The sequence below is a fragment of the Hypomesus nipponensis genome, chromosome 10 (genome assembly GCF_054491055.1).
Source record: "Hypomesus nipponensis isolate SF chromosome 10, ASM5449105v1, whole genome shotgun sequence".
NCBI classification, from domain to species: domain Eukaryota; kingdom Metazoa; phylum Chordata; class Actinopteri; order Osmeriformes; family Osmeridae; genus Hypomesus; species Hypomesus nipponensis.
In genome coordinates this window covers 14,033,103-14,137,500 of record NC_140370.1, presented here as the reverse complement: position 1 = coordinate 14,137,500, position 104,398 = coordinate 14,033,103, and the positions used below count along the sequence as shown (strand labels likewise).

Sequence of the window (104,398 nt, the reverse complement as noted above, 5' to 3'; positions counted from 1 at the left end):
ATACTCATGTTTCCTTTTTGACTTCATTCTAAATGTTCAATATGGGACATGCACCTAGCAACTGCACTACAGATACAAAAAATCCATATCTTTCTGATTTGTACTTGCATTTCAATGCTCATTTATTGAGGATTTTATACTGCGTCGGTGAGATAATGAAATGGCAAACCACAGTATAAGCTAGTTCATTTGTAGATGACATTTAAAAGAGACAGTGATTTTTGTCTGGGGGGGGGGACAAAACACATATTGCCAAAAAAAAGAATGTGAATGCTGTTTCATATGTCGTATTTTTGCTGTTTGTTGCAATATTCTATTTTAAGAAGCTGAGGTGACATCATCGTAAAAGATGCACTTTTTAAGAGCTATTTTTAATCTGTCTCTTCTGGGTCTTTGTGCCAGTTTTGGAGTGTGATTGTGCAGAGGACTATTTTATCACTGGGTTTGGCTCAGGAGACTGCAGACTTTCTGGCATCTTTGTAAATTAACTCTACTGGTGTTACATAGTAAGGGAGATCTGTTTCCAGAAGTCTGTGACATGCTGGGTATTGTGAGTAAATAAATATGACTGCTGTGATTAATACAATGCGTTTGTGTTGAGAAGTCATTGATATTACTTGTGCAGAGGACGACAGTGGATCCTTTTGTTGAGGACAGGTATACATACTGAATAGGGGTTTCAAAACACAAAGTAGATTTCTCTTTGTTGTGTGTCTGCCTGCGATGTCCCAGGCGTGCTTGTGTTTGTAGGGTTGAAGCAGAGGTGTCCGTCTGAGAGACAGTGTTTATAGTGCACAGGCCAGGCTGCCTCTCAAGGTTAATGATCTCATTGTAAATCATGTCACACCCCCCCTGTTCCTCCACCACCCCCCCTCCCTCCCTCCCTCCTCCCCCCGCTCCTCTCCGCTTGCCTCCACTGATCGGTGATTTACACCCATGCCTGGTGTGGGTGAAGCGATGCAGACCAGGGGATGCGCGTGTGTGTGTGTGTGTGCATGCTGAATGCCAATGTGGTCTAGAGGGAGGCACACACACTGTTGACGTTTTGTAACTTGTGCAAAAAAGCACACTTCTTCACTCTGGTCAGGAGCCGTGAATGAAAACATTTACACACGCACACACATGCACACACACGCACACACATGCACACAAAGAGACTGAACATCAATGGTTTGCTCGCACATGAGCATATCTACAATACGGTACAGTAAATAACCACAGAAACAAGTTAGGGCTTTTCTAGCCCTGCAAAGGTTTATGGTAGCTGAAGCGGGTTCAAGTTCCGGTCTTAAGCTCATGAGTTTTGCTGGACAGAGTAAGTTTACAGGTGAGACAGTGGCACCTTCCACATATCGCCGAGCAATATCAGAATTTTCACGTCATCCAGTGTGCTTCATAACTGAAGTGAATGACACACATACAATTAGGAATAATTACCACAAATAGCCCCTTGACTTATCTCCCTCCTATTCACTTAGACTGTCACTGCTCTAAGCTGAACTAATGCAGCATGGCTGCAGAGAGCAACAAGAAGTCTGAATTGGCATTCAACATCCCTCCCCCCGCACTCCACTCCTCCACATAGAAATGAAAGGCAAAAACTGTGTTTTTATTAGCATAGCTGGGCTGTCTGTGAAACAACACTGCCGTCCATCATTCATTGCTAAAGGATGTGAGACACTTGAGAAGCTGTACTTGGCAGAAGGCTGTGGAAGCATAAAGGCGGTGGCGGCCATTTTGGACCTGAAATGAGTCATAAATCATTTGCCTGAAGGTTTTTTTTACCCCACTCTTCACCTCTAGAGTTCGATGCCAGACCACTCCAGCAAATGAGAATGGATAGACGTCCACATCAGAAACAGGAGGGTAGAGGGAGAAGGATCTTAGGGTGATGTTAGACAAGTGGAGCATTTTTTTTCAGAAAACCTGGGTTTGAGTACCATAAAACATGATGAAACACTAGCACTGTGATTTTTTGTTTGGGAAATGAGCACAGAGTCGAGACATTGTGATCATGTTTAGCTTGTGTTGCCTATTGTCTGTGCATCATTTCAACCACAAGTCGCAACTCGTGGGCAGCTCTATCAGTTTCACGGCAACGCAGAAGAGTTGCTATGGCGTGCTCTTCTTGCCGTCAGAAAGATCCAATAAGTTAATCCTTCCACCAACTACTTTCAGAGCATCTTATTACGGATATCATACTGTATTAGCATATCTGAATAAAGATGTGTTCTAATGAGGCATCTGCCTGTCGGTGTAGAGGACACAGTTGTTGGTGACCCTGTTCTAGGGCAAAAACATCTAGGCAGGTTGTCACTGATATTCCTGTGTGTATGTGTGTGTGTAGGCAGGTATGGTGTTTGTGTCTATCTGCCTCCGCAGATCTGAGTGGAGCCCCCCATGCAGAGGTAAGTGATTCCCTGTTGGCCTGCTCCCCTCTCCTCTCAGGCTGTTTGCTCGTGTCAAACACAATATCACCCTGCTGTTTGGGCCAGCGCTCTGCTGGGACTCTCCATCACACGCTACAGGACTGTCAGAGAGCCTCCAACAACCTGCTGCTACTCCAACTCCTTCCTCCTCGTTATTCGCTCTCTCTCTCTTTCTCTCTCTTTCTCTCTCTTTCTCTCTCTCCCTCTCTCTCTCTCTCTCCGTCTCCCTCTTTCTCTCTCCCCCCCTATTGCTCTCTCTGGCTCTATCCCTCTCGCTCTCTCTCCACTCATCCAGTGAGTGATGCTCAACATCTGTTGAGGAGGTATCCTGGAGGTCTTTGGAGAGAAGCGCTACCATGACGCATGTATGTCAGTTCTCCCAGAAGATTTGTATTTACAAATCCACATGAAATCGGTTCGTTTTTAAAGAAGAGCGCCATCTAGTCCAGATGATGACATTGAGTGTGTAGAGTAAGAGATGAAGGGGAATATTTCAAGTGTTCGTCCGGTAGTATATTTCTTTGTGTACTGTCTCTAACCCTGAGCGTATTTTTATTATGTTTCTGTCACCTCCTGGTCGGTGTCATCCATCTTGTCAGGTATCTGAAGATCCGGGCTTCCGGTCTCTGAGGCAGGCTCTTAGGGCTGGTGTGACTGGAAACGAGTGTGGTGATGAATGGGAGGCAGCAGGAGAGGGCAGCGGAGAGATTCACTCGAGAAATGATTCACTCACATAGGTCCACAAGAAGGGACCGCAGAGACAGTCTAGAAGAACACTAGGCTGGATCTGGATTGAAAGGGGATGGTGCGTGAGTGCGATGTATGCGTGTTTGCCTGCTATCATTTCTCAACATTTCATCATCACTTCCGAGTCAGTGAAGGTCTCATGCCTAATGCTGGGCTGAGCGCTCCTTGTCCACCATCTCTGAATGTTGAGATGCCCATCTCTATTTCCATCCCCCTTTTTAGCCATCTCTGCCTTTCATCTTGGGCCCTCGTTTCCCTTTGCGAGTCGTCATCTGCTGAAGGACAGAGCCTAGCGTCTAAACAACCTATGATCTTTCGCCATTGGACTCGTTCGTTTCAGTCTAATGGCAGGTTGATATCCGCTGTTTCCATGGCAACCCGTATGGGGCCGACCCCTGTAACATCAGCATCTCGGGGAGAAAAAAAAAGGAAAACACCAGCCGTGTCTTCAAGGCACGCTACCTCAGGTGCGACAAGGGAGGAAAACAAATTCTCAAATAACCTTAACAAACTACCAGTCTTAAAACATGAAAGAGAGGTTCATTCTCAGACCTCTATGGGATTTACGGAGAAGGTAGCTAACTAATCCAATCCTTCGAAAGTATCTATTCTGTATACCGAGAGTGGACTGTGCTGGCCTAGCATCTGCGTCTTTGTGTTGCAGCGAAAGGGGCCGTGCCGGTGAACCACTGCCTACAGAACTGATGCAAAATACTGCCATTCAACAGACGCAAATGAAGTCGTTTGAAGGACTGCGGGATGAAAGAGAGGGAGGCGATGTGGAGAGGAGAGAGAAAGTGTGGGAACACAGAAAGAGGGGTAAAGAGAAGGAGACTGAGATGATGGAGAGACAAAGGGAAAGAGCAGAATAGAGAGAGGGAGAAAGCGATTTTGCTTTTCGGGCTCTTTGGCTAGTAGATCAATCAGGCTAAAGGGGTTTCACCCATAATGACACTGAATGCAGCAATGACCAAAGACCCCTTTGAAACAGACATTAAGCCTATCCCTCTGTTTCTCCCTTTCCCGTTTCTGTATCACTCTCTTTCGGGAAAACTCTCCTCTTCATTGCTTCTGGCTCATGGTAGCTTTATTTGTCATTGGACGAACTGACACCGAACTGAATTTGTCCAACCTGCTGTATACATGAGCTACTGAGCAGACGGAGAGACACTGAGAACACGTTCTCCTAGCTTAACATAGCTTGGACAAATTTAGCACAAGGGATTCTAACCCTTTGATGGAGTAATGAAATGCATGCTGAAAACACAGGCAGTCCTTCCTTTCCCATGGCATCCCATTCTGATGTGAGCTTGACATCAAGCGAACATTTAAATACGAGTCTGTCCCCTTTTCTCTTTCTTCCTCTCATCTCCTCCGATATTCCTGAGACTTTATCACTGCGTGTCTGTTTTCTAATATTCTGCGGAGCTACAAATGGGCGTGTAATTCCGATGTAGCGCCACAGGCTCTACGACTGACACGCTCGCCGACACGCTCGCCAAAACGCGTTTCCATGGAGACTCAATTTGTTCGCGGGCCCCGACAGCTCGTGTCATTGACTTCAATTAGCGAGGAAGGCCGTTTCCACTGAGCACATACTTACACAGAGACGGCCTCCGAGGAGCGGAGAAAGAAGCCTGGATCTCTGCTCCCCATCTCCAGGCTGAAGGGGGCTTAGCGGACGAGGACCCCAGGACGAAGGCTTCATTTCAAACGCCGTTCAAGGTCTTCCAGGGTGGAAGAGCAGCCAGGGCTTAAGGGGAATGAGGGCTTCTCGTCCAGAAACCTGCAGTGGTTTCGACTATAAACACAGGCTTAGACGTATATGTTTACTTCTACTGTGCATAGAATATATTGGGCCTAACAGAGTAGGCTTAATGCCCATTCTCAATACTTTGTATACCAACATAGAACGGGCCAAAAATAAATTATTATTATTCTGTCAACCTGGTCAAAGATAAGGAGAGTTGCACCCAGACTTCAACTATGCATACTGCCGAAATACTGGGTGCAGACCCCATCATCCTTAACTGTGTTAATCTGTACCATGGATGGTCACAAAACATTACAATATTTATACATTGAAATATCTCTCTAAAGGAGTCATTTCAGCAGACAGCTAGTGCCAGCAGCAATGACGAACAGGAAACGGTAGAACGTGCTTTTAAAGTGATTCAACCTTGACTATCCCAACTCATTATCCTACAATTCCCTGACTGAGTCCCTTATTACCTTCAGTCATTTTTAGTCTTTTTTTTTTTTTTTTTTTTTTTTTTTACAGGAACAGGTGCATCATTCAGTCCCATCAGCAGAAAGTTAAAGGTTTAATTGGGAAATGCAGCCAGAGATTTTAACCCCACTAATTGCCCCACCACGCACCTTGTCGCAACAGCAACTGTAGGGCTTGAAAAGAATGTCGCCCAGGGCTGGCACTTAGGCGAGAAAAACACACAATTACTTTCTCCTTTTTCTGAAGCCTACAGACAGCTGGGGACAACGTGATGTTTACACAGAAATCACTTGTTCTGTTGGTGTTGAGGATAGATTTCTCCTCTCTGTATGTGATTGAGATACTTTTACAGGCACATAGGCGTGCTGCTCAAACACACACACACACACACACACTTGAATGTGAATTTCTGATGTGAAAGTTTCCCCAGTTTGGAAGGGTGAAACTTCGAGTGTGTGTGATCTTTTATTCATCCATCCCTCCTCCACTTTCCTCGCTGCTCTCCTCCGCGCTGGGGAGCTTGGCATCTGACATCCTTCACACTGAACACACCAGCTGGAGTGGCAAAGGGTGGAAGAGGAGGGCACCAAACGGGGAGAGAGTGACTGAGAAGGAGAACGGGTCTGGGTACAAAGGAGGTCACAGAGACAGTTAGACAGAGAGGTCGGATGAGTGTGTGTGCCTCTATGCATGTTTGTGTGTGAATGTGTGCGTGCGTACCAGTGTGTCTGTGTGTGTGTAAGTGTGTGCATAACTGTGTGTGTGCATGTGCATGCTAACCTTAGCTCACATGCTAATCCACATGTATTCTGAAGGAAATGTCACGTCAGTGGCTGTCTAACCAATGGGCTGTCTTGTTTCTTTAAGTAGACAGAATCATGTGTGTAGGAGTCTGCATCACTTTTTTCTGCCTTCTGTTTCCTAATTCTACTGACGTTTCTGTAGTGATAATGATTCCAATTACAGATGGAATACAACAGGTGAAGCCTTTGGCCTAACACTGTTTAACAGATTTTATATAACTGATTGCACTGCAATATTTGACTACGCATGAGAAGCCAAGGTTCCCTACTTTCAGATGACCCTCTGGATTGTGAACATTTGAAAATACAACAAAGGCGAACATTTTTACAATTTGGAATAACTCTTTCTTCGGTGTTCACCTCATGTTTCCGGTAGCCCTGAAAGAACTTGTCAACCAACCCACTCACTTCTTTCTTTGTCACATTTCTCAACCCCTGGCCCTGTCTCACACACTCACACACACACACACACACACACACACACACACACACATACACACACACACACACACACTTGCCAGTAAACGGTTTGACTTCACCTACATCAACCAGCAATCTCCACGGCAGAGACCAGACAGGTCAAAGCCAATGTATCGCCTCGGACCGCTAGTGTCTTTTTCTGTACTTGGTTTGCACGCTCAGTGCTGCAGGTGAGGAAGACGAGTCAGGCCTGGTCAGGGTTGCCATGGCGACACGTTGATGAAGAGATATGATTGAACCTCCGAGGCACCGGGCAGACTGAGGTCTCGTACAGCTTTTTATTCCTCCAGTCCCCAAAAAAACCTTCATGGTAGCAGATACCATTAAACAGCAGCTGCTAAACCACAAACTCTGAACACACAAGCACAGTTCCTGGGAGTTTTTATGGGAGTTTTTCCTTGTCTTCCTTAAGGGTTTAGGTTGGTTGAGGGGCAGTTTTATGGGCGTATGTGAAGCCCTCTGTGACATGCTTGCGTGTAAAAAGGGCTATACAAATACATTTGATTTGAGTTCCTAAGGCTTCTTTAAAGCACTCGATAGTTTTATGGCAAACGTATACTCTGAAACCTTATTTATATAGCCTTCAGACACACACACATACATACTCCCCCACATATACATAAGCAAGGCATTTTTATGGTTACAATATATGGTACAATAGGGGGTCAGATGGCTGATGGCAAGATGAGCAGTAGCACCCATATTTTGAATCAAACCAAACATGAAATTGCGGATGAGACTGTGTTTTCTCTCCACACACCATCCATCGTCTTTTATACACTCTGCAATTGTAATGTAGATTGATATTGTCTGGAGAGCAGATCAGGCCCCGTTACAGAAAAGAAGATGCTGGTCTATTTTAAAAACCCCATCCCTTTTTCTTCAAATCGTTAGACTCTCTCACTGAAACGGTTTCACCACTGTACCGTGGACAAGACATTCCATTCTTTAAGTGTAAAATGGGTCATGGAATCATATCAAAACGGGGAACATGGTCGAACAGGACTGAGAAAGGCGGGGCTAGCCTACTGTACCTCAGCTCGCTCTTGTCTCTTGTGTCAGACTCAGGCTGAGGACAGATAGTCCCCTTGAAAAGAGCAGAATTCAACCAGTACAAACCGACCCCACTTTGGTTCCGTGTTGCTGTTACTTGATCTACGTCTTTTCATGGTGTTTCGTCACCGCACTGTGAGTTTGTTACCCAGCCGTTTGTCACCACAAAGAGGGGAAGCGCCGTGTGAGTCGCACTGTCTGGCTCTTTGATTGTACTCTTTGACCTGCTGGTGACTCGGCAGTTTGTGGCCATCTGGAGAGGCGGGAAAAAACAGGCAAGGTTTCACCTTAAACGAACCCCAATGAAGATTGTGTTCATTTGAAAAAGGGAAGTGAATCTTTTTTGCGTTCTTAAAGATTCTTAAACTTAATGTTACCATAGTTTTAGTTTCTGTCTCTTTTTACGCTCCAGCTCCTGTGTGTAATGTATACTCCTGTTGTGTTTGTTTCTCTGTGTGTGGCTTTGATACACAGCCTTGTGCTTTGCTCTGACGTGACTTCTTAAAATCACATGTCAGAATATGAAAAGATCTTGTGATTACCTCCTGCCAGCCCCCTTCAGATGGGCAACGTTTGGATTATGGAGGCTCAGTGATACAAGTGTCATGCCTAGCTGTAGCAATATTTTCCTCAGTCTGTTTTGCCAAATTTGAAGGAGAATCTGAAGTCTCTCTGAAGTTTCTTTACTCAACTTTGAAAATCATCTTGCCTGCGTGTGTGCGTGTGTGAAAGAACAGAAGTTTTCCCTTGGAACAACAGCATTTCTACACATGATTTCCACATGCACGGTAATACTAAAAGAAAGTACTTCGATCTTTTCACATGAGCACTTTAGACAGACATTCTTTCCACTGCCATGAAATATAAATTGAAAGTCATGCCTTCTGTTTATTAAAAACGTGATTTAATTGAACTGCATTGGGACCATCTGGAATATGACACTCAAAGCAGGGATTAAAATGTATTACTGTCTTGTGTATTTGTGCATATAAGGAGAATATGTGTTTGTGTGTGGGTGGGATATATGAAACCAATATATTTTGAATTTAAAGTGCCTTTCTGCCTGTTTGCATGTTGTGTGTGTCGTGGGTTTATGTATTGTAACATTAATAAACCTCTGCAGCCAGCACTTTCACAGCAGAAACTCCCCAGCCCCCTGCCTGCCTCCACCACAATCCCATTGGACATGAATAATTCAACTCCCAGCAGAATGTACAACTCTCCAGCTATACTCCCCCTGTTTTCCAATGCTGATGATCCTAAGTCTTCGTGTGATCCTCCCCAGAGACCATCATCCACAGACTCACATCCAGCCTGTTAGTCCTCTCTCTCTCTCTTTTGGTCATTCTTTTTTCTCTCTCCTATTTTCCACATTCCTTTACATTTAGTCATTTAGCCGACACTCTTATCCAGAGCGACTTACAGTAAGTACAGGGACATTCTCCCCGAGGCAAGTAGGCTGAAGTGCCTTTCCCAAGGACACAACGACATGTGCACCAGCCGGGAATTGAACTGGCAACCTTCAGACTACTAGCACGATGTTCTACCCGCTCAGCCACCTGACTCACTTTCTTATCAGGTGTCATCTGTGTTGATCACTCCCTCCGTTTCACCTGCCCTCCATGTTCAACTTGTTGCACAGTGGGAAAGGGGGGGGGGGGGTTGTACTCGAATTAGTGCGAATTATACAATGACAATCAAGGGGGGGGTCGACTTCTTCTCCGGGGCGTAAAGTAATATTTACGATTACAGGTAAGAACGATATATAGAAATGTATCGACCCCCCCTGAACCTGTTGTTTTTACTTCTTTTAGGGGGGTCGAAGTCTTAATTAGGGGAGTCAAACCCCTGCATAATTTGAACTCTGGTTGTACTGTACCACTCTGTACAACATTTTTGAGCCTTAAGAGCCTTGTTTAGCTTGTATAACACATACTAAAGGGTTGAACCAAACTCAGATAAAGTGCTGGGATCAAATAAAACCTCTCGCCTCGTCTGACTCATTAAACCAGTATTATCTGACACGCAGGGAATTATGGAGAGGGTATCAATGTACAGTATTTGATTCCTACAACTATACGTTGGATAAAAGAGGTCTTTGGAAAGGACATGGTAGAGTATGGTGTATGGTGACATGGTGTATCATATAAACAGTTCCCCTTTTTTCCCTCTATTGACAGTCAGCTCACCATCATACGCAAATTTCCTGTGTTCATGTAGCTCAATACACAATATGCATTTTCACCCCAATAAGATGATCTCTCTGCCACAAGTGAGATCTGAAAATACTGTGCACTGCCATTTCAGTACCTTATCAAACAATATCATCTGCAAACGCAAACCGAAGCATATTATTGAAATCATAGGTTTCCATGACAACAGGAACCTTCAGCTCTCTTATTCCTTTGCTGGTGGCACAGGAAACATTTTCGTAAGCAATCACCATTATCTTGATACTATAAATAACCTTTGTCACTGCATGAGTTTAGTCCCTATTGTAATAACATTTTCTGTCACTTAACTGTAACCACGCCACTCACAAGGGTAGTATATATACATGTATTTAAATATATAATCCATGTTCTCATCCAGCACATAAACAGGATGCTGTCATCCCAACTCTATCGCAAGACAAATTCCCTCTCAAGAGAACAAATACAGGTCCCTTCTATTCTCTTCTGTGCTGTTTCCACACCAGAATTATTCTTTTAATGGAAACAAATCAATGCCTCCTATTACTGTCAGAGTTGCCTGAATCTCCTAATCATTATATTTTAATGCAATTGCGTGTACCACACTGTATAGCAGTTGTGATTCACCGAGAACATGCAGCTGCTTAAATATAGCCCATGCAGCTGCCCTCTCAAGCTCTTGCTACCAGTGGGCCAAGACACGATAACAATGATTACCCTCTGATACTGGCAACTATTAATCAACACAACTCCAACATGACCATGCAGTGGGTTAAACTGCTCACGCTGCGTTTTAGATTTATTTTTTTGTCTACCGAAACATGTTTCTGCACTAATTGCACATTCACGAAGAGGTATGGGTCGTGTTCAAATAAAATATGTGCAGACTAAGAATGCTCTTATCTGAACTGGTGGGTTTGAAGCATTAACTCTGGCAATTCACTTGTATATTTACTGTCTTCACTCAAATGAATATCTGATGTTGGGTTAGGTTCCTACCTCTGAAAGTGCTTTTCTGTCTTCAACCAGGCCCATTAAGTATAATTATTCATCTTGGAAGAAATGGATTGGTGATTGTTTCTTCAATTCAACATGAGGCTAAGTCAAGTGGGTGTCACATAAATCATTAAGTGATCAAGGAACCTCTGAAAGATTGGTTAAAAGTTGAATTCATTTATAGTGTAGCTCCCTAGTTATTGTCATTACAAAAGTATAATGAAAATAAATATTTGGCATGTTTGTTGTGGAAACTCAACTTGCCTAACATTCATCCAGCTGCATCAGAACAATCTATCAATTGTTACGTATAAACATTCTATAAAAGGGAGCATGTGAACGAACAATGTTTTCTGTTTTTCTAAAATCAGCCCCTGCAGCATATCTAAGACCCATTGAAGCGGGCCTCCTTTGATGCTTTGTGTTTTGTTTACAATAACAGCAGCAGGGAGAAGGGCAGCTCTCGTCCCAATCACTCCTCCTACTCCGGGTTGGGTTTTTAGGCTCGGACATGTACAGTACAGTGTGTTCAGAATGCACGGTCTTAAGTGAACGTTTTACAAATGACAAGTTAGCTTGCAGGACTTACTTGTCTTGCAGCTGTGGATCAAGCCTTTTTTTGTTAATTGTGACTGCAAGGACTTGTTCCTTTCTGGCACCTCAAAAGCATTTCGCCCCACTTTTCCTCAGAACAGTTTGTCCTTATTTCCGAAAAAACACCTTACATTTTGGTATAACAGGTTTCACATGTTCAGTATATAATTTGTACAATGTGATTTCAACGCGAAACCCTGTCTCTCTGCATGTGAGAATGAGATTTGATTCATTGTGCTGTGTAGGAGGGCCCCAGCTTATCCACCAGCAGCACCAGTGGACATGTCTCTCACCTATGACTCATTAATGCGACTTGGTTTTTTAACGAGAACCGTTTCAATCAATATTTTGTACTCAGCAGCTTTGATTGATCTGCAATTTTTGTGTTGGTGGAGGTGATCATAGGCTGATATGAATATCAATCTTTGTCTGGACAATAATGAATGTTAATATGCACCAAATGCCGTGTATTAGGTCTGTGTGTGTGTTTATGTGTGTGTGTTTGTGTTTACTGTACCGTTGCTGAAATATCGATCTTGCATATCAGATGTATGGCTTGGAATGTCATGCTGTCTTTCCTGAAAGATGATAAGTGTTGAATTAATAATCATCTGTAGTTCACCTTGTATTCAACATCTTGCCATCCTGTCATTACTTTAGATACTGACTCGAACACACACACAAGCACGCACACACAATTACACACACAAAACACATGCATGCTTCAGCACACATACCCCATACACACAGAACAAATTATTTCACTCTAATTTTATTTCAAATTGTTTTCATTCGAAGGAAAAGTTTGTGTAATGACATCCGTCACTCTTGTGAGAACATTTCGTCAAGTCGCGTCCCCCTCTTGTGACAACCTGCAATTATACAGCATGCTTTCATGAAGTCGTTGTGCAAAGCACGGTGCACATTAAAGGCAATCAAAAGCTTTTGAATCGCCTTGTCAAAGAAACCGAATAGACAGAAACATCCCAGACAGTGCTGACACTGACAGCTACAGCTTACTAATCGCCTGACAGACTCTTCTTTGCAGATATCGAATTCTAACAGCCTGAATTACATTAAAACTGTATTTATTGCCTTGCTGTCTGGCTATAAATGTTATGAATAAACTGTGCAGTGCGTGTGGAGTAATATAAAAACTATAAAACTGAAGGGAAATTCAAACATTTGTCCCCATTTGTCTTGGCCCGTTGACAACTGCATTTCTCAACTCCCAACACGTATCGTTCGTTATGTGGTGGACTTGGCAGACTGTCTAAACCTGTGTTCTTTTTCCGTCTCTGCCTTTTCACGTGAATGAGCAAAATGATTAATTCCTCGCGTACTAAACCCAGCAGGAAAGAGAGGAGTGAGGGAATTGAGAGGAGGAGGGGACCAGGAAAAAAAAAAAGCACCGGGCCCTGCAACTTCTCAACAGGTCTCTGGCCGAGCCCCTACTGGGATCAGGCTGGGTCTGCGGACGGCCTCGGCACTCGACCGCTCCAAACATCTCTTCCACATTGCGTCGGAGATGAGTTGCCATGGCGATCCAGCTGCCAAGGGTCTTGTTGAGGCGAAGGAAGGAGGGGGGGGGGGGGGGGGGGGGGGTAAGGACTGTGGGGGACTGGGGGAGAGAGTGGCTCCTGTGGAGAGCCTTATTGAGTGGAGGAGATGGGCATCATCACACACTCTCTGAAGAGCCCGAGACATCCTAACGAAGGCACGAAGGAGGAGGAAATTGTTCACAGTCACTTACAGTACAGAACTGTTTACTTACTTAATCTTTCAGATGAAGGCCTGAAACACAATTCCGACAGAGTTCCATAAACAAGAATAAGTCATCCTCAATATTTGTATCATGTATAAATGTTAAATGTATTAAATATATCACAAAGAGCTGGTGGGCTGTCTCTCATCTAGATGAAAAAAGTCTAATGAAACCATGGAGGTTTTCGTAAAATCTGCATTGCCAGGTACGTATATACTAAGCAAGAAAGAATTTGTCGACAACTCTCTTTTCCACTTGGTGTGCACACAAATCAGCCGAATACATTTGAAAATACATCAAGAAGCACTGAAATCACCAGAACAGCAAAGCAAACTGTAAAGTACGGTTACTCTGTTCTCTTCCTGTAACCTGTAAGGGAAGAGCACTTGATAGCAGTCTGGAAGAGAGAGAGAGAGAGAGAGCATTTGCCATGGAAACAGGTCTGCAGCCACTGATTCAAAGTTTGTTTTTCTAGCTATTAGAGAGATAAAAATAGACAGGTCTGCTGACTGAAATGATAGAGTGATGTCCATTTTTCCCTCAATGGGGACATTGCTGAGAGTCCTTAACTGGAGGCGCAATCACGGTAAACATGCCCGAAGGACCCCTAGAATCTTGAACCCCAAATAAATCTCATGAGATGAATTTATGTTTTATTCAGTTTAGGTACTTGGAATCCTATCCCATCATCTCACTTCATGGAATGCTAAATACGCTTTGGAAGACACTGTGGTACTGAACAGGGTATAACAAATTATAATTTGAACCAGTATTTCATGGGCCACCAAATGTTACGTATGCCTACGCTTATCAATTAGGCCTAACACAAAGGAACAGGATATTGCCTGCTTTTCCTCTTTGATATAACATTTTGATTAAATAAAAACTGACATTATCCACAATGTCGAGATCGTCAAATCAGGCTATACGGATCATGATAAAAGTGTCACAATGTTACTCAACATTCCAAAAACTGCATCTGGAACTTTGATACAAGCAGTATAATCATTCAGTGGCAAATCAACACCGCTAAACGACCTATTTAGTGCGCTAACTGTATTTAATCGAAAAAAAATTACCCCAATCAACGGTTCCTGTTTGCTTCTTAGTGTGAGGTACGTACTCTCATTAATCACATCATGTAACACTGAATAATATGTTATGTTGCGTGGTCTCATTTATCAAAGGACAATTAAAAACACAGAGAATGGCAGCCTAACACAACGAACTACTTCTCACCTGTCGACTTTTGTAGGTTTAGCACATGTGAATATACTCTGACTCCACACACATTTATTTTAGATTTGACTTTTACATTGAGGTATTTCGAGTCGGTTCCCAATATTTTTGGCTTAGTTAACCGAGCCTGCAGAATTATCTTTCAGGCAGGCTCCAAACGTTCTCTGTCACGCTCAACATAACCTGCGTGATTGTTTGGGCTAGGCTTTGTTGAATTTCCGTAATATTACGGATTGTTTTCAAATCGTCAAAATGTATATTTCTAGGCCTACATCTGATCTAATGATGTTTAACGTTTCTGTAACAAATGTTGATTCAAAACATTATTATTTCATTCTTTAGGGCAGTAGTCATCAGCCTGATGATGAATCGATGATGGATTTGTGTAAAGGACAGGTAAAATTGTACTATTGGACTGGTAGCATGAGTATCATTACAACCATCCCCATAGACCAGTAAATTCAGCATGTTTCTTGCAGAAAACTATCATACGACAGTTCTTGATACTCAAGAAACTGGGAGATGTTCCTGACCAGGTCAACTTGGAACATGTTAAGGATTTGCTGTTGAGAGGGGAAAGATACGGACCAGCGTAAGCAAACTTTGCGCTTCTCACTTTTCACAATTCTATAACATTCTGTGAAAATGTATGTCCAGTCACATCTGTCCTCTTCTGTAGACCTCAACATGTCCTCAGTCGTCCTATGCTGGAGGAGATTGAAAAAAAAGTATTTACAGAACTGGAGAAGGAGCGACGTCTCTCTAAGCAGTTTGGAAGGAAGGTAGGCTATGAGACTACATCAAGACGTTTTCTCATAAGACACTCCGGAAAATCCTGGTAGTGGATTATCTCATTACTATCTCATTATCTCGTTTTCTCTCTCATTATCTCTCTTTCTCTTTCCCATTCTTCTAGGTCACCTTGGAGGGACTTGAGATGTTCCTGTGCATGATCAGGCCATCGGCCGAAGCTAAGGTCAGGAATCTCCTCCTCCCCCTGTTTTCCAACCTGGCGTGCAGCGCCGTGCATGACACGAAGGGCAAGCAGGAGTCATCTCCATCTGCTGGGGATGCAGGGTCTCCAAACGAGCAGGTGCCAACAAGCACATCAGCGCTGCTCCAAAGAGCTGAGAAGCTGGTGCCTGAGTTGGTGACAGCTACTCTCAACTACCTCCTGGAGGACAGAGAAGAGCAGCTATGGGGATCACTGTTCAGCTCTGAGCGGCCAGGCCTCACCTCCATGGAGGGGCCGTGGGCCAAGGCAGCCATTGTAGATGTCTTCAGGCTTGTGGAGGATGCAGCCAGCTCTGTGCTCACTCCCCAGGATGTCTCAGCCATGGGTTCCATCACGAACAGAGTGGTGAAGAATATGGTGGATGCCATCTTCCAGAGCTTTGAGCATGCCTTGACATCCTTCCAGCTGATTGGACACGACAGCACGGAATTTGATGGTCTGGATGTGACTCGTTCTGTGATGTCAGCCATTGTGGATGACATGGAGGTATTATAATAGTGTCTTGTTTTTCAATATCATACAGTACATACATGTAAATAGATCTCAAGATAAGGTCTTCCTGGCACTGGTATGTGTTAAATTCAGAGAAACCTGCAGCACATGTACTTAATGTACTTATACAGTATACTCCTAATATACTTTTGCTGAAGATGGAAAACATGGGGAGTGATGTACCTGAGGACTTCTCCAACCAGATGTGTGAGATGGCCATCATAGCTACCCCGGAAGTTTCCATTAAAGATCTTCTGCAGGCAGACAGAGCTGTCAAGGTAAAGGCTGCCATTGTAGGAGTTAAACATCTCACTATTTCCTTGTGAATCCATTGACACGTATTGCCAGAAACAGTGTATAATGTGTGCCATAATTTTTTATACTCTGTTTACAGAACAACAACATCAGCGAAGGCTTAACAAGGGAAGATGGCCTTCCTGAGGCTGCCCTCGAGATGTCTGCCCAGGCCAGAGGTCATGAGGCTGTCCCCGAGATGTCTGTCCAGGCCAGTGGTCCTGCAGTTTCCATGGAGGACTTTCTCCAGGAACTGGTCATGGCTCACAATGATAAAATTATGAAGGCAGTTATCACTGAGATCACCTCAGACCAGGTTCAGCCTTCCCCGAGGCCTTCGAAGACCACTGCTGCATCCAGATTCTCAGAAGAGACTCTGAGCATCCTCCTGGAGGTGGAAGCTCCCAAGGTGGAGCCAGAACTGTCAGATGAGAAACCCGGCGTGGTCATTGGCTGTATCCTAGCGACCACTTCGGATCTCCAGCACCCCATGGTGAGACACAACAATCTATTATTTCTTTCTATTATCTATTATTATTATTTTTGTATCAACTTTTGTATCATGTTAAATTGCATTGCAATGTCTTGTTATTCACTCTGGATATTGTCTTTGGTTCCTACTGTAGGTTAGATGGTGTTTCTGCTCTCTGACATGGTTCTGTGTTTCTAGAACATTCAGGTCCTGGGAGATGTGTGCAGAGATGTGGCAGAGGAGAACCATGGTGAGTGTGGGCCTACTTGTTGACCTCGACATCCAAATTGTTTCTTGTGATGACATATATGTGTTCTCCTGTGCCATGCAGAGTATGAATAATAATCTTGACGACACTTCATAATAAGTGTTGTCATTTTCAGATGTCAGTCAGGACCTTCTCAAAAAGCGTAAGAAAGGGGGCATCCGTGAATTCTTCCGGCGTGTTCGTAAACTGTTTTCCTGCTGCTGCTGCAACCTCCCAACAGAGGAAGACTAGCACCCTCACATGTGGACCATCTCAGTCATCACACCAGCTGACCAACACATTTACAGTGAATTAAAAATGCAGGTGTAAAGATGTGTATTTTTAGAGGCATATTAAAGCATAATCATACCCAAATACTTTGAGAAAGTGGATCGCATTTGTTGATGCTATCATTGATTTTATAGGCCATGTATTAAATCAGCCTAGCCGGGTAATCAATCATATGCTCGGATCTAAATGCTGGTTAAATGTTCGGATCGTCCTCCCTTCTAGAGACATGGTGTACTCGCTGACTTGACGCTTTAAATACCACTCACCCTCTTAGGAAAACTCAATCTTAACAGGCCTGGCTACACTGGGACATCGAAGCAGGCCATTTCGTCATTTTCACAGCATGCGTGCGATTCAATACCGCTGTCCAGGGTCCTGAATCCGATGAACCAAACTGTTGTTTTGCCTGCGGCTTAGTGGAGTCGAGTGGTCTAAATGGTAGTGAACCATGTTGCTTTTTGTCACCAACTTTGAAGTTCTCGTGCAAATTAATTTGGTATTACAAGTAAGGCACCAGAAAAAAGCTATTCTGTCCTGTACTTGGTTTGTAGTGAATAGTTTAATTTTTTTTCTGAGGATTGAAACAAATACATCACAGGGGTCCAGGAGTGATGTTATGCTGATTTAAGCCTGATTGCATACATTTGTTTCAATCCTTCAAAAAATAACTATGTGTGTGTTAAATAATTTACTAAACATATGTGAAATTGCGTCCATAGGCGAACTCTATTTTGATTAACTTCACAAGAGTCACTTTATAGGCTGGCCCCCAGCTCCCAACAACAGCTCCACGGGGGCGGCTGCGCGAGACCAAAAGTGAAATAGCTGGCTACTTAAGTCACTGTTACAGCCTGTCTTCGTTCTTTATTGCATATAGAGAACATCAGCGAGACACAGGGCTTGTCTATTAAGCGAACAGCACTACAGAAACCTATTTCGATGTAATCTTTTTCGGTATCGCCAACAACATTTGTTTTTACTCGTCTTCTCTGTACGTCTTCGCTGTATGTGTTATGCTATACGCTTTTTGAATAAGAAGTTGTTGTGCTGGGGCGGGTTGGAATGTCCAGAGGCACAGACACCCCTCTTCATGGTGCAGCCTTGGTGAGCGCGCGCTGCAGCAGCAGCAGCACTACCTGTCATTTGAACACGATCTAAGCAGTCTGCATGTTTCCAACTCTTCCAGACAACGACCGGATTGTCTTTTTCTTTCTTCAGTAAAGAGGGTAAAGATTATAGTTCCACTGAGACCAATGGCTGCGTGGTAAGATTCAGTACAATTACGCTATTTTATTGCATAGCATTAGGCTGTTACTGTACAAGATCTGTACCCTCTTATGTGTTTCGCCTTGGCGTAGCTGTCACATGCATTCCTTTATTTCAAGGCAGGATTGTTAAATGCAAGTGAGTTAATTGGTTACCCAAGAGAACCGTGAAAGAGAAAAGGATCCAAATGCAAAAGACCATGTGAATATTTCATCTTAATGAGGAATAAAAGTGAGTGAGTGAGTGATTGACTGAATTCGTGCTTGGGTTTTGCGGCAGACCACGAGTATCGGGACGGGTGGCTATCTCCAGGGAGCTTGCTGGTTGTGTTGTGGACTATGTTATGTCATAGGCCTATATGTAGGCTATGCTGGCGTTTTTGCTTTCAAGGGCTAAGGGCAATTATAAGGAATAGCCCATTGTGAATTAAATGTATGCGTCACTCATTAATGCACTTGAAATTGAGGGAAGGCAGATTAATTGCTTGCGTGGTGCATTGTGATTGACTAATCCCCTGTAAAAAAAAAATCAATCAATGTGTGTGTGAACCACAATTGTCAACCATGCAATTAATATGTCTGAAATGTTGCAAATTATTGAGTGATAATACATGCGTAAAACATGTGATAGCATGTAAATCTACCAAACGTTTCAGATTGTGAGATTACTCACCCACCGACAAATATATACAAACCATTTGGATGTTATGATAATGTTTTTTACAAGATGAAACCTCATAAAGTCTCATTGTTAGCAGGAAAGCATGATTAAAAGCATTGTCTATGATGATATTGCAAGTGTAGCATATCTTTGGGGGTAAAATTAATTATGTACAGTGGTTTGGAAATCTTACACAGAACAACAAAACAATTCTGAATGTGTTTGATACTGATTGGTAATTGTTAGGTTGTTGTTATCACTGACATCCATTTTAGAAAATAAAAAAACGTTTCTTGCAGATTATGTCTCACACTCTGTGTAAAGTAGTAACAGGGCTTACATATCATCTTAAGTGGTCAACTTGTCAAGATATGAAAAGGATTATGTTGTGGGAATTCATGTATGTGTAATTGTGCCTGGCTTGTGTGTGTGTGTGTGTGTGCTCAAGCAAATCAGCATTCATCAGTGCATCAACATAAAGAGACACACAAGTCTAGTTTCATCGGTTTCCCAAACTCGTCAGATAAAATGGTCAATAATCCATAGTATCCACAATCAAGTCTATGAATGGCAAGACCAGAGCCAGTCTTAGAATCTTTAATATTGGGTTCATGATCTTCTCTAGTGTACGCTCACTCAGTGTGATGTCCTCAACACGCATCCTCACAACCCCAGGGCCCCTCACTCCTACGCGACATGGCTGACATCTGCCATGTGTCACTGAGGCCCACGTCACTCCAACACCCAGCTGAGGTGGATCAGCATGCTCTGCACCGGCAGAAAGATCCGCATTTGGAATTTCATGCTACTCATTTGCCTTTCGGTCATATACGTTAAATGCCGACTTCAATGTTTTTTCCGGACAGTACGTCAAATGATCAAACGATCGACAGCATTGTCAATGTAGTCCTAAACGAGCGATGATCTTGGACTTGACTGAATTGGTACGGTGGAGAAAAAGGAGAAAACCCATCTCATGTGCGTCTGCCTACATCCCATCCAGGCTAGTATCATCTCTATTTGACAGGCACTATCCTTCTCTGTATCTATGGGTTTTTCCCCTAAGCACAGGCTGTTCCATTATTTGATAAACCAACCGAGAGCTGGTTTAGGAGTAATTGGATTCGCAACTATAGGGTAGAGACAGAGACAATCTTGTGTGTGTGTCTGAGTGTGTGTGGTGAGTCTTTGTGTTTGTGCACATTCTGGATTGTATTGTATGTGCATCTGTCATGTCCTTGTGGGTGTGTGTGCACGTGTGCGTGCGCGTGCGTGCGCGTGCGTACGAGCATTATAACGGGCTGAACGTTTGACGTGATTCATCTGTTTTTTTCTGGAAGTTTTAGGGATGACTAAGATCCGGGGCGGGCAGGGAGGGAGGGGGTGGCGACGGAGCTCTGAGCTGTCTGCATCCAGACATCAGCACTATCACTCTCCTCGAGCTGCTGGCTGACAATCTCCATCTCATTATGGTCACGGTGTCATGACTGGAAATACCTAATAAACCCGCTGAGCCCTCACCTTTCCCGCTCTCTCTCCCTCCCCTTCCTTGCTTGAGGCTGTCAGGGAACATCTCAGAGCTGATGAACACACGCTAAACTGAGGAAGATGCCAGTGTGTGCGTGTATGTCATTACGAGCAGGACACCGTGTCAAATGGGAGCTTTAATGCTGTTTAGAATTGACTGTGTGTGCGCGTGTGTACGGTGGTCTTGCTTCTGATGTAGGGTCATGTGCTCCTGTGTTTCAGACATCTTGATGTCGGATTGCCGTAGAGCCAAGTGGAGCTCTCTCAGGGGATTCCTGTGAACACACACGCACACACACACACACACTAGTACACACATACACACCCTAGCACAGCAGTGCAGTGCTTCTTGGAGCAGTACACTTCACAGGACACAATGAGAGGCCACCTGCTGCCTGCCATCCTCTTTCTGCCCTTGGTGAGTACAGAACCACTCTGCTGACAGCATCACACTCAGCCTGCCGAGGTGGAAAACAGGGGGTGTCTGGATTAGACAACACCACTAGAAGTGTGGGTATCATGTGTTTACATGTGTTTGTGTTTATGCATTAGTCTGTGTGTGTGCGTGTGTGTGCGTGTGTGCGTGTGCGCGTGTGTGCGTGTGTGCGGTGTACGTGTGTGCATGTTCTTGGTGCGTGTGTGCGTGTGTGCGTGTGTGCGTGTGTGCGTGTGTGCGTGTGTACGTGTGTGCGTGTGTGCGGTGTACGTGTGTGCGGTGTACGTGTGTGCGTGTTCTTGGTGCGTGTGTGCGTGTGTCGTCGGAACTGTCCCTCTCTGGGGTGCTGTTGTGGATTCTTGTGTGGCTGGGAGCTGCGGGCGATTGAATGTCATACGGTCCATCCAGCACATCAGCCGACATCCCAGGTCTGTGCTCCTCCTCTCTGGCTGCAGGCAGCTGACCAGGCCTGACAACAGCAGTAGAAGGGACAGGGGGATGAATGGGGTCAGACGGCTGAGCAGGGATTGGGAATTGGGCTATTAATCAGAAGGTTGCCGGTTCGATGCCCCGGCTGTGCCAAATGACATTGTGTTCTTGGGCAAGTCACTTCACCCTACTTGTGTCGGGGGGGAATGTCCCTGTATTGTAAGTCGCTCTGGATAAGACCGTCTGCTAAATGTGAATGTAGTGAACCACTATTTAGCCCAACTGCAATATAGCTCATGGGCAGAGGCTGCTATGAGAAAGAAGTGTATGTGAGGGCTGGTCTTCCAGTGTTGTGGTGTTGTGCAGCATACATAGTACATGCCATGGAGCCATGTTCCCAGCATCCCCTTGTCCATAATCACCTTGTGCTCCATCCGTTGTTGTTTTTCCGCCCCCCCCCCAAACCCTAACACCCCCTCTCCGTTTGAGGACATCAGCAACACTGCTTCCTCTCACCCTCAGTGCTTAGTCGGTTGTGTGATGTCCATGTTCTGCTGGCGGTCTAAGGGATCAAATGAAAGTTTTGTGATCTCAGCTGGTTACTGCTGGGAGGTGGGAGCCAATGAGCTATCTGCGTCTGTCAAATGGGCCTGGGGGGAAACTGCGGGTTATATGGATCCAAAATGGTGGACTTATCTGGACCTTTAAGGGATCTTTTCACAGGTAGGAGATGGGAGAGATGAGAGGGCAGGGGAGAATTGTGGAGATTGTTTTGTTAAATTCAGTGGTCTTTTCCCTAAGTGAGGGACCTTAACTTTCATCAGTCACTATTTAAAAGGTCTTTTGGGTGTGTTTTCACACTCTGGTGATTTGTCTCAAATATACGTGACAGCTCACAGCTGGCCTGTTAAGGAGACAAGAGACTGTCATACAGACACGCCATCATCATCAACAACAGCTACAGTCACTCCAGAGACAGCTGCTCCTTCTCTTCCGAAATTTTTGTGTTGTTGTGTGCTTGTGTGTGCTCGTTTCTGTGTGTGTGTTTCTGTGTGTGTGTTTTTCTGTGTGTGTGTGTGTGTGTGTCTGTGTGTTTTTCTGTGTGTGTGTGTGTGTGTTTCCGTGTGTGTGTTTCTGTGGGCATCTTTGTGTGTGCATTCATGCGCGCTCTCAGTTAAAATATCTGCGTTTAGATACAGAACATGTCTTGTCATCAACCCTGTATGATGTTTCACCAGCACATCTCTACACTTCCACATTCAGGTGTTTTCGTACTGTTTGTAAGTTCCATGTTGACCACGCACACAACTGTTAAGGCCTGCCCATACGTGAATGACGAGCTACCTGGTGCTAAGCAACATAGTTGCTTATTGTTATAAAACACAAAGGGTTGACAACATGGGGCACATCTTTGAAGATGAAAAAGATGAAAATGGCGTCGTCCCAAGCCCTGTTCTCCAATAGGAGGTCATAACATGACTCGTAATGAGGCTGGTTCCATCAGTGACTTCATGTGTCTCAGGCCAAGGCAGCTTGTCTGATGATGGATCCTGCTGAGAGGAGAAGAGGATGAGTGGGTCTGCAGTGAGAAGGTTAGGGTCACGTCACTCACGAAGGAGGGAGATTGGGCCGGAGTGGAGGGGGGGAGGGCGCAAAGGTGGAAAAACGGAGAAAAGCAAAACAGAAGAGAAATGCATTCAGGAAAAACTTGAACCATGGAGAGACCATGATTACCCTGACAGGACCGAGGAAATTGTATTTTTCAAAAGTGTGAACTGTTCTTCTCCACTGAAAAATACCGACTGACTGTGCCTGAGCAGTGTTCAGTGAATTTCGTAAAAATGATATAATAGAGACTGAATTCTCTTCCTGTTTATTTACAAACATGTGTGGTGGAGTGCATTCTGAGTTGTGTCTGTGTGTTTGTGTGTATTTTCAGGTGGCCTCCGTGCATTCAGAGGTCTTCAGCTGCATCCTCCAACGGGAATACGAGAAGTGCATGGAAAAGATTGCGCTGCATGACCCTGATGACGACCTAGAATATGGTATGGGCCTGAATCTGTGAGAGTGTGGTGTTTGTGAGAGTTTTGTGTACGTGTGTGCCTGTTTGTGAACTTTTGTGTGTGTGTGTGTGGGTGTGTTTGTCTGTTTTTAGATTTGATACAGATTCTCACTCTCATTCTTCCCTCAGGAGCCCCTTTAAAATAAACAGGGAAGAATGTAAAATCTGGAAGCAATCATCCTGTTGGATAGAGAGAGGGTTTTTATATTAGCTACAAGTAGCTGAGAACTAACAGACAAACAGAATGGATCTCTTAGCGTCTTCTCTGACTCATGTGCTCATTGGCAGCCGCAAGGCCACTCTAGAGAGGGAGAAGGGGCCACTGTAGGATTGAGAATAACACATTTTGGAAGGAAAACTGCTTTTAGTCCAGATCTTTTTTCATAACTACACATCTAGATGACGCAAGAGAGATTTCTGACTCTGATGTTGAGATGCAGTCTCAAGCTGTTTCACCAGAGAACCGCAGAAGCAGAACCATATCGCCAAAAAAACGTTTTTGGATAACAAAATAAATCTTTCATGCTAAACAACAACCTTAGCCTACAGCACCTGACTGCACTAACTATTTCAGACCATGTGGTCAGAATCATTGGCCTGTACCGCCCCTTTAACTGATCCCTATCTCTCTTACTGTCCCTGGAAACAGAGCAGCCCTATGGTTCTGCTGACAGCAAATCGTTTGCCGCGGAAATTAAAAACGCCAAGTTAGCAGAAACCCATCTGGGGAAGAGAGAGAGAGAGGTAGGGAGAGAGAGAGAGACACACAGAGACAGAGAGCAGAAAACGGAGAAAAAGAGGAGCAACGATTCAGTGATGGAAGAGAGAGAGAGGGAGGGAGAGAGACAGAGATAGAGACAGAGAGAGAGAGAAAGGGAGGGAGAGAGAGACAGAGAGAGACAGAGAGAGAGACAGAGAGAGAGACAGAGAGAGAGAGAGAGAGAGAGAGAGAGAGAGAGAGAGAGAGAGAGAGAGAGAGAGAGAGAGAGAGAGAGAGAGAGAGAGACAGACAGACAGACAGACAGACAGACAGACAGACAGAGAGACAGAGACAGAGAGCAGAAAACTGAGAAAAAGAGGAGCAACGATTCAGTGATGGAAACAAGCGAAAGCGAGGAAGAAAGGGGGAGATAATGGAAGCATGTAGTCCCTGCTTGCTGGCAGATCTTTGTCCATGTCCAGCAGACCAGCAGAGAGAGGGACTGCAGAGATTAGGACCAGAAGGATGGTAGTGACAGTTCATCATACCTGACAACATTGTCACGAGGTACGATGGCATGACTGTTTAAGGCTGGACTGCATGTGTCCTTGTTCAAAAGAACGATTGAACAGCAAAGTTTGTAGCCCCAACATTCAATGTTAAATTGAAACCAGATTGTGATTCTATCCAAGCCTCTTTTGACCTGTGATGTAATTATTTTCTCATTGGCTGATGTAGACAGTTCAATACATGTCTGGCAGGTGTTTTGTAGTAAGCAATCAGTGCCCGGTGATTAGTACTCTGTTTGAGTTGGATTGGAATCTGGAATACTATTATTGTACAATTAATGTTGTTCTGTCCAAGCTGTGTTAGTCCATCATTTGTGAAGAGATTGAAGTGTATATGCGATTCTCTCAGTGTGAAAATGTATGTGTGTGTGTTTGTGTGTGTGTAAGTAGGTAGTTTATGAAGCATTGCTCCTATTCTTCATATTTCCAGTTGTTCCATGTCTGCCACACAGTATCAATAACATTATCTATTACTTAGAGATAAAACACACATTGACTTGAGATGCATCCAAGCTGTGCCTGTGGCTTTGGCCCAGTGATGCAGACAGTGCTTCATCCAGCAGGCTACCTCTCTGTCTCTCTGCTGTGCTCATTGGCTCCTAGTTGCCCTTTAAAAGGTAATTGGCTTTGAGTCCAGCTCACCAGACAGAACCCAAACAGATTAGAGCCCATGGCAGGAGGAAAGGCTTTCTGCCCAGACACACAAACACACACACACACACACACACACACACACACACGCACGGACACACATACAGATATACACAGATATAAATACACACACACACACAGACACGCACACATATAATAACTGTCTCTATAACACAGTCTATCCTGTTTATCAGTGTATCAAGCAGGCTCATTCAGAGAGAGGGAGGGAGAGCGGCAGATAAAGATACATATTAAGGTGCATACAGTACGCAGTGTCTGTCTGTGGAATAAGGTGTGGGAGACAATGGCTTTGTGAGAGAAAGAGAAAAATGACCGTCAATCATAGAGATAGAGACTGTCGAAGCATAAACGGGAACACTGAAGTTCCACCAGCTACATTTAATTCAACTGGACTAAAAGGCAAGCTGGCTGACTGTGTTTCTTGCGCCACTCGTTTAATACATAGGACTGACATTTAACCCAGCCATAAATAACTGTCCCCTCTGACTACCCTCACAGACTTATTTTGCCTCAGTAGCACAGTGACAGTTTGCTAAGGTCAAAGACGTAAACAGGGAGGATGTCTCGGTTTGAGTGGTTAAAAGAGACAGCCTGCAGAAATTTGCAGACGTTCGGTAATGGAACAACTCTAAATTGTTGTGAATTGTAGATCTTGGAATACACTAAATACACTCAGTTCTCCTGCACCAACCACAAGACTGACCCCACCTGATTCTCCTGAGAGGAGATACAGTGACATCATCATGTGTAAGTGAGTCAGATGGCAGAGTGGTGAGGGAATCGGGCTATTAATCAGGTTGCTGGTTCGATTCCTGGCCTTGCCAAATTACCTTGTGTCCTTGGGCAAGGCACTTCACCCTACTTGCCTCGGGGGGGGGGGAATGTCCCTGTACTTACTGTAAGTCGCTCTGGATAAGAGCGTCTGCTAAATGACTTACTGTAAATGTATCTGGCTTCGCTTTTACTGTAACTCTCAGCATGCTCCCCAAGGCTTGGACTGACACACAGAGCGACGTGTCCAGTATTGACTGTCCCTGGCATGTGAGATATGAACCTGCTGTGTCCGTCGTGTGTCCTCTGTCCCGCTAGCGTGCCCATGGACGTGGGATAACCTGACGTGTTGGCAGCCTGCCAACGTGGGCGAGGAAGTGGAGGTCAACTGTCCAGAGCTCTTCCATGCCTTCATGGAGCCAGACGACGGTATGTGGCAGTGACACAAGTTACCGTGGTGGCCCGACAGGCGTTTAACTCTTGTTTAACTCCTGTCCTGAAACAGTTGTATTTACTGATGTAGTCTAAGTAATAATCACAATCACGTATTCACTTCACAAATACTTTTGTTCAAAGACTCGAGGTTGGTTTTAGACCTTGGATCATTTGATCTGCATGCACATGCTCACATCATTGAGCTGTACCCCCTCACCCCTGTGATGCATGTGTGCTTTGGGTTTCAGAGATGGGGAAGATCACTAGAAACTGTACGTTGGATGGATGGTCTGAACCCTTCCCTCCATACGATGAAGCGTGTTCCTTTGTGGACAACACCACCAAACCGGTAGGACTCTCCCAACGTCCTCCCAGAACCTCCCCCCCACCCCCCCACCCCCGCTGGTGTAACAGTGATCAGATACTAACATTCCATCCATGTCTTCCTTCCTTTAGGATCTGTACTATGCCTCAGTCAAGGCCTTGTACACTGTCGGCTACAGCACATCGCTGGTGTCTCTCACTACAGCCATGGTCATACTCTGCAGATTCAGGTGAGCTGGCCAACTGCAGCCTTTCCAAGTCCTAAACCTTTCTAAGTGTCTTGAGGTGTCATGATAGGTTGTTTCTTATTGTCCTTGTGATGGCTATAGGATGCTATGTGGCTGCTCCGTCACGGTGTACACACACTAAAATATCTGTCATCTCGACTCTAATCTCCCAGAAAGCTCCACTGCACTCGGAACTTCATCCACATGAACCTGTTTGTCTCCTTCATGTTGAGGGCCATCTCAGTCTTCATCAAGGACGGTGTGTTGTATGCTGAGGAGGACAGCAACCACTGCTTCGCTCACACGGTCAGTAGTCCTGCGAGAACACTGTCAGTACTGCGAGAACACTGTCAGTACTGCAAAGAACACACAGTACTGCGAGAACACAGTCAGTCCTGCGAGAACACAGTCAGTACTGCAAAGAACACACAGTACTGCGAGAACACAGTCAGTCCTGCGAGAACACAGTCAGTACTGCAAAGAACACACAGTACTGCAAGAACACAGTCAGTCCTGCGAGAACACAGTCAGTACTGCAAAGAACACAGTCAGTACTGCAGAGAACACAGTCGGTACTGCAGAACACAGTCAGTACTGCAGAACACATTCAGTACTGCAGAACACAGTCAGTACTGCAGAGAACCGTCAGTACTGCAAAGAACACAGTCGGTACTGCAGAGAACACAGTCAGTACTGCAGAGAACACAGTCAGTACTGCAGAGAACAGTCAGTACTGCAGAACACAGTCAGCACTGCAGAACACAGTCAGTACTGCAGAACACAGTCAGTACTGCAGAGAACACAGTCAGTACTGCAGAACACAGTCAGTACTGCAAAGAGCACAGCAAGTACTGCATAGAACAGTCAGAACTGCAGAGAACACAGTCAGTACTGAGGAACACAGTCAGTACTGCAGAGAACAGTCAGAACTGCAGAGAACACAGTCAGTACTGCAGAACACAGTCAGTACTGCAGAGAACATACAGACAGTACCAGTACTGCTGTGTGGGCCTCTTCTAGTTTCAGCTCTCTTGCTGGTTATTCCCGGAAGCCACACCTCAATTCATGCTCAATCTTTACATCCAGGTTTGATATTCTATAAGGGGCATTGTTTTAAGTAAGAGGAACTATTACAAAAGACATCTTGTAAAATAAAATCTTAGAATCTTATCTCATCTACCTGAATACCAACATAAATCCGACCCCGCTCAACAGCAACAAGCACCTCTTTGTTCTTATGTGTGTGCGTTAACCACAACTAATTAACCCCTCCTATGGTTTTAGTGGGTCTATGGAAATCTACCATAGATGAGCATTAGCATATCAATAGCTTCACTGTTCGCTATCGCTCAGCCTTCCCACTGCACCCCTATCACCATGGCAATCACAGGTCACCTTAATGACATCACAGAGGTCTGAATTGGATCAGAGGATAATTGATCAAGTTCACAGAGGATGTAGACTCTATTAACATGGTAACATTGAATTATCTTTTCCCAGTGTAATGTTTAGGGGAAAACAGTAGTTTTTGACATTGAACTATACAGCCAAATAATTTACACCTGCCTACTTATGAATGCCTCCTTATTTCATATCAACTGAAGGGAATATTTGTAGCATATTAAATGTGACATTAGGGTTAGACCTTCCGAGGTGTAGAAAGGTAAAGGTGTTTTTTGTGTGGTTCACAGGTGGCGTGTAGAACAGTAATGGTGTTCTTCCACTACTGTGTGATGTCTAACTACTTCTGGCTCTTCATCGAAGGACTGTACCTCTTCACCTTATTGGTGGAGACGTTCTTCCCTGAGCGACGATACTTCTATTGGTACACCATCATTGGCTGGGGTAGGCATCCAATCACAGCTCGCTATCATCCAATTTACAGTATGGAACTTTTTTTAGAAGCATAGTGTTATCTGCACCAGATATAATTAGAGCAATTGCATAACTTAGATTGTCACAATTAATCAGTGGAGCATTAAAGATATAATTACTACTGTGTTTGGGTTTCCAACCTCCACTCTATCATTAGAACTTACATGGTATAAGAAACAACAATTTAATTCCTGTTATATACTTCTCTCATATTTTACCCTCTAGGCACACCCACCATTTCTGTAACTGTGTGGGCAGCTCTAAGGCTTCATTTTGATGACACCGGGTATGTGTAACCCTTTGTTTCAACCATACTCATCTTTTGCATGAGAGCCCCCGCATGTCATTGATGAAAATGAGATGATTTTTTTTAAACAACCGTTTTTTTCTTCTTCTGCAGCTGCTGGGACACAAATGAGAACACTGCCCTCTGGTGGGTCATAAAGGGACCAGTGGTGACTTCCATCATGGTGAGTGACTCATGCTTTTTGTGATTGTTACATAGCTGAACATAAAGGGATTTATTTGAGTCCTTCTTTTAGTTTCCCTTTGTGTACTTAAGATAAACTGAACCATAAAACCGAGTTTTAGTGTGTCGCTCATCTACTAAAATTGATAATTAAAACAAATGTGAGTCTGACTGTGTGCTGTTTTATTTATTCTGCAGATTAACTTTGTCCTCTTCATTGGCATCATAATCATCTTGGTCCAGAAGCTCCAGTCTCCTGATATAGGAGGCAACGAGTCCAGCATATACCTGTAAGTGGGAGAACTGTAGTGACCGACATGGTAACACTAGGTACTCATCAGACATTTAGCTAGTTGTTTCCTAAGGCGTTCATGAAAGTGTTTTCACGACCACCAATATCAGAGAAGTGAACATACTGACGTTTTAACTAAATATTAATCTCACGAGCAGTCTGTTCTGCTCTGACAGGATCTCTTTCTCATACTGAATTGCATGAGCTAATTTTTTGAAGCCATGATGACAGATTAACAGAAGGCTATTACGTTGGAGAACTGGACGAGACCTTGTGGTATTATGTGTTGAATGTGTATTAACTGTGTAAAGTAGAACGTGGGGGTCGTCCTCAAGATTAGGTCTTTGACTCATTCATGATTTCATGCTGATAATGCTGATAATTTATCCTACTCTCCTTGCCGGCTTCCTGTTGTCTGTTGCTGGACGAGTTTTCTTCGTCTCAAAGTAGTCGTTTTCAGTCTCTGTCTTGATCTAGGCTGCTCCTCTCAGATCAGTCCAGTCGGTGGAAGTGGTGTGGAGAGTGATTGGTCTTGTGTGCTCCATAGTAGTGCGCCCACTGTTGTGTCGTTGTCTCTAAAGACGTGTCGTCTCTGTTGTATTTGTTGTGTTGCTGTTGTCTTCGTCACGTGCAATGTAGCAGCTGTGCTCAGAAATGCTTCAGTGAGCCCGCTCAGGCTGTTCAGCATTCCTGCAGGATGTCCGAGCTATCAACCATCACTCTGTAAGTGTGGGATTGTGCGTGTGTGTGTGTGTGTGCGCATGCATGCCTACGTGTGTGTACGAGTGTGTGTAGATTTTGTGAGTGTGTGTGAGGCCTGTAAAGTCCCCCCCACCCCCATTACTTTGCTGTAATGTCGAGTATCTTTGTAGTGTGTTCACTCATGATATGCTGAGAGGCCAGACCAGCCTGGGAAAGATGGCATCTGGATGACAGCACAGTTTTATTAACCTTCCAATAACACTGTGCCAGTCAACGCCTGTTGTATCAGGCAACGCCATCTTATTCAGCACTGAACACCTTTTTTATTTTGGTTTGTCGATTTATATTTGTGTACACAGATTCTGTCTTTTTAAGATGTTTTTTGACCGGATACTGTGGTGTTATTTGTGAATGATCATCAGATACTGTGGTGTTATTTGTGAATGATCATGACTCCTCGGTGTCGTTGACAGGCGTCTCGCCCGTTCCACGCTCCTCCTCATCCCCCTGTTCGGTATTCATTACACGGTGTTCGCCTTCTCCCCAGAGGATGTCAGCAAGAGAGAGAGGCTGGTGTTTGAGCTGGGCCTGGGCTCCTTCCAGGTAAACTGCTTTTCTCAGCTCCGAGGCTGAATTTCAGACCTCAATCCTCGTTTCCTTCGGTAGCATTCTCAGTGGTCTCCTTCTCTTCAGAAGGTCTCCTCTCAGAGCTACTCCTCTGACACACTGGAGGAGGAGAGGACAAAAAGGAGGAGAGGAGATAACTCCAAATACCCAACTCTGATCTTTAAGTTGTTTTGTGCATTGAGACATGATGACTCTTAATGGATACTGGATTCGACCTTTACAACCGGCAACAGCTAGCGTGAATTGTACACGGGAATGAATGGTATTTTAGAGGTGAAAGCTAACAATATTACTAGGTGCTCTTTTCATCCGGGTGTCATTTGTTTCATCTTCCAGGGCTTTGTTGTGGCTGTTCTCTACTGCTTCCTCAATGGAGAGGTAAGCCTGTCTCCCTTTTCCCTTTTTCATGTTCCACAATAATATTACGATCTCGCACGTTTGAGTCTTTCAGTGAAGCCGTGAGAACATGACCTACCAGACCTAGAGCAGGGGAGATCCTCATCCAGACTTGCAGCTAAAGTACATTAAAAATGACCTTGTGAAGTTTCTCCCTGAAGGTGCAGTCGGAGATCAAGAGGAAATGGCGCAGCTGGACGGTGAACCGATACTTTGCTGTGGACCTGAGACAGCAACGTCATCCTTCCCTGGCCAGCAGTGGGGTAAACGGGGGGACGCAGCTGTCCATCCTGAGCAAGAGCAGCTCCCAGATCCGCATGTCCAGCCCACAGGCCGAGAACGGGGGGAGTCTCAACCTTCCGACCTGAACGTCTGACGGGCTCCGCGGCTTGACCCCGCCCCCTAACCCACCCTGCCCCCCCGACCGACCCCGCCCAGTCCATCCACCCCACTCTGGTCTGGTCCAATCGCATCCCCTCCATTTAATGAAGCATTTAATGATGACAGATAAATACATGGTGGTGTCGTTAGTGGGAGAACGTCAAGGCTGTTTGCATCTTCTAACAGTCTTTTGTTTTCTAGAATCCCTGTTGTGGTACTATTTGTTGTGCACACGGAATTGTGTTTAAATAATTGTAGCTTCTCAAAACAAAATAGTTGTTTCTGTTTTCCAATGTTGAGATACACCTGCATTCTACAGGTATATCCTTATAAGTGTATTCACCAAAAACTGCGGCGTGGAGGTGATTGAGTCAGACTGCCATGTAGGGTGTGGAGAAGTGCTGTACAAAGTGTGAAGTAAGCTTCAAAGTACCATACAGGTTGCCTCATCTCACCTATTGTGGATCCAAAGAGATAAAGCAACCACAACTTTGCCATTGCCTGTAAAAATGCTACAGCACTTCTTTATAATGTTCAAGATCATAAATTGTCAGAATATCCTTAAGATCACAACAGTGTTCTCTTTTTATACAATCAGCCATAGTACAGAGTATGTCAAACGTGAAAACAACTCATGGATCCGCTCTTTGTAAATAATGAATGTTGTTGTTGTGATTCGTATTTTCTTTAGTGCATTTCCTGTATCAGCGGTACAGTGACAGCCTTTTCAAAAGGAACTGGAGCCCAAATCTGTAGAAGTCATCCCATGTGTTGAGCGTGTATTCTATGGGAAATTCTCTCTGCCCACCTGAATTGGAATTGTTTCATTTTATTTTACAGAAAATAATTGTTTTATCGTTTTACTTTTCAGTTTCTGGTTGAAAATGCTCCTTTCTAAACTACTGCTATTTGCTCAGAGAGGTTTGATACTCTAGGAAAAGGGGCACCCACTTGGAAAAGTTTGAGTATAGTACATATTTAGTTGAGTGTTTCTATAGCATGTTTGCTTACAATAATACACTAGGGCCTGCATAAAATGAGGGTTATGATCTTACCCATTTAGAAGTCAAAGTCTACTTCCTGCTTTTGCTCCTCTCAGGAGTTTCTGCCTTTTAGCAGTCATGTTAGCAGTCCAGAACACTGACCTTGTGCTCTGTCCCCTGGAGAACCTCCCAGGACCATCAGTCAACACTGGCACTTGTCCATCTTCATTCAGTACTCCAGTACCACCACTAGAACCTACACTCCCAAACTGTATTTTTTTTATTTGGGTGCAAACATTTTGTTTTATTAACTAATTCATTCCAAAGTGCCTACTCACAATAAATGATATACTGGGTTGTAGATTAATGTGGACAGAGTTAGGGTTGGTTCCGATTGAACTTAAGTTTAAATATACAATTTTTCTTAAAAGAATGTAAGGAGATCTTTTAATCGCTATAATTTACTTTTTTGAGTAAAGTTGCCTTCAAGCCAGGTAGGTAAGCAGAATTTTCAGAAAATATACCAAGAAGGGAAAAAGTTGTGAATTCATGCCTAAACAACGACACTATGTATGATATCGTCTTTCAAATGTACATTTCCATCTAGGGATTTATGTGTATACAGTACTAAACTGTATACAAGACTGCTTGCTATTTAAATTACATAGTGATCTGTCTTAAGTACAGAAATTCACCTTGGTTGATATGATTTGTGTTAATATTAGACAAGAGTATTATAGGGTTAGGGTTAGGGCTACACTCTCTTGGAAAACCAATTTGGGAACCTAAAGGAACTGACTATGGATGCACACATAAAACGGTATCTTGCTGAATCAATACTGATACTGATACACACAAATATATATATATATGTTCCCGTTTTGTAAAAGTTACAATCATGAATCTCTATTTGTTATTTTTGTAGTCTTTCTTTTTTTCATGTAGTCTCTGTATGTCTTATTTCCCGACAATATTCAAATACCATTCATACTAAGATGTAAAGCTTTGCGCTCATGTGCATTTATTTCTGGATCTCTGGTGTAAAAATGAGAATGTAGACGCAGTATTTAACATGCATATGTTTTGATTTGTTAATGAACCAACAAGGATGTAAGTTATTTCACGTACTGATGTCCATAGCAGTATCTATGTGTAATACTGTACATACTTGCGACACACTTTTGTGACAAACGATAGTCTGTGATGTAAGTGCCATACACATGTACAGAAAGCTCAAATGTGCACAACGAAACTGGTCTCTCAAGTTTTACTGTCTGTTAAAACGACAACAAATACTAATGGATAACAAAAAGCCTTAGTTTAATGATGTCCAGATCTTGTACCACCGACGTTGTTGACAGAAGAAATACCAGTACAAAAGATAAGGAAATTGAAACAAAAAAAGGGAATAGACAGAATGATGACTCAACCCTTCAGAGAGGCATATTGAGACAGGTGGGGGTGCGGGGAGGGAAGGAGAAGAGAAAGGGTGATGGAGTGTGTGTGTGTGTGTGTGTGTGTGCGCGTGTGTGTGTGTGTGTGTGGCTGCAAAGAAGACTAGCGTCTGAGTCCTGCAAAGACTGCCTGTAAAGAAAGACTCGTGCTGCTTCTACATGTTCTACTCACCAGCTATCATTCTGAGTCCAGGCACTCGGATGGAAACGACCATGTCTCAAAGCTGTTACCGTGTGTCAAATGAAAACGAGCTCCTCTTCAACGTTGTTTCGTGTATCTACCACTAGATGGCAGTGTTTGCTTTTGCCTTTTCTGTCCGTGCCCGAGTGAGTTGAAGAGGATGCAAAGTGAGAGGATTTCAAGAACTTTCTGTGTGGAATGCCTAGTTTTTTCTCTCTCCATAATTGTGTGTGTGGGTGCATGTGTGTGTGTGTGACGATGGCAATTTCCAATAGACCATCATTTGATAACTAATTGACCCGGAGCCCAATCTCAAGAGTCAAACAGGCTCTTGGGCTCCAAGCTGTTTTTGGAAGTTGTGGTCTGGAAATGTCCCTTGATCAAGAAGATATTCATACGTAGAGGTGGCATATCATGCATTTTGTTTCTGCTTGCCTTCTTCTTGGCAGGTGTGCCCGTCATGTTGAGCTTCTAGGAGAGTGTATAGTCATCGAACCCTGAATGTACCATTGTTGCTGGGCTGATCTTGATCTGCCTGACCTGCCATGGTGTACAAAAGATGTCCTTTGATTGATGTATAGTTTTTGCACATGGTTGAACCTCATTCTTGACAAAGACCTGTAGTATCTGTAATTGTGTTTTTGTATTTGGGTTTTGTGTAATCAGTGTTTATAGTGAGTGAAAGTGTGAGCGTGGGCATTTGGATGTGCGTGCGTGTGTGTGTGTGTGTGTATCTCGTGTGTGCCTATATCCATGTGCAATAGTGCAATGACGACTTCTCATGAAGATAGATCATGTAAATGTTAACTCAATTCTACAGTTTCATCCAGTGTCTCAAATAGGTGTTGAACATGTGACTGAGAACTACATTCAATCTAATGTATGATATGTATACAGTACTGTAACATGTGTGTTTTTAATGTCCAGGTCATGTCTACAACGTGTGTACATTTAACTGTAAAATTAAAAGCAACCATGTGGTGAGATATTTACAAGACAAAAATGATTTATTTCACCTGTTAGTATTGTTGCTTCATATACAAAGGGGCTGAAAGGGTTTTTGGAACATTGGAAAAATTGGAACATGAAGTCCCGTTTAAAGCTCTCGAAGCTTAATTCTTGTGAGAAAATAAAGAAAAAATAACAGTTAAATACTACGTACATGTATTATTCTGTTTGACAGTCAGAGTGCACCAGATAGTGACATTGAATATTCATGAATCATAAAATCTCCTGTATGCTTTAGGCAGTTTCATCGTCACAGTTTAAGGGCCCAGTTCTTTTTTGTAATACTTACAGCAGTAGACACACACGGATAATACCGGCAGCACAGACCATAAACAACCTCTGCATCAATGCAAACATTTTGGTTGGATTTAGAGGAATGTAACAAATAGTATACAATGATATACAATACCTATGCAACCACCTTAAAAAATCCTGCTTTAATGCACTGTGAATATAACAAGCATCATGGTTTCCACACCTTTAGGAAGCGTTTCCTTCTCTCAAAAACATTTACTGAACTCCACTTGGTGTCTCACCACTCTCTCTTTTGGTGGGAATACACTGCAAGAGGTAGTGGTGATTATCATGACACCACAGCACTGCGAAACTGTCAGCGATGAGAACGAACCAACACACACATCCCGATATTTCAGGCCCTGAAAGCTTATGAATATTCACCATAGACAGCTTCCTTCGCTAGCACCCTCATCAAAGGCAGCAGAAATCCCTCTAACTAGAGAGAACTGTTTGCCAACTGACAGGAGCCAACGTGTGCTACTGTGAGATTGTCTAACACCAGCAACACACAGAGACCTCCTGTAAGTGCTGTAAAGCACATGCACGCACCAAAGCCTGAAATAGACCACCGAGTCCCTCCCGGTCTAGCCCAGTTCCTGCTTCGTGGGCTCTTTTACCCAGTTAGATTATGCAGCGCTATAAAGCGGAAGTGCAATGATCCCACGCACATACTCTGGCACAGTACCGTGCATCTCGTTTCCTTTTTAGGAGTCCCCCAAAAATGTTTAAGCTGCCTAGATTGGAAGTGTTGAACGCCCCCTCCCTCGCTCCCACACACGTACACACACACACACACACGCTGCCTCGTGAGCAGCCCTGGTGGCGGCCCGGAGCTCCGACATCGCTGAACGCTCTCACGACTCGTTCGCAACATTCGCGTAAGGTTGACACAACGTCACGCCAAGACACGGGCCCCCCCCAACCCACCCCCCCCCCCCTTGGCTGTTTTGCATCTGTGGTCTGCGTTCACACAGAGGAGACGCTGGCTGGAGGCAGGGGTCCTGGAGGGCCGGCGCGGTCCAACACAGTGATCTGCGTTAGGGTGACGCGGCGCTTGGCGGTACTGAGGTGACCCTGAGTGTGACATCGCCACAACCTCCTCCTCAGCTCCGTTTGGACCTGGGGACACACACAGGGGACAGGGGACCTGTGACACTCCTTACATGACTCAGATGGACAGTTCGACTCCTCATTCGTGGTCGATTTACACGCTGAATTCACATTGTTTGGCGGAGCCGGTTCTGGCATGGCTTTGTGGGCCAGCACGACTCGTCTTCAGCTGATGTTACGCACGCGATCTACTGCAGGTGTGCTGATTGAAGGTCCAGGCCTTCCCCTCGCGAGGTCTTGAATACTGCAGGCATCCACGGACCCGGACGCACAGTACATTGTGTTGTCGATGCTCTGTGAAGCCTTTTGACTTGCTTGTGAAGAAGTCTACATTAAGTTTTAAATGATTCCTGTCCACCGGGGGGGGGGGGGGGGGGTCTTATAACCTATGCTCCCTGCCTTGTTATTGTATGTACTTGTGCTATGTTAGCTATGCTCTAAGGTAGGGGGCTCCCCCTTAGGAACAGGATAACCACGCTGCGTCTTAGTGTCTTCACAGAACTGCGCGTATGACAACCTGGGAGGTCAACCATCATGTGTGTACAACCATCATGTGATATGTTTTAATGGAATAAATATGTAACTTATGAATGATACATGATCATAAGAGCAAAACGCTTACTTCTCCATTCATGAAGCAGTAAAGCAGAGCCACAACAAAACCCTGCAACACAGAAGAAATGATTACACCAACCAGCTATGACTTCAAAGCAACCCCCCTGGGACACAGGCACATTTTAAGAATAAGATGTTTGATAGAAAATAGTGCTTTTAAACCTAAGTCTCTCTGTACCTGAAATGATCCCAGGCCCAGCTCGATGTATAGTCTGGCAGCCTGGCCTGTGGTCTCAGGCAAGAAGGCGAACACTGTGTAGTGCATCCCAAACAGAGGGATGAGGAAGAGGGTGGACTTGGCCAGCTTCCTGGAGGAGAGAGGGAGGAGGACAGGTAAATGTGGGGAGGACGTGGATCAAATAGAGATATACAGTATGCGTACATGTGTGTATATATAGAGAGAGAAAGAGAGAGTGTGTGTGTGAGAGAGAGACAGAGAGACAGAGAGACAGAGAGAGAGAGAGAGAGAGAGAGGGAGAGAGGGAGAGAGAGAGAGAGAGAAAGAGAGAGAGAGAGATAGAGGGAGAGAGAGAGAGAGAGAGAGAGAGAGAGAGAGAGAGAGAGAGAGAGAGAGAGAGAGAGAGAGAGAGAGAGAGAGAGAGAGAGGGGAAGAGGAGACAGCAATGAAGAAAAGCAAAGCTCAAACAAATAAACTCAAAGGCACAGTTTGACCTTTCCAAGGCGGTCAATGGTTCACAGTCCCCTGCAGGCCCCTCACATGACTATACATCTCACAAGACTCTACAACAGACGTGGTCCCAGCTGTAGCCTGCACTGTATCCTCCCAACTTCCATGATCTAATATGATTGAAGCATGGCCCCCCCCACCCCCCCCCCCCCCCCGCCCGCTATCAGGACTAGATCTCCCTAGGCCTCACAGATTCCTTCAGATTGATCTTTCCCCACTCTGCATCGCAGCGCTCCAACATGACAACGCCCGTAGCTGTGCGGAACTTGAGGATGGGATGAGAAGTTATTGTGTAATGAGCTATTACAAGGGTTCAAAGGTCGGCATCTGGATTCTCATGGGTCACCGAGCAACCGTGTCGTTCAGCCTATGAAGTGCCCGAAGGGTGCCCGGGATTAATCAGAACTTCCTGATAGTTTGCTCAATCCGCTTTAGACAAGCTACACCTCCCCCCAGCCCAGCCCAATCTAAATCTGGACAAGCTCAGACACTCACTCACTGGAATAAAATGCTGTCAACTGTATAATCTCCACATTATCTGACATCACATCATGGATCTAAAAGAGCGATTGAAACGCTTGAATTCTCAGAGGAGAAATCTGCATATTTTAATATTTGAGCATATCAGAGGAGTCAGATGGCTGAGCGGTTACTAATCAGGAGGTTGCCGGTTCGATTGCCGGCTGTGAAAAAATGACGTTGTGTCCTTGGGCAAGGCACTTCACCCTACTGTCCCTGCACTTACCGTAAGTCACTCTGGATAACAGTGTCTGCTAAATGATTAGCTGTAATGTAAATGAGTATTACTGGAAAATCATAACCGTGAATCTAGCTTTGATTAGGTTTCTCTTGTGGCACCAAGAATTTTTTCACCAAGAATAAGTTGATTCAACATCACACAAAAACACTTCTGAATTTGAGAATTTTGAGAAAATATCAACTACTTATTTAATTATCTTCACAAACATCATGTGATGGGCCAGGACTACAGCTGTGTTTGTACCTGCATCTACAGTGCGAGTATAAAAACCTACGGCCTAACTGGATAACGTTCACGTCAAACACGTCCGGCAAACTGAAATAGAGATTCAGAACTTACATTAAGTGGCCCATGTCACTGCCCCCCATTGCTGGAGACTTGAGCTTCTGAACCAGGATGCGAATCACATTGATAAAGATGACAATGTTGACCTAGTTGGGCAGACATAGAACAATAAACATTCAATAAAGATGAAAATGGATTCATGTGTGAGACTTTCATGACTAGCATTGACTACAGTATACAATAATGACAGCTTGACTTAATCTTTGTTTCCTGGCTGTGGTATGCAGGCAGCTACTCACAAGTAACGAGGCCGTGATTGGCCCTTTAATTATCCACCAAATGCCAACGCTGTCAGTGTCGTCCCAGCAACTGCAAGAGGAGTCAATCATTTCGACAATTTGACAGGAAAATGCCATTGTCATAAATGAGTAACATTCACTGCTAATATGGACACCAGATATATAATGATAACGTGTTCATTCAGCCAATGCTTTCATCAAGCAATGTGTGTTTGTGTGTGTGTGTGTGTGTGTGGGGGGGGGGGTAGCAACCACTGAGCTACGCACATATACACAGTATGCACAGCCAGATATGGGTGTAGGATGGTTAGGTCAGGGACGCACCCATTGTCATCAAAAAAGTATCTGGTCAGAACCCACACTATCAGTACTGTTGTCGGTAGCCCTAGAATGAGAAACCCAGAGTTACTTCATCATCACACCATATCATTTACATGCATTGATTCACCGTGCTTCTATTTATGAACAATACATAATTTCACACAATCGGATGTCTTTTGTAAAATGCTTAGCATCGTCATTGTTTATCCATTGAGTTATAATACAAAGCTCGCTCAAGCGGCCTTATTTTGTTTTACCTGCAGTCAAGCCTGACCCTCCTATTGAACTAACTGCCATATCTTCTCCACTCACCCCATCCAATCAGAATGTACCACCAAAAGTACTTCCGCTGCGAGACGAAGGTGAGAGCCAACAGTGTCTGCAGGTACATGCCCTCCACTAACAGCCAGAAGTAATTAGCCATGATGCTGAACTGGAAGAAGGCCACCACAGACTTGCACAACACCTGTATGGAACACAACAAGAGAGACACCGACACATAAGACACAGTCCTAGACAGGGCGCACAGCCTTAATACTGTGTGGAACACAACACAGAGAGACACCGACACATAAGACACAGTCCTAGACAGGGCGCACAGCCTTAATACTGTGTGGAACACAACACAGAGAGACACCGACACATAAGACACAGTCCTAGACAGGGCGCACAGCCTTAATACTGTGTGGAACACAACACAGAGAGACAACGACACATAAGACACAGTCCTAGACAGGGCGCACAGCCTTAATACTGTGTGGAACACAACACAGAGAGACACCGACACATAAGACACAGTCCTAGACAGGGCGCACAGCCTTAATATTGCATGTGACATCAGTACGGGATGCTCTGATCAGCGCAGCTGGCTCGTGTTGAAGCCATTCACCGAGTATTCGACAACATGCGGAGCCGCTAATCGTTAATAATGAGTGAGAGATGTTCATAAATCAAAGCAATATGTGGGAGAAATAGTTTAAGATGAAAGAGCGCTGTATGTAGCTGCAGTTCTTAAGTATGTATCCATCCCTCCCCTGTATGTATGTCAACTGTTTCTTGAGACTTGGTCTTATTAAACTTGTAGTCTCTGGACAAAAATAGTGCAAACAGGTCATTACTCTTGATGCGTGAAGGAGTGATAAAAATAGTTGTTTACAAATAATCCGAATATGTTTCGAAATAACAGAAGAGTAAGATGACATCTATCGCCACCCTAGCGACATCCCTCTGCTCTTGAATTCTGTTAAGACACAGATCATTTATTTTAGGGTGGAATTATTATGTTTGTCGTGCTTTTTCAAAATGTTTATATGGAATGCTTTTTCACAGACTGTGTTGACTGTGTTTAGAGTGCCAGAATCCATCCTTGCTTTAGCAATAAGATCATTTCTTATCTTTCAACACGTTCTCTCTGGTACCAACTCTGTAGTAATCCACCATAGTCACGAGAACAAAGCTTTTAGTAAGGTTCAGCTTGTTTGAATATTTCAGATTTTTCCTAAATCCCCTTTGTTCCACCGCAAGGCAGATGCTGTTACTTCAGAGCACTTCAGCTTAAGCACTTTGCTCGGGAATAACATTTCGTAGTGGGTCACCCAAAGACGTCTTGATCACTGAACTCATAGTGTCATATATATCGCCCCCTCCTCCTGCCTTTCTATCACAATATCAGAACATCTATTTTCAACCTGGTTGGGTAGAAAATACTGAAAATAAAGTGTAAGGCTTCATACATAAGTCTTCTGACAGAGAATAGGTTATTACAAAAGTGCTTAAAGATTGTGTCAAGAACATAGTTGACATCCACTTACCTCGGGAAAGCCCAATCTACCTCTGCCCAATTTTCACTTGTGTAGCAACTTGTACTGCTAAACCTATAGGTGTTGAGTTGCAGTCACATAGCTGTTCAATTGAATGCAAAGCTGTTGCTGTCTTACTGTCGACATGAAGCAGTGATCCAGTGTCTCGTCGGCAAAGAAAACGGTGTCTTTGACGAAGACGGCACTTGCTCTCAGGATGAAGGAGGTAAACAGGTTGATGTGGATGTAGTTCCTGGTGCAGTGGAACTTCCTGTCGGAAAGGGAGCCAGAAAATGATTACAGGAGAACGACACACACCAAGACACACACACCAAGACACACACACCAAGACTCACACACCCAGACACACACACCCAGACACACACACCCAGACACACACACCCAGACACACACACAACTGAAAAGGTTACTGAAAAATATATATGCATGTTCCTGAACTGAAACTGACAATGTAGGGATATAAGTGACGTCAAGCATGAGCACATTAACTCAGTCCATTAGCCTCACACGGCAGTCTTCATGTCATCTGTTCTGACTGGGCCAGTAGGAGCTGACACTGTCTTATGGGAATTAGGGAAAAATACAGATCTAGTGTTGGTTTTACCTGAAGGCAATGAACACCACAATGGCAGTGATGAGGGAGATGAGAGAGGTGGCATACCCCACTGTGTACACCTGCCTGAACGTGGAGAAGTAGCTTGTCTAGGGTCAAAGAAAACCAAAGAGAAGAGCATAACAGAACCATCATTTGACTTACAGAAACAAAGTAACCTTTGGAAATAAGGAAATAAAGATGTTCACAAATAAGCATTGTTCTGTCGTGTCTATTTTTGAGGTTTCAGTTGGCTTTGCTTAATCACCATCGAATGAGATATCTTTTTTGAGTGAGCAAACCAAGAACTGACATGTTCACTTGTTTTAAGTGTTGCTTGATCGGGGTGTCGAAGGGAACATTTTGACATTTCCGCAGGAATACTGTTTATATATTTCGAATGCAATTGTTCCCTCCTCTACACACACAAACACTAAACCAGAAGATCCTTCTACCTCCAATCCTGGCTCATCGTCCTCGTTGAAGACACAGGCCTCGTCATAGGGAGGTAACAGCTCAGTCCAACCTTGCTCTGTACAGTTCCTGTACATGTAGCCTGTAGAGGGGTCAGAGAGATCAAAGACTGGGTTGGATTTCATGTCAGTAAGATGTCTTACCTGCTTGTGGCACATTCAAGTTCACACATGAATGTGCCATATTTTGTATCAATTTGAATGAATTGTTCCTACCAGTTTGTTACTGGGTATAGAGTGTACAGTATGTAGGTTGCTTTAAGTAGATGCAGCATAGCATGGCACGCATATGCATTACACAATTTTGCCTTAAAAACACGAACAGTTAAGAACATACATAATTCTAAGCTGTTTGTGATTAACTTTACAAATTGGATTGTCGTTCAGAGCCGAAACACTGTTGAATGGGCCAGTTGTCTACTAAGGGCTGCTAAATTAAAGCTCTGTTGGACTTCCACGAAAAGTCAGATTGGCGAGAGGATGTAATCCTGCCCCGTGGGGCATTTAAAAAGTAATCACCGCCGTGTTAGTCATATTCCGTCTACAGATCTCGAGCCTTCAACAATCGGACATGACTTTGTTGTTTGAACATCCGCATGTCCAGTGTCATGTATTATGTAAGTCCATAATCTGGTAAAGCAACGTGATGAAAGGGTTAACAGAGTGAAGCTCATTGTTTCTACATGGATGCATACAGTATGTAACGCAAGGTTTCATAATTCTGTCAAATTTATTTTATTTTCGTCTGCATGAACTGAATTGTTGTACTTCATGCCAGCAAACATTTGTTGTCTTCTGAGTCCTCAACCAAGGCGTAATTAGTATTTGCTCATGGTTCAGATCAATTTGGATAGGATTCTGCTACTGAACTGCCAACAGAGCCTGTTCCTTTCTGTGTGTGTGTTCCTATGCATGTGTATGTGTATGTGTGTGTGTGTGTGTATGTGTGTATGTGTATGTGTGTGTGTGGAGGGGTTGAACACCTAGGGTGAAAAGGAGGGTCAGACAGGATCAGGCATCATAACTAGATGGACCAAAAATGTTAAAAACAAAATTGTGATTCAATTCCACTTCCTCCAAGAGCCCTCTCTCCTTCAAGAGTGTGGTTTCTGCAGGTTTTAACAGAGTCAATTATATCAACTTCCAGCAGAGTAAGCAACAACACCAACAACAGTTGTAGAAATCATACAATGGCAGACTGTAGGTAAATAACCTTGCTAACAGCACTGTCAACACAAACTCAATCAAACGACAGCACATACCACTGGCATCATATCTACTGGGTGTGAGGATGTGAAAGAAGGTCAGCTTAATACAGCGTAAGTGCCGGCTCCCTCCCACTTCCCCTAGGCTGGCCTGTCCCCAGGCTACAGATCAAACACTTGACTGGCTACAGCCTCCATCAGACACAAGCAGGTTTTTAGTTAGTTGAGGTTTTTTTTATGGTTGTCTGTCATGTTTCTATTTCTATTTAAATGTTCTGTATTTATTTGTAGTGTTAAATTGCATTTTGGTGTGAAGTACTTTGTGATTTTATCCGCGAGAAGTGCTATACAAATAAACTTTACTTACTTACTTACACATTATGACACGTTATCATCCTGTTCCACACGCACACACACACACACACACATACAGACACACACACACATACAGACATACATGCACAAACACACACATACACATACTTCTACTCAGATATCCCAATTCTAATGAAACTGGGCCTCTAATTAGGTTATTCTCAGACCTGTCCCACATAAAGTGCATTTAAAAATGTCAATAAACAGGCTAAAGGCATTTCTGAGAGGGGGTTACAAAATCATGTAATCAATCAATCAAATTATTTCAGTTAACAGGTGGATTACTTTTAATTGTAGCAATGTATATTTAAAGCCTTAACCCTTATAGGATGTGTTTATATGAAGATACATCATAAAAGTTGAATATTAACAAACAGGCTATCTGTTTTTTTCAAGTCCTCAGTTGTTGTCCTAAACCCATTTACAGATTTGCCTACAGGAAATGTAGGCTACCAGTCCTTTTTATGACTTCAACTAATTTGACATTAAAACAAGAGCTCACTTTTACAGGAAGTGTCTGGCTTGTTCTCATCAACATAATTCTCACCCAAGAGCAGGACACTGGCCTGAGAGAATGTTGTGATGTGCCAACTCATGCAGAAGTATCTGGAATGTACTAACAACACTAAGCACTGCCAAGAAAGTCCCAGTAGAACGTGCTTTCAATTATACACATTGCACAAAGGCATTGGTTTCTATATTTGGTCATTTTAGAATGTTATGTGTTTGTAAATAAACCTCCTGTTTATTTCACTGTTAGACAGAAATTGAAACTGACCCTGATTGCTGGATAAATGCTGGAAAACCTCAGAACAGGAAACGTTGATCACCTGACCGACATCTGCTCTGAGCCAGCACCGGATCTCATCCCACTCAGTCCCACAACCTATACAGAGAGAACGAGAGAAGGAAGAAGAATGAGAGAAATAAAGAGATCGAGACAATCAACTGGGCACAAGCTGGTATCAGCTGGCATTTGTAGCCCTCGAAGAGCTCTCCAGAGAGAACGCACGATGGCATAGACAAGACTGTGACATACACACAACGCTCAGTCTGGGCTCCCTGAAGCTCTGGTGAAGCGCCATCATTTTATCTAGCCTAATGCACCCGGTGGACGGAATTAGCACCTTTTTCACAAACACATTGGCGTTACATTGCAACAGTAAGACTCTTTCCATCTGGTACATGGGTGGTGTTTCAATATGAATATGATGATATACATCTCCAGTCTGTTGAATAAGTCATTCACAAATCCTTGACAATAACAATCTCAAATTAATGATTGTGAATGATGAGAAAATACGATAACAAATTTTCTTCAATTATTTGTAATCATCTTCCTTCATTTCCAAATGGTTGTAACCAACATGTTCTACTAAGCTTAAAATCTCAGTTTGACTACTTAGTCCTGACTGACTTCAAGAAAAAAATCTGAGGAAAAAGAATTTTAGGAAAGTTGAGGAACTCGATTCCAGGCACAAAAAGCATGAGAGAGAAAAAAAGATAGACATCAGTTTAATTCCGGGGGCTGTCTAGGACAATTTCAGAGAAAAAAAAAAAAGATCCTGCTTTTCACATTAAATTAAGACTCCATATATCAGATGACATTGCAGCCAAAATCCCAACTGTTCAAGCATGGTGTGATTGAGCTAGAGGAAAAATATGTTAGAGAACAGGCCAGTAGATATAAAATTGCTTGTGTTGTATATGACAGAATATTCATCTGTTTGGATTTCTCATGTATTTGACCGGAGGTCATAGGAGCTGACACTAAGAGGTTTTGCTATCCTAGTGAACAATCCAAAACGTCTTCTGTTTAACAAGCTTGCCCCCCCCAAAAAAAAACAATTGACAAACAGGGACGAGCGAAGACCTGCAGGTCCTTGCTCGCTATTTCTGTTCAATGGAACAGAAATAACATACAACCACACAAGACAACACACTGGAACGTAACATATGGTCAGTATAATCCACGCAGCATAGACTCTGCAGAGGCACATTCAAGTCCCTGAGCTTGTCGCTGTGGGCCGAGCGAAGGCTGGAGCTGTCTCTGAATGTCTCTACCTCCAGGCTAGCTGTGTCCTCTGAGATAATCCCCAGGCCAGAAGACCGACAGGCACACACTGGCTATGTCTCACTTCCCATCAGTTCCAGGGGAGTGAGACTGTGCACATTTCTGTTTCCTACATTTAAGTGCACTTTTGAATTGTACCGGGACCAAGTACAAAGTAATGCTATTTCATCTCTCTTCTCTGCACGTCACTCCGCCTGTCGCTTTGAATATGCACGTAAATAGAACGCTGTGTGTTGCATCGCAGCGGAACACGTGAGGTAAAGTAAGTGGGTGGTTGAATATCTCTCTCTGGATGTTTTCCCAGGTGTGATGCTGGCGAGGGAGTGCTGACAGAGGGCAAACAGAGAGGAGACACACTCCTCTATGCAGCAACAAAAACTTCTAGGGAGAATGTCATTCATGCCCAAGCTACAAAACAAAACTAAAGAAACCTTTTTTAGACTGAGCGAGCAGCGCATCACCTTGATTTGAGGAAAAGCAAATGTGGAAATATACAATACTCAGGGTGCAGTCCGGATGTCAGAGCGTGGCTGGGCCATCACACCACACCTGTTACTCTCTGGATGACACTGGGAAGGGGTGGAGAATGCAGCCCATTCCCGTTTGCCGATCCAGCTGGAAAACCAGCGGCTCACCTCTGCTTTGGGAGCCACCAAGGAGAGACAGCTGCTACCAGTTAACCAGCACAAGCTGGCCCATCGGGAAGGCTTTTGATTGGCTTCCGGAGAACATGGCACTAGATGGCGATTGGCTTTGGTTCCTAACTGGATGCCTTTGTTCCTGGATGGTGTTTGAGGTGGCTAGGCAGGAAAGGCCTTGAAAGGATCTGTCCATGGTGCTGATGTGGTCTGCAGTGCTTGGGGATATGGATGTTCTGTTCCAGCGGCAGGCATGTAATCCTTCCCACATCACACCACAGGGAGATTAATTGTAATTACAAAATACTATTTTGCCTTCCCGTTGTTCAAACAATTTATTTTATTCAGGACCCTTTTCCATTGTCGGCCAGATGTGTGGGAATTAGGAAAATGATAAAAACAGCCCTGTGATTTGACAGAAAATCTATTTTATTTAATCGCTGGGTTAACAAAGAACAGTTAAAGCATAAACCTAATTGTTATGATATCTGCCAAAAAATGAGATATGCAATAAAGGAACAATGTGTGCGAGATGCTCAGGAATCATAAATAATAAACACCCCAACAATGTTCATTTCATTCAGTCAGTCTGACTTATTTTTGCTTCAGCAGAATCACAAGGGAAGTGGCTCATGAAATTAGGTGCAGTGCTCTTTCAGAGAAAAAGGCAAATACATTATAATGAAAAAGGATAGATGTGACTTTTTCAGACCTTTAATGCAGTCAGTTTTGAATCCAATCCCTAGTGTGTCTACCTTACTTGCCATTCAATTAACAACTGCCAACAGGGTCAATAAACTCAATCTCAACTGTTTTCTCATGGTCCCATTCTGATTCTCATGAATTCTGAAAAACGTTTTCTCCTCTCAACTGACCACGTTTCTATTCATAGAACTGTATTCACCGACAGATCTGCAGAGAATGATAGAGTGGGCTTGAGGGGCACAATTAATTTAATATTAACAATGACTCTGGAATTACTTAGGAGATTAGACTAGGCTACTCCCAGTCTCTTTCAGGAAGGAAATGAGATTCATTTGCACCCTGCCCTTCGTTTACTCTGGAAGGGTGGGTGAGATGCTATCTCTTCTCGGGGTGCAACAGGGTTATGACTCAATGGTGTGAAAACTAAGATGACCCTGACAATGAAGACAGCCGGACTTCATCTTTCGCAGGTGTGAGTATTTGAAATGTGGCTCTTGTTTTTTACATGAAATGACATTCACCTGGCGGGTCTGCATTACATTTGCTTTGAAGGCATACGTTTGAAAGAGATTTTAAAAACCGCACTTCATAATTGTACAAAGGCATACTCCAGCCTCTTTGACTGTTTGGCCAAAGTCACTTCTGTCTACAAGTTGTTGAAAGTAATCAGCACGTACAGCGCCCACAACGATTTGTTCATGTTGACTGAGGTAGACAAAGTCATCAGGGGCAATTAACATCAACTGAGTCCCAAAATGGCATGCAAAGTTAATCTGCTTTGCCAAAGTGAGCTGTCAGTTGGGAACTCTGTGTGTGCGTGTGTGTGTGTGTGTCGGGGGGTTGGGGAGCAATACTAAGGCAGGTAAGAGTTCAGTTGATGAGCTCTGACATTTTCCATAATGACGACATGTTGGCGACTCTCTGGTCATGGCTGTTTGTTCTTAACTGAATGCTGATTGAGGCCAGAGGGAACAACTGCTCTGCATTGAGGGTGAACAGCTGTCAAGCATTCGTAAGATCATCCAAGGGGTTTACTCAAAACCTTTATGAAAACTGATTACATCAAACTATTTAAGTCTATCTAATCTTTAAAATGAGAATAAAACAGACTAATCATTTGATAAATGTACAGATTGTACACGTTATTTACATGAAGAAATTAATTAGATTACTTAAATTGTTTGATGTAATCAGTTTCCACAATATTCTGAAATGATAAGGGCTGCAGTGTACCTGTTTAATGCCTTGTCACCTTCATACACTCTCCAACACATGCACATGCAAGAGTATGTACAAATACAGTCAGTACATCTATACTCTCTCTCTCCCTCTCTTTCTCTTTCTCTCTCTCTCTCTCTCTCTCTCTCTCTCTCTCTCTCTCTCTCGTCCTCTCTTTCTTTCTCTCCTCTCTTTATCGATCTGTCTCTCTCTGTCTCTCTCCCTCTCTTTCTCTCTCTCTCTCTGTCTCTCTCACGCAATATGTCTCTTTTTCCTCTCTCATTCATGCACACAAACATACACACATACCTGACCATGTACATACACACATACGCCCTCTCTCTTTCTCCAAATTGCTTTCTTTCACCCCTCATGCCTCTCTTGGGCCACAGTGTTTGTACAACAATACTGTCACGATATGACAATATGTCAAATGTGCTAAACACCTGAAACTGCCAGATTAGACATACCGTAGTACTTCCTCCTTGCCTCAGAAGGCATGTACCAGACAGAGTATCTGGGGTGCGAGATTGGATCAGATGTCCCTGTAAACACCAGAGGGGAACCATGTCTGGGCTTCAAACAGACCAGCCAGAGAGGGCACTTTGGATAAACAACCATGCATCTCTTGCTTACCATCAAGCTGGGCCTTTGGCATTGTTGAATTCCGTGCCTGTCTGACAGACAGTCCTCCAAACAAAGCTCCTTCGTATTGTAAGACTGCCTTCCTCCACTGAGCTAAAGGCCAAAGCGTCGACCTGATAACCTGAATGTACTGTACCGAATGTCTTTCGTCTACACACATGGAGCCTTCTCACACGACCCCCTTCTATACACTCGTTGCCTGCATGACAGCCTTACCAGTGTGGCCTGTATGATTGCGAGCTTCATTCCTCCTGGTCTGGATGCACAGCTCCTTAGCCTTCAGGTGCTGGGAAATGATGGCACAGTCTGGATGGATTGCTTTTGCCTGAAGTCACAAGAGAGCACATTATCTGACAAATGATCTGACATTATCTGACAGGGCATGGACACTGTGGCAACCCTGGAGCTCTGGGCCAGGTGATCCAGGGAGATCCCTGGGTACCAGAACACACACACAAACAGAAGCACACACGCCAAGTCTACTTGATTTTAGTGTGTGATTTTAGTGCTTCTGTGCCCTATTACAAGTTCAAAGACAGAAATCTAGCAACATCTGGAGTATCCTAGTGTGGGACAAGGGCCTCTGTGGAAATCCATGAATCTTTTTCATCTTAATGATGACTTTCCTTTATACTGTATATCCTAATTAGAGTCAGCATCAAATAAAAATCAAATAGTCACAATATATATAGTTACCACAGCTTTTAGGCTAATGCATATCTTTTTTTTTATTAACTATAACTGACAATATTGATTTTAAATGTGTTTAAGTTTGAACGCAGTAAACATAATTTCTTGATTGACCTTAATTATTATTTATTAGACAGTTATTGTACCTTAAATGTGTTACCGGTCTAATATAGACAACAGGAAACAATAAAAGGGGCAAAAACGTACCATTCTCCATAGGTTTGGATAAATTATGAAGAGGAGCATGAGTTGGTGATGTGTTCTCGTCCTGTAAGATCCCATAGTAGACAATCCGTTCCTTCACTCCATTTCTCTTTTCTCCTTTCTCGTCCAGCTCTCCCTCTTGAATAATATCAACCAGTGTCAACAAAAACAACTACAGAACTATTCTGTCTCTGTCCGTTGGCCCTTGGTGGATCTATTGCTTTTCTGTGACAAGTAAATCCACTCTATGTGGGTACGAGCCGCCGACACTGATGCAATTTATCTTCTCCCTTCTGAACCGATAGGGTTGAATAACCTACTTGCGGGAGACCGCTGAGCGCGATTCTTGTATCTCCCCTTGTACGTAGTAGTAAATGATGACAATCGTCACGTGCCCCATCTCCCGCCTTTAAAACTGACCTAAAAGTTATTACTTAGTAGACTACTTTATAACATTAGGCCTGTACATGCACGACTGGAAAATGTTTTGTTTGCACAGTACTCCAATGCAGGCTTCATCAGCGCGTGTGATAATCAGATTCAAATTAAAACTGATTTGTAACACATACTTGAACAGACGGCGTTTAACAGTGCCACTGAATTGTATCATTTCACACTTCCTATCTTTGACGACCTTTTTAACAAACATGCGAGGAAGTTTCATAAAAACTTTGACCATGTGCAATTATCTATGCGTAATTATTGCAAACTTAATTATGCAACAGTCATTCGGTAACAAGTGTTTAATTTAAGTTATTCAATAAGAACCACATGGCCTATTAAGGATAGTGAACAGTTTATGGTAACAAAGTCTGAGTCAGATTATCTTTTTTGAAATACACTCATCTTTAACGGATATTTCCACAAGCGCTGTGGAACTGCACTGGTGCTCGCACAGAGTAAGTTGCCTACACAGACGTTTCGTCACTCCACATCATATAATTAATATGGATCACTTGAATTAAGTTGATCCACTTGTTAGAAATGGGTGATCATTTATTGATTAAATTGCCACTGAATCCCCTGGATGTCTGGTCTACTGCCATCTGCCGGAGAGAAAAGGAATATTGTATTGTCATAGTATTTATTCAAGTCTTCTTTATGTAAACAAAACACATAGAAAGGTCATTACGAATACCAATATAGTGTAAACTATAAAAATAAAGGAAAAATAACAATGAAGTTCACCACCAAATATATTTTTTACTTTGGTTCATTCTTGAGGTGTGTTACAAATATGTGTCGCATTACAAAATGTTGTCATACCATGGAACAGCAAGAATTCAAAAACTGGAAGAAAAGTAGGCTATTTTTCACGATCTACCATTTGAAAAGGAAACACTAGGTGTGTTCGACTTCATGCAGCACCGGCGACGCCTTGAAGCTGAGAATGCCATTGGCTGCTTCAAGTCAGCCGGGCTGCAGGCGACGCCGGCGCTGCATGAAGTCGAACGCACCTATTAGAACCCGTACACATTTGTGCGACTCGGTAGTGCATTATGGGAAATGTATTTTAGAAAAGCTTATCGGATCATACCACTTTGGAAAGTAATAGTGAAATACATATGTGTCTTTATTGCTATTTAAACCGAATTTCCTTGAAACAATGTGGTTTTTTAGAGATACTTGTTTGGCATTTTAATTTGTATATTATGTTATGTAAGCCATAAAAGGAAAAAAATAAGTGACTTTCCCCCTTTTTTGCAAATGAATGCATGCACCCCACTCTACTGATTTCTCTTCCACCGACAGATTACAGCCGAGAGCACGCACAGAACACTTTCCATCTCTAAAACGTTGAAAATACTCTCAGTAAGTTAAACTAAATTACTATTTCACCGCTCGACCTACCTATAATGGAATACACTATTCGTAAATGAAATGGGTTGCGATCATAATACTCATTAATAAGCGCCACGTGGACTTCAAGTTCGTGTGCTTGTCAAACTTATACGTTTCAGTGTCAGACCACCGCAAGGAACCCATAATTCATAGGACTCGTGTTCTTAACGTATTTTGACAGTTAGCTAGCTCTCAGCAATTCAGTGAGTTTGTTAAAGTGTTCTCAAGCCTTTACTAATAAACTTCAAATCGTCTTTGAGGCTGCTGCTGTCTGAAGTTTAGGTTTATTAATTTGGTCGAGGACGCAGACTAATGGTCGTTACTCCACTGTTAGTTTGTCACCTGATTTTGCACTGCCACGCGTATAGTCAGAATATGTTGTTAATAAACCCACTGTGTTTCTCTATTGGTTATTTAATTAAGCTCTAGCAGTATTTATCTCTTAAGGTGAAGGTGAGTATTGACAGGATATGGTGATGTTTGAAGTGCTGCTCATGACTCGATTTACCAAACCAACGTCAGATGTCTCCCTGAACTTGATTGGTTTATTTAACTACAGCTTTGTTCATTTTGGCTTTTGAATTAGTCAATTAAATTAATTAAATTAACAAGTTTTGCTTTGTGGATTGTTATATGCAGCTGCTAAACATTGCAGCTTTATTTACTTTTATTTTTCAGTAAGTTGAAAGTTAAACAATTAAGTTTTGTCTGTAATGTACAAATCAGGCATGCAATGTTTGAATGTGTAGTTTGTTTGTTTGTTAGTCTTAACTTTTTCAATGACAAAATACATGAATTTTATATGAAGACTTGCCCCTAATCTTTATTAAATAATTTAGATTTGGGCTACTTGAAGATATGTACGAAATGCATTTTAATCCTTGTGTCTAAAGACGGCATATAATAATGTTATTGTTAGCCCTCTCCTGAAACTGGGACCAGCAAATTTCATGTATCTTGAACTAAGATGTGCATGTTGACCCAGCTGGGTTTTGCGTAGGTGTATTGTACACAAGTATGCTACCGATTTGTAAATTAATATTTAAATAAGGGTTGATGCAGTGTAAGAATAATGATTTGTGATCATGCTGTCAAAGTAAATATGCTTGATTCATTTCTCATCTGTTGCACATCTTGTTGGTTCAGTCAAATAGTCAATGGAATCAAACCATTCATGATCGAGCTTCAGTCATCTTTTTGCAAATACTGCCTTGGCCTTGCCTTGGCCTCAGGGCTTGTCTTTACCTGCAAGAATGGCTTCTTCTCGTCCTCCTAACTGGCATCCTCTCTGTAGTACTAACTCCACCAATAACACACCCTACCTGAGCTCCTACATGTAGCTTCTCCCCCTTGTGCTTCTCCCTGCTGACACCCGACGCAAGATGGAGCATGGAAGAGTCGCCCATGATCAGCCGAGAGCGAACGGTCGCCGCGGGGGTGGACCCCAACGTGCTGTGCCTACAGGGGCCGTCCGTGGAGGAAACGGGCCCCCCGTCACCAGGGCCGACCTGAACGGGGACGACATTCACGTGGGGAGGAGGCAGAGACGAACCCGCTCGTCCCAGTCAGAGAGCCAGGGGTCCGGGGCTGAAGAGGAGTGGGTGTTCGGGTCTCCCATGGATGGGGCGACCTCCTTCGGCCAGAGCCCCGTCCTCCAGGGCCTCCTGGGGGAACACGTGTGGTACAACCGCAGGGCCTTCGAGCAGGCCGAGAGCACCCCCCAGCGCAGGAGCGGCAACCAGCCTCCCCTGTCATCCTCCCCCAGGAACCAGGGCAGAGGCTCCCGTACCCTGACCTTCCGCTCCAGACGCCCCCAGCAGCAGCAGCAAAACCAAGGCCCTCCAGAGGAAGAACACCACCCCAGCTCTTACTCCCAGTTCCCTGGTACAGAAGGCTCTAAACGCCCGACCGCCCAGGGTAGGGGCCGCGCCCGGTCCTTCTCTTCTGAGCCCCACGAGGGCCGAGGCCGGGGTTACCGTGGAGCCAGGAGGAGGGGCCTCTCTGAGACCGAAGGCAGGCCTAGAAGGGACAAGTATGGCACACCTCTCAGGGAATGGAAGAGACATGTTTGATTTGGGTTTTTGGTTCGTTTTGTTTTTGTATGCATTTTTATATTATGTTTTGCATTATTTTTTTTTGGTTTGGTCCCTGTTAAGTTTGTGCTAACTTGTGTGGGTTTTGATTTCTGCTGTTCTGTTTCCTTAAAGTGTCTTGTCACCACACCAGTGTGAAAGTTCCTCAAAATTCCCAATGTCGAATAAAGTTCTGTGAAAGCCACCGCTGGTGGTGCAGAGACCTCGAGTCCTGTAAAGAGGGTCCGTAGTGGCGCTGGCCACGCCATTGTTCTCCTTAATCCAGAGTTAGCAAAGCAGGCAGTTTGGTTGCATTGAACAGAGGAATGCTTGAATGACAGTCTGCTGGAGTGACGTGACTGTCCGTGGTCTCGGTTATTCAAAGCGACGTGACATTTCTGTTATCTTTAGTGTGAGTTTAACCTAAGTGAACTAAGCCAGCTGTCTTATTGTTTTCTTATTGTTGACATTAAAGCTTGATTCATGGCCGTTTTTTTTCTTTTCTTTTTTTTTTACTTGGTGGCGTTTCACCTTCTGTAAATTGTTATGCATTCTGTCTGCATGGTGTTTCCATCATCCTTGCTACATTTGGTTTGTCTGTGGTATGCTGGACTAGTGCTTTCTGAATTTCACTAGCAATGTCCTTGTTCAACCTGTCCGACCGTTTCATTAGAAAATCGTTTCACATACACGTGATCAATGAAAGTGACCACTGTCTTCCCTTGGTCCCTGTCAGCATCAACATGAGTGGACTACAGTGCCTTGCCCAGGAGAACATCTGGTTCGACAAGCCCCACTATGATGAGGCTGAGAAACGCTTCTACGAGGGGGCCAACGGACCCTCATACCAGCAGGTATTCTATCCTCTCCTACTGTATAGACAGGTATTCTATCCTCTCCTACTGTATAGACAGGTATTCTATCCTCTCCTACTGTATAGACAGGTATTCTATCCTCTCCTACTGTATAGACAGGTATTCTATCCTCTCCTACTGTATATGCAGGTATTATATCCTGTAATAGACAAAGGGGATCCACTGGGAATAGTCAACACACTGTATTGTGTCAACACACACACACACACACACACTGTATTTTGTAAAAGTCACATAAGATTTTTTGTACACATATGCTATCCCAAATATTTTTGTGCCAAATACAGTCTTCTGTATTTGTACTGCATTATAAAAGTGCAACGTTGAGAATGAGTTTGGTTGTAATACTTCATTATGTCTTAAGGTGTTTTTTCTTTAAATAAATATGTGCCAAAGCCTTTTGCACAGTACTGTGCTAGACCATAATCCTCAGTTTGAACACTGCGTAGGGGATCACAAGGGTGTCCTGCTGCAACCAGCCCAGACAGTTCCCCTTCCCTGTGTGCCTCCATGTCACCTAGCTCTCACAGCCTGCATGACAGGGCCAGGTGCCAGGTGTCGTCCAGCTCATGTGGCCGTGGTGTCAGCTGCATGGCAAGGCTGCCTGTCTGTCACTCCCGCCACTAGGTCTGTTACATCACGGCCCCTGTACAGCGCTGCCTCCCAGAAGCTGGCCGTGAGAGCTAAGCCCCTCCACTTTAAAAGTAGCTCAGCTGACGAGCGGCGGTCAAGTGGCACGGCAGCTGTCCTCACTGTTCCAAACTGGGGCGGGAGGCTTGAGCACATTCTGTTGTCCTCCCTTCCTCCCACTTCCAGATATGCTGGTGTCCACCCAGGCTTTCCAGCACGCGTCTTAGTAAACCACATGGAGACGTTTCATTTATTGTTCCCCATGCCTCGTTCACATTGAAAAAGGCACTGCCTGCTTGCGTATACTTTGCGTGTGTGTGTGTGTCTGGTGTGTGTTTCAGGACCGTCCTTGGATCAATTCAGTCAATTGAGAGGTGATTCGACACAACAGGTTACTTTCTGAATTGACAGAATTGAACCCCCGATGTCACCCCTCTCCCTGTCTTGTGTGTCCACCTGCCTGCTTCTGTTTGACCTGCCTTCCTCACCGCCCACCCACCCACCCACCCCCACCTGTCCTGCTTCCTCCCCCATGGCCGCGCCTCCCCCCCGTCCCTCAGGAGAGGGAGGCTAGTGCCATCCTGCAGGACATTGCTAAAGCCCGCCAGAATATCCAGCAGTCCCTAGACGGAGTGAGTACTGTACCATGAACATTCCAGTCAGCCAGTACTGTCCTCTCGAATGCCCTCGATCCAGCCTCATGGATGATAACAGTAATAATAATTATCTAAAAAATGGACTAGTCCTCTGTCAGGGCCAGTAGTAACCAAAAATCATCTAATGTGTTATTTGATGGTCCCCTGTACCGTGATGTCAGTAACTTGAGGTCTACTTAACCACTTAATGAGTACAATCGGATGATAACGTCGACATATTTGAAGGTACTGCGATGTCTACAATCACCCTGCTTCTCATCACTCGCCTCTTAGCTCTGCTTGCTTGTCTCACTGTGATTTATCTTAATCAAAGGGGTCATGTGTTTGTTTGTGTGAGTCTCTTTCCTGCTAACCTTTTCTTGTCTGCGTACCCTAAAGGTACCCTGCTGTTTGTCTTGTGCGGGATATACTGTATGTATGTGCCTTCAAGTATATGCCTGCAATATACATTTCTCTCTTTCTGTCTTTCCATTCTTTATCCTCCCTGCCCTTTGACCGTTTTCGGTGATGATGAATGGGTAAATGAATGAATGAATGAATGAATGGGTGAATGAATGAATGAATGAATGGGTGTAGGTGAAGACAGCCCTGCAGTCGGGCAGAGAGCGCCCACAGAAACGCCGGCACAGGAACGTAAGTTCCCAGCGTGTTGGGAACCCACAAGCATGTGTGGGCCTGGACCCTGCCCACGTTTGGGGTGTGCTTTGTTCCGTGATGTGGCAACACCCTCCAGATTTCACTTTCTCTCCCTGTGCATCTGTGTCGACTGTTTTTCAGTGTGTTGGTTTAATGGAAAGACTGCTTACGAGCTAGCCTGCTTACGAGCTAGCCACTTGTGCTGGCTGGTTCTTAGTTGAAAGGCAATTTTAATTTCTCTCTCTGGAATCCAATAATTTGGGCATCGTTTGATTGGAGTGTGTTGTGTTGTACTAATTGTGTTATTTGGTTTGGACAAGAGAGGGGCTGTGTCCAGAACAGCCGTGTGGTGTTTCCACACCAGAGCATGGTTTTGGTGTGTCATGGCCTGGTGTCGTTGTGTATTTAAGCCTCCAATCTGGAACTTCATGCATATGATCTCTCTCTTTTGAGTTGTTGATTTCCCGGCATGGCTTTGGCATGGATGTCTCCTCCCTGTCGTCATGGTGACAGTCTCTCACCCAGCTGTGTGTGTTTGTTTTGTGTGCAGTCCTCCTCCCATGCCGGAGGAGACCAGGAGCTGGTGTCTCGCATGAAGAGCCTGGAACTGGAGAACCAGGGCCTGCACAAAGGTAGGGTGTGGGAACCGACACCTTGAACCATCTGGGAAGTCTTCCACAATATGCCATCCTGGTTGACTCTGCGTTGCTATTGGACTGTGCCGTTTCCAGCGCTTCTTCTGTTTGTAATTCTCGTGTGTGTATGTGTGTGTTTCAGTGGTGGGTGATCTGAGGGCAGCCCTATCCAAGCTGGAGTCCAGAGTGTCGTCCCTGGAGAAGACTCCCAAATCAGAAGCAGCAGTCCCCTGTGCTAAGGTTAGACAGACACAGACTATACCAGTGGTTACCAACCCTGGTCCTCAGGGAACACCTGTCCTGTATGTTTTAGATGTCTCCCTGCTCCAAAACAGCTTATTCAAATAAATGGGTCGCTATCGAGCTCTGCAGAAGCCTCCTTATGACCACTCATTTGAATCAGGTGTGTTTGAGCAGGAAACATTTAAAACATGCAGGACAGGTGTTCCCTGAGAACCAGGGTTGGGAACCACTGCCCTATACTAGCTAGGGCTAGCCATTCGCTACCCACAATGCTTTGGGGCTATCTTGTGGTTATTATCAGTGACCCTATGCACTTTGTTAAGTCTCTTGGAAGTCACTTTGGATAAAAGCGTCTGCTAAATGAATACATGTAAATGTGCAACCAAGGCCCTCGGAAGGGAATATAAACACCACCACTGACAAGCAATGTGTTGGGAGTCTGTCCGTGGGGGTTAGCCTTGACAGCATCCCACTCCTCCAGCTGCAGCAGTTCCTTGACCTCCCTCCCCCCCTCAGGCGGCCCCCGTCCAGCAGGTGAAGGCAGCGCAGAACGGAGACGACGACGACGACATGGACCTATTCGGCAGCGACGAGGAGGAGGACGCGGAGGCCGAGCGCATCAGGGAGGAGAGGGTGGCGGCGTACGCAGCCAAGAAGTCCAAGAAGCCCGCCCTCATCGCCAAGTCCTCCATCCTGCTGGACGTCAAACCGGTCAGCTCCACCTGCCTGGTCCCCTGCGACCGATGTCCTCATCGACACGACACATCACATCACATCGACACATCACAGTCATCCATTTAACTGTCCATATTACTACTGTCCATTTATTCTGGTTCAGGGTCTTTGTAATCTGGATTGGGTGATCACCATCCTTCTTTCTTATTCTTTGTTTTGTACTCCCAGTGGGATGATGAGACAGACATGGCAAAGCTGGAGGAGTGCGTGCGCACGGTTCAGATGGACGGCCTGCTGTGGGGCCAGTCCAAGCTGGTGCCCGTGGGCTACGGCATCAAGAAGCTGCAGATCTCCTGTGTGGTGGAGGACGACAAGGTGGGCACAGACATGCTGGAGGAGGAGATCACCCAGTTTGAAGACTACGTAAGTACACAGCTCCCAGGACATCCACCTGTGTCGTTCCCAGGTCAGAGACTGATGCATGAATTCACACTTTAACAATTGTTTTAATAGGACAAATGACACAAACCGTCTTGATCAATTAATATTGCATATGCTCTAACTATATGCATGCTATACATACAACTCCTAACATACTCAGTACTTGAAATAATCCACAAAGTGAAAGATGTATACTGATGTCCTGTTTTTGTTTGGGTTCAGGTCCAGAGTGTTGACATTGCTGCCTTCAACAAGATCTAAGTCTCTCATCAAAAATGTTACTGTTGCTCTCGGCTTGCTCGGTTATCAATAAAATGTTGAGCTTTAAGCACAAACATGTCTCTTCCTTCGTAAATTTAAAGGGCAAAGATGTACATTATAAAACTGTGAAGGTGAAATCCCACATTTCACATGACCACAATGTAACTTAAGTTAAAATAAACAATTTGAAACTTACATTTTAACCCAAGCTGCCCCAGCATGTCTGAAAGGGCATGCACACTAACCCAGTGAGCTAACAGGGGAGCCCTGCTTTCTTATGGTTTTATGACACTCAAACTCTGCAGGTTGTTACAAATAGATAGTTCAATGTCAAATTTAAATGTTGAGTTGAGATTATGATCCCTGATAGCTCAGTGGTTAAAGATATGGGCTACAGTGAGAGGGATCTGGTGTTCAAATTTGGCTTTAGGACCAATTTTTTTGCCCTTCAACTTATAAATAAAACTGATAAAAGGTACATTTATTTGTAGACTCTTGGTTGAGCTTTTCCTGGTGGGACAGTTGGGAGAGGGGATCTGAACAGTCGGGCAGTGCGCTGCGGTTACAGGGATCTGGGCCCACTGATGCGTTAGGCACTACGCTCTGTGCTGGATTTGAACCCAGGGTGTTGTGGTTCAATGACTGATTTTATAGAAATAAAAATACAACAACTTGTTTAGAATATTAATTAAATATTTTTGGGGTAATGTGTCTCGAAGGTCTTAAATTAAAAAATGTTATGGTCTTAAAATGTCTTAAAAAGGTCTCACATTTGACTTACTGAAACCTGCAGGAACCCTGTACATAGAAAAGTACATTCAAATCCATCTAATGGTATCTATACAAAGTACACCATTAAATCATTCGTTTCATGACCAAACAACACGTTTGTGAGGAGAGCCTAGTTTCAAGGTGGATCCCAGTCCCACCCAGAACCCGGGGTAGAGAGGCTGAGTGAACGTGGTCTTGATCCTATGAAGCAGAGTCATCTTATCAGAGACGCTGTAGAAAGACAGCGTTCCAGACCCGTGGTCCAGAAACACTCCTATCCTGTTGGAGCACGGGACACCTATGGCTGTACTGTCCTTGTTGTGTTGGAAAGAGCAACTGAGATTGGAGCAGTCCAGGCTCCAGGACTTGGAATTGTGTCCCAGCTTGCTGTCGGTCCCTCCCCCTGTCCTGGTCATCCCTTTGTAGCACACTCCTACGGAGACCCCCCTGGAGCCCTCCCACTCCACCTCCCAGTACCTGCGTCCGGTCAGGGGCCCTTGACACAGCACCTGGGCCCAGCTGCTGAAGCGCTCTGGGTGGGCCGGGTAAGGCTGGGACTCTGACAGTGTGGTCGCCCCCTTCCTCCCGTCAGACACGCGCAGGTAGGGGTTCGCTGTGTTGACGTCCAGCACCGTGTCGCCGCAATCTGGGAAGAGGAAGCCAATGCTTTACAACTCGATTCCTTTTCCAAGAGATGGGTAACCATGCGCTGTACCGTAAAACACACTTACATTGTAGGAATTCTGACCTGGTTTTTGGCTCCGTGTTGGCTGTGGTAATGTTGTTTGCTATCAGAGACAAATTTTGGGTGATTAGGCTGTAAATTGCTTGGTTTAATATTACCGTGTTAAATGTTCTTCCGTTTTACCCTGACATACCTCTCTGAAGAGTTGTAATGGATTGTGGATTTGATTCCTGATGTGGGCTTCCTTCCTTCACTATAAACAAAAACGTAAAAGTCAATTACCGGGTTTCCCAGATTCGTTAATAGAGGTAGTGATAGTTTAGCGTGTCATTGTTTCTGACACCTCCACCCACGGTGGAGCTGTGGGTACTCAGTACTTACTCTTATCAGAAATCCTGTCGATTTCCCTTTTACACACTTCCTCTAATCGATCGTGCAGGTCAAAAAGGGCTCCTCTCAGGATTTTGTCCACAAAGCATGGATGAACTTTAATACAGGGCAGATCCACAGTCTGGGGAGGCTGGTCAAAGGACCTGCACCTCTGCAAGGGGTTGTAACCGAAAAGAACTTAAGTTAACGCCGCGCATCGATAAAGATAATCTAGTCAGTTGCGCCGATGCAAATAGCCTATACTATATGTAAATGAAGGGAGGCTGTTTCACTGTACAGTACCTGGAGGAAATAAATGTGGTCCTCGGTCTGTGAAAGCTGCTCTAGCTCCGAGTCACTCTTCCTCAGTTTAGCGAGTTCCCGCTCCAGCTTTTCCAGTTGGGTTTCTGCCTGTCCGACAGCAGCCTTCTCCTGGGCCCGCATCTCCTCTCTGACCTCAGAGCGCCTTCTCTCGACGGAGCGGATCAGCTTGGAGAAGACCTTCTCGCTTTCCTCCATGCCTGTCTCGGTGGCATGCTGGTCACAGCATTTATAATGGTGTTTTAACCCAAGTGTCACAGTATCATATGGAAAATGATCATTTTATAGATTTGTGTTATTAAAAATGATCATTTATGGCATGCTGAATGGAGTGTTAGTACACTGGTGAAACTCACCTTGATGTATCTGATAATTTGCTTAAGCTTCTTTTCCATCTCCTTAAATTTATGTATGGATTTTAAGGATGCCTCATCTAGTTGTTTCTGTGATAGAAAAGCAAGAGTCATATTTCCGACTACCACACGTGTCATCGTGACTGGAAAAACAAGTCGATTTTTTTCGAGCTACCTGTTGAGTTTTCCTCTCTGCTACGACTGAGACGGTGTCATGGTCCTTGTGGCTCTCCTTTGTACAAACAGTGCAGACACACTGCTGGTCAGTTCGACAATAGACTCTGAGCAGTTTGTTGTGATGTGGACACAACTTCTCTTTCAGTGAGCCCAAAGTTTGGATCAGTTTGTGTGTTTTCCCACAAAATTGTACCTCGTGTGCCATCAAGTGAGCGTCACAATAAGATTCCAAGCAAACGAGACAAGATTTCACGGCTTTGCTCTTTTTATTAGAGCAAATATCGCATTTCACAACATTCTCCGTCTTGGCACTCGGCTGTAGAGGGGGTCCACGTAATCCGGACCATTGAAACTTCTCCACCACTTCTGCCAGGACTGTACTCCTGCTCAGTGTTGGTCTCGGACTGTAAGTCTGCCGACACTGGGGGCAGCAGAATATTCCTTTCTGCTTGTCCTTGTTCCAGTAGCCCTCAATACAGTCCATACAATAACTGTGTCCACAGGGGATCGTCACTGGGTCCTGAAGCACATCCAGACATACTGGACAACTAAACTGCTCCTGTTCTACAGAAATACTAGAGGCTGCCATTTCATACAGGTACAACACAAGGTTATCTACAACAGGAACTGTTGAGAGAGGAACAGAGATGGGCGTGGACTGTAGAGCTTTGCGTGATTGGGGAGATGGAGGATTCTCCAGTTTCACCTCACTGCCAGAGGCATCCAATCAAAAACCAGGACTAGGAGTAAACAAAAAAGAAAAGGAGGCTAAACCAGAGGAATAGTAAATAAATCAAAACAAAGGTACAGTTTTAACATTACTAATATGAAATGCATTCAAATGTATTTGTTTTTGATGAACAATCTGATACATTAAATATATTTAGCTGTAGAGAAAACTGACATTGTGTAGTTAACCAGTTTTCCAGGGGTCATCCAATAGCTCTTGTTTACAATAGACACAATGAGAGAAAACACCAGTTGAAACCAGCTTAAGAGAAGGGTGGGAACTTTTCTCTCCATGAAACATGACCATGCACCTGCACAAACACAAGCCTGAAGTAGGCATGATCTAATTTAACTGAAGTAGGACATTGCCAAAACAGCAGCAGTTTAGTCCAGTATATTTATTGAATGTTTGTTTCCATACATTATTACAAATTTATTGTTCAAGATTTCTGTTTAATAAAAAATGGTATATATAAAAAAAAACATAAATTCCGATAAAAAATGATTAATACTGAAATCACAGGCGTGTTTTTGAAAGCAATTCTAAAATGCAGCACACTCGTTACAATCCTACATTTGCATTGTAAGGATAGCTTATTTATTCTGGACATTCTGATCAGGTCCAAGAGCAGTTGCTGCTACGTTACAGTCATGAACGAGACGACGTCACTTTCTCCGTGCGTGGGAACGGCGTTGTAGCGGCCTTTGTCTGGCGCTAGAGAGCTTGGACCCTGCACAGACAGAAGGGGAGTTATTCAGCAGGACTGGGGAAACCTGGGATAGATATCATAGAGGGAGGTAATATGGCTCACGAGGGTTCAGTGTATTACGTCAGTATACAGAGTGCATCCACACTGCTGGTGTTTAATATTTGGCCTAAATTGTGGGATGCACTATGAATATGGGGTGAGCTGTGTGAATGGTTCAGTGTTGCAACTGGATCTGCAGATGCAGAATAACTGATTTAGAATCATGTAAGTCTTGTGTGTATATTCAAAATTCGGAACTTTAAACAGTGTTATTGCCCGATGCGATACTCACCAAAGGGTGAGAAGGCAAAGCCAAAGTTGGGTGCTGGTACTTGGCTGAGGAAGGGATTGAGACTGGAGGTGCTTTGGTCTCCAGCAGGTCTTGCGGTTACTGTGAGGACACGGACCAGTCAGAACAGCAGCAAATCAATCATTTCCTGGTTTTATCTGCAACATTTGATCTTTCACCATGTCCTTGTTTGCGCTTGCACAATCTCATCAACCAAGAGGTGACTGAATGAGATGCTTTGACAGGGTAACGTGCCCTGAAGTTGTTTTTTTTTTTGGGGGGGGGGGGGTTGTTGTTTGATACTTTGTTGTCTATTTACAAATGCCAACTAATAGTTATAATTATGTAATCATAATGAAAAGAGTTTTAACAGATAATAGATCATATAGTAACACATATCCTACTTTGTGTGGATTCAGTCTCTGTTCCAAATTCTTCATTGCACTTCGGAGACTCAATAATTGACACGTATCTCACTGTAACAAAAACAACCAAAACAAAGTAAGTAGATTGATCAAACTTCTTAATTGACAGAGTCTCTGTCTAGATATGGACTTTTGTTTATTAAGTTCTCCACCTTTTTCATAGATGTTGACAAATCCTCCTTGGTAGACTTCTTCTAAGAGCTCTTTGAATTCAGAAACAGCTGTCATCACTGAGCCAAAGGTGAAATTGGGGTCAAAGTTGACAGGAGGCAGGTCTCCCAGCCCAGGACAAGACCTAAAGGACTGACAGTTCTTGAATAACAGACAGAACACAAACAGAAGACAAACACATGGATATAAATATTCGTATTGATGAGAAATATTAGTTAACTGAACCATTTATTTAATCAATTCAACAGCACCCTCAATGTAAGTGAATTGAGGCAAGTAGTGCAAAGAGTTAGGATAAAACCATGTGTTTACTGTGAGAGAGAGAGTGTGTGTGTGTGTGTATGCATATGCATGTTACCTGAAGGAACGTAATGTGGTCATCCGTATGAGACAGCTGTTCCAGGTCAGAGTCTCTCCTCTTCAGCTCAGCGATCTCCTGCTCCAGTTTAGCCAGCAGTCCCTCGGCCTGACTGATCGCTGCTTTTTCCTGATCTCTAATCAGCTCTCTTAACTCAAACCTCTTCAGCTCAATAGATTGGATGAGATCAGTGAAGATCTTCTCGCTTTCCTCCACTGTTGTACGTGCAGAGCGCTAGAGGGAGACAGAGACACTGCTGCAGACTTGCTGTTGATCCATCGGGTTTGTATTAAGAGTCTGTAATCGTTTTATTACTCACTGTGAGGGCGGTGATGGCCTGTCGCAGCTCCTGCAACTCCTTCTCTCTGACCTGGATTTGTTGCTGGGAGTTCCTCTGCATCTCCCCAAGCTGAGTCTGAGGACACAGGTGTGTTTAGGAAGCCTTTAAGCTGTGCCATACTGAACATTACAAAAAGACTAGAGGACTAATATTGTTCAATGACTACTTTTCATTCAGATTTATCGTTAATCATACTGTAACAGGATCAGCGTGTGAATGCCTGATCAATGCTTAATCAGCAAGTTTTATAATTGTAGGTATACTTGCATTAGAATGTAGAAACTGTTTTTGAATGTCGTATCTTAATATTATTGATAAATGATGGGCTTCAGTGACAATATCGGTTAGTACTGTATCCTGAAAACACTTGCCTGTTTCTCGTTCATTTCCGATTCAGCTAAAACTGTGTCGTGGCCTTTGTGCTCATCCGTTAAACAAAGATAACAGATACATTTCTGATCCGTGCGACAGTAAACTTCCAGAAGCTTGTCGTGGCGAGGGCATATTGTGTCTTGGAGTTTCTTGGAGGCTACGACAAGCTTGTGCTTCTTGAAAGCTGGAGAGTCGTAGTGAGGTTGCAAGTGGGTCTCGCAGTACGAGGCCAGACATACGAGACATGATTTGACAGCTTTGTTTTTCCTCCCACTCCCGGTACAAACGTCGCATTCCACATCCTCTGGTCCCGCGTAACTTTGAGTTGGGGGATCACTTTGGAGTCCTGTCATCAAAAACTTCTCCACAACGTCGGCCAACATAGTGTTTCGGCCAAGTAAAGGCCTTGGGTTGAACATCTGCCTGCACTGAGGACAGCCATAAACCCCCATGTAATCGTCCTGGTCCCAGTACCCCTTGATACAACAAGAACAGTAACTGTGCCCACAAGGAATTGTAACAGGGTCCTTCAATACATCCAGACATATTGGACAGTTGAATTGGTCCTTATCAAGTAACAGCCCAGCTTGAGCCATTTTTCGTACCAAATATTAGTACTGTAACGATTACGAAAGAGAAACAGTTTAAAGAGCGAAGACTGCTGCTTGTAGTGTGAAGCCAGCCTCAGTAAAGAATCATTTCCGGTTGATTTGTTTGGAGAAAAATAAACGTCAAAATAAAGGTCAGGAGACATACTAAGCTTTTATTATTTCAAAACCAGGTGATCTTTATTCCTCCAAAAGGTAGGGAGAAACAACGAATACAGTCAAATAACATGCTTTATTCATTGGATTCGTGGATTCAGTAAGATGAAAGCTGTCAGAATATGTATGACTATTATAATAAATGTAGTCTACAGGGTGTGTAGCGTTTTACTATTGCCTTCACTGTTATGTGTTGTTTTTTAACACACATAACTGGACCTTCAATTCGTGATGCTGAGAAAACTAATTATTGTGTCTACTCAACATGTGGAGAATGGATTCAGGAAGATGAGAGCAATATCGCATTGCACCACCGAATTAACATGTTTTGCCACGTCTCAGGCTATGCTCTTATTCTGAAGGCAAATTCGCAACACCGGAAATGCTATCGAGGACAATTTTTTACGGCACTACAGTTGTTTTGATTACAGGAAGTGAATGGTACAAGTAGAAGTAGGCCTGACTCGCACGACACTTTTTTCACTCAAGTTAAAGTAAAGAAGTAGCCTATGGTTCTGGTATATGTAGCTGTTGTAGATCGGTTAAACTCACTCCTCAGGTATGTATACATGCCACCCGCGCCAGCAAATTGCTAGCAATGTCGGAGGTGGCAGATTCTTGGTGTTCTGTGGCTATCAAAGACAGTTCCTACAAGGATGCACAAGGTGACGACATTGGCCATAAAGTTAATTCAGTTTGAAAAAAAATAATTTAAGTGAGAAGCATGTGCCTCCATGTTCAGGTTTAGTTTATTCTGTTTCCCAATGAGGAGGATCACACACACAACACAGCGCACAATTATGAAAACAAGTTTGAGTTTACAACACAGTGACGCCAAATTCAGATTTCAAACCATAAACATTTTAATTAAATGCATTGTTTATCCAAATGCATTTACACAATGGACCCTCATTTATATTCAGTCTTTGTGAATGCACTTTACAACTGTATCACAATATACAATTAGAAAATAAATAGAATAAATATTTAGAATGTACATTTCCCACTATAATCAATACATTATGTTAACTCTCAATGCATCAAGTATATGGCATATGTCCCCTCAGAAATGAAAGTCAATAGACAGATACTTTCATATTGAACAGAACTGTCCACATTATGGAACAGGAACGTTTTGGTGCAATGTGTATGACGCTGGGTAAATAATTTAAGTTCATACAGTCAGATCCATCAGGTCTATTAGAATGTTGTCTTCATTGGTTCTTATTCTTGTGTAAAAGGAGACGAAATGGCCATTCCAACTTTTAAAGTTTAGATTGAAATTATTTAGGGCAGAATTTAAATTGATGAAGATTAAGCATGCAACTCAAAATAAATGTTACTAGCATGCATTTATGCCAATATAATTATTATATTCCACATGCTTACTTCAAGGAAAGGTTCAACTCTTCATAAAGAGTGTCCCTAAGCCTACTGTCTTTACATGGTCCACATGGTCCACAGTAGATCTAGAGGGCATAATCAATGTCTTCACCCATCAATATTATCCCTTTTTTTATACTTAGGAGGCAATTCAGTCATATTGGTTTAACTGTCTGACAGCTATACCAGAACAAATTATGCTTAAGCTCTGCCTTTTTCCCAGTGCAAATAATGCATTGAATAAAACTCTAAATTCTTCAATACCATATACAGCTGCAGCAGTCCTGAGTATTTCTGCTTATTCATTCACATAACATACAGTCACGTAAGACAAAGGTTGGTTTCCTATAGAATGTGGATGTTTCAGTGTATGTGACGTGCAGTGAGATGAGTGTGTGTAGTACTGTAGCTCTTCTTAGTACCGACTTCATTTGTTCTTCTCCTCTAGTCCACTCTCCGCTCTCAATGCCTGACTGCTGGCTGCAATGTAGCTGATCCAATGCTTGAGATCCTCTGGGTACTCAGGGCACTCCACCTGCAATACACACACACACACACACACGAGGTTAGGACAGAATGGCGTTGGTGCATATGCTATGCATTCCTTTCTCAGTCTTCCTCTCCTCTCTAACCTTTCTCTTGCACAGGTACTCCATGATCTTCTCTGGGCTGCTGTGCACCACGTTCTGTCTGCACAGCATGATGGCCGAGATGAAGCCGTCTCTCTTGGAGACAAAGCGCTGCTCCACATAAAAGGACTTCTCGTCCCAAGCTAGGATGCGGGTCCGTATCTCGAAAGCCTCCCCGAACGCGAGGGATCGTCGATAGCGGATAGTGGAGGCTCCGACCACCATAGTGACTCCGAGTACACGGGTGGCATTAAATATCCCATTTCGCGAGTAGTGGTGGAATCTGGCAAAGTCACACTCCCTCAGGTAGCGGGAGTTGTTCATGTGGCCCATGTAGTCCAAATCATGGGGTAGCACACGCCCGCTGACGATATGCTCTTTTAGAACATCCCTTATTGGAGGTTCGAAGAAGGCCTGGATGGCCACAGCAGCCCCCCGAAGGAAGTACCACACGTCCAGGCTGCAGAAGAGCAGGAGGAGACCGCTGAACACCCACAGCAACATCCCTCTGAAACAGGAGAGGAAAAACGATCAGGTTTATCTTCTGAGTAAGACCTAGACAGGTTTAATAAATTGTTAATACTGTACCTCTCCAGTGTAGTATCAAGTGAAAGGAATCTCTAGAGCCTTACAATGCTAGTTAAAAAAAAAAATCTATATTTTAATAATTCAGAAAAGCAGTTTTATAGTAATATGTACAAAATGCTTTTGGCTTTTGAAGGGATTTAGACAATTACATCGGCTGGGCCTATTTCCTGTAGTGCAGTTGACCTCATCAATGACATATGACGAACTCGTATTCTAAATTTTAAGTGTTTGCAAACCAACTCAAATAGAAATGTATCCATGTCATTTTCCATATACTCAATAGTTTTGTGGAGGCAAGCGTGGCCATTTTAACATTTACTGTGTAGCTTGCAAAATTCACCTGATGTGTTCACCGACACCGTTCTAAGCATTCATTGGTGAGTTTGCTAGATGCTGCGGACATGCTAGCAAAACAAATCTAGGCCGTCCGCCATTTCTCGTAAACATTGTTGAAGCAATCACTGTCTAGATCAAAGTATAATAACTGACAGGATTTTATTATTTCCTGCGGTGTGTTACTTACTGCGCCTTTCCGAAGCTGGTGGGCTAAAGATGCCGGTAAAATCAATTTCTGGACTCACTTCCGCTTCTTCACTGAAGTTAAAACTGATTGGTCGGAAACGTCATATGCTCTCCTGACGTTTACATTTACGTTACTCTTAATTTAAAATCAAATAGAAAAACATAAAACACATAAATAAATAAATCTTTCATTAATGAATGACAGATACACATTTATTTTCTTATGTAAAAAGTTCTTATTCACCCATTACTGTGCAGCAAAAATAGGTTTACCTACTGAATATTGTCGTTTTTAAACCGTCAAAGCATACCTAAACAGAGGCTTCCTAAAAGGGCTTGGATGGTGATATGTGCAAAGCACATACAAGCAACAGGCAACCACAAATATTTTATTTACAACAAATAAATCAATTGCAACACTTATCATAAATAGGCTACAACTCAAATTGCAAACAATTCAGACGATAATGCCAACGGTTTCCCAAGATAACCCATATTGTGTTTATTTCCATTTAGAAAAAGGCACTCATGCTTCAAGGTTTCCCAACAGAACACTGAATATTTCTGACCTGCACACAGCCTACTTTACAATCTGCTGAAGTTAAGGTTTCTTGTGTTCCTGTGTATGTGAGGACATTTGTGTGTTTATACTGAATGACCGGCAGTTGTGAAGGCATAGGCACTGAGGTCTTAATGTAGATGGGAGCTCTGTTCTGGTTTCATTTGTTCTTCTCTTCTAGTCCACTCTCTGCTCTCAATGCCTGACTGCTGGCTGCAATGTAGCTGATCCAATGCTTGAGATCCTCTGGGTACTCAGGGCACTCCACCTGCAACACACACACACAAATTAAAAACTCAGAGACCAATCAAGTCATTTGTCCAATAAATAAATTCATAGGGTAATGAACTCATCTGGGAAACAAATACCCCATCTTCCAAACCCCTTATTATGGACATACCTTTCTCTTACACAGGAACTGCATGATGTTGTCTGGACTGCTGCGTATGATGGTCTGTTTGCAGAGCATGACCGCCGAGACTCGGTTGTCTTTGCTGGACACAAATCTCTGCTCCAGGTAGAAGGACTTGTCGTCCCAGGCAACAATATGGCTGCGTAGCTCAAAGCGCTCCCCAACATACAGCGCGCGGCGGTAGCGGATGGTGGTCGCCCCCACTACCATGGAGGCCCCCAGGGCCCTGATGGCCTTGAACACGCCGTTCCGCGTGTATAGGGAGAAGCGTGCAAAATCACATTCTCGCAGGTAGCGGGCATTGTTCATGTGACACAGGTCCATGTCATGAGGGGCCACAAGACCTGACACACTCTGCTCTCCCAGGACATCCCGGACCACAGGCTGGAACCAAGCCCGGATCACCGTCGTGCCAGCCCGCAGGAAGTACCATACATCCAGGCTGCAGAAGAGCCCCAGTAAGACAGCCAATATCCACACCAACAGCCCTCTGTGGAGAAAGAGAGCAGGGTCTTGTAGGGGCTGTCAAGTCCCAATAACGGCTTTTTCTAGTCATTATAAATAACCCAACATTTTAATGTTGGCAATAAAATATACAAGGCTGTAAACTGATGAACCTAGAAAAACATATTGACACTGATAGATCCCTATGCTCGTGTTGTAACAAAGAGTTGAAGGCCTGGGCCTATACTCTCTGGGTGTGGAGGTGACAACGACTATGTTTCTGTAGGCAGTAATATGTTGCTGGACCAGACAGTTGACTCAACTGCCAATCTCGCAAGAGGTACAACATTGCTGTGGAAGTGGGATTTGAAACTGAAACATAAAACTGGTTTTACAGGAAATGTGACAGGTTGACAGTCTTTAGAATCTATTAAATCCTGTTCTGATCACACCACGTCTTAGTGAAGCTAAATCTTAATCAATTTGATAAAACTCAAAACGGAGCTAGTGGGCTAGGGTAGCCTTGGGATGCAGTTTTGACTTAAAACCACGTACTAGAGGGCATGCACGTTCTCAGCACCCACAACTTGTGGATGAGTAGGACAACCGTAGAAGTTGTTAAATACAAAAGTCTCTCAGAGATCATTTATTGCTGTACCAATTACCAGAAGTGCTATTTTACAGATAATCGTTCATCTTGGTCAGAGACGGAAAATACAATTTCACAATCTGTGCACGCGTATTTCCTTAACATTTAGCTAATACACATTTTTTAGAACTACGTATGCCTTTATTTCATGCTATTAAATAATCATACTTACACAACTACCGTTTGGTCCTCTTCCATGTCGTATTACTATCCTGCTGTCCTCAGCTTTCCAAAAGTAGACTCCAATGCATGCATTGAACATGGAAGCAGAAGGTAACAAAGTTTTCAGTGAACGCGTGACGTTTCCAGGGTCCAACGCACGCTCTAAAAGCTGATTGGCTATCAAGTTGACCCGCTTACTCATAGATGACAATATGTTGGGTATAACTTTATAATAGTACACTTGCACCACCGAAGTTAGCATTATAAACTCCCGAGGAGATATTCATATGGCTTATAGCAACATAGAAATACAATGCTAGTCCATTTCAGTAATGAGTGAGTGGCACTGATGATAACAAATATAACTCATTCTAATCAAGGAGTTGAATCCAGCACCCAGGTCCAAAGACTACAGTGAAGTGGTAACAAATATTATCATTACATTTTGGATGGGCACCTGGGTCTCAATGCACCCCCTGTTAAACATAAAGTAGTGGACTACCTGCCATAAACATTATTTACCGACCTGCAGCGAAGACAAACATGGTCTCCAAGGCAGTTTGAATATGGGGACTGGGTGTTAGGGGAAGCAACTGCACACAATAACTCTTTAGATGGTACAGATGGTATAGACGTGGAGAGGCACCAACACAGGTAAAATAAGTCTTTGTTAAACTAATCAAAATATCAAAATCTGAATCTGAAAAATATGATGAAGAAAGTGAAGACATGAATCCTAAAGTGTACTGTTAAAAACGTACAACCACTTTATGACATGCATTGTTCATGCATGTCTTTGAATAGCATGAATATATAGTTTTATAACTTATTTTTAAAGTGAAAAGTAGCCTAAATCGCTCTGAAAAAAGACGTGAGGTTTAGGATCTGAGAGATTGGATGTTTCCCTTCACTTCCAGTCACTGTGCCATCATTGTTTCCATGTATATCGTCTGAATCAGTGGAAGTTTGAAACATGGTTATCTTATCAGTGCTTTATTTGACATTCGTGTCATAAACAGCACCAGACGCCTCCTAACAAGGCACTTCCTCTGCAGCTCATGGAGACGTCTCCAAGGGACAGTCCTCTCCACAGCGCCACCTGTGGTGTGGAAGACATTGAGAACAACACCTTCAGGCCCAAGTCAGCCAAGGGTCGACGCAGACACACTCCTCAACAGCAAGCCTCTACTTCTGGTCCATCATGCGGGCTTTTAGATCATCACCAGGATGACCAACAAGACGGGCATAGTTTAACTGTGGATTGCCCAGGCACCAGGACCCCCGTAGTTAGACCCAAGTCTGCCATGGGGCGCAGGAAACCCTCCCAGCAAACTTCTTCTGGGAAACAGAACCAAACTCTGACAACAGATTATACTAGAGAGGTCCAGGCTTCAACAAGACCTCCTTATTTGTTTCGAGATGGTGACGACAGAGAGACTAAAAGAGACACCATTGGGGAGACTAACAGACAGACTGGTAAAGAGAAAGTGACCAGTAGACAGACCAGCAGTCCAGTCTTTGACCAGGTAAACCCAGAGGTCAGAGGTCAAAGTAGGAGGCCAAAGTCCTCTAAGGGCCGTCAGCGACACCCCTTCCAACCCCAACCTTGCGTCCAATGTGAGCCTTCCAATCCAAAGTCGCAGAATACAGAGAAAAACCTCAACATCAAGAAAAACTCGAGATATCGACATCCTCAACTGTCAGACAGAAGTGTTACTAGTTCACACACTCCTAACCAAACCGTGTCTTGGGAGGGACTCCCTGGCTCCACCCTTTGCCAGAGTCCTCTCTCAGTGCCTCCAGTTCCAGTCAGCTCACTTAACAGATACTGTGTCCTTCCCTCCATTGGGAGGAGAAACTTAAAGGACCTCCCATAGAAACACAAGGACCAATAGAATCATCTACCATGTACTCTGTGATTGTACTGGAGAATCCTGTGTTTGATAATATGTTATTGATTTGACCACAGAAAAAAAGTTTTAATAGTAGTATTTGAGTGTGTGTTTTTTGTTATTTGTAAACACAATTTCAAGTCAATTTGTTTACCTGGTCTTTTTCAGATAGCAGATTATAGACTTCAATATTCAAGGTCTTTGTGATGTATTCAGTTTCGGATTTGCCACTAGATGACGCTACACCCGACGTTCGGATTTATGGGAGTTCAGGTTCAACAGGTGGAAGGATGTTCAGATTATTTGATGATGAACTACGGTTCTCTGTGATTAAGGGAGCATCAATATGTTGAACCCAGCTAGTTTACTCAGTGGTTGGGCGAAATGTGCAGCATTATTTACTTTGCAATTAGGCCTATAATACAAGCGCATGGCCAACAATGATCGCTAATGATCACACACTGTGATAAATGCTTACTGATCTACAATGTAAGGTCAGGTCAGGGACTAGAATTCCCTTCTGACGGGGCAAATCTGATAAAGCTAATATGAACGATGAAAACTTCTGGAAAGAGACTAAAAGTCTTCACCCTGCAGGCTATGAGTGTCCAGACAGCTGGACATTGTAGACTGAGTGAGACGCACTAAAGAGGCGGCCACATATCTTTGTGATCGTGGTCACCATTCGAGCTTTAAACAAATGCAAACAGCGGTTGGCAAGGTTAGCCTGTGCTTTTGTTCTGGGAAAAGGGAATCTAAAAAACGCTGCGATTTTGGTAAAACTATATACTTAAACCTTTCTGCACAATTACTATTGAGCTCTCTGTGTGTGTGTGTGTCTACTCGCGCGCGCGTACGTGTGCCGTCCCCATCCTTGATGCGCGCGCATGAGTAAATAAGCTGTGACAGAGTCCGTTGCCGGTAAAACCCTCTGGAGAGACTCACAGCTGCACAGGACTGAAGTGATGCTCTAAACCGGGAGGCTCATCCAGCAGTTAAGAATCAACAAAGCCAATTGAGACCACGTCAGAAAAGAAACGCAGTAAGTAAAGATTTAGCATTTCATCCATTGTTTTCTTCTTCTTTTAACTCTAAAAGGCTGCAGTGCAGTAGGGTGGTCCTACCCCCCTGTCCCCCTGCAGTCTTTTGTTGAAAATAATTCTACAGAGAGCTCAAATCTTAGCTTCTGATTTCTCTATATATTGAAGTAACTTATGTTTAAAAATAAATAAACATATGGCAAAACAAGGAGACAGAGAAATGCATGTGTTAAAGAGAAATACATATTTAGATAACCCAGGTTGTTGTCTCATCAGCCAACACTGAACATAGTGGAAAAACCACTATGAACTGTGCATTCACTTATTATAAGTAGATACTGAAAGAAAATGTTCCCCCAAAATCCCATCCCTTTCCAGTACAGATGGCCTGCAATTTTTAACACATACAGTCAATAGTATAAAGAGGTTTTGTTTTGTAATGCACCTGACCATGTGAGGTATACTGGTTGCCCCCCCCCCCCCTCCCCCCCCCTTCTCCTTGAAACAGACCCAGAGCACAGTAGCCAGATGGAAGCTGTTGATCTACTTAGAGAGGGGTAGATGTAGAGACCATTACCTGGCCCAGAGCAAACACACACACACACCCGCACACATAGTGGACACAACTCTCATTTACACACCCTCACATGGATACAAACTCTCTCACACACACATCTACACAAACATTGCTCGCTGAACTGTGCCATGCTAACAGCTCTTCCATTACCTGTGTTTACCAGCGCACTTGCTCTTTAGAGCTTTGAAGATTTTTTTTATATCAAAGCAGGGCTAAGTGGTCAGTCACAAGCAACTGTTGTTTTTTTTAGTGTTTTTGTTGTTGTTGCGGATTAACCTTAGTCAGCTGTAGTTGAAGGATAGTTTAAGAAGGGCAAGTCTTTTTGTCATGTCGAGTCCTTCCACTGTTGGTCTTTTATTCGCCTCTAGCCTGGCTGGGTTCAATATCTAATCTGTATTGTCCCTTTAACCAAATCAGGACGTAACTTTCTGTCCTCCGTCAGGTTAGAGTAAGATTGGATTGGTCTGTGGATTTGCATGGTGTCGGCCATTGAATGGAAGCGTAGGCACTACTGTAAGTGTGGAGTGTTGACCCGCTTACCTTGGTTAATGATTGGCCTACTCTCTTATACTCAGAAGCCATGCCTCAATAGGTTGCTATGCAGGTGGGGGGAGATAGTAGAGGATAGATCTAGTCATGGTTAGATCTGGTTCAGGAGGTTTTGTACCTCATGAACATAACATGAACCTACAACCTACATGACAACATTGATGTTTCTATCACAGAGCCTGTCCAATTTCCACCTACTGAAGATCCTTTATTATTGTGTTTGCCTGTGCCCATTTTCCAGATCTCCTGATCTCTCCTTGTGATAACTAAACAGCCCTGGCCAATAGTGGAAAAAATAACTCTATTTACATGCATACTCACACACACACACACACACACACACATTGAGCACACACACACACACCAAGCACACACAGTCACAAACCCAGAGTGGCTCATCTCTCTCCCTGGCGTGGCCCGTCAGTCCTCTGTGCAGGAGCCTGTGGTGCCTGAGAACATGCCGGGCCTGAGGAAACGCTCCACATGGGCCCCGCTGCTCCTCAAGTCCTCCTGCATCAAGTCCTGTGCCAACGGCTGTTCCCTGGGCACCACCGCCCACCTCACTTATGCCAACACGGACACCGAGTCCATAGAAGGTGAGTGGAGGCGACGCCCCGCTTGTGAGAAAGTGCACAGTGTGTCTGAGGATGTACAGTATGCATACAGATGACGTTCCCCATGTGTATAATGAATATGTGAATATTTGGTCCATTTCAATGTATGTGATGAATATTTTAACATATTGTTTTTTCAATGCATTTCATGTTTATGTTTTATCCTGCGTATATGATCATTGTTTGTAAATGAGTCTGGTACAAGGTGTATTGTGTGCCCCCCCCCCCCCCTTCCCTCTCTTCCCCTTCATCAGGTGTGTTTGTGTACCCTCTGGGGGAGAAGGAGGTGGTGGTGGGTTTCGAGGCGGTGATCGCGGGCCGCATGGTGGGCGTTCAGATCCAGAGCCGGGGCAAGCTGGAGGACTGCTGTCTGGACTGCTGCCCAGGGTCAGGCTTTGATGGTCAGTGTGGGAATGGCCGCGAGTGGGGCTGCTGTGGAAGTTCCAACCTGGACATGCAATGCACCAATGGTAAGGAGGAGAGGCAGAAGAGGAACATAGAGGGAAATAGAGAGAGAGAGAGAGAGAGAGAGAGAGAGAGAGAGACAGAGAGACAGAGAGAGAAGGAAGAGAAAAAGAGAGGAGAGTACACATGATTAAATTAATAAATGACACACCTTGTTATTGTTGCATCGCAGCAAATGACTTCACACAGCCAGAGTAAAGTCTGGTCCTAATGAGATCTGCAGCTGTGCACAGGCATGTGGATGATTCAGCTCTAAAGGCTCCCTAATACCCTGACCAAGGACCACAGACTTATTGAATGGTGATCAACCTAATCTGATCAGGGGGTACCGCCAGAGGACATGTGATTGGTTCTCCTCTCTTTAATACAGAGAACACCAGCTAGAACATGAAACAACACAGACGTTCAACTGCAGAATATTTGAGCACCATGGAATCCACCGGAACTTTGTCAGGAATACTTGATATTCAGATGCTGGTTTTGATATTGACTTAGAGAGAGACCTATCTGTTTGAATAGCCGGGTATACCCTCTTAATGTTTTATATCAGAGCAGAATACCAATCTAATAAACCTTGCGTGATTACCTCCCTTATCTAATTTGTTTAGTGTAATCTTTTCTTCTCGTAGGAGGATGCATAGACAGGCCCAAGCAGGGCATGGCTGTGCTTTCTTGACTGGAAAGCTGTTTTGTATGTTTGTGTGTTATGATCTTGGCAAAGCAACCAACTCATATTTGAGAGTGAGAAGTGTCAATATTTAGGAACTATTAATTTCCAAAAATCTTGAAATCATTCTCTGGTCCTCGAGCTGAATGTTTCTCTTTCAGGACACCTCATCCTGGACGAGGACCTGGAGAGGACCACCTTCATTGTCGGCACAGGGGTCATCGGCCCCATGGACATAGTATCTGTGGTCATAAGCACCACACTAGAACTCCCCACATTGGAGAATGGAGCGATCCGTCTGGTGTATCCCACAGTGTTTACTCCCATCGTCACTGGGCGGATGACTCCAAGCAAAAGTGAAAATGGGGGGAAGTCATCAGAAGAAACAGGGTGCGTTCCTAACCTTCAGTAAACAATGCCAAATTAAGAGTACGATTTTACACATTAGTGTGTTTACAATGTACCGTAACTGAAAATGCTCTTTGATAAATGCCATCCTACTGTTGAACTAGCTGTGCTGTATTAAACTTCCTGGTTACCGTGGTTCCCTCCCAGGTCCACCAGTTGTTTTGGAGCCGCATCATCAGCCAAGCAGGAGCAGGCCTTGGGCACAGAGCAACAGTGTGCCCACACCATCTTCACCAGCCCAGCTGCCAACCTGGCCCCTTACGAACTCAACTTCCAGCTATTGGTCAGAGGAGCCTGTCTATTGGCTGGTACGTCCAACCCCCTCCTCTCCACCCACACACACCTACACACATTCACATACCACACACACACACACACGCATACGGTACCAGTCAAAAGTTTGGACAAATGTGTCCAAACTTTCGACTGGTACTGTACCTGCATACACTACATCTGCACACACCGACACACACCTGCACACACCGACACACACCGACACACACCGACACACACCGACACACACCGACACACACCGACACACACCTGCACACACCGACACACACCGACACACACCGACACACACCTGCACACACCTGCACACACTCACATGCACGAGGAGGAGAAGGCTGTCTTCTGTAATGATATAGCATCAAGACAGAATTGGTGACATATGAAATATGCAGCAGCAGCAGCTCTAGGCAGCCTGGAGAGAGGTAGGACCTCAGCCAGAGTGGAGGTACTGCACAGCAGCCTGGGTGGTCACTGGGGAGAAGGAGGAAGGCTCTTGGTTTTACGCGTAGCTATTATGACGGTGCGAAATGACAGTGACATCATCTGACATGGAGGGGCTGGGGGTTAGAAAGGGCGAGCTCACAAATGTCTTGGTCCCGAGTGTCTGTCGTGTGGTCCTCAGGCCTGGAGAGCCCTACCCACGCCCTGAGGGCCGACGCAGACCCCAGTGCCCAGAGCGCCTCAGCCACCTACATCACCCTCGCACAAGACCACCTGTACGACAGACACATCGAGATCATACTGCACCTCAGTGGTGAGCCTGCGTGTGTTGAAGTTAGGATGTGTGTTTGTGTTTGTTTGTTTGAGTTTTAGTGTGTGTGTGTGTGTGTGTGTACCCACTTCTCTGTCTTGAGAAGTTGGAGATGAGTTATGGTTCTCCTTTCTCCAAAGAACCTCACAGCCCATTGGTCATCCTGGAAAGGGGCCGGCTCTCCTTCAGCCAATACGAGCAGCAGATCTGTGCCCGACGTGACTTTATCCGCTGCGCTCGCAAAGAGTCAGAACCGGAGAAGAGGGTGAGGTTTTTTCTCCCTTCCTCCTCAGTAACCCTCTCTGTCAATATTTACTGTCCATGCTGAACACTCAAAACCCATTCCAGCTATATGATCCTACTCAAGCCTAGCCTGATGTTGTCATACTCATAATTCTAGTCAGAATATGAGTCTGATAACTCTCCGTTGGGCTGTGACTATGGGGCGTGTTTCAACCGTACTCGTAAAACAAATGCCTCTTCGCTCAATGGGATAGACCTACAGCCAATCATAGCAACGTAATATGTTGTTTGTTGAAAACAAATTAAACCCAAGCGCTCTTTCGCGACGTTCCTGGTTTTATATAGTTTGTCGCCAATACGAGCCCCTCCAGACCCAACTTCCCGACCAAATTTTTGTTGTGAGCGGGGCTAAGTTGGACTGGAAGCCAGGCTAACTCAAGCCATGGAACACAACGATTTCTCGACCAGGTTTTTCTGGTAAACGTCCAACATTCACCTCTTCTCCTCCCAGTTGGAGTTTGTGAGGAAGAGATACCACAAGGACATTCTGAGCAGCCCGGTTCTGATGCTGAACTTCTGTCCGGACCTGCTGTCAGAGCCCCCGGAGCTCCACAGAGCCACCAGGGAGCTGCTGTTCCTCATCGACCGCAGCGGCAGCATGAGTGGCAGCAACATCCAGCGCATCAAGGTCTGGACCTGTGACGGACGGGCAGAGGACATTAGAGATGGAAGCGAGGGGGAAGGACCACAACATAAATTACCTGTCGAAAGTTTGGAGACATTTTCCCCATGTGTTTACCAGAATGGGAACATGTGTCCAAACTTCTGACTGGTACTGTACATCCAAATATACATTTTGCCAACATGCTTCCTCTTGGAGTTTGGTGTGTTATTGGTTATTCTCTGTCCACTTCCTGTTTACTTCCTGTTTACTTCCCGCCCCAAACAGGAAGGCATGGTGGTGGCCCTGAAGAGTCTACCTCCAGGCACCATGCTCAACATCGTGGGCTTTGGCACCTCCGTCAAGGCTTTGTTTAGCTCCAGCAAGCTCTGCACAGACGTAAGCAGCCTTTCTGCTCATCACTTAACGCTAGCTGTACCTTGAGTGCCTCATTGCTCAACCCTTAACGCTAGCCGTACCTTGTGCGCTTCACTGCGCTGCACTCTCCTTACCCTCCATACGTATCTTGATGGTCAAAGCATGAGATAGTCGATCGCTGGTATCTTTTTACCTGTTCAGTACACAGCCACAAGAGTGGAGGTTAGTGAGCAGGCTGTTTTGACTTTTTCGCAAGGACCCTCTGTCCTGTTTTGTGCTCCACAACAACAGTCCCGGTCGGCTGACTCTGTTGCCGTAGCAGCAGAGATCAAGTGTTCCCCTAACCAGGGGTCTGGAGGAAAAACAGTCTTGTGTAACTCTGGACCATCTGGTGACCTTTTATGCATTTTACATTGCGGGGAGATGACCTGACAACCTGCTCTCTCTCTCTCTCTCTCTCTCTCTCTCTCTCTCTCTCTCTCTCTCTCTCTCTCTCTCTCTCTGTCTCTCTCTCTCTCTCTCTCTCTCTCTCTCCCTCTCCCTCTCCCTCTCTTGTATGTGATTTGATTCAAACAGGTGCTAAAATTTTATAGATTAAATTCTACCCTAAGCCCCTTAGAAGCACGAGCTGGCAGGGTATTTCATATCCATTGTATTCAAGCTCTTTCAATTGAATAGCATTCAACTGTCAGAGACAATATTTACATAGTCAGTGTCATATAATCACCTACCACCAACTTCCTTGATTGGTTGATAGGTTCTCCTGCTTGAATAATGATCCCAAACTCAGAATTTCTGATAAGGATTTGTCTACAGTGCTACAACTATGCATTACGTGTACTTTGTAGGTTTGATGTATCGATTTTTGGTGTTATTTGGTGCTCCAGGGGATCTTGGTGCAGGCGTGCGAGTACATCCAAAGGATGAGAGCTGATATGGGAGGTACCAACCTGCTGGGGGCGCTGTCCTGGGTGTACCAGCAGCCGGCCCAGCGCTCCTGCCCGCGCCAGCTCTTCATCATCACAGACGGCAGCGTCAGCAGCGTGGGCAAGGTCCTGGAGCTGGTCCGCAGAAACACCTGCGCTGCCAGGTGAGGAGGAAGGTGCACTGGTCAGAGGTGAGGGGTCAGAGGGAGGGGTCAGAGGTGAGGGGTCAGAGGGAGGGGTCAGAGGTGAGGGGTCAGAGATGAGGGGTCAGAGCTGAGGGGTCAGAGCTGAGGGGTCAGAGGGAGGGGTCAGAGGTGAGGGGTCAGAGGTGAGGGGTCAGAGCTGAGGGGTCAGAGCTGAGGGGTCAGAGCTGAGGGGTCAGAGGGAGGGGTCAGAGGTGAGGGGTCAGAGATGAGGGGTCAGAGGTGAGGGGTCAGAGGGAGGGGTCAGAGCTGAGGGGTCAGAGGGAGGGGTCAGAGGTGAGGGGTCAGAGGTGAGGGGTCAGAGGGAGGGGTCAGAGGTGAGGGGTCAGAGGTGAGGGGTCAGAGGTGAGGGGTCAGAGATGAGGGGTCAGAGCTGAGGGGTCAGAGCTGAGGGGTCAGAGCTGAGGGGTCAGAGGGAGGGGTCAGAGATGAGGGGTCAGAGGTGAGGGGTCAGAGGTGAGGGGTCAGAGGTGAGGGGTCAGAGGTGAGGGGTCAGAGGTGAGGGGTCAGAGATGAGGGGTCAGAGCTGAGGGGTCAGAGGTGAGGGGTCAGAGCTGAGGGGTCAGAGGGAGGGGTCAGAGGGAGGGGTCAGAGGTGAGGGGTCAGAGGGAGGGGTCAGAGGGAGGGGTCAGAGGTGAGGGGTCAGAGGTGAGGGGTCAGAGGGAGGGGTCAGAGGTGAGGGGTCAGACCTGAGGGGTCAGAGGTGAGAGTCACAGATAAGGATGGGGGTTCATCAGCCTTATCAACATTTTTATAACGTAATAAAGTTGGGACAACTCTGTTTGAGGGACTGTCTAGTTGATGCATTTTGAATTTTACTTGTGGAAGAGACCACAGTTAAAGTGCGGGGGAAGGCATGACGAGGATGTTGGAGAGAGAGGGAGATGGAAGACAGGGAGAGAGGAAGAGGGCTGTATTATATATGGTAAGGCCACACCCAGTAATCTCACTAAGTGCTCTCTCCTGCAGCAGTTTCCTCGATCTCCCTCCTCCTTCTCTACCACTCCCCTGGGTATAGTTCAATCACCACTCCATCAATCCCTCATTAGTATTCTCCTGTTAGACTGACCAGCCTCTCCAGATTTTAAAAATCCCTCTTTATCACATACATCTAAATACTGCATAACATTGCATTTTAGCAGGACCAACACCTTTGTGCCAGCCTTAATTGTAAGAGCCTTACCATCTAAATCCATCGGGAGGGTACAGGGTATTGATTGAGTAGTTACTGTGCTCCAGACCCATGCGGCAGGGAAACAGGATAAATCCCTCTGGCTTGTCTGTATTGTTGATATTCATGCGGTACAAATGGTCTGTCTGCCGAGCCAGACTGAGCCGCTGCATTCTGGGCAACTCTCTCTCTCTCTCTCTCTCTCTCTCTCTCTCTCTCTCTCTCTGTCTGTCTCTGTCTCTGTCTCTCTCTCTCTCTCTCTCTCTCTCTCTCTGTCTGTCTGTCTCTCTCTCTCTCTCTCTCTCTCTCTCTCTCTCTCTCTCTCTCTCTCTGTCTCTCTGTCCCTCTCTCTCTCGCTCTCTCTCTCTCTCTCTCTCTCTCTCTCTCTCTCTCTCTCTCTCTCTCTCTCTCTCTCTCTGTCTCTCTCTGTCTCTCTCTCTGTCTGTCTCTCTGTCTCTCTCTCTCTCTGTCTCTCTCTGTCTCTCTGTCTCTCTCTGTCTATCTCTCTGTCTCTCTCCCTCTGTCCGACGTCTGGCCTTTCCAATTAGTCTTCACCCCTTAGTCCGTGCTCTGAGCTGATGCTCTATCAGAGGGAGTCCTCCAGTGATATCTGTAACGGTGAGCACGGAGTAGAGACAGAAAGACAGTTGAAGGAAATCTCAATGCAAGTCCAGTCAAGTGGAAATGAGACGGCGGTACAGAGTCCTTCTTCTGGGACGTACGGATCAGTGTGTTCTACCTGACCAGCGCAGCGCGGGGGGGGGTCTGTGTATTGTCTCCCAGGTGTTTCGGTCTCGGCCTGGGGCCCGGTGCCTGCAGGAGGCTCCTACAGGGCGTTGCCAAGGTGACGGGAGGAACCACAGAGTTCCTGGGTGAGGAGCAGAGACTGCAGCCCAAGGTGAGGAGACAACCATCACTGCCCCCCAGTGGAGGACATTGAGAAATGCATTCCGACGTGCTGGCCACATCGCAGACAGCTGTGCTTTCAGTTGTAGAGACAAATGCACATGTACAAATGCACAGGGTGTCTCTTAGTAGACAAACATGCTCTTTACTCCCCTCCCAGCTGATTAAGTGTCTGAAGAAGGCCTTCGAGCCTGTCCTTACTGACGTACGAATAGACTGGTACCTGCCTGACAACATGGAGGCTCTCCTCTCACCCAGTGAGATTCCACCGCTCTACCCTGGGAATCACCTGATTGGCTACTGCACCTTGTACGATGTTTCTCCCTTCAAAGGCAAGACGACTGAGGTAAAGGTTTTATGTTCCCAGTTTTGAACTAACTTTAAATATTTGATACCTACATTTAGTCATTTAGCAGACGCTCTTATCCAGAGCGACTTACAGTAAGTACAGGGACATTCTCCCCGAGGCAAGTAGGGTGAAGTGCCTTGCCTAAAGACACAACGTCATTTTGGCACGGCCGGGAATCGATCTGGCAACCTTCAGATTACTAGCCCGATTCCCTCACCGTTCAGCAACCTGACTCCCACTGTTACATGTGGTGTCTGTGTGTTCTGTGTGTTCGAGTGTTCCTTCTATCTGAAGACTCACGACCCCGTCGGGAATGCCACCCTTGTCACAGGTGCGTGGGCGGGGCTATAAGGGTGTGTCCAGGGGTTCCATGGGCTCCGTGTTCGGCCTATCAAACGACGAGCTCTCCCCTCCCCCCGGATCGGAGCTCCTCCCCACGATGACATCACCAGAGGGGGCGGAGCTGGAGGAGGCTCTGAGGGAGATCTCCCGAGAAATCTCCTCAGAGTTCTCCTGCGCCAGGGACACTGACCCTGGAGCCAGCCTAGGTGAGACCTGACCGCACCTTACATTTACATTTAGTCATTTAGCAGACGCTCTTATCCAGAGCGAATTACAATAAGTACAGGGACATTCCCCCCCGTGGCAAGTAGGGTGAAGTGCCTTGCCCAAGGACACAACGTCATTTGGCACGGCTGGGAATCGAATTGGCAACTTTCAGATTTCTAGCCCGATTTCCTAACCGCTCAGCCATCTGACCTTGACCATGCTGGGAGTGCGCAAGGACCAAACTGCGACCACGGATATTAGGATTAGAACACATTTAAGCCTTACAGCCAGGGCAAACTTCCCATATCTATGACGTGACCACGTGAACAAGAAATACCTCAGATGATCTCACGACACCACCTGTTATTTGAAATGTCTCAGTTCAACAGCAGTTGTATGTCTGTCAATAACAAACACCCATAGGACGCCAGTTCCGCTCCAGCCAGGGACCGACATGTCGTCTGTCTCTCTGTCTCCCTCTTCTGTCCAGGAGGAGAGCTGAACTGGTGCAGCGATATCCGGAGGAGGATCCAGGAGACCTCCTATATCCAGGAGCAGTACGTCCTCACGCGCTGCTCCCTGAGCAGTGAGAGGGGCCTGCACACGCACAGCCACTCTCTGCTCACGCACACCTCCTCCGCCTCCGACCCCTACGCTCCAGACCCCCTGCCCCAGGGGCTGGACACGGGCTCCCTGCCCCAGGGGCTGGAGAAGATGCCCCCGCCCCAACACAGGACCACCCTGTCTCGCTGGAGCGAGTCACCGTGGCAACAGACCACCTCAGTTGACAACAGTGACTCTGGGGTTAAAAAGGTAGTTGAGAAGCCAAAACACGGATCTTTGTTTCATCCATGTTTAGGGTCAAACAGTGAATTTATTTTATACAGTTAAATATGTAGATTTGACAAAAAAAGAAAGTATTTTTCCTCTGAAATGTTCTTTGTCCAATCCAGGTTGGCCGTCTGTGTGGAGGGGAGGAGTCTCGGAAGAGACAGAGGGCATTGGCCCGCTCCACCATGTCAGCGAGGAGTTTCTCTTCCCCCCAGGGAGAGCTGGACATGCACCGCCTGCGGAGGGCGCTAGAGAGGGTGTCCTTCGACCAGGCGGTGGGTGGGAGGCTGGATGAGAGTGACGGGGAGACACAGCCCACCCCACAGGAGGGCCTGTCCCATCTCAGCCTGACCGACTCCAGTGAGTTGAGAACATCTCATCACCATCCATCTGTCTAAATATCCGTCCATGTGTCCATCCGTCCATTTATGTGTATAGCCATGCATCTGTACACACATGGACCCAACGTCAACCTTTCTCTCTCTCTCTCTCTCTCTCTCTCTCTCTGTGTCTCTGTCTCTCTCTCTCTGTCTCTCTCTCTCTGTCTCTCTGTCTCTGTCCCTCTCTCTCTCTCGCTCTGTCTCTCTCTCTCTCTCTGTCTCTCTGTCTGTCTCTCTCTCTCTCTGTCTCTCTCTGTCTCTCTCTCTCTGTCTCTCTCTCTATGTCTATGTCTCTCTCTCGTTCTCTCTTTCTCTCTCTATGTCTCTCTCTCTCTCTCTCTCTCTCTCTCTCTCTCTGTGTCAGATGGTCTGCTGTTCCCTGCCTCTCCTCTGGACTGGGACAGCTTCACAGACCCAGAGTATCTGTTCACTGCTGCCCCCCCTGAGGACCCCCCCCCGACCCAGTGCCGATCCCTCATCCACGGTCTGCTGGCTGGGAGGCCTGTGTCCTGGGAGGTCACCCTGGACCTCTCCCCCTCTGGGCCCCCGACAGTCCTGGGGGAGGAGGAGGAGCAGGGGGAGCAGAAGGAGAGCCATGGGAGGACATCATCCACCAACTGACCGCTCGCTCTGTCATCAGAGACTTTGAGAAACTGGCAGAGAAGGAGAGCGATACTGAACATGGTGACAGGGGGGGGGGGGGGGGGTTAATGCTGCGAGTGTAATCCGTGAACACAAGAGATTCTTCATTCATTCCTGGATCTAGACTCCAACAGGGCATGTTTGCTTGTCTGTTGGATCACCAGGTCCCACTAAGCGTTACCGTATGAAGGCCGTCCAGACGAGCAAGAGCTGCAACATCATCTGCATGTACACAGCCTTCACTGCTACCGACAGCAGCCCTGGGAAGGGCCTGCTGGACGCAGGGGACGTCAAGAGCACTGGAAACGGTAGGCCTTCATCCCTCAGCCGTTAGGTCCACAACGGTGAGAGCAGAGCTGATTGGCTTACACGTGTGTGGTGTTTGTATGTGTGTGTGTGTGTGTTTAGGGGTGCGCTTGGGGAACAGGCGTCGTTCGCAGTCGGGCAGTCGCAGAGAGCGGGCCTACTCCGTGGGGCTGGGCCGGAGACCCTCCAGTAGAGACAGCGAGGAGCTGGAGGATGCCTGCAACTCCACAGGTACCCCCGCTCCGCAACACTCCTGCTGTGATCCACCTTCAGGGGCACCACCAGCCCAGTCACTGCTCCTGTGGCGGAGACAGGTCATTTATGAGCATGTGTGTGTGTGTGTGTTTCAGACAGGGACGACACTCCTGCCTCCCCCTGCAGCCTGACATCCTGGGACAGCAGTAAGCCCCCCCCGCGCCGTACGACACACCCTCATCCCCACTACCTGTGACACCCTCAAACTGCTACCACACAACCACCACTGACAATATAACTACCTGTACTGCCGGCTCCTTTCGGTAGGCCTCACAGACCTGAAAAGAGAAACCTACACAGTTGTGTGTGTGTTTCTCTACGCCTGTCTCCCAGGTGTAGGGGGCAGTGCCTACCCTGCCAGTCCTTCCGCTGTGTCTGGCACGTTGTCCAGCCGCTCCCAGCGCTCCGTGGAGAGCAAGTCTGTGGAGAGCTTCTTTGGCTCCAGGTGAGACACGCATCCATCAACCCTCCCACGCGCACGCGCACACACGCAAACAGTGGGACCATGGGAGCCTTAATTCCCGTTCTTTTCCCAGGTTTCCTCTGGGAAAACTGCGGTTGTCGAACTCGTCGGGGAAGCAGGCTCCTCTGAAAGCCCACTGTCTGTCTGCAGAGACAGACAAACACACCGATGCTGAGATCCCTGACTACCTGCCTCTGGTGAGCACCACCACGCACCTCCTTACTACACATGACAGTACATGATGGTTTACACCACACCGTCATTGTTTACAATGAGGGGAGACCCTCATCAGGGGCTGTCTGGTGTAAGCAGGCTTCCTCAGCATTGATCTGACGCCAGTATAGATGTCGCCGTGGAATGTATCGCAGAACCACTACGGTCGTGGGTGTCATTTCCTTTCCTGGTGAGGGAAGTGAACCGAGTTCTTTGCGTACGGCTGTGTGCCGGGCGTGATGCCTCTCCTCTCTGTGTGTAGGTGCGTCTGCAGCTGGCCTCTGGGGCCTTCCTGCTGAACGAGGTCTACTCTGACTGCCTCCAGATCCCTCTGGGCCGTCTGAGGAGGGCATCCCCCTACAGCCTGCACCGAAGCAGCCTCAACGCCCCCTTCCACAGCTCCTCCAATACCAACCCTCCCCCCTCCTCTTCCACACAGCCCATACCCCCCATGCCCTCCTTCTCCTTCACCAGGCTCCCCGTTCAATCTCCCCGGAACAGCCCGGAAGACCCGCCCCTGATCCCAGAACCCGGGCTCCGTCACCACTTCTCCGACCGCGACGACCCCAGGACCTCCCTCCCGGACCCGCTCAGCTCAGAGGAAGGCTTATCCGAGCTGCCGGCTGGCCACGCCCACCCCCACCCCCAGGTGGACAGCGGGCGTGGCTCAGAGACGGACGTCTGCGAAGGCGCTTCACTGGATCCGGCCGCTCCGGACCTCCAGGGGAGCGACCAGCTGGCGCAGGGGGATCTGGAGGGCTCAAGCTGGGCCACTGTCGTGGCTCTGGCCTGGCTGGAGCACCGCTGTGCCGGCTACTTTATGGAGTGGGAGCTGGTGGCGGCCAAGGCAGACTTCTGGCTGCGCGGTCAGGATCTGCCAGAGGGGCTGGATCTGGCCGGGCTGAAAGGGGCCGCCAGGCAACTCTTCCTGCTGCTGCGCCACTGGGACGAAAACATCAAGCTCAACATGCTGTGTTACAACCCCAACAACATGTGAACCGACATCACCGTCAAGATCCTCACTGTGCCTGATTTTGTGATCCTGAGTTACTACAGTCTATGCCTTAGGAGGGACTGGGCGTTCTTTACTGCAGAGAGTAACATGCTTAACATTCAGAAACTTGCTTTGTAAAGAGGATTTAGCTCATTCCTCCTACAAACTGCTGCGTTGCATTGTTTCTATTCCAGCAATATGTTGATTTGTGTGACACATTTGGCAGTTTCATGTTTCAATTTTACCCAATTTGATACCGAGATGAATGATCTTGATAAAACTGTAAATCAATCAGAGAACCCGGCCCAACGTTTTTCTACATAGACCCAAGTGGCCTTTTAATGACATATGCAACCACACAAATGCCTTGATCACCTTAAATGCTTGTGTTCAGATTAATTGTAGCTAAACAGTTGTATTTTTCTGTCTTTGTTGAATGACCCAGTTGCTGGGTTGCATGTTTAACCAATAATTCATGTTCTAATGATTGAAGTTTCTTTAGAGTATCAACTAAATAAAACACATTTGGAATCAATTCCCAATACGTTTGTCGTCACATGTAACAAAACAAAACATGCAAATTAATCTCAAATCTGAGCAATTAAACTATAGTAAACAACATTCCCTACGCCAGCTCAGTCATATAAAAAGTTCCCACTTCTGCTGTAACAAGCTACATCAAACTCACACTGATCCCCAACAGGCTTCATAGAGAGGTGAACCCTCACACAACAGGATCAAAATAATAGAAAAAAAAAATACAGGATTGTCAACAGCTTAATCTTTGATACATTTCACAATGTATTATAGGCGTTATGTATAGAAGTCCTTCTTAGAATGTGTCCAAGTCATGTTCAAAGCTTATTGCAGAGGCGAGGATAATTTGAATGCGTTTCATCATTAAATAATGGAAGAGTTGATATTCCTTAATATCTGGAAAGACCAAACAGTAAAAAAAACATACTGTAGTCTACTGGACCATTGACAATTACTCAACAAAACAATTCATGAGCAAAAGGTAGTTTAACATAAGTAACAAATCCTTTGTTAAGAAATCTAGACACCACAGCAAAAACATTCCTCCACTAACAAACAGACACACTTCTAACCATTATTTATCTGACAAATGAATTCATTCATGAATTCATCCATTTGATAAAACATGAATCCTGAGAATCGTTACCGTTTTCCACCTCTTCCTACCCAACAAAGTCACCTGAAAACCACTACGCCACAAGTCTTTGTTTCAACTCTCCCAATCCAGTTCTCTCCACACATTACCTTAGCACAGCGCTAATGAGGTGGCTAGCTAGCATAGCACATGAGCTAGTAGCCTTTAAGACAAGAGTCAGCCACCGTGACATCCTCAGAGAGAGAGGCGAGATCAGGCGTGGAGGCCTGGGAGAGGAGGTGGTTGGTCAAAGCCCACAACAGGCAGGTCTGGAGACTGTCTGGAGCTCACTGGCGCTTGGCCTTCTTCTCTCCCTCGCTAGCGCTCTCTGTCTGGGCCGGAGGGGTCGGGGCTAGCCAGAGGCAGAGCAGGATGATGAGGTGGCATACGTGGAGGGCTGCTGAGCTGTAGTCGGTGGAGGGGTAGGTGTTCCAGGACAGCTCAATGAGACCCAGTATCAGAACCCTGGAAACACAAACTCAAGAGATTAGATAAACACTTTGAACGTAGCCAACTCCTAATTAACGGATGCGCTTCTAAAACATCTGATAATGCTGCCAAAATTCCTATCCTTTAACCCTGTTACAGAAAAAAACATTTAGGAAACTAATAGCTATAGATTTAGCAGGGGAGCTCCTGTTGTGTGTTGCTGTTTCAAATGGAGGAAACCATCTCCAGCCAATGGAGGCCCAGGCAGGTTGGTGTTTTACCTAAGCAGGTGAGCCAGCTTCTTGACTCCTCCGCTCCAAAGCAGGTAAGGCAGCGTGTGGAAGTACCACACGTAGAACTGGTAGTGCAGAGAGCGGCTGAAGCACATGCCGATGAAGTTCGAGGTGAACAGGACCAGTACCATCTGTGATTGGCTGTTAAGGTCTGGCATCATTCGAGTCTAGAGGAAAGAGGGACTTCCAAGTACTCAAGTAAGAACCTGATCACTATTTGAAACGCAACCAAAAGGACATAATGGCAGTTGACTATATAGGGGATAGGGTAATTATAGTATGAATGACATAATTAGATAGGAAGGGAGTGTAGACCCCATGTTGTACCTTTACCAGTGGTTATCCCAACCACGGTCAAAGACACGTGAATCTAAAGGATATGATCAGCCGTGAGTTTCTGAGCAGGGACGATCCTCTTTCCTGGCTCCTTCAGCAACTCTAAAATGCTCTCTCCAGGCCTGAGGAGGGACAGAGGAACTGTCACAAGTGCTTGGCAACAATGGAGCAAAACTAATTCCCCAACTAGCATAACTTTTGGTTTTACTGCTCACTTCAGCTTACTGTACATACCAATTCCCCTGCAGCTACAGCACCTGTACACCCCCTCACCTCTTCCAGCGCCTCAGAGCGAACAGCAGCAAGGTGAGCAGATGCGCCCCCAGCAGGACCAGGTGGAAGTAGCGGCTCAGGAACAGCCACTCTGGCAGGAAACGCCAGTTGACCGTCCACCTGAACAGGAACTGGCGGCCCAAGTCGAAGGCTCGGCTTACGTAGCCACTGGGGTTTTCCATCAGGAAGGGCAGGGCCAGAAACAGCTGCGAGGAGTGGTTGTCAGGAGTGAGTGGGTGGATTTTCCTCTACTGTGACAATCAGTGTGACTGATTGGCGTGATGGATTCGAGTTTCTAAGAGCCTGACCTGGATGGCTGCACATAGAGATAGTTTGGGGATGGTCTTCACAAGGCCAAACTCAGACAGGAGGAGGAAGAGGAGACCAGGGGCGAAGAGAAGCACGTTCATCTTCACAGACACTGCTAAACTGTCAGAGAGAGGGACAAGATGGGGTTGTCACTCTCATTACGTGATTTTATACATAAATAGGACGTTGTAGACCAGCAAGTCTTAATAAAATAAGACTTGCTGGTCATTGAGAAAGAAAATAAAAATGTGGGTTGAATAAATAAATGGAATAACTTGATTTTGATAAATAACTTTTTTTTAAACCACATCAACAAAGCCAAATAACGTTGCATGGTTAAAATACTTACATTTCCATGGTATATGTATTTCAACAAGAGAAAAAATATATATTTGGGGTCAAATAAAGTTGAGCTGTACTGCTCTGCGGCTAGGCTCCTTCCAAAGGCGATACTTGCCTGTAGAGGGCACAGCCCAGAGTCCAGCGTCCGTCCAGAAACAGGTTGACAGCCCCGAAAAGCAGCATCATGGCCACCGGGTCGTTGAAGAGCCGCAGCACAAAGATGGAGTGGATCCGGTAAGAGGCACAGCACACAAAGAAGAACACGTACGGTGGAACCTGGAGAACCCAGGAACACAAACACATCAAGACTCGACAAAGAACACGAGAGCAAGGACTAATAATAATAATGTCACCATGTTTTGACAAATAAGAAAAATATTTGTATTCCAACTGTACAAAATACATGTCAGGACAATGTGTAGATTAACCATGAAACATTAGACTTCACTCACCTTCTTAGTGCGCTGATATATGCGAAACACCAGTAGCAGAGTCAGCAGGTAGAAGGCAGCAAATATGTACTGGGCCAGGCGGATGTTCACCCCGTGGCTGGTGATGTAGTAGAGCGCCGTGAAGATGTACACAAACCCAGCTGGGTACCTGGGACATAATACAGATGTAGATGTGTGAGTAATGGATATGTTGGGACCTGGTCTTTGACAGCTATGCTCCACATTGGTCCCTCACAGAGGGAACAGGTGTCCTTCCACTTTCCCCTGAATGAGTGAGAACTTGTTGAAAGCTGTGGGTTAAGAGATGGCTCTTGGAAACTCACACCAAGGGTCCTGTGTCTCCTTTAAGCTGGGTGTAGTCGTAGGTGCCATTGATTACTCCCTCGACCTCGTCCATGTAGGCTTTCCAATCTATCTCTGTGTCTGAGGAACAGATGAAAACAAGTTAATGACAAATTATACACTGAGCTATGCAAGTAGTTTCATTCTACGTTTGGCAAACTTATGTTGGGAGGCTGGAAAACTAACGGTGTGAACTTCTATCCAGATTTTTTAGAAGATGATACAAATGTAAAGCTTTATTTAATCAAAAGGATAATTTTGGGAAAATATAAATCAGTAAAAATGACACCAGTATGTGTGCTTATGCGTTGTTAAATAAGCAATTAAGTTTTGCTAGCTCGGTACTGTTCATGCATAAAACGACTTCACGAAAAGATGACAGGTGGTGCTGCCGCTAATAGCAAGTCAGATCCAACGTTAGCAAGTCAACTACGTAGCTAGGTTGATTCAAAAGCGAGTTTACGCTAGCTACTTACATGCAACTTTTTGTATGACCCATATGTTGATTCCAATTTCTAAAATCCAAAGCACCGAAGCGACCAGTATCGTATACTCCGCTTTGAACACGATCAAATGCTTCTCCTGCCATAATGTGCGAAGTGCCCCCAGCACAGGAGACGGAGACGCAGGGGACTTCTTCTTCACACCTCCTGCCATTTCGGTGTTTCGACGTGGAGAGGCCGCCGCTACACGCGTCAGCTGAACATGTTTCCGTCACGTGGTTGATTGCACATGGTTTAAATGTCCGGCGTAGCCTGAGCGAGCGGAGTTATCATTGTTAGTCTACTGAAGTAATTCAACGAAAGTTAACTCCCCCTGCTGGGAATCAAATTAAAACAAATCGAGTGAGCTCTTATCTTGATAAAGATGCATTGCGACTTTCAGGATGATATCACGTGACCAAAACATAAATAGACTGTTCTACCGGGGATGAAAAACTGAGCTTTTGAAAGGTACAAATGAATTTTTGGGGGGTATATTAAGTCAAGTTTTATTGATCTTATATTGGTGAATTGTTCCTCAAAACGCTTTTTACTACATAAAGCTGATAGCGGCTATGTTTTACATCTGAGTCGTAAAGGTCAATGGTAGGTTCTCCTGGCCGAGCTAGTTAAAGTTAGCCAGTTCCTTTTTTAAAGGAACTCAGTAATTTTAAGTATACTCAAAAGTCTAGTAGGCAAATAGCTAGCACGTAACACTTCAGACCAATCCTGCATGCCAACCTGCACAGAAATAGCAACCTCAAATCGACCACTCGTGTATTGAGCTGTCATGAAAGGAAATTACAGATTTTTTTTTTTACCGAGACAACCAAACTGAATTTGCAGCTGTGGAATTAATTGCTGCTTTTCAATCTGAGTGACGCATGGTTATGAATGTCTTTCATACAGAACCTCCTCCACATCGCTTTCAAGTCACATGTTTTGATGTCGGTTTGTATGTCTGTCTCTAGGCAAGCACTCGGGGAAGTGGAATCGGAATCGTGGAGGTTTGAGGGTGATGGAGGAGTTTCCTGTGACAACTGCGGAGGCGCTGTGTTTGGGTACCAGCTTGGCAATCTCTGGCATATTCTACTATGTCTATAGGAAGAAGAAGAAAACGGTGGAAAAGCTCAATGTTAGTAGACGGTCTCCACAACCAATGTGTCTCATTAAATGTTTTCTATTGAACAAATCCATTAGGTGATGAAGATTTAACCTCATTAGCCACAGCTTTGGAATGACTTTTGATTTATTGTTCTGTGATTTCAGGAGGCACCACAGTTACTTTTAGATGAGAAGCTGTCAGATATTCTGAATGTCACTCCAGGGAAATGTCTACAGTATGTGGTTATTGAAGGTAATCTATAGAGTTAATCTGTTGCTGTCTAGGGTTAGGACTGTTGTATTATTTTCCTCTCTGCCTAAGCAAGCCCCTAATGTTTACTGTTCATTTGGTGGTGTGTGCATGCATGCAGGAGCTGTCCAGCCAATAGGAGAGCCTCTAAGAAGTCAGTTTCAGGAGGGCACTGTGGGAGTTGTACAGAAACTCATGCTGAGAGAACATAAACTGGTCTGGAACAGCTTTGCACGCACCTGGTACGAACCGCAATAGGACAACTACACCAGCCCATGTGTTACGTCAGTTTTCCTTATCACCCTGACCCCACCACCTTCTCTCGATGCCTGACCCCCCCCTCCCCACCCCCCCCCACCCCCCCCCCACACACACACACACACTTCCCCTGCAGGGCAGTTGATAATGTTCCCTATTGTAGTCTCACCAGCCGTCCTGTCCTGCTTGTTCCAGGACGGACAGTGAGCGGGTGCTGCACCAGAGGGTGAACGCGGTGCCCTTCAGCATGGTGGGCTCTGGCCAGGCCACGGTCAGGGTTCTGTCTCCCCTGGAGGCCTCCGGCCTGGACATGGAGATCATCCACGAGAAGTTTCACCAGGCCACCTACGGCTTCACCGACATCATCGGACAGTACCTCAGCGGGGAGAAGCCCAAGGGACAGCTGGAAACGGAGGAGATGCTCAAGGTGGGCTGGTTCATCTAGGATTAAGATGCTCTGGGTGGGCTGGTTCATCTAGGATTAAGATGCTCTGGGTGGGTTGGTTCATCTAGGATTAAGATGATCCTACCTATCATGTATAGGGTGTGACAGTCAGTGGGATTATTTAGAAACTAGATTGAATCTTCTGAGCATTTTTCACAATTTTTGTGTGATGTGAATGTAATTCACAATGTACGGTCATGTACACTTCCAGTACATGATCATATCCAACCAAAGACAAGCTGTGTGTGTGTGTGTGTAGGTGGGTGCCTCTCTAACAGGTGTAGGAGAGCTCATCCTAGACACGGATCGGGCCCTCAAGCTCCGCCCCCCCACCGACGGCTCAGAGTACTTCCTGAGCACTGCGGACTTTGAGACCCTGCGGCTGGAGCAGGAGGGGCAGGCGGCGGTGTGGCGGGTCCTGGCCTCCGTCTTCGCCCTGGCCGGGGTGGGGGTCTTCCTCTGGGTGGGCCGGCGCTACTACCGCAGCCTCAGGGTCCGCTGGGACCAGGACCGGCTGAGGAGGGAGTTCGAGAGGCTGGGTGCTGGGGCCTCGGGGCCTGGGTCGGCAGGGACGGGGGCCTCCCAGGATGGAGCGGAGGTGCCCCTGGAGAACGCCTGCGTGATTTGCCTGAGCCAGCCCCGCAGCTGCGTGCTGCTGGACTGTGGGCACGTGTGTTGCTGCTACAGCTGCTACCAGGCCCTGCCCCAGCCCTCCTGCCCCATCTGCAGGCAGGCCATCAAGAGGGTGGTACCCCTCTACCAGGCCTGAGGGCCAAAGCAGTGACTGCACTCTGCTGCTGATGTTCTTAATACTGCACCTTCAATGTGAGTTTCTTGGACAGTGGATAGAGTACATAGAGACATATACACACAGACACAGCCCCACTGTGTCCATAGGTTTGTTACAATAGAATAGAGGTGACTATGCTCTATGATTGTATGTGTACTCAATCAATAAGTTTTGGGTCACCAACATTAAATTTGTTCGTTTTGACATCTAATCTTTTGCTAAAACGCAAAGTACTGTATGTCTGTATGTATGTATGTATGGTATGTTCATATATATCGTTAAATTATTGTTTTGTTTGAGGCATGTGAATACACGAGGAAAGGTATGACCATCGGGAATATGTTATAAATATATGTATAGAAAAATAGATGTTTATTTTCATACAATCACTCGCTTTGTGCCTTAAAGTGGTGATTCTCTGATGCAAATCCTGTTTTGCAAAGTGTCTGTTTCCAAACCTCTATATTTAGTTCTCTGTAGGCTGACAGTAGGTAGAATGAAGCAAGCAACCCTCAACTTCTGGCACTGTTACATCAATAAAGCGTCTCTCCTTCAACCCTGTGATGGTCTGTGCTTCTGTCAGGTGAGTATCATTTGCTGTCGCCTGTATCTGCGGGGGATAGGTGTTCGTAGAAATCTGGGCTCTTTTCAAGACTGGTTGATGTTTCTGCTTACCCTTCCAACAGTGCACCTCTTCACTCCAAACTGTATTTATTATCAATGACTCATTTATATTTAGTCATTTAGCAGACGCTCTTATCCAGAGCGACTTACAGTAAGTACAGGGACATTCCCCCCGAGGCAAGTAGGGCGAAGTGCCGTCATTTTGGCGGGGAATCAATCTGGCAACCTTCTGATTACTAGCCCGACTCCCTCACCGCTCAGCCATCTGACTACCTGACATGAGAGATGAGGGTGCTGGTGGAGCGGCGAGAGGCTCATGTATTTCTCCAGGGTTCATTCACCACACATCATAGACTGGGAAAATGTAGGTCTTGACTTTGCGTCCCAACTTGGTATCAAAGCTCTGCCAGTGAACAGCACAGTCATCTCTGCCACGGTGAAGTCATCAGATGGCGGTTGTTGTCAAACCAGAAAGTAGTTCACTTCTGAATATATTGAAGACTCTGCTTGCCTGCCACACTAGGTTTCAGAGACATTCCTCCTCAGTGGCAGAGCAGCAGAGGAATTGATGCTCTTCTGTCAGAGACACAAACGCCTGTTGACAGTGTGTGGTGTGATGAGAGAGACGTGTCCTTCGTCGGGGAACAGCGATCCCAATTATTCTGTCATCTCAGTAACAAGGAAAGAGGGAAGAAGATGAGACAAATTCTCTGTGATATGTCTGCAGTCTGTCTGAGTCAGAAAGTTTGGAGCTGCCTGGAGGGGAGGGGGCAGTGACAGGGGAGGGGGGCACTTACAGGGGAGGGGGCACTGACAGGGGAGGGGGGCACTTACAGGGGAGGGGGGCACTTACAGGGGAGGGGGCCACTTACAGGGGAGGGGGCAGTGAGAGGGGAGGGGGGCACTTACAGGGGAGGGGGCAGTGAGAGGGGAGGGGGGCACTTACAGGGGAGGGGGCAGTGAGAGGGGAGGGGGGCACTGACAGGGGAGGGGGCAGTGAGAGGGGAGGGGGGCACTGACAGGGGAGGGGGCAGTGACAGGGGAGGGGGGCACTGACAGGGGAGGGGGGCACTGACAGGGGAGGGGGGCACTTACAGGGGAGGGGGCACTGAGAGGGGAGGGGGGCACTTACAGGGGAGGGGGCACTGACAGGGGAGGGGGGCACTTACAGGGGAGGGGGCACTGAGAGGGGAGGGGGGCACTTACAGGGGAGGGGGGCACTGACAGGGGAGGGGGCACTTACAGGGGAGGGGTCGAGGAGTGAGGTGAGGGAGGAGCAGGTGGAGGGGGTGGTTAATCTTCCTCCGGTTGTCAGACTGACAGATTCGACATGAGCTTTTGCCAAGTAACAGCTGAGCCTCTTGTAAAACAGTCCTGGGTTCCGAGCATGGAAAAGCACAAACATTTCACAGTCACAGTGTCTGAATTTCCCCCCAAAAAAGTTTCAATTCAAGCCAAATTAATTTGAGCTGAAAAAGTCTAGCCCCAAAAACTCTAGGCAGAAACATTGTAACAAAAAAATCAACAAAAAAATCGCCTCGAAAAATCCGGAATACCAAGGATAGGTAAGGATGTTAGGATAACATAATTATCGGTCTAATTACTGATTTAGACCACTGATATTACACCACTGACAGAAATGACAGGAATACAACAGAACATGCTGTTAAAAAATTCAGCCACCAGGTGGCCCACTTGTCTTAACACTTCTCAAATAGAGTTCATGCATGAAGCTGAGATCAAACAGGACAGTGTGCATGTATGCATGCGTATCTGATCTGTTCAGTGAATCTGGACATGTTAGGTACTTCTGCTGGAGATGATTACGTGATGTTGCAGGTTGGGAACATCTCACCTGTGCTTCACAAGAACATTCTCCTACCGTACCAAACAAGGGATGTATCCCCGGAGATCAACACATTGACAAATGACTAACAACATGAATATGAACCCTGAATTGTCAGTAGGCCTTTCATTGCTCTGGACAGAACCATCGAATAAATGCATAGGCTATGTTACAATTTGAGTTTCCACAAAAAAAAAACTGTGGCAGAGAGACCATGTGAAAACCCAGTGGCAGGTCCAAGGTAACGAAGGACACAGCAGGGAGAGAGGAGGAGAAGCTTCTTATCAGGAGAGAACCGTCACGGCCCACGGCTGTCGCCACCAGTCACCGCTGTCACCCATCTGGCCCGGGCTCACCGCGAAATGTGTTATCGGTGACCCACTTTACAGAGCTAGCGTGGCAGCACCGCTCTCCCACTCATCAACAACAACTGATGCCAGAGCAGCCTCGGAGGTAGCATGGTATTATAAAATAGGAAGCGGGAATAACAAACAAAAGACATCCAAGGCCACTGGGCCGATTTTTGTCCCTACTTTAGATGCACTTACAATGTCGTAAAAAGGTTCCATGTAAAGAAGTGTTGTACGGAACGCTGAATCGCACCTTGTCACCCGAAAAGTGCTGTCACCTTATTAGGGGTTCACCACATGCAAACTTCATTTCGACTCTTTCAAACTCTTTTGCGGAGCACCTTGTTGTGAGTCGTGTAACAGCTTCCCGCTGTTCAGAACAGACAGGCAGTGCTGCAGGAGTGTGCAGCTGTGTGTATTTCCATTTCAGCTGTGTGCTCAATGATCCAAGGACGGGAGCACTGCCAATGTTCCCACAGCCTGCTTTAGGATGTTAATGCAGGGAAACGAACAGGATTTATCACCCATCAGGAGAACGAGGGAGAGATACACACAGTAGGCAAACTTTCAATTGGACAGTGTACTGCAGAACGTGTAGTCCCTGCTCTGAGTAGAAACAAACAAGCATTTTGTACTTGGATTATTTTGGCACTCTTTCTCTTTTCTCTCTTTTGCACGCACGCACACACACACACACTCACACAGCTAATACTCAGGGAATCGATCTTGGCGCGATGATGGGCTTATTCTATTGGCGTTTTTCCTCTCCCAGTGGGGCTGTGTTTTTGTGTGTGTGTGTGTGTGTGTTTGTGCGTGTGTGTGTGTGTGTGTGTGCGTGCGTGGGTGTGTGTGTGTGTGTGCGTGTGAGAGAGAGAGTCTGTGTGATCAGCGGGGGCTGGGCCACTGCAAGGGGGAGGGGGAGTGGGTGACTCAGCATTGTGATTTGTTTGTAATTGGAGGAAAGGCTCTGGGAGCACATTCACACACACAAATACACACACACACACACACACAAATACACACAAACACACTCTGTTGCCCGAGGACAGGCGTCCTTGTCAGAAGATGGGGGTGATTGAGTGAGCCTGGCCATTAGGAATCAGCCAGGACAACAGCTGCCTGCTAAAGAGGGGAAGAGAGGGAGAGAGGGAGAGAGAGAGGGAGAGAGAGAGAGAGAGAGAGAGAGAGAGAGAGAGAGAGAGAGAGAGAGAAGAAAGGGAGGGAAAAACAATGTAGGGTAAAGGCAAGATGGAAGAAGAGATGACATTAAAGTTTTTGAAGTACAGAAAACTGAGAAAAGGGGGATAGAGATGTAAAGAGGGATGAAAAAAGTTGCAAATGCTATGAAGAGAGAGTGTTTATAAACCAACGGATTTAGAATTAGTAATGAAACCGTTTGCATAAAGTAAGGGGGAGAGGAATGGAGAACTGTTTATTGGTTAGCCCTTTCGAACCCCTTGTCTCTTGACCTGTGAAGGCCCCCGCAGTTAATCCAGGGTGTGGAACATGTGTTGAAACGTGTCACTGGGGCTGCAGGGTAGATTCCTTCCCTGAACCTCAACTCTGTGCAGTATAATGACGTCATGTGAACCCCCTACCGCACCTGCCTTAAACCCCGGATAGAAAACAAAGGTTGCGTGTTCCGTGGAGGCCACAGCCTAGTCTATATGGGGCTTTATGACGCATTGTTATGTTGGCAGCCCTTTACGTAGTTGTACGTAACAGCAGCAGTTTCAGACGTCGGCAGTCAAGTGATACACTGCTCTTTCTGCGTGCCACGAGCAGTGTATCACTTGCTCTGAATTATTTCCTAAACGGCCCCTTATACATAACCTATAGGCTACCTGAAACAACTATAGTTGTTCCTAGTAAGCTGCCTGAACAGTAGCTCTAGCCGAAAGCATATACTTTTTTATTTTTTAATACATGTCTAGCCTCAGTAAGTAATTGAATGCTAAGTCATAAAAATGATAAACTGCAAAAAAATGGGTCTTGACTTGATGTCAAACTACAAGATAAGACGCAAGGCGAACTTGCTCTACGCAGTCGCTGTCCGTGGTGCTGAACTTCTTAGACCCCCAGAACCGAATGAATGAGTCATGCAACCGTAAGTAGACAACTATTGATTACATTACATGATAAGCACTCGATGTTATTTGTTTTACTTCCTGTCTTAATACCGAATGTGAATCGTGAAGAGGCTCTTCCGTTATCTATAGTGGAGTCACATCAAAGACAATTTAAATTATTTCTTTATTAAAGCTTATGACCATAATAGGAAGCAGGAAACGTAAAACAATTCCACCCAGCTATGTATTCCAAGAAACTCACACCTCAATACTTATATTGGCGTTAAATATTACAACGTTGACATTAGCAATATATTTTCAAGAAATGTGAACCAACATTATAATTTATTGAGTAGGCCTACTGGTAAGGTGCTCTAATGCTGTGAGGTATATCATTCTATCAATTTTCTTTCTCCTTAGCACTCATATATTTCTCGCCTGTTGATGTCACCCTTACTCCTCTTGCACTCGGAGTCCCCTAACACACACACACACTGACACACACAAACACACACTTCAAACCCGGATGGATGACTTCACCGTTCCGCCCGGGTTTCCTTTATGATCCTGGGATCTCCCACTTCCCTCACCAGACTCCAGCAAGCAACACAGGCTCACACAGCACTGCTCTGCTCCTGACAGTCAAACAACTACTGAGGCTGTTGAACCACCGCACACCACGACGACTGTCAACGAACACTTAAGCATTTAGAAAGCAAGAAAAGCGTTCATTTTGTTGAACGGTTCTCGACTTGGCGAATTCAAAAAGTGCAATTATCCACGAGGATTTTTGGCTATATCAATTTGCTGACGGACTTTGACTTGTTTGTTACTGTGGTTGTCGATCTTTCATCTGTTGTGCCATAATGTCTGAGGTACTGCCGTACAACGAGGGGAAAATGAACGGCTATGGGGCAGACAGCGAGGTCAATCAGATGTCCTTTAGCTGCGGACTACAGGATACAAACTCCTTCTTTGGGGCGTCACAGGCGAAAAGACCCCCGAAGCTTGGGCAGATTGGCCGAGCTAAGAGAGGTAAGAGTTGTTGAACGTGTTATGTTTTATTGAATGCTGGCTACGTTGTAGAGCTCTTGACTGACAAAAATATTGATGATAAACAATGTTGTTTAGTGATTAAATAAAACGTGAATACATTGAATAGAAGTGTTAAAATCCTATTGAGAACAACAAAGTGAAGGATTGCCGACACAAAAGAATACCTGATTTAACGTTTTAATTTAAAAGCAAAAGTCACCTGTAATTGTAATAGCATTTGCATAAATTTTTTATTAAAAAAATGGACAACTGATGTTTCTCATGCGTTGAATACGAACTGTGCTGATTCGGAATGTGTCTGGCTCAATGCCATTGTGGTCAAAGCATTGTTTTCATCACGCATTTCAACAGCAAGGTCATGGGTTTAAGGGGTCAAGTTGTTTGTTACAACAGTTTGTTGTGATTGTCCGACTTCCACCATTCATTCCATAAAGTGACCAATGTGAATGATGAATAACCATAATCTTATTTTATTTATTCACAGTGGTCATCGAAGACGACCGAATAGATGAGGTCCTGAAGGGGATGACGGACAAGTCCTCACCTGGCGTTTAATCGAGTAAGATGCCTTGCAGACTTTTTATTTTAATCACCGATTAGAAGCACTTGTCGGCTGTGCATGTTCGAGGATTGTGGGAGAACCGATGGCACGAAGCGAAGACAAGGATGGGAAGAAGGGAAATGAGATACGGCAGAGAGAACAGAGAGAAGAGATGGACTCTGGAAAAAACCGAGATCATATGGATTGCTGGCAATTCTCCAAACAAATCACGATTTTTCTGCGCAGCAAGATGTTGAGATGGCGGACACAGCTCCGTGTCTTAACCTCGGCTGAATACTGATGGATGAACTTGTCATTACTCCACGGCCATCTTCTTCCAAAAGCGCTGTAAGCAACAACTCACTGCAACTGGAGGCTGAATCTAATTTCAAGCTCTATTTCTATAGTTGTACAGTATAGGCTATAACTCCAAGACCTTATTCCCCGTATACGCTTTGCATTGTTGATTCAATCAGCGACGTCGCATTCAAGGGAGCTGTCTCTTCAGCACTGTTCACAAGTAGAGAATGCATTCCGGTTGCTGCTAAAGCTTTTTAAATACAGACCAACCAAACATTCATGACTACTAAATACAAGAAAATATGTATGTAATATACCCGAGGATGGTGCAATGTTAATATTTTCTTTATTATACTCATTTTGGTCCCACCCGTTACGGATTCGAGGTAATACTACCCAAGATTAGTTAAATTAAATAGAACTTGTTAGCATACCCCCGTCCCTCATTGTAAAGGGTGCAGGCCAAGGCCTTCATTGTAGCCGATCAACACCTGCACATATCAGTTTTACAAAGGGTTCAAGACGCGATATCGCAAGAGGAAATTATTGCAGTTCAAAATAGTCATCAAACTGATGGGAAAACGTGTTTTTCAATTGTTTTGTTGTTTTGATTTCGCAATTATTCGTGTTTCTCTATATGAATTCAAGTCAGCTCTCTCCATCTATTTGCATGAATTCACTCCGGTGCCAACAAAGGTGCCACCACTCTTACCCTGGCACGCTTCTTTTTAACAAAATTCATATTTGTATTTTTATATCTAAATATTTGTTATTTAAAATGGTATGCTAGTCTATCGTCTTATAATTCATCAACAAAATGTTTATACTAGAGAAAGGATACAGTTTGAGACGATATAACGGATAATCTAGATGTTTTGACGGTTTTGATGGTCTCATTCTATATCAAGGGTCAGACGTTTTTTTAAAGACTAACTGAATGTGTTTGGGTTTTTGCACACATCAATGTTAAATTATTATTGAGAAATCGTATACTGTGACTTGAGCTTCGTTGATGAATTTGCTAGAATGGCGATTTTAGAGTATATTGCACTGTTTACGAGTATCCTCAAATAACAGATTGTTATTTGACCGATTTTGGACATTACAGTTATGTTTTTTATTTTGTTTATTTTGTACCATTCTTTTAAGGAAACTGGATATGGTTTGTTGTGCATGAAACCTTAATATTTTCAATAATGAAACATCGTTTTATGAAGCAAAAAAGCAACAAAAATGTCATGACATTCTAAGAATGAATCATTGTATATTAAGATGCCATTTTCACTGTATTTGGTGAACTAATAAATGGTGAAATAACATGAAAGCATGTAGTCCTTTGGTATTTATTATTTACAATATAAAACACTGGATGGAATTGTCCACCCTGTTGTAAATAACAAAACTATCAAAAACCAAAGTCACACCAGTCATCCACCATATCACCATGACAATGAAACTGTGGTCTATGGACCAAACATTTTCAAATGTTTCATCTGTCTATGAGCCAGTATCTGCAATTCATTCCACTCAGTATCCAAAGGCCTTCACACACTGCGACTGGGGAGCTTATGCTACAGGCTGTTTGTATAGTCATGGTCATAAACAGCTTCATCAACTACAGTATAC

General features: G+C 45.1%; 13 protein-coding genes and 1 long non-coding RNA gene across 19 annotated transcripts in view; 8 read left to right on the top strand and 6 right to left on the bottom strand.

Moving 5' to 3' along the window:
• fyco1b (FYVE and coiled-coil domain autophagy adaptor 1b) overlaps positions 1 to 586 on the top strand; it is a 12,278-nt gene extending 11,692 nt beyond the window's left edge. Inside the window, exon 18 of the mRNA XM_084707544.1 lies at positions 1 to 586. This exon is cut by the window's left edge and continues 922 nt beyond it. The gene's annotated coding sequence lies outside the window, so the exon portion shown is untranslated.
• Positions 587 to 14,272: 13,686 nt separating this feature from the next.
• Positions 14,273 to 17,350, top strand: LOC146271874 (uncharacterized). Its single transcript, XM_084708295.1, has 9 exons — positions 14,273 to 14,404; positions 14,871 to 14,924; positions 15,008 to 15,120; positions 15,208 to 15,310; positions 15,445 to 16,029; positions 16,194 to 16,313; positions 16,430 to 16,822; positions 17,000 to 17,051; positions 17,185 to 17,350. The coding sequence occupies exons 2-9, from the start codon at positions 14,901 to 14,903 to the stop codon at positions 17,298 to 17,300; spliced, it is 1,506 nt and encodes a 501-aa protein (XP_084564421.1). The 5' UTR covers positions 14,273 to 14,404; positions 14,871 to 14,900; the 3' UTR covers positions 17,301 to 17,350.
• A 3,818-nt stretch (positions 17,351 to 21,168) lies between these two features.
• On the top strand, positions 21,169 to 34,466 carry adcyap1r1a (adenylate cyclase activating polypeptide 1a (pituitary) receptor type I). 2 transcript variants are annotated; one of them, XM_084707758.1, is made up of 14 exons: positions 21,169 to 21,210; positions 23,597 to 23,702; positions 26,750 to 26,860; positions 27,115 to 27,215; positions 27,323 to 27,420; positions 27,591 to 27,723; positions 29,109 to 29,262; positions 29,518 to 29,578; positions 29,693 to 29,762; positions 29,960 to 30,051; positions 30,693 to 30,776; positions 31,229 to 31,358; positions 31,719 to 31,760; positions 31,940 to 34,466. In XM_084707758.1, the coding sequence occupies exons 1-14, from the start codon at positions 21,169 to 21,171 to the stop codon at positions 32,144 to 32,146; spliced, it is 1,431 nt and encodes a 476-aa protein (XP_084563884.1). In that variant the 3' UTR covers positions 32,147 to 34,466. The 2 variants fall into 2 exon arrangements, with proteins under 2 accessions (XP_084563884.1, XP_084563883.1); XM_084707757.1 differs by having other exon boundaries at positions 31,927 to 34,466.
• A 2,582-nt stretch (positions 34,467 to 37,048) lies between these two features.
• On the bottom strand, positions 37,049 to 51,037 carry ghrhra (growth hormone releasing hormone receptor a). The gene is made up of 13 exons (XM_084707741.1): positions 50,803 to 51,037; positions 50,122 to 50,230; positions 45,404 to 45,511; positions 43,028 to 43,128; positions 42,585 to 42,682; positions 42,098 to 42,230; positions 40,473 to 40,626; positions 40,164 to 40,224; positions 39,840 to 39,909; positions 39,595 to 39,686; positions 37,986 to 38,115; positions 37,815 to 37,856; positions 37,049 to 37,201 (listed from the first exon to the last, which is right to left on the bottom strand). Exons 1-13 carry the CDS (start codon positions 50,875 to 50,877, stop codon positions 37,049 to 37,051), a joined length of 1,326 nt encoding a protein of 441 aa, XP_084563867.1. The 5' UTR covers positions 50,878 to 51,037.
• A 1,496-nt stretch (positions 51,038 to 52,533) lies between these two features.
• On the top strand, positions 52,534 to 59,839 carry eef1da (eukaryotic translation elongation factor 1 delta a (guanine nucleotide exchange protein)). Of its 4 annotated transcripts, XM_084706785.1 has the most exons (11): positions 52,534 to 52,611; positions 53,065 to 53,094; positions 54,024 to 54,673; positions 55,450 to 55,567; positions 56,779 to 56,850; positions 57,451 to 57,507; positions 58,061 to 58,142; positions 58,288 to 58,385; positions 58,905 to 59,099; positions 59,292 to 59,486; positions 59,727 to 59,839. In XM_084706785.1, exons 3-11 carry the CDS (start codon positions 54,024 to 54,026, stop codon positions 59,763 to 59,765), a joined length of 1,506 nt encoding a protein of 501 aa, XP_084562911.1. In that variant the 5' UTR covers positions 52,534 to 52,611; positions 53,065 to 53,094; the 3' UTR covers positions 59,766 to 59,839. The 4 variants fall into 4 exon arrangements, with proteins under 4 accessions (XP_084562911.1, XP_084562912.1, XP_084562913.1 ...); XM_084706786.1 differs by lacking the exon at positions 57,451 to 57,507; XM_084706787.1 differs by lacking the exon at positions 56,779 to 56,850 and having other exon boundaries at positions 52,535 to 52,611.
• A 110-nt stretch (positions 59,840 to 59,949) lies between these two features.
• On the bottom strand, positions 59,950 to 63,428 carry LOC146271870 (tripartite motif-containing protein 16-like). Its single transcript, XM_084706783.1, has 8 exons — positions 63,346 to 63,428; positions 62,440 to 63,181; positions 62,268 to 62,354; positions 61,894 to 62,127; positions 61,603 to 61,762; positions 61,415 to 61,474; positions 61,268 to 61,324; positions 59,950 to 61,182 (listed from the first exon to the last, which is right to left on the bottom strand). The coding sequence occupies exons 2-8, from the start codon at positions 63,028 to 63,030 to the stop codon at positions 60,635 to 60,637; spliced, it is 1,737 nt and encodes a 578-aa protein (XP_084562909.1). The 5' UTR covers positions 63,031 to 63,181; positions 63,346 to 63,428; the 3' UTR covers positions 59,950 to 60,634.
• Positions 63,429 to 63,548: 120 nt separating this feature from the next.
• LOC146271869 (E3 ubiquitin-protein ligase TRIM16-like) lies at positions 63,549 to 66,561 on the bottom strand. Its single transcript, XM_084706789.1, has 7 exons — positions 65,874 to 66,561; positions 65,482 to 65,577; positions 65,163 to 65,396; positions 64,786 to 64,945; positions 64,613 to 64,684; positions 64,212 to 64,310; positions 63,549 to 63,901 (listed from the first exon to the last, which is right to left on the bottom strand). The coding sequence occupies exons 1-7, from the start codon at positions 66,468 to 66,470 to the stop codon at positions 63,837 to 63,839; spliced, it is 1,323 nt and encodes a 440-aa protein (XP_084562915.1). The 5' UTR covers positions 66,471 to 66,561; the 3' UTR covers positions 63,549 to 63,836.
• Positions 66,562 to 67,062: 501 nt separating this feature from the next.
• On the top strand, positions 67,063 to 69,261 carry LOC146271868 (uncharacterized). Its single transcript, XR_014767107.1, has 3 exons — positions 67,063 to 67,197; positions 68,470 to 68,538; positions 68,669 to 69,261. It is a non-coding gene; the product is annotated as an uncharacterized LOC146271868 (long non-coding RNA).
• Positions 67,362 to 70,052, bottom strand: LOC146271867 (protein THEM6-like). 2 transcript variants are annotated; one of them, XM_084706791.1, is made up of 3 exons: positions 69,762 to 70,052; positions 68,654 to 69,158; positions 67,362 to 68,556 (listed from the first exon to the last, which is right to left on the bottom strand). In XM_084706791.1, exons 2-3 carry the CDS (start codon positions 69,152 to 69,154, stop codon positions 68,449 to 68,451), a joined length of 609 nt encoding a protein of 202 aa, XP_084562917.1. In that variant the 5' UTR covers positions 69,155 to 69,158; positions 69,762 to 70,052; the 3' UTR covers positions 67,362 to 68,448. The 2 variants fall into 2 exon arrangements, with proteins under 2 accessions (XP_084562917.1, XP_084562918.1); XM_084706792.1 differs by lacking the exon at positions 69,762 to 70,052 and adding an exon at positions 69,579 to 69,714.
• Positions 70,053 to 70,237: 185 nt separating this feature from the next.
• Positions 70,238 to 72,147, bottom strand: LOC146271866 (protein THEM6-like). The gene is made up of 3 exons (XM_084706790.1): positions 71,997 to 72,147; positions 70,720 to 71,221; positions 70,238 to 70,587 (listed from the first exon to the last, which is right to left on the bottom strand). The coding sequence occupies exons 1-3, from the start codon at positions 72,020 to 72,022 to the stop codon at positions 70,480 to 70,482; spliced, it is 636 nt and encodes a 211-aa protein (XP_084562916.1). The 5' UTR covers positions 72,023 to 72,147; the 3' UTR covers positions 70,238 to 70,479.
• A 4,354-nt stretch (positions 72,148 to 76,501) lies between these two features.
• Positions 76,502 to 88,894, top strand: vwa5b2 (von Willebrand factor A domain containing 5B2). Its single transcript, XM_084708185.1, is given in 22 exon segments — positions 76,502 to 76,640; positions 76,913 to 77,128; positions 77,952 to 78,180; positions 78,346 to 78,506; positions 79,112 to 79,243; positions 79,381 to 79,505; positions 79,995 to 80,171; positions 80,433 to 80,543; positions 81,410 to 81,612; positions 83,606 to 83,720; positions 83,889 to 84,074; positions 84,409 to 84,625; positions 85,117 to 85,439; positions 85,580 to 85,817; positions 86,202 to 86,369; positions 86,372 to 86,521; positions 86,644 to 86,787; positions 86,888 to 87,016; positions 87,136 to 87,186; positions 87,374 to 87,485; positions 87,577 to 87,700; positions 87,979 to 88,894. Coding segments are annotated over 22 exon segments (4,185 nt in total). The 3' UTR covers positions 88,714 to 88,894.
• Positions 88,895 to 89,021: 127 nt separating this feature from the next.
• On the bottom strand, positions 89,022 to 93,348 carry alg3 (ALG3 alpha-1,3- mannosyltransferase). Its single transcript, XM_084708186.1, has 9 exons — positions 93,134 to 93,348; positions 92,639 to 92,738; positions 92,316 to 92,463; positions 91,979 to 92,139; positions 91,521 to 91,641; positions 91,213 to 91,418; positions 90,986 to 91,061; positions 90,592 to 90,737; positions 89,022 to 90,346 (listed from the first exon to the last, which is right to left on the bottom strand). Exons 1-9 carry the CDS (start codon positions 93,312 to 93,314, stop codon positions 90,169 to 90,171), a joined length of 1,317 nt encoding a protein of 438 aa, XP_084564312.1. The 5' UTR covers positions 93,315 to 93,348; the 3' UTR covers positions 89,022 to 90,168.
• Positions 93,349 to 93,529: 181 nt separating this feature from the next.
• On the top strand, positions 93,530 to 96,542 carry mul2 (mitochondrial E3 ubiquitin protein ligase 2). The gene is made up of 6 exons (XM_084707727.1): positions 93,530 to 93,610; positions 94,111 to 94,274; positions 94,409 to 94,496; positions 94,615 to 94,735; positions 94,947 to 95,178; positions 95,456 to 96,542. The coding sequence occupies exons 2-6, from the start codon at positions 94,158 to 94,160 to the stop codon at positions 95,963 to 95,965; spliced, it is 1,068 nt and encodes a 355-aa protein (XP_084563853.1). The 5' UTR covers positions 93,530 to 93,610; positions 94,111 to 94,157; the 3' UTR covers positions 95,966 to 96,542.
• Positions 96,543 to 101,258: 4,716 nt separating this feature from the next.
• On the top strand, positions 101,259 to 104,075 carry camk2n2a (calcium/calmodulin-dependent protein kinase II inhibitor 2a). The gene is made up of 2 exons (XM_084707599.1): positions 101,259 to 101,910; positions 102,416 to 104,075. The coding sequence occupies exons 1-2, from the start codon at positions 101,742 to 101,744 to the stop codon at positions 102,484 to 102,486; spliced, it is 240 nt and encodes a 79-aa protein (XP_084563725.1). The 5' UTR covers positions 101,259 to 101,741; the 3' UTR covers positions 102,487 to 104,075.
• The last annotated feature ends 323 nt before the right edge of the window (positions 104,076 to 104,398 follow it).

Bases quoted from the DNA above. Each gene is read 5' to 3' on its own strand.
- LOC146271874 (XM_084708295.1), top strand. From the start codon at position 14,901: ATGATGGATTTGTGTAAAGGACAG. The intron at 15,121-15,207 runs GTAAGCAAACTT...CCTCTTCTGTAG, and splicing joins GGGGAAAGATACGGACCAGC to ACCTCAACATGTCCTCAGTC. The intron at 16,823-16,999 runs GTGAGACACAAC...CTGTGTTTCTAG, and splicing joins CGGATCTCCAGCACCCCATG to AACATTCAGGTCCTGGGAGA.
- adcyap1r1a (XM_084707757.1), top strand. From the start codon at position 21,169: ATGAGAGGCCACCTGCTGCCTGCCATCCTCTTTCTGCCCTTG. The intron at 27,421-27,590 runs GTGAGCTGGCCA...CTAATCTCCCAG, and splicing joins GTCATACTCTGCAGATTCAG to AAAGCTCCACTGCACTCGGA. The intron at 30,052-30,692 runs GTAAGTGGGAGA...CGTGCAATGTAG, and splicing joins AACGAGTCCAGCATATACCT to CAGCTGTGCTCAGAAATGCT.
- ghrhra (XM_084707741.1), bottom strand. From the start codon at position 50,877: ATGGGATCTTACAGGACGAGAACACATCACCAACTCATGCTCCTCTTC. The intron at 37,857-37,985 runs GTACAGAGAGAC...TCTGTGTTGCAG, and splicing joins TGGGCCTGGGATCATTTCAG to GGTTTTGTTGTGGCTCTGCT. The intron at 37,202-37,814 runs GTAAGCGTTTTG...GTGTGTCCCCAG, and splicing joins ACTGCTTCATGAATGGAGAA to GTCCAAACGGAGCTGAGGAG.
- eef1da (XM_084706785.1), top strand. From the start codon at position 54,024: ATGGAGCATGGAAGAGTCGCCCATGATCAGCCGAGAGCGAACGGTCGC. The intron at 56,851-57,450 runs GTGAGTACTGTA...GAATGGGTGTAG, and splicing joins TCCAGCAGTCCCTAGACGGA to GTGAAGACAGCCCTGCAGTC. The intron at 57,508-58,060 runs GTAAGTTCCCAG...TTTTGTGTGCAG, and splicing joins AGAAACGCCGGCACAGGAAC to TCCTCCTCCCATGCCGGAGG.
- LOC146271870 (XM_084706783.1), bottom strand. From the start codon at position 63,030: ATGGCAGCCTCTAGTATTTCTGTAGAACAGGAGCAGTTTAGTTGTCCA. The intron at 62,128-62,267 runs GTGAGTTTCACC...TGCTGTGACCAG, and splicing joins AAATTATCAGATACATCAAG to CATGCCACCGAGACAGGCAT. The intron at 61,475-61,602 runs GTAAGTACTGAG...TTTTGTTTATAG, and splicing joins CGACAGGATTTCTGATAAGA to TGAAGGAAGGAAGCCCACAT.
- LOC146271869 (XM_084706789.1), bottom strand. From the start codon at position 66,470: ATGGCTCAAGCTGGGCTGTTACTTGATAAGGACCAATTCAACTGTCCA. The intron at 64,311-64,612 runs GTAGGATATGTG...GTGTCCTCACAG, and splicing joins AGAGACTGAATCCACACAAA to TAACCGCAAGACCTGCTGGA. The intron at 63,902-64,211 runs GTGAGTATCGCA...CTGTCTGTGCAG, and splicing joins CTTTGCCTTCTCACCCTTTG to GGTCCAAGCTCTCTAGCGCC.
- LOC146271867 (XM_084706791.1), bottom strand. From the start codon at position 69,154: ATGTTGCTGTGGGTGTTCAGCGGTCTCCTCCTGCTCTTCTGCAGCCTG. The intron at 68,557-68,653 runs GTTAGAGAGGAG...TGTGTATTGCAG, and splicing joins AGTACCTGTGCAAGAGAAAG to GTGGAGTGCCCTGAGTACCC.
- LOC146271866 (XM_084706790.1), bottom strand. From the start codon at position 72,022: ATGGAAGAGGACCAAACGGTAGTTGT. The intron at 71,222-71,996 runs GTAAGTATGATT...CTTTCTCCACAG, and splicing joins GAGGACCAAACGGTAGTTGT to AGGGCTGTTGGTGTGGATAT. The intron at 70,588-70,719 runs GTATGTCCATAA...TGTGTGTTGCAG, and splicing joins AGTTCCTGTGTAAGAGAAAG to GTGGAGTGCCCTGAGTACCC.
- alg3 (XM_084708186.1), bottom strand. From the start codon at position 93,314: ATGGCAGGAGGTGTGAAGAAGAAGTCCCCTGCGTCTCCGTCTCCTGTG. The intron at 92,739-93,133 runs GTAAGTAGCTAG...TCTGTTCCTCAG, and splicing joins GGTCATACAAAAAGTTGCAT to ACACAGAGATAGATTGGAAA. The intron at 91,062-91,212 runs GTGAGGGGGTGT...GTCCCTCCTCAG, and splicing joins GCTCTGAGGCGCTGGAAGAG to GCCTGGAGAGAGCATTTTAG.
- mul2 (XM_084707727.1), top strand. From the start codon at position 94,158: ATGGAGGAGTTTCCTGTGACAACTGCGGAGGCGCTGTGTTTGGGTACC. The intron at 94,497-94,614 runs GTAATCTATAGA...GCATGCATGCAG, and splicing joins ACAGTATGTGGTTATTGAAG to GAGCTGTCCAGCCAATAGGA. The intron at 94,736-94,946 runs GTACGAACCGCA...TGCTTGTTCCAG, and splicing joins AACAGCTTTGCACGCACCTG to GACGGACAGTGAGCGGGTGC.
- camk2n2a (XM_084707599.1), top strand. From the start codon at position 101,742: ATGTCTGAGGTACTGCCGTACAACGAGGGGAAAATGAACGGCTATGGG. The intron at 101,911-102,415 runs GTAAGAGTTGTT...ATTTATTCACAG, and splicing joins GATTGGCCGAGCTAAGAGAG to TGGTCATCGAAGACGACCGA.